This window comes from Phaethon aethereus, assembly GCF_964289735.1.
Source record: "Phaethon aethereus genome assembly, chromosome: 3".
Classification (NCBI taxonomy): Eukaryota; Metazoa; Chordata; class Aves; order Phaethontiformes; family Phaethontidae; genus Phaethon; species Phaethon aethereus.
In genome coordinates, this window is record NC_138576.1 from 108,033,232 (window position 1) to 108,173,991 (window position 140,760).

The window sequence follows — 140,760 nt, forward strand, 5'->3', positions numbered from 1 at the left end:
TCTAAATAAGTTAAAAAATATTCACTCAGAGACACACACATGCTTAAATCTTGCAGTCAGGAGTTTAGCTCAAATCTTTCTTTCCTTGGTCACCTTAAAATGGGGGAGAGGAGAGACTCCTGGAACTGACCCCACAACTCACTGAGGATTAGGTAAGGTCTTCACAACAGTTAGAGACTTCCCTGTTACAGAATCATTTATTGGATTAACTCATATCAAACCCTGAAATTATTCCTGGATCAAAAGCTGTTTTAGTTTGGATCCGAATATGCAATGCTGCTGTGGAATAGCTTTGTACCTTTCTGCATCAACGAGCCCTTGTTGCGCTACTGTAGAACGCATCTTTGGAAAAATGAGATCCTGCCAGAGATAGCAGCTCCATTTAGCACAGAGTTTCTGTTTCCACAGAAACCACGGCACTGAAGTCTGCAGAGGGCAGATGTAGAGTGAGAACATCTGTGACCACTTAGGTTAATTGCCTTTCCCAACTCTTCCCCCACTTCTGGTCTCTGATGGCCCTCTGAAGATCAATGGCAGATCACCAGGCATCTTGTTGCAGGCTTTCTGCCATCCTGCCCCATCTCCTGGGGTTATCTAAAGCTGGTTTTAAATCTGTGCCCAGAAGGTCCCAAAGGACTACTTGTAGAGAGTCTGCTGTCTCCTTTGTCCCTGGTTTCCTCTCTGTTCCTGGACAGACCATTTACTCTTTCTGCTCCTCAGATCTGCAGCTGTAGCAACAGCTAGGGAAGCTTTCCCAGCTTCACAGGTCTAATGCAGTGGTGCGTTATGTCTTGTGTGATAGGCTCAGATGCAGCTGTGGTAGGAATCAAGTAAGTACCTGCTTTAAATAGTTATTTTAATCTTTACCTTGCTTTGATAACAAATAAATATTTTCAGATAAAAGGGATACCATCATATTGCATTATGTTACAGATATTTCAAGCATGCTACATTATCTAAATATACATTTTCATTGTTATTACTCTCTGATATATAGTCATTTCTAAGAATGTTAATAGTTCCAAAAAAAAGAATATAAAAAAATACATTGATAGTGCTGATGCATGAAAATGATTCAAGCGTTACTTCCTCCACCAATGTACTTAATCTAAACTCAAGCTACAAAAAGGAAAGAAAATTAGATTTTTAAATTTTTGAAACCACTATTGAAAGCCACAACAGTCAAAAAAAGACTCCATCAAATGAAAACAAGGGCTAAAATTCATGCAGTTGCCATCGCCTCAGGTTTCGCTGTGGTTCTACCTCAGTGCTAGAGTGGCTTGCTAGTTTCCTTTTTGAAACTCTTCAGATGTGGGAAGAAGTTGGCTGTGGCTGTAGAGACTGGGGGCGTCAAAAGAAAGATGAGATATCAGATCTGAAGGAAACAATTAAAACTAGTTATTTTTGGCAATAATTATTAAGAGCCAGTACAGGGATCTTCAGCAATGTAGGACCAGCTTACAACACCCTGCTGGTTTTTCAGGACATCAGAGGCATGCCCAGGGACAGAATGTCCTTACTAGCATCTTCAGACCATTGGCAACCCACACATTTTAGAGGTGCTGCCACGGCTCGCTCCTAAAGGGTGCAGGTCTTCTTCAGGTGGTCTTCTGTCTGTGAAATAGATTTGCTCATACCACTTTAGAGGCCTCGGGGATGTGCAAGAAAGCTCTGTAACTACAAAGTTGTACTATGATTTCCTTATGCTCCTCCCAGAGATACAGGCTGATTGGTTACAAATGCTGCTTTTATTTACTGTTTTCATCTGAAGTTCTTACACGGATGTTCTTACGGCAGTTCCTCATAATGGCATCAAAACTATAAAAATCTTCAGTCACCTAGGAAATGTGAAGACACAAGCTTAACTACATTTAGGGACAAATTTCAGTACAACTGACCGTGAGACCAATTCTGGCCTGTTAAATGTGTGTAAACCTTTCTTTGCATATACATGGTAAGAATATTCACAAGAGGTATGTGTTCCTGTTAAACTGAAAAATTGCTCATTTGTTTGGAGGCTTAAGGTATTTGGGGAAAATTATACCAACTTTTCACCAAGACAGTACTCCCCAACAGTTCTTCTGGCAAAATCAGAATCTTGACTGTAATTAATAATATATTTACAAAGTCTACATATATTTTTTTTTTTCTCCAGAGTACACATCATTTTGTCCCGTGGTTCCCATGAAAGTAAATAATCCATGGAGCCCAGTATCTGTAGTTTGTAATGACCCCAGAAGTCCTTAATGCTATTGCAGTCTTATTACATACAGATGGAGGTATATTACTCCTTACATATTTGCTAGGTCTTGCATTTTGTTTTTCACAATATAGTAGCTACCCTGGTGATGGCAATAAAGAGCAAGATTTTGCTCTGTTTTGCTCACATCTCAGTGGTCACCTGTTCCTGCGTTATTTCTGAACCTCTCGCCCTTCTGCTGTTGAAACAAATTTGAAAATTGTGGGGAAAATGTTTCATATTCAAGTTCGTGACTGAAATCGCTACTACAGTTGTGGATGGTTACTGTTAAAGTGGCAGAACATCCACCCTTCCAGTGCTAAAGTTCAAGTCAGTCACTAAATGAAGCGCAGACCATCCCAGGTAGGTCCGGAGGGAGTGCTGGAGCCGGGACGCTGGCCTTGTGCCAGGGTGCGGGGACCGGGGTTTCTGCGCTCAGCTGGCCGCACTGCTCCCATCCAGCACATCCCCGCAAACAAAAACCAAAGCGGGCCCAAGCACCAGCCAGTTGGCTTTGTGGAGGAGGAGGCACATGGGCTTGACTTCTACAAGGCACAAAGCAAGGAGTCTGTTCTGCCTGTGTGCCGGGAAGCTGCAGCTGACTCACTGCGGGAGCTCCTCTTGGGGGGGGGCAAGTGCCTGCAAAGCTGACTGACACCTCAGTTTCGTCACTAAACAAAGTTGCCTAGTCATAAAAATGTTATTTCTGGCAAAAATGCAGAGAATGAGTGCATTTCAGAATAATAATGGTGTAAGAGCTTCAGTCTTGCACTCTGCATCTTCTCCCTTTGCCTGGACAACCAGCCAGGAACAAAACAACTAGGCACCTGCCCAGGCTTGAGTAGGGGCCTGTACAGGTTTCTCAGAGCTTGGGATAAAAGACCCCAACCACTACCCAGACCTTTCTATTGACACGAGTCTGTCCTTTCTCCTTCTCATGCAAGGAGCCAAGGCTTCCTCCAGCCCCTCAGAACATGGATCCCAAGCAAAAGGCTCCTGCTGGCTCCTGCCTTCCCAAAATGCCAGCCTTCCCCTCGCTGCCTGCTGCTTGCACCTCTGCAGCCGCAGAGCCTGCGCTGCTGCTGCCCTCCGAGCCCTGCCTGTGCTCTGTGACTTGTGCTGGGCACCAAGCAGGACTTAATGCCACTCAAAGCAGCAATAACTTTCTGCATATTTTAGTGCAGGTCTCAGATAGTTTGGAGCATCCTTCTTCCAGGCTATTTTTGTGCTCAGCCCATGGTCCATCTCCTGTTTTGTCTCTTTGGAGAGTGGGGGACAACCGGACGATCTCTGTGGTCCCCTTCTGCTCCACGCAGCTCCTCAGTCACTGTCTCTGAGCAGAGAGGCCTGTAATAATAATCAACAAAAATTAGACTGAGCGAATGAGTGAACTTATTAGCGTGCAAGAAGATGATAACAGCAACAACCATGGCCAAAACAATTGCAAAGCAGATCTTCAGATAACAAGAACTATTACATTATTCTACTTTTAATAGCTGATGACCCAACATGTTCCTGTGAATTACTGACCAAAACATATTAAAATTCCAAGGCAGGAAGTCTTTCTAAGCTTTCCCTTAGTCAGTATTCGGTGCCACTGAATACATTTAGAAGACATTTGAGTTCGTACTCCTTTCTTCTCTGACCACAAGTGCATACGCAAATCCGTACCATGACGGACTTGCATCAGTGGGAGTTTTGACCAAGTAAGGGTTGCAGAGTCAGGCCCTACGCAGAACCCTAGACACGGCCTTGTTCTTATTTGGGATAAAAGTAAATGCATTTTGATGAGCTAAGCAACCCAACTGGGTTAATATCCAGTTTGTCAACAAACTTGTTTTGGCATGCTGGCTAGACCATAGCTGTTTACCCCAAGTAAACCCAATCTTGCATTATTTTGTTCCTGGAAAAATGAAGGACCCTGAAATTTCCCTTGGAAGTCGGTAGTGCCGGCTATGTGAGGAGAGAGCTAGGAGCTCACAGAGGCCCTCGCAAGGATTTGGGATGCCTTGGGCTGAGGTCTAGCTGGCAACCTCTATCATTCCAGACAAATCATGCATGCTCAGAGCAACATGCTGCTGAACGTGCGAAGAGCGAGTCCAGTCACACTGCTCATACAATGTGGGGATGTTCTCTGCCCACGCCTGCACCAGCTACAGAGGAAGAGCTGTTTTCCCAAACATCTGGAAAACTCCACTGTTGACTGACCAGTGCTGAGGAGCTGGAGGCACCTCTTGAATCACACCAGAACTAACAGAACCAGAAATAAATATACTCTATTTAGTGTGTTTACCTATAAATATAGGTGCATATATAAGTACCCTATAAATATAGGTTAAAATAACAATCTGTGCCCTTTAGCAGGCACATAAAGGCTTCCTGGAGATAGACATAAAACCCAAGTGCCTTCCGAAGTATTTTTCATAAGGAAGGTCTTTCAGAACAAGGATTGTGTTTACAGCACTTATGAACATTTTTGCAGCCTCAACTACAAAAATCTGTCAAAATATTGCAATGGAAATTCAGGCACATTGTTTTTCTTTTTGTTGTTGTTGTGCAGGGGAGGGGGTTTTTTATTTTTACAGATTATTTTTAAAATTTGTTGAAGGGTTTGGCTGGTTTTATAGGAAAAGCTGCTGTCATGTAAACACTAGTAACTTCTCAAAGACAAAAATGCATGTATGGTTCCAATTTTAAGTGCATGAGGTCATCAGTTAAGTGTTCGAGGACTGTGTGCCGGTCGGACACGAGCGGATAGATGCATCGCAGAGTCTTGTTGATCCGATTTCAGCTTCAAGTGGGTAAAGGAGGCCGGCTGGCTGAGGCGCACAAATAAACCGCTTGATTTACACAGATGCTGACACAGGGCTTTACGAGCCTCCAGGAAGTCTGTGACTCGTGGAGTCGGAGCTGTGCGGAAGGCTGGCAGGGCTGCCCCACCGCCCTTTCCAAGACCAACTCCTGGTAATGGGCGAGTCCCCGTAGCCAACCACTCGCCAAGCTGCAGCGGGGCCCCGCACCCCCGTGGGCCCCGTCCCGCGTTCCTCACGCTGCGGGCTCCGCAGGCGACTGACTCCCCGAGGCCCATGGGCCTCCTCCCGGGGCCCCCCGCGCCCCGGCAGGCTGAAGGATGCGCCCGGCTCCGCCGGTGGGCCCTAGCCCAGGGGCAGGGGGTCGCCCCCTCCCCTCGGTCTCCCTCACGAAGCAGCACACCTGCCCAGCCCACTTCACCTCGGGCCCGTGCCCAGCGCGCCCACCCGGCTGGCCCACACCCCGACCAGGCCCGGCGCGGCGCCACCCGCGACGGGAGCCGCGGCGGGAAAGACGCTGGCGCCGGCGGAGGCCGCCCGCCCGCCCGTGTTTGCCGCGCCCGCCCGCACCGCCCGGCGCTTCCTGCGGCGCGGGGCGGTGGAGCCTGGCCGGCGGGGCCGGGCCCAGCGCGGCGGGGCGGGGGCGGGGAAGAAGAGGAGGAGGAGGGGAGGGGAGGGCAGAGACGGTGAAGGGAGCGCGGGGCAGCGGCGGCGGGAGGAGGAGTTGGTGCCGCCGCCGGATGCTGCGAGGAGGCGCCGCGGCCCCCCTGCGCTGCCGGCCGCTCACCTGAGCGAGCAGGAGGGAGGAGGAGCCGGCGGCCGAGCTGCGCGGAGCCCAGCGGCGGCGAGGCGGGCGGGAGGGTCGTCCGGGCGGGCGAGGCCATGGCGCCGGGCGCCTAGCGGGGCCGGCAGCGCGGCAGGAGGCCCGCGTCCCGCCGTGTGCGCCCGGCTGCCGGCGGGGGCAGCCGGCGGCCTCCGCCGCGGCCTAGGAGAGCGGCCTTCCACTCAGCGCGCCGGGTGCGGCGCCGCCGCGGCCCACAAGATGTCCACTCGGACGCCGCTTCCCACCGTCAACGAGCGGGACACGGAGAATGTGAGTGCCGCGCCGGGCCTCCCCCCCGCCGCGCCCCTTCCTTCGCCCGCCGCCCCCTCCATGGCCGCCTCTCCCCGGCACCTGGCGGCGGCCTGGCTTGTCCTGCCGCCCAGGCCAGGTGCCCGAGGGGTGGGCGGGCCGCGGCCGTCCCCTTGCCCGGCGGGCCGGGCGCTCCCCAGCGCCCGGCCGGCACCGCCGCCTGCCCGCGCCTCAGGCTCCTCCGTGCGGCGCTGCCGGGGCGCGTCCGGCGCGCTGGGCTCCACGTCGCCCCAGCCCACTCGCGGCCCCGGGCCTCCCGGAGGGTCGGCGGGCGGCTGCCGCTACGCACGGCGGCCCGGCAGCCCCTTCCGCGCGTTGTTGGGCCGAGCCGGGCCGGGCTGCCCTTATATGTACTTTGCTGGAGCCGGCGGCTGTAGGCGGACACGGGCAGCTGGCTTCGGTCCCCCGCCGGGGAGAGGCCTCTAGCCCCCGCGGGCTGCAGGCCGGGGTGCCCTGCCTTCACGCCCGCCCCTCGGCGGGCACCCCCTGTGCCCTGGTCGGGGCACCCACTCGTGGGCTTTCTAACTGGCTGGCACTCGGCCCCCTCTCGCCTTCTGGGATTCAGCGGTACTTGCTCTTTGTTTGGTTTGCACCTCGAAGATGGTCCCCGGTGTTCCTGTTACTGTATTCCTTCATCTGTTTTGCTTTGTTTTGCTTCTGAGAGAGGCTGTCGTAGTGTCCTTGGTACCTCCCGAGTTGATTGTTTGTATATTCCTTTGTGCTATGTTTAAACATCTTTGCGCTCTTCCTCTGCTCCGCCCGGACTTGACGGAGTAGAAGCATAGGGATGTTCTCTGCTGTGGTGGTCTTCCTGCAGAAAGTAACCAGTCTCCGTCACAGTAGACAGTGTACATGAGAAATCTTAAAATCCTGGACCGTGTCTGGTCCTGTCCATCAGTGGTGATTATTTAAAAAGGCAGTAGTATGGGATGTGTGAAATTTTCCTCTTAGGTGAGAGGACCAATATTAAAAGAGGTATGTTTGGAATGTGTGCTAGATATCGTTAGTTGCCTTTGGGGAGGTGGCAGAAGGCGCAGGAGGGAAAAAGGAGTCATACGAAATTTAATGCATGCAATCACACCTAACTTCTAGTTGGGTAGAGAGTGATCAGTAAGAAACGAAGGAAGATGGCCTGATGGGTTCAAATGGGTTGAAAAAGATGCTTGTTTGTATTGCACCAAGCCACAGACATTCTGGCCAGCAGTAGGAGCTCATCATGTTTGTTACTGTACAAGCCAAAGGAGCAGTGTCTGCTCAATAGGTTACTGAATTATATGAAATGAAAAGTGAATATGAGAAGAGGATTTGGAAGATAAAGGTAACAGAAATGAGATAGTTAAAGAAGTGAAACCCTAGATTGGTGTCTTCTTATAATGAGCTTTTAGTATCAGTCGCTCAGTGGAAGTTTAATTGACATGGCAATATCAGCATGGTTACTAGTTAAAGCTTGAAGCAAGTAGGTGCATTTGGTCTGTCCTTACTCTTCATGGACTGATGAGTCCTGCATGAGTGTCAGTATGAAATCAAGTCCTTGAGATCAAAATTAAAGTTTAGATTTAATTAAATGACAAAGTCCAGGTCTAAGTGATACATGGTAGTTAGGAGTCTCCATTTCAAATGTATATAGGAATGTAGATGAGAGAGAGATGACAGGAAGAGATAAGAAATATTTAATGCATATATCCAGTAATGTAGTACATAAGACTTGCAAAGTACATTTACACAAAGCCAATGGAAATATTCTCAAACGTCATCAACTCTATAGAATGAAAACTTCAATTAAAGTGTAGTAGTTCCTTTAGAAAATATTATGCTACTTTTGAATGCTCTATTTTGACACCTAGAGATAGGTAAGGATTATTTTTTATTATTATTATTTCAGAGAGTGCATTTGGTATCTAAAAAAAAAAAGTTTGTACAGGATATCAAAATACTCAAAATTGGACATTTGCTCCTGAAAATCTTAAAGTCTGTAACCTAATACTGATGAATATAATCCTTCAGTCAGATAAACAGTGAAGAGCTGTGCAGTTCCCATGTCTGCACGAAGTAATTTTAGTGCTGCCATTAGTATGGGGTAGTCTGGGTTTTGGAGCAGATATCTCAAGGAGGTTGTTGCTTCTGCCCTCTGGGGAGCGTCAGGAAGCCGTCTCTGGTACCGGTGGTCTCCCTTGCGCAAGACCTTTTGCTGAAGTGGCAAACATGAGATGGAGGAGGAGGTGGTCTGCTGCTGACTTCCCGAACAGCAGCATTCCTTGATTAAAAATGGACTCTATCAGGGTAAGGTGAGACTCTTAATTTACTTTTAATGTGCTTCTTGCTGCTAATAAACACTAATGGACTGGGGAAGTGTTTATGCTGATGGGTCTTGTTGCATATAGTTTAGCTAGTAAGCTCTGGTAACTGAGGTGGTAAGAAGTTGCAACTAAAGGGAGGAGTTAGAGCCACATAAGTATGAGTGGTTTTGGCCTAGTAAATAAATCCATCTTTGTAGTGCATATTTCCAATTCCCAAGTACGTATGTTATCGAAGCTCTCCCAAGTTCTGTAGCTAATGGTGATCTTCAGGAGAGCGTTCTTTTCTTCCATCTCGTACACGCGGCCATCTCAGCAATGTTGCTCCATTGTGTGACTCTCAAGGGACAGACTGTAGCTCTGTGTCCCGGAGAGAGCTGATTGATGGTTCTGAGTACAAACCTACGTACGCATCCAGCTGTCCTTTGCACGTGGTGTGAGGTCGTTGCATGAAATCATGGAACTACCCTACCACTGCCACCCTCTGTCTCTTGGCAGCTGCTTTCTGTGCTCTTTCAAGTAGAAAATAAATAAAATTTCCACGTATGCTTTTCTCAGTGAGTATGCAAGCATGTGGTCTATCATTTGAAAAAAGGTATAATAATTGGATGTAACACCTGTCCTAAGAATACACATTCCTTGAGGAATTATGGGAGTTCCTGGTGCGATGGGTGAAAAACGTGCATATTTCTGTAATTCTTTGTGCCTTTTATCACACGGCGCCCTTTGAAAATAGTCTAGAAGGGATAAGATCACGCAGCAGATGACTTGATAAGGTCTTATCAGAAAGCTGGAGTGAAAGGTACAGGGACTGCCAGCAATGGACAAACAACAGGTGAGGGGGAAACGGTGGTTGTGAAACAGTTGGTATGTGTATAACTGATAGGTCTGCGTTAGAAATTCACACCCTTTTTTTTTTTTCCCCCTCTTTTCCTATTTGCTATTCTTTAGGTCTCCCAGTGCTGTGTTTAAATTTTCTAGCATATGTCCATAAATATTTTTCCTTGGAAGTGTTATTTGTCTTTCATGAAAGCTATGTTTAAGGAAACAAAATAGGACGTGATTGTCAAACAATTATTCCCATTGAACAGTTTGTTGGGGAACTTGGGGAAATTAATGGATGGAGCGAGTACAGTAAAGATTATTTTTATGCCTATTACCAGATTTATTTTTTTTCAAGTGGTGGGTAAGAGTACTATTCAAAATAATTTTCCTGTGTTTTAGTTTTGTATGTGTAACCATTTACAGCTTCCTCTTGATACATTTTACTAGGCTGAGTAGGTAATGTTTCAGTGCATTCAAACACTTGCAGTTGGGGTTAGTTTGGGTGAACTGAGCTTCCCACCTCTGCTGAGGCTGGAGGAGGAGAGGGACAGGAATCAAAAGTTTTGAGCTAGAGTAGCTCTTCTGTTTTAATTGAGTTCGTATTAATTGAGGGAAGAGGGGCTTTTATGTTTTTCTCTTCATATTGCATTGTATTACGTCATTAAATTGGGGAATGGTTTTCCTGAATTAAGGCAAAAGAAAAGAAATACATCAGTAATATATTCTCTTAAATGTTTTCTGGGGACCTCAGTATAAGAAATGACTTCTAGAGATGCAACAGTCGGCTGTATGCTACTTGCACACTTGTAAAATTAACAAAAATGAGAATGCTGTAGTTTGCCTTTTCTGACGTAAGGACTTCTTAGTCTGGCATAAGGGTGCTTTTTTTTTTTTCTCCTTTAGAAGGAGTAATTTAATCTTTTGAAGGTATTACTATTTATTTGTATTGTGGTGTCACCCATCTAGCTAAGTTTTAAGGTATTATTTTGCTTTGTACTTTTCAGACACATAAAAGTTGGTTAATTCTGCTGCAGAGATCTTCCATGTTTATGGTGGAAGAAAGAACAAACAAGGCAGGAGTGCTGGATGTTAACACCGGCCAGAATCGAAGAGGAATGTGGAAATTATGGTTTGTCTTACCTAGCCAGTGCCATATGAGAATGATTAAGAGATGCCATGGCAGAGGTAGTTTTAAGGATGGATAATAGTGACCTATGTTCACGTGACTTGCTTCATTATCATACAAATAATTATAATTTTGACACATCCACGCCCATTTGCAGGCTAGTGAGGGAAGGGTGGTGTCTCGGATCCCAGCTAAAGTGGGTGTGGTTAAGGATGACTTTCTGGTAGTGGAGGCAAGTAGGCAGCTGCATTTTAAAGAGGAAAAAAACTGAACAGGGCAAGAGATAAGAGGATGGAATGGAGTGATCAGGTTGGAGTAGTAATAATTATACCATGTTTAATTTCTTTCTCTTTTTTTTTTCTTCTGGATTTGCTTTTGCACAATAAGAACACATGGTTTTGATTTGGACAGAGGGGGCGTGGGAGAAAGTATCTGACAAGAATTCTTTCGTTCAGTGCCTTAAGCAGAAGAATGGCCTAGTTTCCAAGCCTTATGGGTTCAAGAGTACAGCTGTATCTTTCTTATCCACAGGAGATGGGCTTTAGCAAAGTGGAGAATGCCTGTGTTTTTTCCTTCTAAGATTATTTTCCTTGGTCATAATACACTATTAGGTTGTATGTTTGTTTGAATGGTACAAACAGGGTATATTGTCCTAATCTTATTCAAAGGTTTGTGTTCTCTCTATGCAGGCTTTTTTGTTTTGGTTAGGAGCTTGCTCAAGAGCTAAACCAATGTTGTGGGGTGAAACACATGTTTAACTAGAGCATCATGCATGGAGAGAGCAAGGTTAATTTTTTTATGAAGCATGTTGAAGTTAACCTTCCATGTGAATCAGAGTGAGTCATGGGACAGGTGATAGAGATGTCTAGTTTCATTTTCCTTTTGTAAAGAGAAGTATTTTGGAAAAAACAAGTTAAAAATGTAGCTTCACACTTCAGTGTTCTTTTTAGGCATTGTAAAGAGTATATAGTGTTAAAGTTCAGAAAGAATTAATGCACTTTGTACTACTTGTTTCATATCATACTTCATGGGGTTTTTGGGGTTCATGGGTAAACATAAAGTTAGATTGTTTGTGGTTGGCATTCTGAAAACTGTACTTACATGGTCACTGGAGTTAAATGCTGAACTAGAACAAGGAGATTATGTTCCATGGAGCCTTGTTATGGCGGGGTCTCTACCAGCATATTTTTCTGATCACATAGACTTACTGTTTATATTAATACAGCTTTTTAAGTTTTCTAACTCTGCACTTAATATGTTTTAATCATCAGTAAAGGCAGGGTTCTTCCCCCCACACACACCCCCCTCTGGCACCCAATTATATTTGGAAATTGATGTTTCTACTATAAATGTGGTTAAGTTTCTACCATCACAATTGCTGCTGTTTACTAGAGGGAGCTCCTGATAACTCCTAATTGATATCAATAGCTTAAACACACAAAAAGTAGTAATTTCTTTTTTCAGATACAGGGTTTTCTGTGAAATTATGTTCTTGATCAGTGATTTGTATTTGCACTTGCAGAAATTTTTTTCTTGTTCTCAGAATTTAGTATAGACCTAGCCTTAATGTCTTACTGATGTTTAACAGATAACTTTAAACACTGTTTTCCAGTAGCACAGATTCATTGAGAAACTATCCTGTGAAAAGGAGGGATGATATTACTGTTAATGTGGAACTAGAAATCTATGGTGCAAATAAAGCCTTAAGATGGATTTCTTACCAATTGGCCTACTAACAACTTGAGAGTTTGAGCAAGCCTTTCAAAATATTGTGAAATCAGAGAGAAAACGTTTTATTGTTTCTATTTAGATATTATCTTTTAGTAGCTTCAGCTTTTTTTTAATATATGCTTATGCGCTGTGCTACCCTCCAGGTTAAATAAACTACTTGTAAGGTGCTACAAACAGTGACATGTTTCAAACTTAGCTTATTTGTGTTGTGGTCATGACACGATCTATTAATTTTTGTTGTTGTTGGAAACACAATGCTTGCTTCTGGTGTCTTTTTTTTTCTTTCTGGAATTTCAGAATCACAAAAATTTCTTTTTTAAGACTTAACAGTTTTTTCTGGGTCTTCATTTTCAAATGTTTACTCCCCTCTAGGCAGTGGTAAATTAAAAAGAAATGTTCTCCACAGTTGAATGTTTCTGAAAACAACTATGAAAGCAGGAAAGTTCCATTGAAACATTCAGATCATTCAGTGTGATGAAGATAAGGCATCTGAATCCGAGTTTTAATAATAAACTCTTCCTCTACATCCACTAGCAAGACTGTTTAATTGTTAATATTTTTCTTTTTTCAGTTTGTAAATTAACATTTTTTGTGTTCTCTCTGCTCAATGATAAACTGTGAGTCTTAAATTAGGAAGGTTGTATTTCATCTAAGAAAATGTCTTTTCCCTCCTGCCCTCTGTGAATAACTTAGTAAAACAGTAAAATCAAAGGAATGCTGAGATCTCAAGATCAGTTTAAGACATCGTAACTGTATATGATGATGTAGCTTAGGCAGTTTTGGTGAGCATCCTAGTGAAGCTAAAGTTAAAAATTCCAAGCAGTGAAGATGGTCCTTTCCCTTAAGGCAGGTTTCCCTGTGCTTGTTTCATGTTATTTTTTTCTAAGTAGTGACCAAATATGCTATAGCTATCACAATAAAATAGTTTACGGCAAAAACATTGGGAAGTATTTTCTCTGTGCTTATCATAACTCTGCTTCTTTGTGAACTGAGATGGCAGTTGAAAAAATTTGATTGGTTGTTTTTTGGTTTGGTGGTTTTTTTCAGGTGAGCATTTTGTCAAGGATTTCCTTATGAATGCCTTCAAATAATACATGTTCACAGTCATAGTAAGGTGTCTGCACAGTTAAATTCATTTGGGCTACAATTAACCTTTAAAGCAATGAACTGGAACTCATGGAGCAGTGCCACAGCTTAGGCTGTAATGATTGATCAATAGAGTATTTATATAAAACCCAAAAGTGCACATTTTCTGTGCATCTCTGTAGAATGGAAGATCATTATGTTATTCTAAAATACTCGATCTTATCAGGACAGCTGATTGACAGTCACTTTACATCACTTAAATCATCATGGAAAGCAAGCTCTCTGTTCTGCTGGAATGAATGCATTGTCTGTGTGTTTTCAAGTTCTTGTATTTTGCTGTTTGTATATGGATCCAGGAAAAAGTAATTTCCCTACGTTTATCTTGCCATTCTTATGCATGTGGGACACCTTAGCTGTAGGCTGTGGGTGTCACAATGAGAAGTGGTCTGCACTCCACTGATTTGATTAGTATTAATGTGGCTTACGATCAAGATAAATCTTGAACAGGAGTCTTTACAAAAGTTAGGTGCTCGGTACCAGTGACTCCTGGCCCTTTGTGTGCAAGCTATTTCAAGTTTACAATGTCTTATAAAAAAGTAAGACATGTTATAGAAACCTACATCCATAATACAGTAATACAATGTGTTCTAGGAAAAAAAAAGTTGTGTTTTCTTCACACTTGCATTCTTCAGAAGAGTGGTAGCATATCAAAAGAGGATTCTTGGTTACAGAGTTTTGAACAGTTTCATTGTTTTAATTTCCAAGCTGTATACCAAATCTAAAGAAGCACTTGCAAAAAAAAAAAGACCAGTAAAACATTCTTTAAATTGTTCAGTCATTTTGAATGCTCAGTAAGCATAACATCGTGATATATATGTTCATAGTCCTAATGATTTCTCAGGTAAGTATTGATAAACTCAGGTGAGTTTTACTGAGGAGTGAATGGAACCTCATCAGTGTCTGCCTAGTTCACCGTGACCTTAATGGTCTGTTGGCAGTAAGTAGAATAATAATGCTGTTTTACATTTGAACATGTGGCCTGTAGAATTCACAAAAGTAGCAGAATGTTAACCAGAGCAGAGAATGATTTCCAAACTTACTATAGATTTTGATTGATTTAATATGAGGAACTTTGTCCAGTTGTCTTGCAGAACTGTATTTTAAACATATATGATTGTGATATGGATAGCTTGAATAATAAGACAGAACTTGATTTCTCTGATGAAAGCACTTGTGTAGTACCTCGATGTTCACATAGCTGAACATACAGGGTTATTGGATAGCCCATGGCAGTCTTTTGCAAGAGCAGATAATGTTAACATTACTGGTGACAAAGTCTAATTGTTTTTGTGTTATAAAGTAATAGTAGTGCATGATAACTTTTAAAATCTCAAGCAGAGACAAAATTAGGCAAGGTTGTTAGGGAGAAGCGATATCTTTCATTAGACAGATGTGGTTGGAGAAAATAGATTAGATTTGGATAGATTAGGCTCTAGCAGGGCTTGCTGTAAAAGCTCCTGCCCAAGGCTAACCTCGTGGTAAAACCTGTAATGCCTCTGCTCTGCCGTGCTTCTGTAGGAGGACTCACGCCTTGCTCATGGTGCAGTAAAACATGCACCTTCTTGTGAGTGGAGGCACAGACTTAGTCACTGTGATAGAGTGCTATTTTCAGCTCTCTTGGAAGCTTTCCTCCCGGCTTCCTCCTTTCCCTGCTCTTGTTCTTGCCTTTTCCATCTTAACCAAATAGTTAGGAAGAAAGTAAAAGAAAAATACAGCAAAACATCTTTTGCAGGCAGCCCCCTTTTTCAGAGGAAAAAGGCCATTTATTTATAATCTTAATGTTGAATGTTATTACATAGGCCACTCTTCTTATTTAATCCCTCAAATATTTGACCAATTTCATTTTAAACCTGGTTATAGTCTATAACGTGCTGTCACAGCAGCTTTGTCCTTATGTACTTCCCAATATCCATCTTTCCTAGATTCCATTTACCCATGTTCATTAAGTTGCTGGCCATTTAATACCTGTAATTTCCCATCTTAGCACATTCTTGGGACACCCCCCCCCCACCCCCACCCCCGTTGTTTTTCCCCACATTTTGCTTACTGATGTGCTTTTGTGCTTGAGCTTGCATACTTGTTGCCAACTTCCTTATGCTTCTCACTCTTTCTGGGACCTTTTCCAGTTTTGCTCATTTAATGACATAAGCAAAACCAATACAAAGCTTTACTAAAGCTACGTAGTTGTAGCTCCTGTTTATCCTTCAAGTAATATCCTTTTGTATGAATCCCAAGGATCATTTTAGTATGGGAGTAATCTGAGTTGTAAAGCTAAAGGGAGTGAAGAAATGCTTTGCTGTGGGTGGTTTTAGGGGGTAATTGTTTCTGTTTTGGGGACTCTTCTTGAAATTATTAGCAAAAAGGATTTTTACAATTTTAAATGCTCGTTAGTTAGACTGTATTTTCCTCACTCTGAATTTCCTTCCCTTCACCCTAGTAAAGTTACTGTGCCGCCTTCTCTCAGAAGGCTGTAATGAGAGTAACCAAAACTTTATAGTGATTACTTAGAATGGGCATACAATTTTATAATGTTCTTTGTAGAGAGAGAGATTTTATTTGTAAACTCAGTAGATACATGAGGAATTTAACTCTGCAATCCTCACGCATTAGGGAAACGAAGTGTAGGGCGTACTGCAGTATGTGTAGCAGCAGTGTAAATTACTTAACTTGTGCTTAAAGAGTAAATATCTGAAATTCCTTTTGAGAGTGCATGCTTGGCTTCAGTTGTATGTAAGTATCTTTCTAATTCTTAGATGTTTCTGTCATTACTTGAAATAAGCAGAGGCATAGCTCAAAAATTCAGAGACTCTCTTGCGTTAAGAGTCTGATATTTGCCGTGGAAATTACCTTAGCCTGTTAAATGTTATGTTGAGCTCTTACAGAGGATATGGTTGTTTTCCACAAATGGATTACATGTGTAATGTATTTACTCATATCTCTATTCCAGATAATACTATCGATTGAAGGTAATAGAATTCTTTAAAGCATTTGGGTTTTTATTTAGTAATTTTTTTCCAGCAGTAATCAGATTTTCTTCCCTCTGCAATTATTACAGTAAGGACTGTCTACTGGTGGTTAAAAAAAAAAAAATCAGGAAAATGTCATTACTTGGTGAAGGACTAAAATAGTATTTTCTCCTTAAGATCAGACTCCAGAAGGAATATCAATTGTAATCACTCAATACAATTTGAGGTGTATACAGAAAATATTAATACTATCTCTGAGCAGTCTTTACCAGGCATACCTATGTATAATAGCTTTTCAAATTTGCTTTTCTTAATTTGATATTAAATGAACAAGGCTGGCTGCTTTTTAGAGTTCTTTCTTCCAGTGATGGACATACAATGCACAGGAACAAAGAAAATTTATGAAAGCACTTCACAGTGAAACTCTTGCTCCATCTGCTGCATAGTCCAGAGAAATCTTACCTACAGAAAGCTGGTATGAGCAATGAGGGTCGATCTAATAGAGATGCTAGAATTAGTCGATGGAAGACTAAATTATTGTTAGAGAATCTATGCCTACAGCGGTGTTCTTAGACTGGCTAAGGAAAATCTAATCCCTCAACCTGTACAAAGCAAAGCAGACATAAAATAAAAACTGCATTTAAAGGTCCTTTTTAAGAAAGCTATTCTTGCTTATCCAGTGATTGCAGAAGTATAGCGCTCATACCAAAATAAAATTTTATATTTTCTAAATACTACAAGATAAAATATTGTTTATTATTACTGTTGTGGTTGGTTTTGCTTGTTGACCTTTTGTAAAACTTGGCATTTTGGTATTGTGTATGAGCTTTTCACCATTACTTGTTAAATCCATTTCCTAGTGATGTGTAATATTTTGTTTAAATAGAATTATTTTCAAAGTGAGCAGTGTCAAGCCTTCTGGAGTAGCATAAAAGAGACAAACTGGACTCTTGTATCCATCTGTTTGTTTTCATTCCCTTCACATAATTACTAACCTGAAGAAGCTGAATTAAATGTAAGACTTGACTATTAGAATAAAGTTATTATGATAAAGTGAAATAGTAGTTGTGCATGAGCCAATTCCTAATGTTGTCTTAATTTAATTGAAGATATTTCTAAGTCTAGCTCAGTGAGAGACAAAAAGAAGGAAGCAAACTGGGAGACTGTCAGGTATATTGGCAGGTAGTACAGTTATCATATATTGGAGTTAAGTTTACCTCAAAATAATTTTTGAGAAAGGGCAGAGAGCTGTGCCTGATTTCAGGTCAGCTATTGGGTGGTAGGAAGATGGTAGAAAATGAGTAGATTCTTTGTTAGCGGTTGGTGAAACAAGAAAGATATTTAACTCAGTAGCTTTTATCCCCTGGGATAAGGGTTCTATTTAATTTGGTAAATTAGAAAGAAAATTACAGATGGAGTTCCCAGTAAGCCTGTCACAATTCGGGGATTGCAACATTGCATAAGGGTATATGTGATGATCTCCTGCAGTGCTGTGGCTTTCCTCATCTCTTTAAGAGGCAAGGATCATCTGAAGACTGTAAGTGGGAGAGAGACCCTTGGCAGACTGATGGTGGAAGAGAGAACCATTGCTGTCTGACCCATCCTTGGAATAAGAGAGTAAGACTTGGAGACTCAAGTCTTGAGTCTCCAGTAACTCAAGACTTGGAGTAATTCAGTGATGCCCATTTGAAATCTGCATAAGGATGACTCTCCTTTAAGGTTTTAAGGACGGACGGATTCCCAGTTGCTGGTAGGGAGACTGGTAGTTCCTGTCACCTGCTGACATTGTCCTTGGGTTCCCAGGACTTCTCTGCTTTCCTAATTTTCTCTTCCTTAAGACTGAATCAAATTAATTTATCTCTTAATATGAGACAGCATCTGATTAGGTAAGGCATCTCAACTGGGGATTTCCATACTGTAAGACACTCTGCTTTAGTGTTTTCCAAACTGTTTCAATGTCCAGCTCAGGACAGAACCAGGAGTTGCCGCTGCTAATGGCGGTCTTGAGGCCACCATTGCTGCTGCTGGTTATTTGCTGTACCTCACCATCTAGGTAAAGAAATCTGGAAATGCTTGGCTTTGAGAGCTTGCAGGCTGGGGTGGTGTCTAAAGACCATAGCTGGGCATCTGGAATTCCTCACCCACCGAATGTCAAGGACTCGAGAGAAAGTCAGACTTCTTTTTTTACTACTTTTCTTATTGTTAGATTGGCGGCTTGTTTTAACGACTGTGGTCATTCTGAATACCTGTTAGTTTTTGTTCAACCCTTTAATTGTAGGTTCTTTGGCTTGTGTTCTTAAGCTTTATCTGTATATATATGTACTTTATTTCTTCTACATTTTCTTATCTTTTTATTTTAATGGGCTGGGTAAATCCAGCATCTATTGTTTTTAATATTTGCTTTGCATCCTGTGATGTTTTTTCTTTCACTTCCTTTGCTGACTTACTATGTCATATGGACTATTTAATTTATTATGTTCATTCTTTTCTTGTGCTTGGCTTTTACATCTCAGCTATACTCACACATGACTTCTCTTTATGGTTTGAATTCTGTACGTTGACAGATATCTGCAGTATATGTGTGATTGTCAGTGTTCATAACCTACTGTATTACTGTATCTGCCTGTTTAAAGCATCTAAAGAATTTTTTTTTCCTAGCTGTTACATACTTTGCAAAAACTTTGAGGAATATTGCTGCTTGTTTCCTTTTTTTTCTTTTTCAATTTAGCTTCCTAGTTGCATATATTATTTCTAAAGTGCTAAATTGTGGTAGTTTGTGATGATAAGTAACTACAGCCCAAAAGTTTAAATAGGTGGTTGCATGAATTTAGAAACAAGGAGCTCTAAGAAGATTGTAGTCTCAGCTCCGTGTAGAGCACACTCTTTGATCATAAGACATGAGCTGGTCCAAGGGGCATACAGTGTTTGGACAGCTTAAAGTTAAGCATAAATCTGTGCAAGATTGGGAATATATTTGCTAAGTTGAAATGTGGTGTAGCATTATCCATATAAAGGTAAATAGTTACTATAGCCCAACTGAGGACATTTTATTTGTTCTGTTAATTAACACTTACATGAAAAACAGGCCAGAGAGCGCTTGGCAGAGGACTCTTCATTTTGCTTTGTTTTTTCTTGTAGTTCACTGTGTCCCACTACACCTGCTGGCTTGGATATATCATTTTGATCTTGCTCAATATGTAAAACATGGTTTATGCTTTTAGAAGACCAAGTAAATTTAGTAGTGCCTTATAACTCTATCCGCAGCTCCCGCCATTATATCAGACTCTCCTAAACTGTTCTTGGTAGACAAAACCATGCTTGAGTGCAGGCTCATTGGCAGAAGTGCCCTATGCCATCTAAGGTGCTTCTTCCTCTTAGGAAGGCGACTGGTTTTCCTATGCCAAAATATGCATTACTCCTCAGAAAGTCAACCTTTGTATCGATGCTTATGAAAAAAAAAGTGCAGAATACTGAGTCTGATTAAATCCTGGCTTAAATATTATGACTGCACCTCCTTGGCAGATGGGGTCCAGTAGGCACTTCTGCACTTCAGGCCTCTGAGGCAAGACTTCTTAATGACATCAGAAGGCCTTGCTGGAGAGAGATGGACAAGAAAATATTATCAAGCCTTGAAGCTGAAGAAATTAATCTAGTATGTTGTAGTGCAAGAGGCCATGAAAGTGTTCTCCAGGTCAGAAAGGATTCCTTGCCCCTCCCCTGAAGGCTGCAACTCCTGTGGAAGGGCATGAAAAAGGCCCTATTAATCTGCTGTAGGTCCATGCAATTTTTTCCCCTTCCAGTTCTCAACGTGAACTGGTTGCCCAACTACTTTTAGATACGTTTGTGTTGTGTACTGTATTGTATGAAGGGAAACATCAAGGTTTAAATTAGGTCTCTCTCAAAAGAATATTGCAAAATCCTGGTGAATATTGAGTAACTTCATTTGAAACATAGCTTGACATGATCCTGAGACATTGCAGAGACCTGCGTTGCCCTACGCTTTCTTTTCTAGGACATGTGTGCAGCAATCAGTATATATTGCTATCAGGTTGAATATTTTAATTGGTCATCTAATCATTTTTGGTCATCTAAAGCAGGCTTTACTTCAGAAGTTAATAAGTCCTTGAGGTAAAATAGTCTTTTCAAAATCAGATGGTGATCTATCTGTCTTGATGGATTCATCATTGGATGAATCCAGTAATGGAGACGTAAAGACTTCAGAAATGCTGTACAGCTTGCTAAAGGAGTAACTTACATTTCTGCTACGTAAAAGAGAACATTTAAGGGTGCTTTGCCCATGCATGTCACTCCTAAAGGGTAGCTTCTTAAGCTTGCATTGTGTGCTCTTCTGTCACACAGCCAGTGCAGGTAAACAACACAAATAAGCAAGTTTGTCTGTCTGTGTGGGGTTTAGAGTGGGGTTTTTTGTTCTCCAGTCTTCCTTTTTTTTTTACCTCCTTGTGGAATGGGAATAAGTATCTGCTAGCTGAAGTTTCACTACTGATGTTGATTTGCCTCTGGATTATCAAGAAAAGTGGTGTGATCAATTTTCTCTTCCATGTTGTTCCTGTCCTGATAGTATGGATCCATGTGAGCTTAACATGGAGTTGCTGTGGCCCCATCTTCCTTGTGTTGGGTGTTCCCCCTCCTCCTTGGGTCTGTGCTGGTGCTTGGGAAACTGTCTGGGGGTGCACATGCTCAGGGGAAGAGTTGCTGGGTTTTGTCTGGCTTGGCTCCCTGTGTTGGCTCTCCGTCCTGCTGCGTCAGTGGTAGTGCAGTTGTAAGTGGATTGCAGGCATGTGAGCAGTGTTGGGTTGGCTTCAGCAGCCATCATGCCACATGTGGACTCTTCCAGAGTTGTTTTAGGTATGCAATGAGCAAGTAAAAATACTCCCATTTCATGATCTTTGAGAGAAAGAATGAGTTGGTGCCCAGGTTTCAGCTGGGATAGAGTTAGTTTTGTTCCTAGTAGCTGGTATAGTCCTGTGTTTTGGATTTGGGATGAGAATAATGTTGATAACACACCAGTGTTTTAGTTGTTGCTGAGCAGTGCTTACACAGAGTCAAGGCCTTTTCTGCCTCCCACCCCAGCAGCGAGCAGGCTGGGGGTGCACAAGAAGCTAGGAGGGGCCACAGCCGGGACAGCTGACCCCAACTGACCCAAAGGGTTATCCCATACCATATGGCGTTGTGCTCAGCGTGTACAGCTGGGGGAAGAAGGCGGCGGGGAGGGACGTTTGGAGTGATGGCATTTGTCTTCCCAAGTCACAGTTACGCGTCATGGAGCCCTGCTTTCCTGGAGATGGCTGAACACCTGCCTGCTCACAGGAAGTGGTGAATGAATTCCTGTTTTGCTTTGCTTGCGTGCGGAGCGTTTGCTTTACCTATTAAACTGTCTTTATCTTGACCCACAAGTCTTCTCACTCTTACCCTTCTGACTCTCTCCCCCCATCCCACCGTGGGAGGGAGTGAGCAAGTGGCTGTGCGGTGCTTAGTTGCTGGCTGAGGTTAAACCAGTTAGGATACAGAGCCTGGTCCCAGTTAGCTGCATGTATGTTTTCATTCTGTAGGGGGGAAAAAAAGCCTCAGCTGGCCCAGGAGACTGGTGGTTTGATCGTGAGTGTCAGAGACACTTAGCTCTATAATCTGGTCGCTCTTGTGTGAGTAAACCTTGCCTCTTGCTGCTGTTCTCATCTGGAGACAAGCCTCAGGTTTCCAGATTGTAGTCTCTAGACTGTAGAAAGAGCCTTTTCCCCTCAGTTTTGAAGTTTGATATTAAAGCAGTTTCCGCTTCTTGTACTCCTGCAAATGCTTGAGAAGCTCCATGTGCTTGACATGATCCTGAACCGTAAGTTGTTTCATGTCTCTCTTCTCCTGCCTTTCATCAGGCCAGTTGAAAAATGACCTGGCTGCATCGTTTATAAGTGCAATAAAAACTCCTGCCAGTTTCCTTTGCCAGAAGTTTTGCTTTCTGGGTGTGTTCCTGTTCTTGTTTGGTTGGTTCAGCTAACAATGAACACTAGCCTTTCGTTTTCTTTTTGTTTTACCGAGGTTGTTTGAGCAAACAGTGAGTGCTGTGGCATTCAGCAGCAGTGCTCCCGTAGCTGCCTGCCTCTCCGAGCGGTGGCAGGGTGAGCTGGGAACGCTCACTGGGAGCTCTGTGCTGGCAGGTTTGAAGATCTCATGAAATAAGTCAAAAAAGACTGGCGAGGTTAAACTGATAACCTCCTGAGGAAAGAGCAATGGCTGGCAAGCAATGTTGAAAGAACTGTCGCTGCGTGAAGGGCAGTGTTTTCAACGTGCCTGGGAGGCTGTGGCAGGAATAGCCTTTTTCCTTCCTTCTCCCTCCCATAAGTGCTTTTCCTCAAAAACACAGGTTCACCTCAAAAAAACCTCATTGGTTTCATTCACTTCAACAAAACCTCACCCGTTAGGTTTCACGGGTGAGGGACGTTAATCATTTTATTTTGACAAGATAGGGAATGTTTTACTCTTCTGCTTGGTAGAGCTGACTGTAGCTTCTAGCACTATACCAAATGACAAATAAAAATGAGTGAAGATAAGATGATTTTGGGGAAAAACTCTTTTTTCCTCCCTTTGGTTCCACCTCTGGCTTACTGCCGCAGCTTTTAGCTGGCTTGTCTCAATTTTCACTGGGCCTACAGGCAGGGTTTGGTTTTGTTGTAGCAATTAATGGAGATGATATGGACCGACTGTCCTGAATTAGCCCTGGAAAATCTTGTGTGTTTGGGATGAGTCAGGAAGGAAAGTGCCAGGTTGAAAAAAAACTGTGCCAATTCTGAGTGAAATGGAACAAAGGCAGGAAGGTCCTGTTCTTCTGCACCTGCATGCCTGGCCGGGCCGAGGGCTTCGGGCCCAGGGAGAGGAGGAAGCGTGTTAGCTGAGTGCAGGTTACAAGACCTGATTTAGTGCTATCAAGGTATTTGTTTTTCTGAAATGTTTTGACTGACTTTTCGGGGAAGACTGGTGTGTTATTTGTTTTTATCCTTTAAATAAAAAGTATCTGTGATTCCATGTGATAATGAACTCCACCCTTCCATATGACATTACTGCTGTGTTAAAAAACAAAATAAAAAAATGCTGGGAGCAAGCTTACTATAACATGGACAGGTCTTATGACAGGTTAGTGTTGCTGTATGAAAGTTAGAAGTATTCAGTAAAACCTTGTGCATGAACTTTTGAAACTTGTGTTACCTGTGTGCAGCACTGGTAGAATCATGCGTGCTGTTTTCTGTCCTAGGTTGCTTCAAGTATGGAGCTGTAAACATTGCATCCTGTGTAGTTTGTGATCAGACAAACAATTCTGTCTTGGTTGGCAAACTGATTTCTGATACATCTCACAAAACTATGTTGAGTACTTAAAAACAAACAAACAAAACAACCCCCAAACAAAAAAAACCACCAAAACTTGCAAGGGGCTTAGATACCATAGTAACAAGCACAGGATAAGATTTATTCAATGCTCTGCTAAGTTTACCTATCTCCAGCATGTACATATGTTTTTAGAAAGGAATCTTTATTGTGTATTGACTTTAAGGGATTGTATTTCACCTTGCAATAGAAATGTTTTACTATTAGCTTTGAAGTTTTTTTAAGTACAGAATATTACAATTGGGAAGAAGAGGAAAGAGATACAAAAAAAAGAATAAGGGGAAGTTATTTTGTTCAGTATCTCACTTGATACTGTATATTGAACTCCATGCTTATAGTTTGGACTATTTGAAAAAAGTTTTATATAAAATACTTTTCAGTTACAGCATCAGTTAATGAAATGTTTCTATATGCTTGACTGAGGCCAGCTTTATTCAAAATCAATGTTCCTTACTGGTGACAGCTTCAAGCTCTTTCAAGGTTCATGCCTGAAATTCCTACATATTATGTAAATCCGATATAAGCAGAAAGATGCACATGCATGTGTTTGCTTATTTTCTTTGTGCACTTCTAGAAAGCCTGCGTGAGTAGGCTCAGGGTATGGGTACACGTTAAAGACAAATGTCACAATTTTGTCTGATTCTGTTCTGTCTCTGCCATGCATCGACCTTGGTATCTGATTTAAAACTTGTATATACCTTTTCCCCCACTCTGTGTGAGTGTGTGTTGTTTTTTTCTGAGCCGAGTCCTGCATATTACTCTGTTTCAGTGGAGTAGGTTGGTTGCATTTGGTTTTTTTAATAAATTTTCTATCATGCATTCCCAATCTAGTATGCATTTAATTGCTGATAAGAAATTGTGAAAATAGTAACTTGTACATACATTCAGTCTTTTCAATTGCCCTCTCCAAAGCACTTCTTCATGTGTCTGAGAGGTATGAAAAATGAGAGTAGATAGTGCTCTATTAATGTTTTGATTGAGATCAGAGGTGCTTTAGTAATTGTAGTATGATGCGACAGGTACATATGGCAAGAGTAAGCTATGGTTTTGTGCTGATGTGGGGTTTACCTGGAAGAGGAGTGAATCCCCTTCTTCTGGCACTAGCTGATGAATCGAGTACTATCGTCTTGTGCAGTTCAGAGTTGCACCATGTTTCGTACCTGTAAACCTGGGCCTCTGGGTGCTCTTGATGTGTGTTGCAGAACAAGCTGATCTGAACGTTTCTGTTGGTTTCTACATTGAGATTTACCAAGATCTTTCAAGAAATGGGACTCCTAGTTTAGTTTGCTAATTCAGCAAAAGACTTGCTTGATCCTAAAGGAATAGTAAGCAGTTAAAACATGAAAACAGCTGTACATCCGGGACGTTACTTCTCATCTTTCTCCTCTTTCCTTCCCCTGTATTGTAAATCAAAGCTGTTGCAGGTTGGAGCCGTTTAGAAGATGGTCTTCTAAAGCCTGCAGACTCCTTTGGTCTGGGCTGGCTATTTTGTTTACCTTGCAAAATATGACATCTGTTGCAAATGCTCATGTGTATGGCACATGCTTGAAAATCTTTGGAGTTATGAATGTAAAAATTGGTTGCAAGAAACCTAAGTTCAGACAGGAGATAATATTGAGAGAGGAAATGTGATGATGTGCCTTTTCTAGCACCATGTGTGCATACTTTGCTTCCATGGGCTGACTGTACCAAGGAATTTGCCTTACAGTAATTCAAGAAGGGGAAAATGCAGGACCAAGACATTTGATTAATCAAGTGAGGTGTATTTGTAGGCATATCAATGTGTGGAAGTTACCCTCTTACTCAGAAGCACTGCAGAGACCTTCAGTGTCGTTTGATGGAGAAAGACTGTGTGGTTTGGTGGCCAGAGTAGTTCTGGGGACTTTTTTTAAGACTAAGCTGTAAGAGCAGTTAATATATGTGGTGATGTAAGTTTAATTACAGTGTATAAGCCGTGAGAATACTACTCCAGTGGCTAGCCAAGTGGCTAAAGGGTGCTGAATAAGTAAAGTAGGTCAGGTTAACTCTCTTGTGATTTTAGTGCCATTGACTTTCTGTAGTAATTCTAATGGAATGTGTCAGCAACAAACCTAGTTAGGAGTAATAAGGGTTAACTGAGCTCTTTTCAGTCACCATCTAAAATTGAATGCTAGAATTACTTTTTTAAGATTTCTGAAAAGATAGTAGATTTTGTTTTGTATGTTTTTTTTTCTTGTGGGGTTGTGGTTTTTTAATTTTTTTTAAATACTTGATTAATGTGCAAAGTACCTAAATGGATGCTCTGATATACTTTCAGTTCTAAAATTTTGTTACTGCTGCACTTTTTGTTTAAAATTGCATTTTAAGAAACATCTAGTTTTATGTGTTGATTTCAAGACATTTTATTTAACACTGTCATAAACTAAACATGCAGGGAGTTGCATTTATCTTGTATTAGTAAGATAGTGTTTCCCACTACAGTGTGTGTGTGTGTGTATATATATACTTTTTTATATATATATATATATATATATATATACACACTTCATATAGATCTACTATCAAGGTATCTAGAGAAATACCAGAATCCCTAATTAAAATCCTGTGTAGGAAATAGAGGTTGTTAGCTGGAATTGTTTTTAGATGGCAGTGAACTTCAAGGAGAGTGGTTGTTTTTTTACAGCCCGCTTGTTTCGAGCACCCCGAAAAAATTCCCAGAATTTAGATACTGTTCTTCTGAAATGGCATTTGTAAGTAGCCACATAGTAGCTGATGCATAATGAATGAACGTATTGTAATGGACCAGAAAGATCTTAAAATTACATAGCTTGTCTTTCTAGACAGTCTGGATATTGCATGCTTCTGTGGAATTCAACTTTACCATTGTTTGGAAATAACCTCTGAGATACCGCTATTTGACCTAACTTGATTATTTTCCCCCCATCTTAACCTTGTTATGTTTTGATTTTGTTGAATGCTGATTTCTAGAAGTTGATGAGTTTCTAGTTTAAATTCCTCAGTACTTTCCAACAATAGCAAGCTGTTTATGTGCAAAAGAAAGGCCTATTGCAAGACTTGAAGTCTTTCCTTCAGTGTTGTTAAAATTCAGAAATTATATATATTATATGGCTCACAAACTAAGAAACTTTACCAACTTTATGCATGTTTTTTGTCAGTGTTGGGCATAGATGGGGAGAATGTTTGGCTCTGAAGATAATCTGTCTAAGAGGGAATAACTAAGAAACTATCTGGATGGACTTAGTTTTTCTGTCACAAAAAGACCAAAATCCACAGTCATGATGATAAATCTTCATTGTTTTTTTTTTTTTCCTCTTCAGATTTGGTTCTGCATTATATTGTCATTATGATTAAATAACTGATTTCCCTGTTAAAGCTGCATTAAAATGATCTATCCTGTGAAACCGTCTTTTGCTTTGCCTGTGGCATTGGTTTTGCTTGCCTATCCAGCTGCTTATCTAAAAGATCCCTTCAAGTACCTACTGGAAGTAGGCTAATCCTATGAAGTGTATGAAATCAGCAATTGATATTAGGGTTGCTGATGCTTCTGGTAGGTATTGTATTTCAAATAGTGAAGATCTAATTGTGTGCATAGACAGACTCAAAGACTTTTAAAACTTGCTTGTATAGCATAGTGCTGTAGCTCTAGATGGGGTTCTAGGTACAGCTATAATATTAATTATTAGCACCATACAAATACTCATCTTGCTGGGAATTTTCTAGGTGAGACTTTCATTTGGGCTCTGGTTTATCACGTGTAGGACTAGTGTCTGATGTTGAAGGATTTTAATTATGTGCTTCTAAAGGATAAATACTATTGTCAGGGTGTTATTTAATGGTTTGAATAATTTTTTCTGATATACAGAATCTAAACATGGCTTGTGTGGTTGTTTCTGCAGTAATTTGGAAAATGGTTTAGCAGTGGCGGTAAAGTAGTATTTTTGCAGAGTGTCTCATGTAATGAGAAGACAAGCAGAAAATTATATTTAGGACCATTCTCCTGGCCATAGTGAATAATTAATAATGCTGGAGGTGATGTAAGCAGAGTTGTGCTACATTTGGGAAGAACATTCTGGCTGTAGTATACTCCTTGTTTTTTCCGGTTGTTTTGCAGCTGTTTGCCAGTTTTCCCAATTCTACTAGTGCCTATGTCCCAAAATAACTCAGCTCAGTGGGACTATCTGTAAGCCTGGATGTTTACAGGAGGGGTTTGACTTCGGTCTATAATAAATGCACATTGGAGTTGGAAGCACTGTTTTAAATTTCCTTTTGCATAAAAAAATAATTACCTGTGTAAGGAATGGCAGGTGAGATCAGCACAGACCAATATTTGGTTGGGTATTGGGAGAAACATTGAAACCTCGCACTACCTTCTGACTCTGCTTTCAGCTTAAGGTCAAAGATCTGGAAAACTTTGGTCTGTAAAGAAACGGGCTCAGTTAGTGCTCTGTACAAAGACATTGAGATATACACTTCTTGATTGAAGGAGTGAAAAATGGGAAAATATCAGGGTGTCTTGAGTTTTTTTGGCGCTTCATGCTTACTGGGAACTGAGCGAGCTGGGAGTAAGCATGCCTTTCTGTTACAAAATCTAAAAACTGGTCTGAGAAGACACTTTCTACCGACAGTATTTACCTGCCTTAAAATCTGTAATTTAAAAGATTAGAGGCTAAGCTTTACCTGTTAAACACTTATACTCATCTGCCACTAATGTTAGAAAGCATTTGAAATACTGAAACATTTAACACCTCTTTGACATCATCTGTTATTTTGGTTTCTTCTTGGAACATTCCCAAGCCCCATCTGTATCTTGCCCCTTATATACTTGGAAGTTAAGAGTACAGCAGCAGTGCAGATTTCCAATGACTAATATTTCATGTGGGATGATGTGTTGGTATGCATTAAAAATAACATCTTTTTAGTTCCTCAGAATTTTTGAGATTCAAAATATATTTATGAGATATCATGGGGGTTTCTTTTTAAGACTAGATTATTTTAAAGGTAGCTCATTACTTGAATAAGAACTTCTGTGACTTGCAAAAAGATGCAAACGGGTTTGGGGAACAAAGCTTACTTGAAAAAATATTTTTCTCATGCTCTTTATTTGAGATGAAGAAAGTTAAGAAAAAATAGAGTGAAACCTTGCTTCCAAATATGCCAAAATACAAATTTTTGTGCGGTTTGTTTTTAAAAGACTAAATTTGGTTATGAATAGAGAAGTTTATTTGCAACATAGTGGTGTAGTTTGGCATAGTTTCATATTATTAAAAACAAACAAACAAAACCCAAAAAACAAAAAAACCCCAACCTGTAACAGTTTGTTAATTGCTGCCTAGGTGTCCCTAGTTATACTTTTGGAGCTGGTAAAATCTTTTTGCAGACCGTTTTCTTGAGACATGCATCAAACTCTGCCCAATCAGTTATACTTGTAAAAAGTAAATTACTCCCATCTACCTCTTTTTATGCTTTTAGTCTATTCTGCTGCAGCTGTCTAAAATCCAAGTAACTAAATTCCCAACTATTTTATCTGCTTTCCAGCATACCTCTGTGGATGGATACACTGAACCACATGTCCAGCCTATCAAGTCAAGTAGCAGACAAAACATCCCCAGATGTAGAAATTCCATTACGTCTACCAATGAAGAGCATCCTCACATTGGAAATTATCGCTTACTGAAAACGATAGGAAAAGGAAATTTTGCCAAAGTGAAACTGGCAAGGCATGTGCTTACTGGAAGAGAGGTAAGCCTTTCAAAACCAAGAAAAGACTGACAGTATGTTTTATATTCTCTTTGGCTATCTTTATAATAAGTATTTCTGCTATTCTTTTACTTTTCTCTTCTGAATAGAAAAAGCCCATTTTTTGTCATCATAAAGGAAGATGCAAAGAGGCTGTTTCAGGATATATGAAAAGTTACCTGAGGTGCCTGAGTTTTCTCCCCTCTAACTGCTCAACCCTTTTTTTTAAAATGGAACTTCCTGATGAAGAGATCAAAAACTTTGTTGTGCATCGGGGTATTTTGGGGCTGTGGGAGGGTTTGTTCATCCCCAAACATTTCCAAAACCAAAGAGAAATCTATTGCTAAATAGATTTCATTGATATTGATAATCTGTTGTTAGGTAGGTAGATCTTGTGTTTGGAGGGCCTGGTTTTGCAGTGGACAGGGTAATGTTGTTGTGTGCGAACACCGATAAGTATAAAACTGGTTCCATGGTTTCCATCCAGTGGCAAAGTTCTGAGCTACTTCTGGTAGATCCTAATAGGTGAGAAATTTTGCTTGATGAAATGCATAAAAGAAGACATGTATGCATGTTGTATAGGCACATCTAACCTTTTGCTCACAGAGGTGCAGTATGTTTTTGTTCAAACATTTTTCTGAGATAGTAATACATATTTGTTTTTTCCCCAAGGTTGCTGTGAAAATAATAGATAAAACACAGCTAAATCCTACTAGTCTGCAAAAGGTAAGAATATACCATAACATCTGAAATTCTGTAGAAAGTTGAACTGTGATCTTGGCAAAAAATATTTGGTCCCTTTATCTTGCTAAACAAACATCTTTGTGTGTGTATGACCTTGTGAGACAGTGGTATCCAACTGTCTTCGCTGTAATGCGCATGTGCAATTTATCTGAAGGCAGTTACTCTATGTGGTTCCTATCTAAGCATGGTTTCTTTGCTCTTCCTCCTCCAGCTTTACTCTTTGCTGACAAACTTTTTATCTAATTAAGTACACAAGTAGTTTGTCTACATACTAAATCAAGTCGTAATGCTGTAAAGGATAGCATTTTTCTTGGATTTTTCTTTAATGTAGTAATTGGTTTTTTGTGGAGCTATAAGAGTACAAATTTTTAAGGCTCTAATTTTTTTTTACCTTTGTTTTTATAATCTTTCAACTTTAAAACACTTGTTAAACTCAAGAGACCTTTGGCAATTACTTTTGTGTATAGAATTGACAAAATGACTGAACATAATCAGGACATTCTTGTTTGTTGCACTTTCAGTGCCTGTAGGTAGAAATTCAGAAGTCCTTCATAACTGTTGTGATACATGTTTTACTAAAACCCTGGGTTGGTTTTTTTTGTTTGGTTTGGAGTTTTTTTACTATTTAACTATGCATATGTTTGGTTTTGGCTGAAGCACAGAAATGTTGTATTGTCCTCCTGGAGGTTGCCGGTTATAAAAATTTGGGATACTTTTGTTTACAAAATACTGGACTGCTACTGTCTGTAGCTGTAGAATGAGAGAAAGAGGCTAGGGCTTATTGCTGTTCTTTTATCTCTGGCTGCTGTTACATTTATTTTATTGTGTAACTTTGGTTATGGGGAGTTACAAACAACTTTGCTTTAATTTCTTTTCCTTTGATTTATTTGCTTTAATTTCTCTTTTGTAGTATTTTTGTTTGAGTACGAGTTCTTCAGGATTTTTTTTTTAAATTCAACCTACTGTGCAGAGTCCATGTAAAAGCTTTGCTGTCCTTAAGTTCTATATCCTACATTAAGCAAATATCTTTGCTAATATTTGAGCTAGTGAAGAGGGACCTACAGAGGCAGTATGTGACAGAGCATATTGGGGAAATCCTGTACTCCTCACGTAGCTTGTTTCCTACATAGCTTGGTATTTACACTTGGAGAGCTAGGTGAGTTTGTCTCATTGTTGAATAATGGGAGGGTGAAAAATGTTAAAACTTTCTGGAAAGCTAAGCATGAAAAACTTATCTTGTGGGATAATTGCTTTAAGAATAAATAAGTTGTATTTCACACAAAAATATTCAATAATTGGTTAAAAATAATTCCAACTATAAATGAAACTTTCATAGCCTGAAAAAGATGTTGTGGCACTGCACAAGCAGTACACAAAATACCCTTGTAATAGGACATTGCTGCTATTTGTTTTTTGAGTGGGAAGCTGATGACAAGAGAAGCAATTTTAGGTACAGCTAGAAGCAGCTTATTGCAGAACTTAAATTTAGTGATTTAATCATAATTCCACTCTTCTTCGATAACTTCCAGAAATATTTATCCCATGCACCTTCTGCTTACACTGGAAAGCGTGATTATTTATTGGTATAAAGTTCTCCTTTGTCACATCCTGATTGTAATTTTCAGAATTGTAAATTTCAGGAAAATAATAATCTCTGAAAGTCTTCAGCTTCTGAGAATTTTGAGTGAAACTGTATATTGATTCCCGGAAAGCTTTTAAGTAAGCTTAAGCACAGTTTTTGCACACTCACTCAGGCAACTGTAGTCTTCTAAAGTAAGTAAGGGTGGGAGAGTGGTTCATCAGCATGCTTGGAATTACTTCATCTGTCAGTATTTTGATAGGTCATTTGCGTATTGTAAATAAAACAATAAAAATATGTTCCTGTTCTGTTCTATGAAATCACAATCATTGTTCTTCTTTCTGCAGAGATGTTAGATAAAGTTTGTGATTCTTTATGTACTATATAGTGTCACTGTAATGTGAATTTTCATAATTTTGTCATTGAGGTTATACTGTGCATAGGATTGTTAAGTAGTCAATTTTTTCTTCAAGAGGTAATGTTGGGGATGGGAAGCAGTGATAGTAGTATTGTTTTAATAGGAACAGACACTTTTCTAAAGAATGTTTGTAGAGGAATGCTGGAGTATGTTATTGCCACAAAAATGCCACTCCTGAGTTTGAACCTATCTAAATTACTGTAGTTAAGAGGGCAGTCTCTAGAACTTCAAAGCTGGTAAATTGTACACAGGTCAACAAAACTTTTAGGCCTTCAATCACAATTGATTATTACTAATCAAATATGCAGTGATCTTAGGCACAGGGTCATTCACAAAACTGTCCCCTTTCCATTCACTATAATAAAGGATACCACAGAATCATTAAGGTTGGAAGGGCCCTTCGAGATCATCAAGTCCAACTGTCAACCCACCATGCCCCCTAAACCATGCCCTGAAGCACCACATCCACACGTTTTTTGAACACTTCCAGTGATGGTGACTCCACCACCTCCCTGGGCAGCCTGTTCCAATGCTTGACCACTCTTTTGAAGAAATTTTTCCTAATATCCAGTCTAAACCTCCCCTGGCGCAACTTGAAGCCATTTCCTCTCATCCTATCACTAGTTTCTTGGGAGAAGAGACCAATACCAACACCCACAGCCCCCTTTCAGGTAGCTGTAGAGAGTGAGAAGGTCTCCCCTCAGCCTCCTCTTCTCCAGAGTGAACACCCCCAGTTCCGTCAGCCACTCCTCATAAGACTTGTGCTCCAGACCCCTCACCAGCTTCGTTGCCCTTCTCTGGATACGCTCCAGCACCTCAGCATCCTTCTTGTAGTGAGGGGCCCAAAACTGAAACAGTATTTGAGGTGCAGCCTCACCAGTGCCGAGTACAGGGGCACGATCACTTTCCTACTCCTGCTGGCCACGCTATTTCTGATACAGGCTAGGATGCTGTTGGCCTTCTTGGCCACCTGGGCACACTGCTGGCTCATGTTCAGCCGGCTGTCAACCAGCACCCCCAGGTCCCTTTCTGCCGGGCAGCTCTCCAGCCACTCCTCCCCAAGCCTGTAGTTGTTGCATGGGACTGTTGTGACTGAAGTGCAGGACCCAGCACTTGGCCTTATTAAACCTCATACAGTTGACCTTGGCCCATCGATCCAGCCTGTCCAGAGCCCTCCTACCCTCCAGCAGATCAACACTCCCACCCAACTTGGTGTCATCTGCAAACTTACTGAGGGAGCACTTGATTCCCTCATCCAGATCATCGATAAAGATATTGAACAAGACTGGCACCAGAACCGAGCCCTGGGGAACACCGCTTGTGACCGGCTGCCAGCTGGATTTAACGCCATTCATCACGACTCTCTGAGCTTGGCTGTCCAGCCAGTTCTTTACGCGGTGAAGAGTAAACCTGTCTAAGCCTCAAGCCGCCAGTTTCTCCAGGAGAATGCTGTGGGAGACGCTGTCAAAGTCTTTACTGAAGTCCAGGTAGACAACATCGACAGCCTTTCCCTCATCCACTAGGTGGGTCACCTGGTCATAGAAGGAGATCAGGTTGGTCAAGCAGGACCTACCTTTCATGAACCCATGCTGGCTGGGCCTGATCCCTTGGTTGTCCTTCACATGCCCTGTGGGCACCCTCAAGATGAACCGCTCCATGATCTTCCCTGGTATGGAGGTCAGGCTGACAGGCCTGTAGTTCCCAGGATCCTCCTTCTGGCCTTTCTTGTAGATGGGTGTCACATTGGCAAGCCTCCAGTCTTCTGGGATCTCCCCTGTTAACCAGGACTGCTGATAAATGATGGAGAGTGGCCTGGCAAGCTCCTTTGTCAGCTCTCTCAGTACTCTTGGGTGGATCCCATCAGGCCCCATAGACTTGTGGGTGTCCAGTGTCTTAACAGGTCCTTAACTGCTTCCTGCTGGATTATGAGCGGGTTATTGTGCTCTTCATCCCCGTCTTCCAGCTCAGGGGGCTGAATACCCTGCAGATACCTGGACTGGCTATTAAAGACTGAGGCAAAGAAGGCATTAAATACTTCATCCTTGTCCTCATCCTTGGAGACAATGTTCCTCGCCATATCCAGTAGGGGATGGAGATTCTCCGTGTCTCTCTTTTTGTTGTTAATATATTTGTAGAAGCATTTTTTTTTTATTATCCTTTACAACTGTGGCCAGACTGAGCTCTAGCTGGGCTTTTCCCTTTCTAATTTTGTCCCTGCTTGACCTAATGAGATCCTTGTACTCTTCGTGAGTTGCCTTCACTTTCTTCCATAGGTGATAAACTCTCTTCTTTTCCCGGAGCCCCAGCAAAATCTCCCTGTTCAGCCAGGCCACCAGCTCTTCTTACGGCACATGGGGACCGTCTGCTCCTGTGTCTTTAAGATTTCTTTCTTGAAGGCTGTCCAGCCTTCCTGGACCCCTTTGTCCTTCAGGACTGTCTCCCAAGGGACTTCCTCAACCAGTGACCTGAACAGGCCGAACTCTGCCCTCCAGAAGTCCATGGTAGCGGTTTTGCTGACCCCTCTCCTTACTTCGCTCACAATTGAGAATTCTGTCATGTCGTGGTCACTAAGCCCAAGACAGTCTCCGACCATCACATCTCCCACGAGTCCTTCTCTGTTTGTAAACAGCAGGTCCAGCAAGGCACCTCCCCTGGTGGGCTCACTCACCAGCTGTGTCAGGAAGTTATCCTCCACACACCCCAGGAACCTCCTAGACTGTTTCCTCTCTGCTGTGTTATATTTCCAGCAGATGTCTGGTAGATTGAAGTCCCCTACAAGAACAAGGGGTAGTGATGTGCAGGTAGGTTTTGCCCTAGTACTTGCTACTGACCTAATTAAGTAAAATGAGTTGAGGCATCATAGCTTCTCATGCAGTGTTCTGTTTAGTAAACAGAAATATTTGAGCACATACTTCAGTTGCTGAAAGTGTCATACAAGCTGTGTCTGTAGTTAGTCATGGATATGAATGCAGAGAAAGTGTTTAGTTTGTTCTTAGCCACTCTCCAATGTTATTTATGCCATATAGTATGGAAAGGGTACTTTGCAGACAGTTATTTTAACTTAAATCATCAAATGTTAGGAGATGACACAAGTAAGCTACGTTGGTAACTTTTAATTTTGCATCCTTGTGCATGCAGTGTGATAGTCATGTTATATTTCTCGCCTTGGGGCATCTACCTCTTTAAATAGATAAATAGTGTTGAATTAAGGGCACTGCCTTTTATTTTGTTTTCAATTTGTTCAGTATATGGTTCCCATCTTATTCAGCACCTGTTTAGAAGACCGAGCTGGCTTTTTTTGTGAACTTGCTGTCTTGATAGTAACATACTGTACTGACTTAGCTTTTTCCACTGTCATGATTGTAATCTGTTCCCAAATGTAAGTATTTGGGTTTCATCATAACTAGAATTTATATTGTAATAGCTGTTCTATTTTCTGCATGTCTGCCACATTTAAAGTGTTGGCTTTTACTGTCTTCACTAGGGATCTTTCTGAAATAGCATTCTGCTGCTCTTCTGCAAACTGCCAGTGGAGCAGAAGGTGCTTTTTTTCTTAATAGGCTTCATTAGCAAGTGGCATTTCCACATTTTCACTTTTTAGAGGTCAGTGAGCTTCTTTTTATCCTTTAAACATATCTAAAGCGTCAAACTTAGGTCCTTTCTATTAAGAAAAGCAGGATAGAAATAAATGGTAGAAAACTTGGAACAATTTCAATATGTTACCTATTGATTGAAAGCTATGATTTTTTTTGCAACATCCCTTCTCAGTAATGATTTAGAAACTAGAGAAGCATTCAAGCATGTCTTTCAAAGCAGGAAAAAGCCTTGTTTAACTGAAGATTTTTAGTTTGATTGTAGTGACTTAAAATAGTAAACCTTAATTGTAGATGTCAACCTGATAGCAAGTAGAAGTGTTGGCAATGGTGTTGCAGAAGATCTTTGTATTTTCTGCAGTCTGTGCCCTGAAAAAATGAAATGAGAAAAACAGGAATCAAATTTTCAAGCCTTGTGCCTTTTCCGTAGGTACAAGGGACATGGTTTAGTGGACATGGTGGTGTTGGGTTAACAGTTGGACTTGATGATCTTAAAGCTCTTTTGCAACCTTAATGATTCTGTGATTCTGTGAAGTTAAATGAATTGAGTATGGTGCTGGCTGTTCTCTGCTATAAGGGAAGCTATTGAGGCTAGAACACATTTGCTACAAGGAGATGCTTGTTCAAGAGTTTTTTTTGAATGGTAGCACTTTGTTAAGAATGAAGAATGGTCCTATAAATGTGGGGCGGGGGAAGAGAAGTCAGGGATATCTTACACCTGAGAGAGCAGCACACTGCTGCTGAAGAAAATAAGAGTGTGCTTGAATTCTGAAAGTGCTACTTTTAAACAGTAAAATAGATCATTCTATGATCCTGCAGCTCACCTTGTAGCAAAGGGAAAACTAATCTCACTGTTCTGTCCAGATTTATCCAAAATTAACAAACTTGGCTCTGTAGGAAATAAGTATGGTCTTGTTGTAATATATCTCTTCCTTTGCATTTAGAGGTATCCTGGGTTTTACTGATGTGTATAGTGACTTGTTGAGATACCTCTATTTACAGATACATAGGTATTGACATAATGAGTGTTAATGACCACTATACTTCTGCAAGAGCAAAGGGGGGGAGGGCGGGGAGTAAGTTTTATCCCAAAGTAGTGCTCCATGGAAGGCAGAGTTGCAGTATAAGTTAGTTTACCCTAATACTTGGACACTGTTAACACTCTTATGCAAGTGTTATCCATTGTTCAAGGGTTTTCTTAGATTGTTTCTCTCTTGGGAGAGAAAATTGGAGGGTAGAGCATTAAATATTGGCATTTTCTTAATTGGTATAAATGTGCATTTATACTGGACCATATAAAATCCTGAATATACACTAGCACTCCAGAAAACAGTTAATTTGCCCAATTTCCGTCTGCTGTTTTGAACATCTGCATTCAAATAAGGTTCCCTACTCTTTCTTCCCACTCCACATTGAAAGACCCATGCACATCCCCTTGGACTGTATGGGCCAGGAACTACACAAGGTGTAGTGTGGCTGTGTTCTCTAAGCAATGCTATTCCATAATTTCAGTTCTTTCAGCCTTTCAAACAATTTCTGCGTTGGAAGGTATCCGCCACGCCAAGCAGCTTTAGCAAAGCTGTTTGACTTATGCTACATAACTAAGTTATGTCTGCCTAATTCGGAAGATGCCTAGACCCGAGTTACTTCAGAAGCAAGTCGAAAAACATTGGTTACCTGCATAAGAACTGCACCAGGTAAACAACTGCTGGAAACTTGTCTGAAGCCAATGCCAACAACTGCAAAACATGAACTGTCAAACGAACATGGATCTCCCCATGAAGAAGGCAACCTGCAGTAGTTTCAGTTCTGGGCTGCTTCAGCCTCGTCCTGTTCTTGCTTTAAGCATGCGCACGCATTTCAACCAGAATTAAAAGTGCCTTTGAGTCAAAAACCCCAAACAAACACAAAACACACCTGAGAGCCACTAACCAGTAAGAAAATACCCAACTTCACCTTGTGAGTTTAAGTTCATTCAGAATTTGCCTTAGAATAGCTGCTTTCTTTCAAAAAGTTGAGACTAAATGCTTCCTCTTGAGATACTCATTATGACTGCCAGGGCTGTGTATTTGCTTTTGTATGAGAACACATGCTTCAGTTTTCAGAGAAAACATCTAATCAACAGAACATATAATACAAGACGAAAAAAAAATTATTGGCATTTGTGTGGCATAAACCTAAGCCCATGCTTTGGGTCTTGGTGATGTCTTCTATTCAGAACCGGAGCAAATACTTTTATATGAAAGAAACATTTATCTGCATTAGGCTAGAGGTCAGTAATATTCTGTCTTGAGAAAAATACATTTTTATGTCTGTTTCTTAATAGGCTTTTTCCTTTTTGGAAGGAAAAATTACATGTTATGTGGAATAAAATTTCACAGTGAGATCAATTTGAATCTTAAACCAATTGGTAAACTTCTGAATGCTGTGAGAATGTTGAATAGAATACTGCACTTTTTGTTGCAATTACTATGTGCTTCATATTACATGTAAAATTGTGTTTCTTAATGGTCTTTTTTCTAGATTGGAAATAATTTTATTTATAGAAGTCTAATATTTTAATATTGCCTATGAAGACATGCATTCATTGCTGTAACTTTTATACTAGCATGAATGCTGTTAATTTATGAAGTATCTTTCCAATCTTCTGGCAGGAATTGCACTTTTCCACATACCTGCATAAAAGCTCTTCTGAAGCTGTACCATCTATTGGTTTAGATGTTAGCTTCTGACTAATTGATATTGATTTACCTGAGAAACTTTTTCTTTAGCAAATATTCTTGCATGCTCATAAAGCCATCTATTCCCATGAAATAAACATCATACTAGGCTGTTCTTTGAGCATTTTTTGTTTTTCTAAGTATTTGAATTTGTTGCAAAAGTTAATTCTAGTGCATAGTATTACATACCCATGTGCAACGTTTTGAACGCAAGCAAACTGCATCATATCGTTCATGTTTTCTCAGAGAAATGCTTTTCTAGTCTTTGCTTCCTTCTGAAATTGTTCTAATGGCAATTATAGGGCAAGTGGATAGTAACTAGCTTGAGATACTTAAATAATGTAAACATAGAACTGCAATAATATTACTTGATCAAAAGCTGAATTTCAAAAAGGTGTTGCTCTCTAGTCTTGTCGAATAAACGAATTTTAGAAATGTTATGACTAAATTACAGCAACTGAGTAAAAAAAAAAATCAGTGTTATCTAAGCAAAAGAATTTTAGTTTCTCAACTTGTAGCCTCAGCCATCATAAAGTAGAAACTAAAGTGCTAATCTTTGAGGTGTTTGGTCTCTGCTTTGCATCATTGTACCCTTTTGCAAAAGCAGCATCTGAACAAATGGGACTAATTTTGAAAATGGAGGGAAAGATGTCCTCTGAGACATCAGACAAGCAAAACAGCAGTAATGCCCTTCTGCACTGAGCCAAGTTTCTCTATAAGGAGGACTAGTGCTAAGATGTTTCCAAAATGGTTAAGCATTACGGTGAAGCCAGTGAGCTTTTCTTCCTTCATTTCAGCATCCTGCTTCAGCCCAATACAGGGCTAAAGAGCACATGGCACAGTAAATAGATTTGACAATGGGGATGTGCTGTTCGCTTGAAGTAAATCAGTGCAAACTTATCAGTATTGACAGCTTCAAGTAACAGAACTATGTAGTCATTTTGGATTCCTTTCATTTGCCTTCTTCCTTTTGAGCCCCTAGGTTAGTCTAGAAATTTAAGAGCAAAGACCTCTTGTTTCTGGTTTAAAAAAAACAAACAAACAACAAAAAAAAAACCCCAAACACCCCTCCCTCCCCAAAAAACCCCCCACAAAACAAAATTGAAGTAAACCCACCATTGTCTTGAGTACATACATTTAGGGCTATAAGTTTGTCCAATTGTTTATAATTATATGACTTGATCATAAAACAGACTTTCATCAATCATAAACCTTTAGGCCTTGCTGAGGGGAGAGGGGACACTGCTGTTTGTGACCCGGTGTAAAATTTGGTAGCTGTGAGAAGTGAACTCACCCACTTCACCTCTGTGGAGCAGCAGGACTGGGGGATGTCAGGATTCCTGGTATCTAATCCCATATTAATATCTGCATGTGTGACTTTTCTGTAGTACTGCACCTTGTGTTTGCACCTGCAGTTATATACGGGTTCAGGGTAGTTAGTTGAGCTTACCAGTCACCAAAGAAATCTGAGCAAAGACATAACAAAAACTTGTGTGAATAATCTGTTGGATTTGTTCAATGTGAAGCTCCAGAAAGGGCTATGGAACTTATCTGTGTCTCTTTGTATAAAGCTTAAAAATTAGTCTGTTTTTGTTATGTAGTTGGTAGCCATTATTGTTATATATAAGATGTAGATTACATTTTCTGGAGTTCATGGCACTATATTTATCTATATTTTATACTAACGCTGCTTTCTGTGGCTTATGCTGCTCCCCTTTGCCATCTAAAATTGCATATCTTGTGTAACTTCTCCCTAATAAACACACTCTAAGAAAATTGTCTTGCTTCCTTGACAGTTGTTTCGAGAAGTACGAATAATGAAGATACTGAATCATCCCAATATTGGTAGGAGCCCTGCATTTCTGCAAACTTTTTTTTATACTGTTTACACTTTACTCTCTTTGGCTTTATTTGAATGTACTTTACAGCTATGCTTTTGTTTGTTAAACTTTTTTGAGACAATAGGGCAGTGAGCATTCAGTAAATGCTTCATTGTCTCACCTCCTTTATTGACTCTGCTTGAAGCAAGAATTTTGTTCTTGGGAGATAAACTGCTCTAGTCCAGGAAACCCTTTAGACAATGCAGGAGATGCTGAGAGCTCCGGTCTGTTGAGGGCCCCAACTCCCCCTCTGTTCATTGAAATTACTCTTGAGGCCATAAAGCATGAGTTTCTTAGGTGAAAATAGCAAAACTCCATTAGTTCAGCCTAAGAAAGACTCCTGCCAACTGATATTTCCAGAAAATGAGAATTACAAAGTATGTAATTGTCCCTTTCTGCTTTAGTTCTTTCACCTACCCCACAGCTTCAGGGCCCTACTTTGTGATGACAATTCTTCTGGCTGAGGAGGGCTGGACAGTCTTGTTCCAGAGACAGTTAATGGTCCTGAATCGGCCAGAGGGCTTGTTGCATACAAGGTATGGACGAGGTGTACAAGTTATTACATGCTAGGCACTCCCTTCTCATCCCTTGAATTGCTTGTTACTTTTCCAGCATTCTTAGCTTCTGCTGTTTTTTGTTTTCTCGGGGGTGGCAGTGGGGGGTGTGTTTGTTTTAACTGAGTGGTTCCTACTACAATTTGAGGAAAGTCTTTCAGACTTAATGTTTCTGGTATCCACTCTGTTTTTAGTTGGCCAGAATCTCAGATTTCTAACTGGCAGCAGTTTACTAGTGAAACAGGGAAGGTTTGTATGATCTTAAAGATGTCTGTGTCAAATTAAACACTAATTTCAGCATGAACTTGTTTGTACAGTGTGCATAAACTTCTGAGAAAATTGTGAATTAATATGCTTTATTCTCAACCACGATTCAGAAATTAATTTTGCTTTTCCCCTCCTCAAAAGAATGCTAACCAAAAGAGTATAAACTGTTCATATGGTTTAGTGTTATCACTGTCCATAAATTATACTCGCTTCATGAGGAAGGCTTTTTTGTTTGTGCTGTGCTTTTGCTCCGTGCTGCAATTTCTCTCTCATTCATTTTTCTTGCAGTAAAATTATTTGAAGTTATTGAAACTGAAAAGACATTGTATTTGGTAATGGAATATGCCAGTGGGGGTAAGTGGATTCTTAATTCTGCTTTAAGGATAAACTGAAATACAGAAAGCCGTGCTGGTTGCATGCCTAGGAACAATTTAAGGATTTTATGGTTATCCCAGTCTGGCTTTCGCAACAGTCCTAGCAGAAGTCCCAGGGCAGACTTTCTTGCTTGCATCGTGCTCTGTAAAGCAACCGATTAAGTTTGCGCTTAAGGGTAGTTACTGTTGTGAGGTTTCTGCTGGGATATCAGGAGATAATGTGGTGCCGATTCTGGCAAAAACTTGACTCGGTATTTATCTGCTATCTTTAGGCAAGAACTGGTGCCTCATTTTATCTTGCAAATGTGTGCCAAAGCACTTAGAGAGGCAGGTCCTGGGGATGGGAATAAGGAACATGGGAAAGGGGACCGGCAGGAATATGGAGAGTGAGAGGAATAGTGGGTGCCTGCTTGAAAAGCTGCTTAGCATCTGAATGGCAAATGTTTGAATGTGGGAAGGGAATCCAGCACAGGGCTAGTGACCAGCTAGGAAAGGCTGCTCATCAGACAGTGCAAAGATGAGGATCTGAAAGGCGTTTGAGCAGCTTTAGATAAAAAGAACAAAAAGGAAGAATGGAAGTAATACAGATACTGTTAAGTGAAACAGCTAGAGATATGCAAAACAGATCTGGTGCATAAGACATTGCCTGTTTCCCAGTGTGTCTTACATGCAATATAAATGTCTTTCATGATTGAAGTTCTTTTTCTTGTTTGTTTGTTTCACAGTGGTTTTTAAATAACTTATTTTAAAAACTGAAGAAGCCTTAGTATGAAGGGTTCCATTTTTATACTTTTTGACTTTTACATGTCTGAAAAATTAAATCCTATGCAAACAATTTCCTGGCTGCTTTTATTTCCTTTCCCTTCAAGAAGGGCTGGAGGGGGGAGGACTGTTTTCAAGCATGACTTGATTGTGCATGACAGTCAAAAATAAAACCTGGGCAATAGGACTGATGTTTTGTCCTTGTCATGGTCAGGAGAAGTGTTTGACTACCTAGTTGCACATGGAAGAATGAAAGAGAAAGAGGCTCGTGCAAAATTCAGGCAGGTATGAAATTAACATTCACTCTTTCTTCTGTTTCTATTTATGGTGTTTTCAGATAGATGTGAGTGTGAGCATACTTCTTTTACTTTAAAAAAAATTAATTGTTGTGATAATGTTTATTAAAGCTGGAGTGGAAAAAATCCCTGAAGAGAAAAATATCTGCTTCCTACGTACTATCTAAAAATAGTAAGACTGTTTTACGTTCTTCTTTAGTGGATATTCCTAAGAGCCACATTTTTTATTGTGACTCAGTTGAGGTTTTAATCCTTTTCTGAATATTTTAGAGTTTAACAGATGTTCTGTCTGGAGATGTTGATACAGGGTATTGCTGTGTCATGTCACATTGTGTTGTATGAAGGGTATTCTGTAACAGGTTTTTATATTCTTGCTGCAAACTTTCTCATCTTAATCTTTTTTTTACCCTGTTCTTAGTGATTATTTTGTGAAAAGTTTTAGATAAGTAAACAAAATTTGGTATTTTTTTAGAATTATGGTATATAATTAACATGTAAAGAAACTGCTTTTAACTTGCTATTTCAGACTGGGGTTTTGTTACAGATATGTAAAAGATATATATGAAAATGTTGAATGAACTATTCTGTTAGAGGTGAATTGCAGAGATATGCTGCAAATATTTCAGAAGATAAAATCTGAGCTGCTACATCTGGCTGTTGGGTTGGGGGCTGGAATAATTTCCTTCTATAATTATTGCTATTGGGTGATCTGCATTTAAAATAGATGTTTCTTCTGTTTATCTTGAGGAGTATGTATTAAACTTTTTTTTTTTCAATAAGAAAATGAGCTGCTTTTAGGGACTTTTTAGTTCTAGTATTTGTATTTAATGAAACTGACATTAATATTTCTAAAATGAAAGCTTTATTAATTCCTTATGTTTGTACTGGATCATCAGGAGCCAAAACTACTCAATTATATATGAAAACTTATACTGAGATTGAAATAAAATATTTCACTGATCATCTTGGTGTTTCAGATTGTGTCTGCTGTGCAGTACTGTCATCAGAAATGCATAGTTCATCGTGATCTTAAGGTAGGCTGTTACTTTTTCATTTTGCTGGGTGACAGTATAGACTTAATTTCACTTGTCCTTGGCATGGTCTCTGCCTCAAACATATGAATAAGAGAATTACCACTTGTATTTTATTCTCAATTTGCTGAAGCACAAAAATAATGTAGTTTGCCTGTTGGAACAGGGGAGAGACAAGAATAGAACATGTGTTACTTTCATTCCTGTTTTGGCTTTAAGAAAAAGAATGTTCTCCAAAGAATTATACTTGCTGGTATGCAGATATCTACACTCTGAAGCTGCAGAAGTTCAATAATACCAGTCAGCATGACTTAGTTAAAATATTTTCAGTTAAAATATATTGCAAGATGTGTAAAATGGTCTTTTCTTAGTACATCATAAGAAATATGTTAGGTTTTTAACCCATTTGAACTTCTGGCTTATACTCTAGTCTTCAGTTCAGGCAGAAAAATAAATCAAAGGTGAACAGAAATTAGCTAACTTTCTTTTTTTTGATGCTTTCTAGTAATCTATCTGTATAAACATACCAGACCATGTTAAAGACTTCGGCAATTGCAGGTACAACCTAAAACTTCAGTATGAATCTGTCTTTGTGCCAAGTTTAGACATCATGGGACTTGGACACAAGGTCTTCACCTACTTAAAAATTGGCTCGTGCCCTTGCTTTGATGTCCTTGTATGTTTACAAGGAAAACACTGGTGTAAGCGTTTTTTTGCTAATTTATCTAAATACTTGTGAAAAGCTGAGGTTGAATAATCCGAAGTGGTGTTGGTTTTTTTCACCAGTACCTTTTGTCTTAACTTTCTTGTCATATACTGCAGCATGCTTTCAACCTTTTTTACAAATCTGTTTCCTAATACCTGTCCATCTGCCAGCTCCTGCATGTGCATATGGTCCTGGATAATACATCCTTTTCTGCTGAGTCCTACCTGCCCCGGGACCATTGTCATCTGATGATGGAGGTGCCTGTCCGGCACACTGAAGTCAGAATTCAAGGAAGGAAAGGGCTGGATCTCATTGAAATCTTGATTAAAAAAAATTATTCCTCCCCATCTTGCGTGACGGTTTGGAGCCCGTGAATGTTTTGTCAAGCACCCTGGAGCTTACTGTAACCCCTGTTGTTGAGCCTTTCCAGGAGGTTGGACCTAGGGACCTGTTGGCTTAGCTGGACAATTCGCTTTCACTGGTTGTCTCGGCCTTACATTTGGCTGGGAGTAGGGAGCCAGCCATCTCCTCCTGCTTATCTGGCACTGGCTTGCTCAGCCCAGATATATTACTGAGTCTTACTGCATTAACCCGTGCAGTTATTTAGCATCCTGTATCTTGCTCTTTCTGCCAGAGCCCATTACAGCATCCACCCCTCATTCATTTCTTAGTTCCACAGCACACATACAGCTCACTGCATTTTTAACAGGACTACCCAAAATTGCTTTGCAGCATTCACGCAGGATCCCTTTTGCCACCTGTCACAAGTACTCTGCTGCTGATCTCCTTCTTATTTGCAAGACAGGCAGGCAAGATCCAAAGTAATTTCTCTGTTTGCTTTTCTCTCTGTCTTCTCTTGGATGCAATTACGCTAGACTCATTTGAAAAGTTCAGTGTTAGGTGTGATTGAGAGCCAGTCAGCCTAGCCAATGAAAAATACATTCCCCAAAGAAAAAAAGGCTAAACACATGGCTTTGAGGAGATGTTCTCACTTCTTGTCTCCTTTCCAAATGTCATGTGTCATCTCTTCTCATGGATCTGCAGACATGGAACAAGCAACTTTAAAGTTGTGTCTGCATTCACATCTGCTTCTGACTTTCTCCATTGTATCATCATTCTGACCAACTGACATTTTTGTCAGTTTTTGGCTTTAATAACATAAGTGGTAAGCTCCATCAGATGTAAGTTACTTCAGACTAAACTACAAAGTCATGTAAGAAAATGTGCAAGTTTGTCCAGGCTATTCTGGCAGAAGAGGAGGGAGTGCAAGGCCCGTGGATACTTAAACTGTTGTCTTAATTTTCTGTGATTATGAACAGCTTGCATAGAAAGGGCTGTAATCAATTCCAACTTTGCTCATCCTGTGACATGCAAAACTTACCTTTTCAGTGATTGTTAATAGTCCAAACATGTAACCAACAAGAGCATAGTCTTTCTATTTGGCATATTAAAAAGGTTTTTTTGGTGTTTCTATTTGAAGTAAGGAACCTAAAAGCATGGGGTAGTTGGGTAGCAGAGTACTGTTGAACTAGGAGGACTATTGTAATCGCAGAGCAGCTGCACTGACAGTAATGTTTTCACCACAAGGAAAATGCAGTCTTTGTGCAGTAATGTAGAAGGCTGTCAAATCTGGAAAATATCTCTGTGAGTCTGTCTGCAGGCACATCAGCTGGAACCAGCTGAGATTACAGGTCATGAATTGGGAAAATACAATGTTTTCCAGGATGGTTAGTTTGTAAAAATGGGCTGTATTTTACTCCTGATAATGCTAAGGCTAAATTCTGTTGCACAGCTGTTGGCTTGATATACTGGTAGTTAATTGTCTCCTGTTCTGTTCATTGAGTGCAAGTGAAATTATTAAAAATAAAATCAACGAACAAACCCATATCTACACTTTTTTAATCAAAGCAGCTAACAAATTGCTGCTTCTCTGATCCTGAACTAAGACCTTTTTTTATTTTGGGGGTTCAATTCTGAGCACAGCATCCAATGAGAGATGTCTGTGTTTGCTATAAAACTGATTTGGCAATTAGGTGAATCCTCTGCTCTGGCTAATGTCTGTTCTTCTGTTGAAAAAGAAGGATTCCTGCACAGCTCAGTGCTGCTCCTGTGTTGCTGATAGCAGATCAGGAGGTGGGACCCAGTTAGATGAGTAAACGTTGCCCAGTTCTGCTGCACTCCTTGCACGGCATCCTTGCATTTTGAGAAATGTACTTTATTTTTTTCCAGTAACGTATTAGTATTTCTCTAACCTCACTCTTTCAATCTTCTGACCTGTGATACTGAGATACTGTTTACTGACTCTCCAGGTTCCTGAATACTTGCATCTATGTGTATGTGATGCATTGCATTCACATGATTATTGCTGCACAGGCATTAATATTCCTAGCTGTACAATACATGCATTTTTTCATACACAATGTAATACTTGAGTGTTAAACACCTTGGTGGTGTTATTGCTAAAGCAACCACTCATAATAAAGGGGAGAGAATTTTTTGGTACAGAATGCTAAGATACAGCACGTAGCTTGAAGTGTTTCACCTTGTAAGCAGAAGAGATCTTGTTTTAAAGTCTTAAATCCCTTCTAACATTTACCCCACAAAAATGATAGATGATGTCTGGGATTAGATTTACAGTCCTTGGCAATAGAAGTTGGCATGAACCTGTCAAAAGCTGAAACTGCTATTCTAAGATGTCTAGATAGTTCAGCCTAAAGCTGAACTAAGTTATTTCTTCCAGAAAATAAAATCTCTATAGTTGATTCACTAGCTGACTTTCAGGTCTGTTTAGCTGCTTTTAACAGTTATATTTTCCTGAGTAAACACAGTTGACTTTCAATCTTTGTAATCTATTCAGGGGGATTAGTTTCTCTTGTTCCACAAGAAAGATACAGATGGCGAACCATTTTAGAAAAGGAAATATTTTTGCATTTACTGATAAATGATGTACTGTAATATATCAGTCTTATTCTGATACATAAATTGTCCTTTTCCTCTTCTATTTTTCTCTTAGGCAGAAAACCTTCTACTTGATGCGGACATGAACATTAAAATTGCAGACTTTGGTTTTAGTAATGAATTTACAGTTGGTAATAAACTGGACACGTTTTGTGGAAGTCCACCTTATGCTGCTCCTGAACTTTTCCAAGGAAAGAAATACGATGGTCCTGAAGTGGATGTGTGGAGCCTTGGGGTGATTTTATACACACTAGTAAGCGGATCATTGCCATTTGATGGTCAGAATCTAAAGGTACAGTTACAATATGAAAGCTTGGCTTTTAGTCTCTTTAAAGCTTCTGTGTCCTTAGTAGGCTCACCTTTTAAAACTTTATTTTAAAGGAACTGAGGGAGCGAGTACTGAGGGGGAAGTACCGCATTCCGTTCTATATGTCCACAGACTGTGAGAATCTACTTAAGAAGCTACTAGTGCTGAATCCAATAAAACGAGGCAGCTTGGAAGTGAGTAATTTCATCTTGGAAAAAGAGAGTTTTCAGAATAAGAAAGAATAAAATACAATAATTGCTTGAGACTTCTTTATTTTTCATGATAGGTACTTTCTTCCTGTTTTAAGGGCCAAAAAATCTTGTTTAACAAAAAAAGAAAAATGAGGACATGTCACATAAATGGTGCACCTTGAAAATAGAAAGTGTTAACAAATGAAAGTCTAATCTTAATTGCAGCTGACTAAAGACTATCATTCAAGAGCATTTCAAAGTGCAAACTGCTCCCACTTGTTTCAGTCAGATAACAGAGCTAGTTCAAAATGTGTAGAAAGGAGGACAAGATTGTAACTATCTTCTGCTTGGAGTTTTTCAGAAAAACAAAAACAGCAGCAGGCAGTACCATAAGCATTTTTGACTTAACTTACCATTTCCAGCATGACTTCTTAAAAAGGATAGCTGTAAGAGGGATAACTGTGATGGAAAACTACATGGGGTTTTTGTTTGTTTTGGTGCTATAATACAGATAAACACTAAGAACTCTGAATGATAAGCTAATAGTTGCTAGTTATTACTGTTCAGTCCTTTCTTTCGTACCTTCTGGTAGCGTTGTTGCTGAATAGCTGGAAAATTAACATATATAATAACTGCTGTGTTCCTTAGTTAAAATCTGTTTTGAGGATTTCTACTGAGTTATGATTTTTTTGTTAGTAAATTAGGCTTTCTTTTCATGGGATGTAGAGAATATCTGTGCATAATTTGTAAGGTGTCTAAAAGCTTCAGTGTTTCTTAAGGGGCTGTTTTTTTCAAGTTTACTGTATTGGCATGTACTTGCTGGATAGCTCTGGAGCTGATATTTAACAAATATTTTGTGTAGAGTTCATTCTAAATGGTGCTCTGTTCTATTTTGTGAATTCTTTAACAAAGACAGACTTTTTAAAATAAAATCTACTTACCATACAGATGAAAGTAGAGCAGAAGATAAACAGGATGGTTTTAAAATAGTATTTGCATGAGTTAATCACCAGTGACCTTTGCTTCATCTTTCTATGCATACTTGTGCAGCAGTGGATGGTGTTCCAGAGAATAAATCCCATTTAAGCAGCTTTTTTATTTGCAGTGGCATGACTTATGCTTCCTGGCATGGATGCTACCTGCGCAAGGATGCTACCTTTGCTTCATCTTTCTATGCATACTTGTGCAGCAGTGGATGGTGTTCCAGAGAATAAATCCCATTTAAGCAGCTTTTTTATTTGCAGTGGCATGACTTATGCTTCCTGGCATGGATGCTACCTGCGCAAGGAAGCATGCATTTACTGAGCTCTGTCTGTGTGCAGCTTATTTCAAGCTGATGCTGGTTTGTAACTTGTTATAAATAGTTTTAACTTGAATAAAATCTGTACTGAAGAGAACAGTGAAGAGTGGCTTCTACTTTACTGATATTCATTAATTACATTGTGCTTATTACTCTCTAGAGGCCATAGTGATAAGAGCGTAGTTGCTGAAAGATGGTGAAAGATCGTTGTTTTCCTGTGTCGTGTTTAAGTTTTAGGAAAAAAGATTTTCCTTTTATTGAACTTTCCTCTAGATTTCTAGCCGTTTCTCTTCAGATGTAATTTCACTTTCATTCTGATTACTGTAGTTTTACCCAGTTCTTCTAAAAGTCCTTCCTGTCCCTGGAGAGAGGTGTTGGATAGTAGCCTCGCTGGAACGGCGTAGTTGTCAGATTGTAGGGAAGAGAGCGAGTAAATCTTATGTGTGATGGGGTTCTTGAGCCAGTACCACAATGCTGATAACAGGCATTGATCAATATGCAAATCTGAGGGAGAGAGACATCACAAACTTTTTAAAAATGAATGTTCCTGAAATCACATTTGTTGAATTAGAAAGCTATGGTACGTGGTTTGGAAAGAAATGTCTATTTCTTCTGTCTGAGCATTTCTAAAAATACATATTTAGAATGAAAGTATGTATTTATTAGAAGTGAAAAGACAATGTTATCTTATGTGGGGAGGATCTTTTGTTCTTTCTCTTCTAATTATTTGCTCAGTCCCAGCCATACACCCTCTCAGTTCCCATGCATGTTTTTCCCAGACCATCCAATGCAATGTTTGTCGGTGACATTAGCATCAAAGCTGAGACTGACACAGGATCAGCACCCTATGCGTTAGACTTGGCACTATTCCTCTGATAAGGATCAGGCAAATTTTTATTAAAATGGTTTGTCTAGACTTTCTCATGGTTACAGCAGAGAGAAAGTGTTTTAGAAGCAAGATAACGTTGTTGTAAAGCAGTAAAACCTCACCGGAAGAGATGGGAAAAAATGCATTGTCAGAAAATACGTGGATCTCTCTTAATTATCAGGATTTCAACAAATTCTTCCTCCCCCACCGCAGTCTTCAACTCTTTGGAAAGCAACACTGTGAAAGTCCTGCAGAGCAAATTTATGGTTACAGAGAGTAAGAAAGCAAATAATTTTGACACAGGCAGGTCTTGAGCCAGGTCAGATTTTTATTAGATAGTTTTCCTGAAAACTGAGGGAAACCTCATCAATAATATCTAGTTGGTTGAAATTCAGTTTGGGTTTAATTCTGAAGAAATACAGTTGGGGTCATATCTTTAAATACCCTGACCAAGGCTGCTGCTCTTTAACCAGCTGACTGGAAGCCCAGCTGAAGTTACACAGATGTAATATTGATCCTGGAATTGGGTCATTTGTGTCACTTCAAAATGATTGATTGTAAAAGTCTGTTTTAAGAGTTGTACAATAACTCAGTACACCTATGAGATCATGTGTTTAAAAGACAGAAGCTAGCAAAAGTTTAACAGCGGGAAACCTAGAGCATATTACATTGAATTATAGATCCACCTGCTGAAGAGACGTGAAAAACTGTAAGTGGGAACTGTTGGATTTGCCTATTAATTCAAGAAGGATCAAGTAAGGGAAGTAGGATTTGAGCAGTGTGATTCCTGTCATCAAAACACCTCATCATGCTTAAACTTTAGATTTAATTAACAGTATCTTTAAAAAATTGTAATTGCATTTACTGCATAGTACACTCTCAGGAGCCTATCATGTTGCTGCAAGGCTACAAATATACAACTAAAGTCTGTTGTCAAATAGACTTATGCTCTGTGAGCCAGAAATGCAATGTAGCAATACGTGTTCACAATCCCTTCCCATTTAGCCCCCTCAAAAGCCAAAAAATCAGTTCTGTGGCAGAACTTTGAACAACTCTTTAAGTCTTATTGTCAGCAAAATGTTAAGTGGCCCAAGTACAAAGTTCTGCATTGTTCTTGTAAGGATACAGCTATTTGGGGTCTGTAATTTGGCAGCAGCACTACATCCAAAGAATTTGGTTATATCAATGGAAAATTGAGTCTTTTGCTCTTTTGTGAGAAATAACTTAATTTGGTGTTTTCAAGGCATATTTGGCGCCTGTGGGAAACTTGACTTGCTGGCACTTGTTTCACTCTCCTGTCAGTCTAGTGAGCAATATTAGCATCTGTCCCTAAAGAGGCATGTGTGCCTGTTGTTGTAGGAGGGAAAATGTTTTTAGCTGTATTAAAAAAGATGAATATGTCCTTAAGGAGAAGTTCAGGTGGTGGTTAGGGATTCCAACTGATCAATCTTGCAGGCATATAAAAGATCCAGGCCATGGCAGAAGGAAACCTTCCAAAGAATGCCAGAGAAATTTTTCATGTAAATATCTGTATGGCATAGAGAGAGTTAAGAAGCATTTCTCCCTCCAGCCAAACTGTGAACATATTTAGGTCAAATGCAGTGAGAAGATCTGTAGGAAAAAATGACCAGTTGGCATCACGATCTTGAAACAAATGACTGTAGGAAGCATCAGCATGCTCCTGAAATACTCCCTAGTTTCTAAACACTTCCTTTGTTATTATTTGAAGTACTTACTTATTGTGATAGAGTTGGTATTGTAGTAACATCTAGGGATCTTAACCAAGATTAGAGCATGAGTGTCAAGCACTCAGCAAGATGAGATTAAGAGGCAGTGGAAGTGAAGGGTACAAAATGAAAGATTTTTGTGTTGGAAGTGCAGGTTTTTTTCTGTCAGTAATTTTTCTGCTATTTCAGCAGCAGGGGGGGTGTATTGTAAGGGATAAATCATAGGGGAGAATGAACTAATGGAAACAAAAGACTGTGAAAGGTAAAAAAAGAACTGTAAGATGTGAAGGGAAAAGGTGGTAGGGAAAGAGCAGCAGTCAGGTTGTTATGAATTTTAAGCTGTTTTTCCCCAGACCAGCTAGCACAGGTTTAATTGGGTATGGTAAATGGCATATCGACCTAAAGCTCATTTCTTTTCTTAGCAAATTATGAAGGATCGGTGGATGAATGTTGGCCATGAAGAAGAAGAACTAAAGCCATATACTGAGCCTGAACCAGATTTTAATGACACCAAGAGAATAGGTAAGACTTTTACAAGGATGTTGCATCTGATGTACATAGGCAATTTTACCTTGCAAGTCAAACTAAACTCTTTTATCGAATCCGAGATACAATCTCATCGTACAAATAAAATGTTTTCTTTTTATTTAAATGAGAAATGTCATTACAATTCTCTCCTTATAACTACTGTTATGGCTTTACTGTGCTGACATGGATCTACAAGCACAGCAAAAGACAAATAAGATTACAGAATTCAACAGGCAGAAGGAAACAGATTCCATTATGAGGGCAAGAATTTTTATCCACTGTGGTAGGAGAAAGATACTGTGGTGGCCCTGTAGCCACTCATAGTTTCTATTTGCCAGTGTGGTTTTATTTGTTTGTTGAATAACATTTAATGTTGAATAATGTTGAACTATGTTGAGTATCACAGTTGAGAGTTTTCAAGAAGAAAATAACAATGAAAGAGAAGTTGTAGCCTTCTTGATTTTGCACAGCAAAGATGATGCTGGTTGAGTTGAATCATTGTTACCTGTTAAATTATAAGGGTTTTTTTCTATTTTTATCATTCTTAAGTTGTCAATAAACCCAAGCACTTATTCTGCTAATGTATCTAGCTCTTCTTACTTTTAGACATTATGGTCACAATGGGCTTTTCAGGAGAAGAAATCCATGATTCTTTAGTAAACCAAAAGTATGATGAAGTCATGGCTACTTATCTACTTCTAGGTAGAAAACCACCTGAAGTAAGTGCTACCTAATTTACATCTTCTATTTTGGCCTTTATATCTGGCTGGGTTGGATATTCTGGTTGATGTTTTTATGAACTATTTTGTAATATCTTTTTGTAAAAAATCGTAATTGGTAACTTGTTAACGTCTTTCCCTCTTAATATCATCTTGGATATCTTTCTAGTTCCCATATGAAGAAAAAATTTGAATATAGTATCTTCACATTTGTTTGTAAACTTGTTGAATTGCTTTTTTTAAAAGCTAGCTGTTAATCTGAAGTGGCATGACTTTCAAGCGCTGAGTCTTCTTCCTGTCATGTATGTTTACAATTGAAATCTGAAATGGTTAATTTGACTAGAGCAATTATTCTAACTACTAAGATGTGACATCCTTTATTTCTCAGAAATGTACTCATCCTTTCTCATTTGTATGCTATATTATCGTATATTTTATTATTTAATAAATAATTGCATTGTAGTCATTAATAAATTTGTGATAGAAAATGTTTTGACTGTTTTGGAACTAGAGGGATCTGTAGATCTTTTGGGACCACAGAGATTTTTCAAGAAATCCGGCAGAGACTAACCAAGGCTTTTTTTGAAGGAATTTTTTTCGTGCTGCTTCATTGGCCTTCCTTCATTTCTAAGATAGTGTAGATCTGATATGTGCACCCTTGAGTGCGTTTTCCCGTAGCATCTCTGAACCAGAATTCCCTTGTGATGGCAGAGCATAGAGGGAATCTGTCTAACCTGATTTTGACTCAAATTGCGTGGAAGAGGATATTTGTCTTTTCCGCTGCTCTTACAACTTGCGCTTCTTAGAAACCAACAAAGCAGTGGCTGAGTTACATACTTATAAAAATGTGTTGAAGGCCATAAAGAATCCTTGAATCAGTAGTGCTTGCTTTTTTAGCCCTTCTGACTCAATACAATGCATTTAAGCTTGGGGGGTGGGGGGGGAAGGCAGGGGGAGCCATTCTTTGGCTTAGTTTTTAAAATGGCATAGTCTTTATTACTGTCAAGATTCTTCTCGTTTTATTTTGAGCATTCATGGACTTGTTAGCTTTAGCTGTGTGATTTTTAAAGTACGTTAAACACAGGTGAAGTGATAAATTTTATCTTGAAGAAAATTAAACTCTGGATACAATTTTAAACATTAAAAAAAGCCTTTGATTGGAACTCTCCACTTTATTATGCCATAAAAGTACCAGTAATGTTGCATTTTGTTTATGCTTTGAAAAACTCTTTTTCTTGTAGTTTGAAGGAGGAGAGTCCTTGTCCAGCAGCAACTTGGGTCAAAGGTCTCGTCCTAGCAGCGACCTCAACAACAGTTCTGTGCAGTCTCCTGCTCACCTGAAGGTCCAACGGAGTATATCAACTAATCAGAAGCAGCGGCGGTTCAGTGATCATGGTGGGGATGACATTCCAACAAGTAAAGTAACATACACAATTTAAGTCTGAATGTGCAGTGTTTTGTGAACCTGGCAGGTCCACCACTCTGTGCATTTGTTGTGTATCTCATCATGCTCTGCTGTGATGCTTTTATTTGTATAAACACTTCTGTGGTAAATCTGTGTCAATGTAACTTGCAGATTTAATTCTTGGGACTTGTTACTTGGTTGACTCACTAAAGAGCTTGAGGACGTTTCCTGTTTAAGAAGTAATGGCAAAATATTGGCCTGGATAAACTGAAAGGCTGCAAACTGTTATGTTTATCAATACATTTGGAGTTGGGGCCAAATTGTTTGTTTCCCAGAGACAACAGTTTTACCAAGTGTTCAGGAAGCATTTTCAGGTGGTGAAAGTGGTTACATCAAAAAGGAGTGTATATTTAAAACATTAAATGAAAGGGTTGTGTTTTTTTTTTTTCCCCTCAGAGAACTATCAAATTACTAGAAATATTTCTAAAATGTTTGGCTCTTTTCTCTGCCTTATTTGCCTTGTTCTTTCTAATTTTTCCCAATACTGTTCTCTTACTGTGTTAGTGTGGTGGTGTTTTTTCCGAAGTGTAACCAATATTGTGAAGATCATCAGCTGATGTAATTTATTTCAAGGGAATGTAAAATTCTACTGATGGAGGATTTGCCCCGAAGCATTTTAAAGAATGATGAGGAGGAAAGAACTTTAATTTTTCCAAGTATAAATGTGTTTTAAACAAAGTAGTTCTAGGTTTTTCAGGGGAAAAAGATCCTTCATAGTGTTTAGAGGAAGAGATATGTGGCAAAAAGTACTAAAAATAACTTGAAAAGTATCCTCTAATTCCTTTTTTTCATAATATTGCTCAAATTGCATGGGTTTGAAATGAGAATTAAAATACTCTTCTAGATTTTACATATTGATAGGAAATGGGAACTAATTCTGAACGCCATATTGGTAATGAAGGAAGAGTGGGTAAAAAGAACTTAGGCTGTCAAAGCTCAATTTAATAGGTAGGTATATGTGCTGAGTTTGCAGTCATAGTTGTTGAAATGCTTTTTTTGGACTCGGGGAATTATATTTAGACTATTTTGACCAAGAAAAATGCAGTGATTATTTTTAGGCATTATTAATACTGTTTTTATTTGGCAGTTGGTCCCTCAATTCCTCCTGCTGTGTCATACACAAAAAGGGCTCAGGCAAATAGCGTGGAAAGTGAACAGAAAGAAGACTGGGACAAAGATGTCTCACGCAAAATTAGCAGCACTACAGTGGGATCCAAAGGAGAGATGGCTGCAAGTCCACTTGTGGGTCCAGAAAGAAAGAAATCAACTACAGTTCCCAGTGTGAGTGTGTGCTTTTGGCTTGTTATATTTATTTTTCCCTATTTAAACTAAATCTGCAGCATAAGGTTACTATAGACATAATGGTTACTGAATAAGCCGCTAAGTCTATTTCTGGTAACTTTTACTGGCAGACAGAAATAGGCTACAGTGGATGTCTTTCAAAATAAACCTTTCCCTTCCCCCCATGACTTTACGTTTTCTAGCACTAACATAACATTAAGTATGAGAATGTTTGCACTTGGGCAAACTGAAGATCTTTCTAGACAAATAGTGGATATTTAGAGAAGGAACGTAAGAACAGAGGCAATATGGAGTGCTCTTTTTCTGGTTTCTGATGCTTATGTATCTGTAAGGAAGTCAAGAGACTTCCTGAATCAGAGACTTCATCTGAATAATCCTACGTAATATCTGTCATGAACTTTTTCTCTGTAAATTTCTCTGTTTAGCTTTCTGAAATCACTCCATTTTGGACTTCAGAAATGAGGTGAAGTGAGGGGTAACAACTCACTTGTTCCCTGGTGTGTATGCCTGTTGAAGTTACAAGTTACAACCTAGTTCTTCTATTAATCATTAAGAAATTATTAATTTGCTAGTTCTTATGTTATGATATCATTTGTAGTTTTGTAAACCGCTGTCATACTACTGCCTCAGACATCCTGGTTCCAAATAGGAGAGTCTGTGTCCTAATGTGAAAGCATCTATTTTGCCTTGTGCAGTAGTATCGGTGTTCAGGGCACACCATGAAAAATTAGTGCATAGTCTTGAAACAGCTACTTAGGAGAGGACAGGGGGAAGAAATATGCATGAATCATAATTTAAGGTTCAAGTATACTTTTTGCTATTTAAGAGACGCTGTATTAAACACAAAAATTCTGGCCATCTTTTAGTACAGTAGATGGGCAGCAGGAATTCTCCTTGTCCTTTGGGATCCTATGTGCTGGCTCCCGTCTTGGATATTCTGGGAAGATGATATGCATTTCTGCTGGAATTCTCTTAAAACAAAATGAATGCTGAAGTTCATTTAACTCTTAGTGCTCTGCAGGCTGTGTCTGCAATACATCTGCAGATGCTTTAAACTTTTTTTTTTCCCCAAATTTTGAGTTGTTCCCTTCCCCTCCCCATGCAAAGAGTCTTTGAAATTATGACTGCATGGATTGCATGCAGGAACTTTTGAGTCTTCTAAGATTACATTTCATATCTGAGCTTTCCCAAAACTATATTGCCCCAAAGCTGATTATAGTCATGTGTGGTACAAGCTGATATGTCAACAGCATTTCTCTGCTTTGTGAGAGCTAATTAAATGGAGTGTTTTTGCTATGAAGAATGAGAAATTGATTTACTTGCTAATGGCAACTTCAGTATTTGTATATTTTTAGCTCTATTACTATTTTGAGGACTTTGTGAAAGGCTTTGTGATGGGCACAGTTACAGAATAGTGGTGTGTGATATTGCAACAGTAGTTAAGGTTGAGCAGCTTACACAGAAAACAGTGAATTTGTTTTTTAAAACTCAAACATTTAAAATGAACAACAGTAATATGGATAATTTTAAAATACTTTTGTGTAACTTTGAGGGTAACATGATGTTAGGGAAAGCAGGATTCCTTAAACATATGTATCACCTTTGATCATACTAGTCTAATGAGAATTAAATTTCAAAAAAAGTTACTGCAGTTGTTAATCTTCCTTACAAAATTGGCTTTGAAGCAGTTTATTCAGTAGTCTCTGCAGGGTGATACTGATGCCGAAAAGCTGTAGGTGAGGGAGACCTAAACACACAGTAAATTTTCCAGAATTCCTGATGTGCTACAGTACCCAAGCCTGGTGCATTTGAAATCTTTTGCCAGCATGAATCAGCATGTAATGTTAGCACTTTGCAAACCTCTCCCACCCCAAGTTCAATATGTGCTGTATCAAAAGCTGAGACTTGTACATCATGTACTGAAAGGAAGTCTTCAGCAGCTAATCTGTGCATGGTGGGGGGAGGAGGAGAGTGTGTAGGTATTTTATGAAGTATATGCAAACTGAAATTAGTAACAGACAGTTCCATCAGTATTTGTTGCTACAAGACCTATTTGCCATGTTACCTGCATCATAATTTCTGGGTTGACTGACACAGATCAATAATCTTTTCATTTTTCTCTTAAACTCTTTTGACGGGGCAACAAACTGTAAGGCTGGAGCTCCAGCTGGCAACTTAATCCACACAGGGAAGCCTTTCAACCAGCCAGATAGATGTGTTCTCTGGGATTCAGGTTTGTTCCTTTGATCCCAGAGACAAATAATTCAGTAACACAGTATGTGGGAATTGGATAATAATACTTCGTAAAGCAAGTGTCAGCAAAATTAAATTTTTCTACATTTTCTTGGTAGAGTAATGATATGGTACAGTAATGAGCTATTGTGAAGAAATAGCTGATGATATAAATGATTTGTGTCAAGAGATTAACCAAGTACATTTGAAGACATTAAGAATACACATAAACAGCTGAAACTGTATTTTGATTTGCTTCCGATGCTTACATTTTTGTGCAACATAATATACAGTAGAAGAAAGTGTTTAATTTTAGTCTTAATTTTCTTCTAGAATAATGTATTTTCTGGTAGTGGAATGGCAAGGAGGAACACTTATGTTTGTGAACGTTCTTCAGATCGCTATTCTGCAATACAGAATGGGAAGGACAACAGGTATTCAACTTTTCTGGATTATTATTTTGGGTACAGGAACTGAGGCATAGAAGCATCAGGTTATGCAGTTAATCAATACCATTATGAAGCATGGTGTGAAATACGTAAAGTCCGACTGTATGTTTTCACCTCATCTTCCACTACAGTTTGTATGTTTGTGATAAAATTTATAACTAAATGTGTAGACCTGCTTTTGCCTCTTTATGGAATCACATTTATTACTAAGAGTGGTTTTCCAACACAGAGTAAACTATGCTCACAACTAAGTAGGCAGTTCTGCTTTGGAGACCTTCAGATGGATCACCCTAATGGTGTAGCCTGATCCTTTTTCATGTCTTCCAGTAATCACTGAAAAAGTTGAAATTGTTAAGACTTGCTGATCCTTTTTTTTTATATCACTTTGTGGCCTAAATAATATTTTAGTAGTGGTAGTAACCAATTGTATCTGTATGTGGTATAGCAATTACACTCAGCTTAGTACGTTTGGTTAAATACTATTGTATTTAACACTGCCACAATTACTTTTTTTTTTTTTCAACATATGTTCTTTGTTCATCCTTGGTGTTAGTTAACCCCTGTACCTGACTGAAAAATAAAACATTGGCTTTAATGGAGAGTAATAAAAACTGGATGGTTTGGGGGGGGGCAGTTTTAGATTAAAGCAGGAGACCTTAGTCTGATTTGGTTTTTAAGTTATTTAAATAAAGCAGTTACGGCAAAATGAACCATAAAATCCCTAGCATGCAATAGCATAATCTAGTAAACTAGTTTGGTTTTGTTTTCTGTCTTAGTGTTTGAATTTTTTAATGATGCATTTCATTTTGGAAATAAAAAAAGTAGAGGGCCGTTGATCTACAGTAAAACTATGAGCTATGGAACATATAAAGTACAGCTGGTTGAAGTGCTTTAAGGAGGTATGTTAAAAAGCAGAAAACTGATTTTCAGTATTTAATTAATTTCAAATTATTAGATGGGTGCTTTCAAAAGTGTCTTTCCAAATTTTTGTGTGTAGTTCAAAAGGTTTGAACAAAGATTGTAACAATCCTTTTTCAAAAAGAAAAACGATAACACAGTTTTTAGATTTAGGGTTAAAATATATACAAAAATAATTTTTCTGATCTCACAAAGATTGATAAAGTTTTTCTTTCAATAGATTTAATACCAGAAACACTACAATGAGGAGGGATTTTATTTCAAAGTTTTTCATTTTACAGTTTATATTTCATTTTTTTCTATAGTATTGAAAAGACAGATGACTCTTAATCCCTATTCCTTTTCATGAGTGCAATGAATATGCTCAGCTCTTTGAGCATATTCTGAAAAATGAAGAAGAATTTTCTTTTGAGTTATATATTTGTCTTTCCTACAATACAGTTTGTTGCAGTTGAATTTGGATTTGATGTTGCTGAACATTTTGTGTCATCGCATTATTAATCCGAAATCTTTACCTCTTTGTTACAGATATTTAGCTTTGGGACTGTTGTTGCTAGTACATTATTAATGTAATTTCATTTACTCTTGTTAGAGGCAAAGCTGTAGTTTCGCTTAAGTCATTTGACTCTTGTTTTAAAAATTAATAATACAGTAGTTTTGCCACTACTTTCATCTTTCCCTTGCCACTTAGGCAAAGCAGAAGTAAAAGTACTGGTAGAAAGAACTGTATTTTGCAAGGATTGGCTCAGCCTAGCAGTGGCTGGGATAGTCCAGAGGAGAAGTACAACTTGGTCCTTCAAAAAGACAGTCACTTCCAACTGATAATGTGGCAACAGTTGCAAATGTTTCAAGTGTGAGGTGTTTGAGTTTTAACTGAAAATAAAGGTATTCACCTTACAGAAGGAGAGTCTATTTAATCAATCTAGTTAAGTCTTTTTCAAATTTCTTTTTCAGTTTGTTTTTTACCATTTGCATGTACTCTTCGTAGTCCTTCATTACTGTGGATAATGTGTGTGTAAGCTTCAGTCTTGGGAGGAATGAAGAGGCCTAATTTAACATATATGGTGATTTGATTTGTGGATGAACAATTTTCTCAGAATTCTGTATACTTTAGCTGACTAAGGCAACCTGGTCGCTCAGTCTTCTGGTTATTTAAACAGCACTTGCTATGTTGTAAAAGAAAAAATTAGTTGTTGTTTTCCCTGTTTTCTATGGGTTTTTACATTAAGCTTCCTTTTCCCTTTCTATTTGTCCATCCCACCTGCCTTGCTGCCATGGTAAAAGCCTAACAGAAATGTCTGCAAGTAGCACATCTTCTGCAGGCTCAGCAGTGGCTTCTGCTGTATCAACACGGCCTCGACATCAAAAGTCTATGTCTGCCTCTGGTCATCCTATAAAAGTTACACTGCCAACCATCAAAGATGGCACTGAAGCTTACCGACCAAGGTAATAAATTGATTATTATTTCTTTAATGCTGTGCACTTTAAAAATGTTGTTGTTCAGTTCATTATATACTTCAGTATGTTTGTAATCTATTCAAAACTGTCATGTTGCATTCTCTTTCGGAACAGTAGTTTACTCAAGTAGTGTGGGTATTACAGATGATTTAAGCCTGATTTTGTTCATCACACATGTTTGCATACAGTTAAAGAAGTTCCTTGACTGCCTCCCTCTGGAAGCTTCTGGAATACTTAAGTAGTTAAAAACTTAACTAATTTAGACAGGACCATACAACACAGACCACCATAAATTCAAATGAAATACTGAAGTGTTAGCCTCTTGTTTTTGTAGATTCTTAGGCTCATTTCTGTCTAAAAGCATCATAGTATAGTTGCTCTTGCTGTTACTGCAGAAATAGCTTTAGTCGTTTATTTGTGCCAGATGATTACTTTGTAAGAAATACCTGTTAAGTTTTTGGAGTGCTGGTGTGTTAAAGGCTTTGCTGAATGTATTTTTCCAGAGGAGGGCTGGGAACACTTTCAGATCTTACTACAGACTTTTCTACATTTTTCCTTTGTCCTGTTATCTCTGTATACTTTTTTTAACTGCTCTTACTACTTGAGATAATTTGGTTTTACAGTGAAAATATTTTTTTATTATTTCTAAGTATGAATCATAAAAGCAAATCAGTAGCAGATTCAGGTTAAAAAAAGAATCAAGAACAGGGGTTTTTTCCTATCTTTGAGAAATGGTTGTCATGTAGGAGGGTTTCTAGCACAGTCTTTCTCTTTATTTATGCTTCTGTTTTCCCAGCAGTGCAACTCAAAGAGTGCCTGCTGCTTCCCCGTCTGCTCATAGTATTAGCACTACCACTCCAGACCGAACCCGCTTTCCTCGGGGGAGTTCAAGTCGAAGCACTTTCCATGGTGAGCAGCTAAGGGAGCGGCGTAATGCCACTTACAATGGACCGCCCGCCTCACCATCACATGAAACCGGTGCTTTTGCACATGCTAGAAGAGGGACATCAACTGGTATAATAAGCAAGATAACTTCCAAGTTTGTTCGCAGGTTAGTACCTCGATTTTTAAGAGAAAAAAAAAGCCCAGCCTATAACTAGGGCCGTAATTGCAAAGTCATTGAGAATTTCCAGTTTACATCTGAACTAAATGTAAATTTTAGTTAGAATGCTGCTTGTTTTGTGTGTTCCTTCCAGAACTTGCCTTATTTTACTTCTCTGCGTATATTGTAACGATTATGTTTGACCAGGTATTCTGCTGCTTTACTGTAAAGGAGCAAGAGAACACTACTCAGTTTTTTGCTCATGCTTTACAGCTAAAATACAAAGATGCTACGCTTAAGTTAAAATCAAATTTTTAAGCAGTGACTTAAAAATGAGTCATTTAATCTTAACAGTATTTTACCTTTTTTAACTGGGTGCAGTTTGTTGCAAGGGCTATATATACAATTATTTTATTACTGTGCTTAGTAGAGGGAATAGGTATTAACAAATTATTTCAGGGAATTTTAAAATCTGTGAGTAGATGAGAAGCTTAAAAGCAGGCAGAAGTCTGGATGTCTGGAAATACTAATATTTCAGTATCATACAGCCTCTCGTGTCATGTTACCAGCTTCTTCAAGTGTAAGTTCACAATTCTGAAAGAACAAAATCCACACATCCTGGACTTGCATTCATGCCTGTGATGATGCTAGCAGTAATAACACTGAGGAGAGGTGCTGGGAAAGATTTTCAAATACACTGTTTAATATCAAGTGGCTGTTGGCTTAGCAGGCACAACAGCTTTCCCAAAAGGGGACTTAATTTTCAGTTTGCTTCTTTCTAAGAGTGATTTACCTGCAGTATTGTGAGTTTTACAACATAATTACTTCTTGCAAATCTCTATTTTCTTTGCACAATCATGCTGTTATGTATTGAATTCTATCATTTGTGTGTAACAAAAACAGGGTGGGCAGTAAATTCAAAGCTAGGTTAAGGTAGTAGTTGCAAATTTGTAAGTAAAATATCATGAATTTTGTAAGGTGATATTACAAGGGAAAAGAGAAAGCTAGAAATGCGGTGATGTTCCTCATAAAATTGATTTAACCTGGTGAGCTGATAGTGTGTCAGAATATGTCTTAAGTACTATTTCCTATAATGACCTAAAATAAAAAAAAAGGATGTGAATGATTTTCTTTTTTCAGAAACCTGAAGATACAGGACTATGATCCTCCATTATTGGTATCTCCAGCACTTACATAGTTGGGTTTTTAAAAGGAAAAAAACAGTTTACAGCAAAGTTAGTCAACTTCTGGTGTCAGTGTAGATTTCCAAATGGGAAGAAAGGTATTTTCTGTTAAGTAACTAACCAATTTCAAGAGCACAGGCTGATTTTCTGCATTATAGCTCATTGTTATTTGCAAAGAATGGTATCTTGAATTTTTTTGAAGAGTCAGATCAAAGAATTAATATTTTTGTTAAACTACAATATTAAAATAAAATTATAAACTATGTATTTAGAATTAACATACTGTAAATTATCGTCTCTTATCTTTACTATAGAACATCTTTATACAATTTCCTATTATGTTTTGTACTGCTAAAAAGACGTTTTCTTATAGTGAAGGCCTTGTAGGGTTTTTGTATGTTTTGTAGCTGATGGTGGTGGGGTGTTTTGTTGTGGTTTTTATTTTTTTAAATGTTGGGTTGTTTGAGACTTAGAGGCTGGCATTACAGGTTCAGGGTGGGGGTTTGCTGTTCTTTTAGTTGGAGCACATAACTGCATGCCTTTTAACTTCTGTACTGTTCAGGAAATAATGGTTTAAAGCATACTTTGATTAGAAGGTGTCATGAAAGACTTTTTTTACTATCTTTTGGCAAAGGTAAATGCCTTTTCTGGTAAGTATATAAAATGCATAATGAGACTGCTTAATGAATAGCATATTGAAGTATTTTGCATCAATGGTATATGTCAAATGATATTTCTCTGATGTTAGTTGCTAAAGTATTTGTGATTTGAAGGTATTAAATAATTAGCTAATTGAAATTGGGTGCTAAAATGTTTGTACAGCAGCACTAGGAATGTACCTAGGTGGCTTATACAACCTATGGGTATTTTTCCAGTTCTTCAGACTAAAAAGACATAATACAAAACAGTTCCTTGATAATGTACAGCTCTAATTCAACAAGATTAAAAATATATGTTTAACTTCAAGCTTACCAGTAATCTTACCAAAGTCAACGTAACAGCTGATTTGCTTAAAGTTAAGCAGATGTTGAAGTAACCTTTGTGAACTGGGTTCCAAACATTTGGTCTTGCAAACTCTTAGGCACATCTTATCTTTAATTATTTGAGTGTGCTTAAGCATGGGTATGTACCTAAGTGCTTTCAGGACTGAGGTCTAAAGGCCTGGCCCAGAAGGCTGCAGAGTGGAGCCCCCCTGGACCACCTTGATCGACTGCTCCTCCGTGCTTGCTGGAATTACATGTGGCCATTGCTCTGTCTGCAGTAGGTTGAGAACAATGTGCTAATTTTGCCATCAGTTTAAAAAAAAAAAAAAAAAATTAAACAATTCTACATCAGACCTGAAAAGTTAAGGTATCATAAAGGGAAATTAAAATTAAAGCTGTGAAAAAGTACTATGAAACAGTATTAGGCTTGACATTATTATACTGATTTTTTTTTTTTGTTCAGTAGCTATTTAACATTGTTCTAGATGTAGGTTTTCTTAACTTTCATTTTTCACCTTTATCATTGAATCTCAACCTTAACTTTGTTTTGAGGGATCCAAGTGAAGGCGAAGCCAGTGGCAGAACTGACACCTCAAGGTGAGGAGTCACTATTAATACTTCGCTCCTAGGTCTTTCGCATCAAGGTTTAAGTGATTTCTTAAAGGTTTTTAATCAGGATGTAAAATAGAATAGTGCTTAAGTAATCTACATTTCAGAAATGTTTTTTTGGGGCGGGAGGGGGTTTTGGTGAGGTCCTTTATCCCTCATTTTTGCTTCCTTGCGAAGTATTTAATATAAAACTTTATTTAAGCATATTCCTTTAAATAATGAAGCCCCCTGTAGGAGTTAACCGATCATGTAGGCACTTAAAATACTGTTTTATCTTATAAATACTTAACGGTGTTTACTTTTGGTTTCAGTGGAAAATGTAGTATACCTTGTGTGTGCCTGTGTGTATATATGTATATAGTAAACTTTTACTATAGTTACGTAGTGTGTTCATTACTAAAGCTACTGTTTGCCAGAAGTAAACGCCTTATAGTCCCTGAGAAATGAATGTCACTGAGAATCCAAGTAAGTGACATTCAGACAAAAAGGGTGGTGACTGCTAAATATTGAATTTGTGTGGCAACGACTGTACACAAATCTTACAGACGCTCCATTAGCAATAAAGCATTCCTTCATATGCTCATTTTCCAGTATATCTGCTCTTTTGCCATGTTTCAGCATTTGGTTCTGCATTTTTGGTGTGCTTAGCACAGTGCATAACTCCTTCTTTTTATGCTCTCTAATGAACAGGCATTGTAGCTTGCATTCTAAACTGGTCAGTTACAGAAAGTATCGACTTAGTTTTCCAAACAGAAAGCCTTTATTTTTAAAAAAGCAGCAGCTTCTTAACAGGATACATTGTATAATACACCATGCATTTTATCTACCTTAGCCCTTTTCATAAATAGCTGTCGAATTGTTGACATGGAAAGGGAAAAGAGATTAATCAAATATTCAAATGAAATGGTGAGGTTGCTTTTAGCTTTTGCTTTCATTCTCTAGCTTCCTCTACTTTTTGTCATCCTACAGTGTCTGTTTTGGGCTAAAAGTTGTTTAAGATCTTATCTCTGCCATGCTCCATCCCTTAATATCAACGTGGTTCTCTGGGGATCACACGGAAAGTTAAATTAAAATTAAAAATGCTTGTTTTGACTCCTCTCTGAATAGTGACAGTTTATAGATTATCAAAATGAGAACAGCACCTTTCCCCAGCGACAGATGGGGAGGCATCAGGCATCTTAAGTACCTGGGACAAGAACAGAAATAGGTGGCTGTGGAATTATGTTAGAATAATTAGTGCTGTTTCTCAAAATGCTTTCCACAATGGAATAAGTAATCTGTTTGGTGCCACTGTTTCTTCTGTGAAAAAGCTGTTGGCTGTGTACTCAACTGGTTGACAAACAAGCTGTTTACAACCAAATTACAGCGCAAAATTCTGCTTCATCAGTTAAAATAAAGCACATTATTATAAGGTCTTTTTACACAGAGAGAGGTCAAACATACATAAATGCAAAAAGGGGGAATGGTGGAAAAGAGGGGAGGGAATGAACTGAAGACTTGTGAATTGCAGGGTGGGGTTTCTTCCTCTGCTGCTTTTACAATATGATTTATGCTTCAGGATTGTGTCCCTCAACTTCAGTTTTGTTGGTGTATGGCATGCTCCAGATCATGAAATCAGCAGAATTTCAGTCATGCTTTTACATAGATTCCACTTTCTTTGGAGCAGTATGGAATAATGTGTGTCTGCTGCAGTTACCATTGCACATGTCATCAGAACCTTTTAGAGCAGGGGTTTCCAAACTTGCTTTGCTTGTGTGCCACTACTGGGAGCTGCTGCCAGCACTGGTGCAGCTCCCAGTGCTGTGTGGAAGCACATATGCCTGCAGGAGATGGTGCACAACTGTTCCAACAGAGTCCAACTCTGAATTAGCTTGCGTGTGACTGGTGGAGTGTCAATCGCAGTTTAGAAACCCCTGTTCAAGAACTGTGTTTCTCTTCTATCTCTTGGCTATGCTGCTTTTATTTCTGACTGTTCTGTACATCACTTCTTCCAGGAGTGCTTCTGGGGAGCCAAAAGACAGAGAGAAGGAGGATAGTAAAGATTCGAAGCCACGGTCCTTGCGGTTCACGTGGAGTATGAAGACCACTAGTTCTATGGACCCGAACGATATGATGAGAGAGATTCGGAAAGTGTTAGACGCTAATAACTGTGATTACGAACAGAAAGAGAGGTTTTTGCTCTTCTGTGTTCATGGTGATGCACGACAAGATAGCCTTGTTCAGTGGGAGATGGAAGTGTGCAAGCTGCCACGACTGTCACTCAATGGAGTACGTTTCAAGAGAATATCTGGGACTTCTATCGCATTTAAGAACATTGCATCCAAGATAGCAAACGAGCTTAAGCTGTAAAGAGAACCTAAATTTTTTGGGATCAGGGAAGATTCATACATGATCTACACTTTGAATGTACTGGTTACGCCTAATGTGATTGGCCTGTGAAATTCCCCATGTAGAAATTGCCCTTATTGCAATAAGGTTATACATAGTTATTCAGAATTGTAAAGTTAAATCCAGTATGACCTATATTAAATAACTGTAGCTAAAGAAGTTATGTTCACATGTACAGGTAAGTATATAGAGCATTCTGTTCATTTTATGTTCATAGAGTTGTATAATAAAAAGATGACTGCTTAAATTCAGATCTTGTATAGTTGTCTAGATTTCTGCACAGAAATGTATGTTTGATGCTTTCAGTTGGAAAAGTTCTTCCCTATCATTTACATTTTTGGTGGTTTTTATAAGTCTTACCTCTATCATGCGTTTTTTAAAAAAACTTGTGTCCTGAGTCAAATGCACAAAAATAGTTTTCACAACTGTAGCATGACCATTTTTAATTATTTAAAGATTGTTCATGATTTGAACCAAAAGTCGATGAATAATTGGCTTTCGTTCTACACAAGACTGTTCCTGCTTATCTTTGGCTCTTAATGCTTGTTATTGGACAGTGTTTGATTTAGTTGGGGAAAAAAAAATACAAACATGTTTACAGTGTTGGCACTTACAGTTTAAAAACTTTGTTCTGCCTTGGGCCAGCTCAGAGCTGTGGGGGAACAGAAAACCAGGCGTAAGTGATGTTCTGTCTGCAAATTACAGTGCTTACTCCCATGGGCCATTAACAAATGTAGCACCAAAACAGAGAACCATAATTATTTCATTTGAGTATCATGGTGTAAAATATCACTCATTTGCTGCCTTCAGAATACTATAAATTCCATTTTATGGAAATATATTAATATTGGGACTGTTTAATAGCACAAGATAATCTGAAGTGTTGACCAATTGTGTAAGTTAATAATACCACCTCAGGAATTAGCTTGGCTTTTGGAACATGTGCCCCCAAAGAGTACATGCAATTCCACGTAATATTTTACAGCTAAACATACATTGTTTATAATGATAAATTGTTGATTTATGCTTTTGTGGTTGTACAGTTTGTTCCCATGTAACCTGTTTGTGTTTAGTATTTTACCAGATTTCTTGTATTTATTCCACATCATTATGCCTGTAATGTGCAGCTTTGTAATGAGGCACTTGCCTACAGAAAAGAAAAAAAAACAAACCACATTTTTTTCCTTCATAATTAATGATTATAAACTATGTAAAACCACTAGTACTGGTACATTTTAATACTTGTTATTTTGTACTGAATTAACCATAGAGGTTGGTTGTGCAATGTTATTTAATGTCGTAATTACTGTAATATCAACATATGGGCCCCATCTGCACACTCTTGTGAAGAATAGAAAGTTCATTAAGAAATTGTCACTTTAAAAAATAAAAATTAAAAAAAAAAAGCTGTGGTAAACTCTGTAACCCTAAGTTAGAAGGCTGTAGTAAATGTGCCATTCTCTAATGGCTTCTTGACCGAGATGGACTTTACATACTGTACTGTGATGTAGCTTTCCTATGTAACAGTTATGTTCGGAAATGGACGTGTATTGTTGCCTTAGAAAAAGGGTGGTGTTTGGAAAGAAAGAACTGTAGCCCCTTTTCTTTTTTTATCTGATGTTCATTGAAACAAAATCTGATGCAAGTCATCTTGATTCACTGGTGCACTCTATTAAAACTTACTTGAACAGTTCTCATACTAAAATACTTGTTGTTTGCCCTTTATAAAAGCATTACTGCAGGTAGCAAAAAAGGTGTACAGACTTCGTCTTCTATGTGGCATGAATTCAGGATGAGCGTTGCATGGGTTCTGTGGTCCTGCCTTGTCCAGAATGTATCGGTGCTTTAGCACTTCTTTGACATGAATGTCCAGGAGCTTTTCCAGAAATTCACCAAAAATCAGCCACGGGAGGCGTTTGTGTGTCTGCTCAATTTACCCGTAAATGTCCATGAATGTTCAGTTATCCTTGAAAATACACGTGATGCTAATCCAAGATCATGTATGAATTTAGTCATGAAACAAAACCCTGTGCCTTTTTGGGAGGTTCGGTAGAAAAAAATACAGGTCATGCTGTGAGAGGGTAGCTTAAGTACTTAAGCAAGCTTCCTGCTTTACAGGCCGTGTTTTCACAAGGCTAACTTTGCCCTACATTGTTGCTGGTTTTCAGCGCTTCGTGTAACCGGAGATGTATTCAAGTTCCACAAAACACAGACAGCAGTTTAAGAGGACAGAGGTTACAAATTTTAGTTCAACTCTCCCATGAAACACAGCACCCTGAAGTGCCAGTTTAATTTTTCTATATGTGGACGGCCTACAAAGGGTATCACTTCCAGCAACTGCCAGCAGTGTGAAATGGCCCTGACTCCCAGTCCCTGCTCCCATCCTTCCTTCTTTCGCCTTGCTGGAAGATGAGCTGTGAACCACCTTACGATCTCCGGCGGTAGCTAATACACCCAGTGCTTCAGTTGAAGGCAAGATCTGAGTGCAAAAGGTGGCATCGTTTGGCTTTCCAGATCTCCTGTTCCTGGCAGGAATAAGATGGGAAGATGTGAGAAAGAGACTTTTTCAGAACGGCTGCCTTTATGGGCAAGCGGAGTGTACTTGGTATGGAAATCGGACGTTGCATGCTGAATCCTCAGTGCCTGTTTTTGGATCCTCAAACAGCTGCCTTGTTGTGTAGCTGTTACGTGTAAGTTACTCCTTGCTCAAGAGTGAAATAAGAACATTTTCATCCAAAATGCAGCTTGACTTTTATGTGGGAGGGGATCAGCGTGGCATTTTATCAGCACAGCTTTAACTTAAGAAATCGGAAAGCCAGTTAAATGCCACGTCGTGTTCCACTGCTCCAGGAGGGGACAGGGATGTCTTGGATCTCCAGAGGACTTAGATATTTGGTTGTAATTTCTTGGCAGCATTTTTAGGGGGCTTGCGGCAGACGGAGGTAGCGGTTAAGACTGCAGCATGGTTCTGCTCTTTGGGGTTGGGGTTGCTTTTTTTGCTTTATTTTATTTTTTAAGGTATAGATGTAGTTCCAAACTGAATAGATCCCTTGTCATGCAGTCCAATTTAAAACATTAAAATGTGTGTAGGTTGATGAAAGGGCTATAAACGTTCGCTCCTGCTTCTGTGGGTGAAAAATAATGCTTGAGAATAAAGCGGTGTCACTGACACCATTTAGGTACAATGACACTAAAATTCCACCAGCTTATTAGACATCAGACTTCTGATACCCAGTGTCATACACCTGAGAAGTGCCTTGGACCTCTTAATTGCAGAACGTGTTGTCGTTCCCCTGCTGCCAAGCGAATGGAGACAGTAAACTGAGAGATGTATTCTCTGAGCTTTTGATAGTTCAACTCTGGAAAGTGAAACAAACTCATGAGGTACAAACCAGTACAAACCCAGTGTGTGGGGAAAGGCCTGCCCCTCTTGAGAAGACAGATTATATTTCTCTATCTTTGCACTTCTCATTTAGGGGCAAAGTATACATTCTGTAATGGGTCTGTAAATAGAAAACCTAGATGCAAACACTTTTCAAAGCCCCATAAAAATACTTGATGCATTTTTTTTCCTTTAAATTTTTTCAAGGTAGCTTGAGATTAACAAGATGAAGGATCCCACTCAACAGCTGCTTACAGATTATTGATATTTTATTTCTTGCTGCTGCTTCTTCATCAGCACCAAGCAATTACTTCATCCTTCAAACTCATAGCGTGTTAAAATCTACAGCAATGTATCAGGGCATGCAAAATTTGACTCCGATACCTTGCTGTTTCAGGCTCCCTACCATATGATTATTGTTAAAATAGATAGGTGGCATAGGACCCACGGTGCTACTCTGCTCCACTGTCTCCACAGCATTTAGGACATAGCTGCACCTCCAGAACATGGGCAAGTTAGCACCCAGCTCCAGGAGGTGGGGAGAGAACTGGGTGGTTCAGAAGAGGGCTTTGCAGACCCTGCCACCGCCAGAGCCTGGGGGAAGGAGGAATGCCGGGGGGCCACGCGCCGTTTGTGGTAGGTGTCCATCTGGGACTGGTACCCGGAGGATGAAATCCTGTCCTGGGTTTAGGTCTCCACCTCAACTTTCTGGAGATTTAAATTAAAAACCTGATGATAGTAGCAGGAGTGGTGACACCTTTAATATAAAATAGTGGAAGGGATAGAGCACTTTTGCCATAGTGACAGACCTGAGTCTTTGCTCATGTCTTCCACCTTTCAGAGGACTGGCCAAGCTGTCCACTACACGGGTTTCTGGCTGGAGCAGTGCCGATAGTGAAACACCATCCTTGGGGCACGTAACTACGCAAGGTGCAGGATTTACTTGCTGAATGTTAAAGGTGCATCTCAGGGAGGCACAGGTTCAGGGCTTTGTTCCTCAGAAAGAAAAATCCACAGTACAGAATCAACCTGTCCCCTTATTGCATCTGCTTGTCTGAAGTATTTGTGTATGTATCAAACAGGTTTAATAACCTCTGTCATAGAATCATTAAAGTTGGAAAAGCCCGCTAAGATCATCAAGTCCAATCATCAACGCAACACCACCATGCCCACTGTCGTGGTTTAGCCCCAGCTGGCAACGAAGCACCACACAGCCGCTCACTCACTCTCCCTCCCACAGTGGGACGGGGGAGAGAATTAGGAGAAAAAAAACCTCGTGGGTTGAGATAAACACAGTTTAATAGGACAGAAAGAAAGAATGAAACAACAATGATAATACCAACAAAGGAATGTACAAGAACAAGTGATGCCCAATACAGCGATTGCTCACCACCCAGTGATCGACAGCCCATCCCCGAGCAGCGATTTCCGCCCCGCGGCCAACTCCAGTTTATGTACTGGGCATGACGTCGGATGGTAGGGAATACCTCTTTGGCCAGTCTGGGTCAGCTGTCCCGGCTGTGTCCCCTCCCAGCTCCCCGTGCACCCCCAGCCTGCTTGCTGGCAGCCCAGCACAAGAAGGTGGACTGTCCTTGACTGCTCAGCAACAACCCAAAACATCAGCACATTATCAACAGTTTCTCATCCCAAATCCAAAACACAGTGTCACACTAGCTTCTGTGAAGAAAACCAGCTCTATCCTGGCTGAAACCAGGACACCCACTAAACCATGTCCCACAGTGCCACGTCCACACTTTTTTTGAACACTTCCAGTGATGGTGACTCCACCACCTCCCTGGGTAGCCTGTTCCAATGCTTGACCACTCTCTTGGTGAAGAAATTTTTCCTAATATCCAATCTAAACTTCCCCTGGTGCAACTTGAGGCCATTTCCTCTTGTCTTATCGCTGGTTACTTGGGAGAATACACCAACACCCACCTCACCACAACCCCCTTTCAGGTAGTTGTAGAGAGCAATAAGGTCTCCCCTCAGCCTCCTCTTCTGCAGGCTAAACAACCCCAGTTCCCTCAGCCGCTCCTCATGAGACTTGTGCTCCAGACCCCTCACCAGCTTCGTTGCCCTTCTCTGGACACGCTCCAGCACCTCAATGTCCTTCTTGTAGTGAGGGGCCCAAAACTGAACACAGGATTCGAGGTGCGGCCTCACCAGTGCCGAGTACAGGGGCACGATCCCTTCCCTGCTCCTGCTGGCCACACCATTTCTGATAGAGGCTTTTTGTGATCTGCCCCAGCTACACAAACGCTACTTAGCAAGTGCAGCCATTGAACTGCAGCCCACCCAGCTGCAGAGGCGCATGGCTGTCGCCTCCCGCTGCGTCTGAGCAAAAAGATTTGCCTCTAAATGTAAAGTCTTTGGTACGCTCCCCTTGGCCTGGGGTAGCAGAACGGAGCCCTCCATGTACACCGGAGATGCTGTTCACCCGAGGCTATAGGTAGGAACACATATGATAGAGGCTTTAGCAGGGATCTGGGTTTTTTTTGGGTGGGAAAATAATGTGATCTCCGAAGCCCGCTGCTGGCGTGGAGCAGCGCGTGTGATGCCAGGGAAGGAGCCATTTCAGTGTTTTGCTGAGGGTCACGGCGCAGAGGCTGAAGCAGCCCGGGTGCGGTGAGGAAGTCTGCGTCCCCCCGTCCCACTGCTGGCGACAGGGTGGGTTTCCCCACTCCTGAGCCGACGGAGCGTGGGGGGAAGGTCCCCCAGCGACTCCCCCCTGCCCCAGCACAGCGAGACACGGTTTCCCACGCCGGGGCCGGGACCCGACGCCGCGGCTCCGCCGAGCCCTCGCCCGGCTGCTGCCCCGGGCCGGTTTCCGCAGGTACGGCCCGCAGGGCGGCGGAGGCCGGGTCGCCTCTTCCGCAGCCGTCCTGTCCCGCCCCGGGGAGGCGGCAGCGGCCGCCTCCGGCCACACCTGCGGCGGCGGCGGCGGGAGCGCCCGAAGCTCCGCGCAGGAGGCCCGGCGGCACCATGACGGTGGGTGCGCGGCTGGGCGCCAAGGCGAGGGGCAGGTACTCCCGCCGCGGGCCCGGCGACGACCAGGTCTCCATCCTGCCCGGCGAGGAGGAGGAGGAGGAGGCGGCGGCGGCGACGGCTGGGGGCAGCGCGGGGGCTCCGCGGCCGGCGGCGCCGGAGGAGGAGGAGGAGGAGGAGGAAGAAGGCGCTGCCTCCAGGAAGGTGCGCTTCGCCCTCCTGCCCGACTCCTACGAGCCGCTGCGTCCGCCGCGGCCCGCCGGCAAGCGGCCCTACGGGCAGCGGCTGAGGAAGTACGGCAAGGTGAGGGCAAGCGCTCCCGACCGGCCGCCGCCCGGGGCAGCCGGAGCGGGGACCCGCGGCGGGGGGGGCCGGCTGGTCCGAGGGGCTCTCGGAAGTCCCCCTTGTCCTTCGGGGCGTTTCAGGCGCCGGTGCTTAGCGCCCTGGCGGGGCTCAGCCCTCTGGCTGGCGCTGGCTCTTGCCGGGGAGGAGCCGGTCGCGCTGGGGAGAGCACGGCACCGACCCTCGCCTGGATCAAGGAGCAGAAAATCTGCCGTTTCGGGAGTGAAAATGTCACTAAGCTGATCCATGTGATGGGTATTTTGCCTCACTTTGTCCTGCGTTTCCCTCGGCGTCGTTGTTTTGACACCATTTCTTAAAACTTCCAGTTAATTAGCCTGCTTTTTTTTTTTCTTTTTCTACTTAAGTGACCCAAAGAAAGGGTAATAAAATACCTCCAGTGCGCTCATGTGCCAGTTTGCCTTCTAGGTGTCCCCCGAAAAGCACTGGTATGAGTTAAAGAAAAAGTGCAGCGTGTTCTTCATTGTGTAACTACTCTTTTGGCTCCAAATTGTTCTTTTGCTTTCCTGTGTGGAAAGTCACAAGTCCTGCAGTCTGGTGATTGTTTTTTTTTTTTCTTCCCTCCCTGGAGGGCAGGTGCCTTTAATTACAAAAGTGCTATTTGGAGGAATTCGATTATTTTTCTGTTGTTCATGTCACTTCAACATAGCTTAGGTATGTCTTGTGTACTTGTAGCAAAAAATAGTTTCTGTGTTAGCAGGAAAAACCTGTCTGGAATCTTTTCCTAACTGGAGAGATTACAGATGTCAGTATGAGACCTGGCTTTCTACCGCATTCTTTAAAAGAAATGATCATTTTGTTAAAGATATGCTTGCTATGTCAGACATGCAGAAATGCCAGCTAGCTTGGCAAAGTTACCCTAATTTTGAAATTCACCGAATTTACACGGCATGGTCATGAGTTGCCTCACAAATACTACTGTTTCATAAAGAGATGAATAGCATATTTCATTCTTTCCTGATGGATTTGATACTTCGAGTTTCCAACATGGTGATTTCCAAGTCAGCGTAAACACATGTAGTATGAAGCAGTCGCAAGTCCGGAGAGCTTCCAGCGCAGGCTTGGTTTATACAGAGCAGTTTGGTGAGCACGGTTATCTCGCAGCAGTTCATAAAGTTGCTGATGTGCCATTGCTATACGTGCTGTTGCTATAAGGGCGCCTACAAGAGCGTTTAGAGCGCAGGGTAGTTCTTGAACACTGCGTATTCCCTTTTGCATTGGTCAGACAACATCCCCACGGGGAAGGTTTGCCAGTTTAGCTTTGGCTGTAATGACCACTCGTTGGAAGCGTTGGTGAGGGCCGGGTAGGTGAGTTGCAGGAAGGAGGAAAGAAGTTGCCAGTGTGACATAGTAGGACAGGGGCAGATGTGGGAAGGGAAAGCCAGGCTCTGCGTCTCCTCCTCCGTCCCCAGGCTCTACCCCTGGGTTTGAGCTGCCTTTTTATTCTTGCCATCTTAACTTCCTTCAAGCAAGTTTCTATAGGAGTAAATACAGCAAAATTCAGTTATGCAGTGGCATCATGACAGCTGAAGGCTTTCATGTGCCAGTGCCATTGTAATCCAGCTTTAAGAAATCCCAGGAATATAATAGGTATTGACTATTAAATAATAATTTAAATAATATAATAATATAATAATTAAATATAATTTCATTATATTTAAAAACATATCCTTTGTTTCAGTGTTTTCCATATTGCGAGAGATGATTTTGATCTCGTCCCACACAACCATAAAGTGTTGCTAACAGTTAATTCTGATATTCCTCCCAAACTGGCCACATTGCATCAGTTCCCCAGTAATGACCTGCCATATGAGTAAAAACTATCGAGAGTGAAATTAAAATCAAATTAGGGTTTTTAGTTTAAATAATCTGTAGCAAGCTATCTCTAATGCAGTACATGGATAAGTTCTTAAACGTGTACAGATGTGAAAGTGGGTCAAAACATCCTTATTTTGACCAAAAAAAAACTTGTTTTGACAAAAAGCAATGAAATTTCCATAAAAGTATTCTCAGTGATTTACTGCCATCTTGTTCAGCATGAGTTTTAACAGCTTACGTGCTTTTAAGAGTTGCTAACATACTTAGAACATGTGTGTGTGCATGGGAAACACGTACCTTCACAAACTCAGTGAGAATTTGAACTGATTTCGTTCTTGAACAGAAGCCCACGTAAAAGCCTGGCTTCCTGTGGAGGCTGCATCCGTCGAGTCTAACTATACTCTGTGGGTGTGTATTTCTATATAAAAATAGATGGCGAAATGTTGTTCCGCGCTCAAGCCCTCATTATCTGTGGGAGAAGTTCATTTTCTGGGTCGGTGACATCGGCTGTCGGAATGATTTTATGTGAAGGTATTTTCTATCACCTCTCTTTTTTTTTTATCCCCTTCTCCCGTCTCTCTCCGCAGAACGTCGGCAAAGCTCTGCGGAAGGGATGCCGCTACTTGGTGGTCGGCCTGCAAGGATTAGCGACGGCCTATTCCGCTCCCTTTGGGGTGGCAGCTCAGGTGGCATCCTTCGTCCGCTAGTGCGGCTCCGCACGCCCCACCGGCAAGGACACGAGGCCACTGCTGCCTTCTCAGGATTAAATCTGAGACCCTCCTCTGAAAAACCTCTCGGTCCCAGCCCCCAGAGGTTTTTGCCAGCCCCTTCCCCCAGACTGAGTGCTCTTCTCTGCAAAAACTTCCAGCGCTTTATAAAAATCAGATGGGGTCGAAGAAATGCGAGGATGAGGAAATAATCTTCGACTAATTGAGCTGAAGTTTGTTCTCGGACCTGAGTTGGTTTCCTAAGGCTTTGGGCTATGTGTGGAAGGGAGCCAAGGACGGACGGAAAAGCAAGTAGATGAGGGAGGGAGAAATGATGGGAAGTAGAGGGTGGGAGGGCAGCTGGGGAGGTGGAGATCGGAGTCTGGCTGGTGAGAGGAATTGTCAAAGCAGTGGAGGAAACAGGTAACGAGGGATCAGGAAAAGTAGTCTTTGGTTTTCTGATGTCTTTTTTTTTTATTTATTCTGAGAAGGTTAAGATCATGAGTATACTTAAACGTACACTCGGATAGAAATGGACTGTGGTCTGAGACATGGTGAGCTCTGCTGCATCACTGTTGTTCATCTCAAACACTGGAAATCACGTGCCTTTAAATCTTAAGAGTGACGTAAACATCCAGAGGGAAAATGAGGTGTGTTTGTTTTCTGATTTTGGGGCATTAAGGGTTGACTGTGATTTAACATTTTAAAACTTCTCCTCTGCCGCTGTAAAACCTGCGTAAACTTCTCTTACTGAGAACGGTGTTTATATCTGACATACCTGATTCTGGAAGCTGGGGCTGTAAGAACACCCAGTTCTGTGGTGTTCACCAGGAAAGAAAATGGATTACCAGCTGCATCTGAAAAAAACCACATACAGTGTTTGGTATAAGAATGTACAACCATTTTGTAGAAGAATGGGACCACATAGCCTGCCAGCTCCATCTCCATTTCTGTAGCTAGAGAATGTCAACATCAGGTGGCTCAGCTCAGTGGTGCGGATGGAGCAGCTTCTGTGTCACCCCTCCAGCGATATAAATCTTGTATTGATGATAAAGGCCTTCAAAATTCTATGGGTTTTGGTTTTGGATTTTTTGTTTTCCTACCAGTCTTTTGTGGTAACAGTAAATGGTTTCTTTGGTAGCACTTTCTCTGTATTATAGATCTCTCTAGTTTTGATAATGTTTTTGTAATCAAGGAGTTGACTTATCTGGAAAAAAAACGCTGTCCATTTGCTTTCTTTGCCTTTTTTGAATTAAGGGGTTTGCATATGTCTCAGCAAACCCCGCTGTACTTCTTTTAAATGTAGCAAGTGAAACAAAGGTGGACTTTTTTAATGCTCTTTTCTAACTGGACTGTAAATAAAAGTAATGTGATCCATGTCTTGTGTTTACCTACACACGTAAGTGAGCGCACAAAGGAGGCGTTTCTTAGCAGTGGCCCAAGCAGCGAGGGGAAGCTGCAATGTAAACTTCTCTGTGTTGTTCTGCCCGCGGCCTCAGCGCTTGCCTAGAAGGACGTGGCTGTAGCCCAGACTCCGTGGAAATGCTCGGGAAAGGCAAGGTGTGGAGATGAGGCTGTAGAGGATCTAAGGCTGCACGAGTTGGGGTAGGAATAGCCACAAAGGGATTTTGGTCATTGGTTTCATGCCTTTAGTTGTTTCTCTTGAGCTGCTCTGTGGGGACGTCCTGTCCCTCCGATCTGCCCCACCAGCATGCCAGAGGGTACCGATAACTGCTGTGTCTTCTGCAGTAAGGACAGGGCTGTACTAACACCCACATGCCACACCAGCCTGCGTATTTTGGGATTAACTTTAAACTTTGTTACACCACTCTATGTTTTATAGCAGAGTCATTAACCCTTTTTTTTAAATGACTAAAGCAATGCAGGGGGGAATTTATGTCTCCATTTTTCTGTGTGAAATGAGTGTACACTTATTTATTCATGTGTCTTCTGAATAGAAAGGCTGCTCCCTCATGGCAACACCCAGGGTCCAGCCCATTCAGTGCAGGGACTTTGCACAAAGGTAAACATGAACTTTAGCTCATGAACCACTCGGTGCAGTGGCTACTGCTGACTTTTGCCTGCTGACCTATGGTTTCTGCTCACCTGATGCAACTTCAAGGGAATTACCTGGTTGCCATCCATACAGAACCTGAATGATAGGTAAATGGTGTTCCTGTGTGAGCCTGAGAAAAGAAAAGGTTGATGCATATTGGCGAGTCAGCTTCTGCTGAATGGTGTTTCTAAAATAGACCAAAAAAGAAAGAAAGGAAGAGGGAAGAGAAAGAAAAAGTAAGCCAGTAACCTATGCTATTGCTGTAAATCAGCTGGTGATTTATGCCGGCCTATTTTCCTTCCTCGGAATGAACTGATGGCCCTCACCGATGCTACCAACTCACGCTGCTTACCAGTACTCCTTGAGCAGTAACTCACTCCTCAGCTAGTGGAGCGAATTTCTGAGGCCAAGCCTCGGCCTGAGGGTTTGCTACTCTCTTCACTAGCCCGGCTGACACAGCAGCATCTAGGAGATCTGAATCTGGGGGGTGAGGTTCGTTTTGTTCGTTTTCAGCAGGATGGATGGCAGAGGGCTGTAGTTCCCGTCAGCGGTGGCAGCATCCCTCTGTGCCAGGTCTATGGTGCAAACGAGAGGGACAGGGCAGACAAGGCAGCGCCTTGCTAAACCTTGTCTTGGTGACGTGGGGGACAAGAGGAAACATCCCTCGACCCATTCAGCGTCGGGAGGCAGGTCGTCCCGCTCAGCCGACAAGAAGTGGCGACCTCCACCTGAAGCCGTGCCGTTGTGCGCGAAGTCTGCCAGTGACTTGGAGGGCAGCGAGACGTCGGTGACAGCGAGGAGGCTGGGCTCTCTGCGGTGGCCCTGGCGGCGTGCCGAGCCAGGAGGGCAGTCCAGGATTAACTCTTGGCTTCTGCACGGGCTTTATGTGATCTTGGCGAGGCTGGCCTCGGAGGAGCCACCCCGGCAGGGAGAGCTTTCAACCCATGGGCGCAGGCAGGCTCTTTTATTAAAAGGGGCTTGTCTGCAGCTTGTCTCCAGGTTCCTTTTAGGAATAAAAGAGACATTTGACCGTCTTGTTGACAAAGGTGGGATGCGGTGGATATTACGGTACAGTGGGTGCACGGCTAAGATTTGATTTGACATTTGAGCTGGACGAAACGTGTTCCTCCCTTCAAGTGCATGACGCCTCTACCCGTCGCTTCACCTCACAGGTTTTTGTTTTTGGTGGTGTGCTACTGTGCTATCTGGTTCCTTTCAGATTTCTACCCACCTTTCATCATGTTTTATAACAAATAGCAGGATAAATAAGTTCGGGAAGCTGAATACATGCAAGAGTGGCAAGAAGTAGTCAACTCGTCCAAGCTTCTCTCAGGAATGAACGCCACTAACCTGACAGCCTGGCAAATAATTTTTAAATTAAATCCCTGGCTATTCCTAGTGCCTGCTCATTGAGTCACAGAGCACAATAAAGCTTATTTCTGCTGTTTTTGCCAGAGCATTTAATTACTACTCTGGCTTACCGTAGGTTCTGAGGAAATGGCAAAGGACTTACAGCTATTGTCCTTTGTCCTGCAATGTTAGCAGCGAGGAAACACTCTTGCAGAGCTGGCTTTTGAAGTGCTGTAACCGAGGAGAGCCGTACCACACCACGTCACTTTGGCGCTTCCAGGGTTTTGCCAGTCCCACGCCAAGTTTTACTTCAGGATTGAACAACCTTTCTGTCCTCTGCCTGTCTGTAAGACTGGCAAGGGGACAGGTTTTGTGTTGCGATGCTGTAAAACCAACTACTGGTTTTACAGAAAAGAAACCCTCTTTTTTCTGTGTTCTGAGTCGCTTCTTAGCTAGGCACTGGCCTTTTCTGAGACAAAACTGGTCCTAAAATCTGTACCAGGTTGCTGCAGTTACCTGTACACAGTCTGCTTTGAAAATCCTTTTTCTTCAAGGAGCAGTAGAGAGCCTAAAGAGCTTGTAGATTAATGGAGATAATTAAATTAAAAGTAAGTAAAGGAAGAAAATTATCCCCTTCCTTCTCCTTGTAGGAAATAGTTATCGGGCCTCTTTCAGGGTGAAGTCCAGCCTGAGCTCAGAGAGGGTGGTGCTTCTACCTGAATCCTGCATCTCTTACGAGCAGAGACTCAGGACTCTGGGCTTGTTTAACTGGAGGGAAGACTTAGGAGGGACCCAACAGCAGCTTTTCAGTACCTAAGAAGGGGTTGCCAACAAGATGGAGCCAGGCTCTTTGCTGAGGTCCACAGCCAGACAGCAAGGAGCAACGGTCATAAATTGAAACTGGGGAGTTTCCAGCCAGATATAAGGGGAGGAAAACTCACTAATATGATAATTAAGCGTGAGAAGAGGTTGCCGCAGGAGGTTGGGGAGTGTCTGTCCCTGGAGGCTTTCAAGGCATGGCTGTACAAAGTGCAGAGCAACCCGGCCTGAATTCGGTGTTGACCCTGCTGTGAGCAGGAGGCTGGAGGAGAGACCTTCTGACCACCTTTCCAGCCTGGGTGACTCTCCGAGGCTATGAGTGGGATCCTGCATGATAAGCAGAAAGCTTATATTTACCTCCTGTATGGAGATGTAAAAGACTGATATCCTCACCCTTGCTAAAAGCACAAGACGCTAAGAATAAAGTTTTGCTTCTGATAAGAAGGAGTGACTTGCGAAGATGGCAGCGCAAACTGCCTGAAGAAGTTTGGCCCCCAGCAAGGTTTCCGCTACACTGCACGGTGCCGGCTGAAAGGCAATTGTCCTTTAGTGCCATCTCCTGGGAAAAAATCAGATTTCCAGCCTTGTCAGCCTCGTTGTTCTGCCTCACCTCCTGCAGGGATTTCCTGCCCTCTCCTGGGCTGGCCTCCTGGTTTCTCCAGACCCATCTTCAGGATGTTGGGTCCCAGCAGTGTAACATGTGTCTCTGCATACCAGTGTGTTCTACCCAGTTGAATCCCGAGCCTCCTGTTTGCAAGTGTTTCAAATGTAAAGCCATAGGAACATTGTTCTCGTGCTGGTTTGTTTGGGTTTGTTTTTTTTTTCCTTCAACACCTACAAATTCATTATACTTTGCCCCAAGGTTCTTGCTGTGCCTTAAAAACATTCATTAAGGATGCTTCACTGGAGGGCAGGGGATGAGCCACAGCCACTTCTTGTTTCCGAATATCATCCTCCGCTGGAGAGATCATGGCTGCTTAAGACAGGACGTGTAATTTCAAACGCAGGGGGAACGGAGGACGGCAGGCTGGAATGCCCCCCCGGGAGCTGCCTTGGACCCCAGCTCCAGCACACCGTCTGTACTTGCCTCCTGATGCTTTCTGTATTCCCCTATTTCTGCTGCCCATAAAGCAATCCTTGCTCCTTCCTTTCCTGGGACACTAAACTAGCATCAGATTGCTTTTCCAGCTGTGCCTGAATGAGGGTGGGGACTTTCCTGTCCTCGGTGAATCCCACCCTCCCCTGTCACGCCGCTAAACCGTCGCTGCAGACGTGTGTTAGTCCTTGTGCTGCGGAATAAATGCACTGCTCCCCAGTAAAGCCTCTCCTTCGGTCCTTACCTGCTCTCCCAGATGACGTGCAGCTCTACCCTGACTATTTCAATTCCTAAAGCTGCCTGACTGGTATTATATTCGCCTGGAGAATCGCATTTATGGAAAAAATGGGGAGAACTAGCCTGCATTAGTTAATACTGGGATGAATATTCGCCTGGAACAACCATTTCTGTATTGTCCTGGTGAATTTAGAGAGACTGAAGTTTGGCATTTGACTGGAGGAAATTTTTCAATTTATCCTCCTATATGACTGGACAGTGAACAAAGTAGCCTACCAACTTGCCTAGCTTTTATGTACTTACGATTCTCTGTGTAGGAAAAGCCTCACAAAAAAGATCCCCTTACCTCATTGCTCTGAGTCCATTAAAAGACATCTATCATTAATGACTTTATTTTTAATTCTATCCTTGCAAATTATTCGCCTGAGATTTTTCCCTACATGAATTTCACTGAGCTCATTTCTAGTGCATGACTCACTGAACTCTGATTTCCTTGAAGATTACAAAAGGAAACAGCAATGCTTTTATCCTCCCCTCCTCTCTGTGAAGGACTCTTTTGAATTTATTGTTTGTTCTAAATTTGGAAGAAGGATATAATCTGTGGGGGTGGCTGTAATATAGTTTTTATCATATCTTGCTGAAATCAGCATAGGATGACTGCATACTTTGCAGTGCCATCCCCTCATTCCTGCCTTTTGCTGAATTAGCAAACAGTCACTGGAAAAATAACTGCCGTGTCCCTGGTGTGGGCATTTCATCTCTTTTCCTTTGCTGAGACAAGTCCAGCCTACATTTAGCTCCATGCAAACACCCTGTCACCCAACCTAGCCAGCATTTTGCTGTCTCTGTCACTGTGATTTTTTTTTTTTTTGGTAATGTCCATGCAAATCTCCCCTCAATGCAGTATTTTATGCCTTTCCAAACTACAGCACTGTGCACATATCTGAAGACCTACAGGACCACAAGTGACTTGTCTATTTTTTAATAGAAACAAGCAAAATTCTTTAAATCTTGCCTTGTCATTCACCTTTCTTAGTCCTCTGATTGAGCCACTGCTACAAGAATCTAGGTTTGTCTCTGGAAGAATTATCTCCAATTGCCCACTGCATCTGAAGGCGGATATGTCATTATTTTTCCATAAAATTTCTTCCACCTGAAAATTTGACACTATGCTTTTCCAAGATACGCCAGCATCACCCGCTTCCGTAACCGAGAGAGCCTGGCTCTCTTTGACGCTGCAAATCCTCCCTCTGATCAGACACATTTTAAGCAGCCTGAGCCAAGGACCTCATGCGGCGAATTTCAGTGCAAGTGCCCCGAAGTTTGATAAAGGTACAAGCAATTGAAAAGACGGTCATGTCCTTTTAAGTGCAAGCTTACTGTGCCCGTTCTGGCTACGGCAAATAAGCTCTGTCACAGAAGAGGCTGTGTTTGGATGGTAACAAAAGCAGGACCTACGTTTTGTCTGAATAGCTCTACTCCCATTGCTTTATAGCAGGAAGAAGTCGGTGGCTCCTAGGTAAGCCCAGGTGTGCCTGGGCTGGAGGGTTGAACAAACCTACGGGTCAAGCTATTTACGGGAGGCTTTCTGGGAGGTGCCTGCTGTGTGGGTGAAGAAGGCTTTTCTCAAAGGCTGCAGTCTTAGACCTGAAACGTTGAGCCGTAACTACGCTCTCTGCAGCCCTTTCCAATTTTCTGTTCCTTGTGTCACAGCAGGAGAGGAGAGATTATGCAGATGCTGCCGCCTTCTGTTATTCCTCTTTAAGCTCCTTCATGCCGTAGTCTTCAAGAAGAGTCAGGGCTGAATGTAACAGCTGCTTTTCAGGGTTGGTCTGAAAAAAATCTCCTTTCGCTCCAGGGAGCGAAAGTTTAAGATCCTTCTTGGATTTAGAAATAATTTTCTCTCTAAATTAATACGCAAATACTAGCAAAGGCTAGTTATTTCTGAATTTAGTTAACAAATCCTTCAAACTGAAAGATACTGGGTTTGTACACCGTTGTGCTGCCTGTAACGTGTAAATAGGGAGGAGCTGTACCTATTCACAACATCATCATGCTATGTAAGTTCACACTCCTCCAAATTCTCATGCTGGTAAAGCATATATATACACTCCAGACCTGTTTTTTTCTGGCACCCTGAAGAAGGGAGCAAGCAGTAAATAATCCAAAATGTTTTTCTCTTATTCCAAATCCTGTCATTTTGATGTCTCAGACTGAAGTTTGGAGGGTGAAAACTTTCTGCGTTTTGTGATTTGCACAGTGGAGAATATGACCAGTGCTCAAGAAATCACAGAAGATAGTTACCCATTTTTGCCTTACACTTGTGAAAATAAGCAGAAATGTTCATTAGGAATGCCTTATTTAAAAAAAAAAAACTTGTGGCCAGCATAAACATTAACAATTTTTCATGTATTTATTTCATTTAATGCATTGCTTTTATTGTTAGATTTGAAAAACAGCTTGCATTTTTGTGCTTTTTTTGCCTTTAGTACTTACGTTCATTTGTTTTGATTTACGCTTGTAAGCGCTGGTTATCAAACAGTGCCTACTAATTAGCAGTCATTGCAGGTTTCTCGAACATTTGCTAATATATTAGATTGTCTGGTTCCCCTTAGAGCGTTTTTCTGCTCCTGTGGGTGTGGTTGCAGAGTAAAGATCTCTGTGTGAATTCAATTAAATTACAAAATACTGCTTCCATGTTAAATGAGAAGATTAACTGAGAGCGTGCAAGTGCTCTCAGTCTGCTCAGCAGGGCTGGCGCTCCTCTCATGTCCGTGGCAGCATCATAAAAGTCATCACGAGTACTTATTTTTGACTCAGTGGGTCAATGATGTGAAGGTGGTGAGGGAGGTCTGGCCAAACCAGACCAAGCAGTTTAGCACCTGTGATTTACCTGCAAGAGGGGGGATCCCAGGGGTATGGAGGACAGGGCGTCTCACCATGGGTGAATGGTCACAGCCCGCCTGTGCTGCAGCGGGACGGCGTGTGGTGTATTCAGGCTTGCTGCCGGGCAGCTGCAACAGCAGCCAGAAGCAATGGAGCAAGAAAAGCCCACGTGTGAGGAGATCGGCCCTGCTGGAGATACCCCTCGAGTCTTCCCTGCATCGGTCCCCTCTCAAGTGTGCCAGTTCTGCCTCATTTCAGACTGGCCGTTTAGGGTTACAAGCGGGAGCAGGAGGGGAGGGCTGTACTGGTGAACGGAAGAGGAAATCTGCAGCGTTTGGCACAACTCCCTGTCCTCCCAGATGTCCTGGGGAGTGCTTACCGGGACTCCCATGATCTTGAGGCCAGACAGTGTGACTGAGCAGGATGGAAAGGAAGCAACCTGCAGAAGATCCCCATGCTACAGACATGAGACAGGTAACTTATCTCATAAAAACGCCAGTTTTCTCAGTACAGTAGCGTAAGAAGGGGTTTCCAGTGATGTGGAAGGTGATCAGGTGGCGGACTATCTCTGCATGTGCCTCCCACACAGTCCAACAGCAGCACAAGGCTCTGCTGACCAACAGTTAATCTCCAGAATCAACTGGGCTTGTTCCAGGGGCAAATGCAAAATGAACAGCAAGTCAGTCCTGCTTATCCTTGGTGTTGTGGCCTCCTTGTAGAAGGAGGAAGGTCTCAAAACCCATGAATGGCATTAGGGCATGATTTAAACAGCAAAGTGGTAAACAAAAGGGCAAAGGGATTGCCTTCCATCCTGTCCTTTCCCAAAGCTAATGTTATCAGAGACCTTCACCCCAGAATCAGTTAGTAAAATGAGAATAACAGGGAACAACTACCCAAGATGGTTGGGAGACCACTCAAGTAATACCAAGCAACCTGATGAGGAATGTAGATTTTACTCCCTTCTGCACCACAGATGTTCAGGTAGACTGTTAGCGTCCCAGCACAGCTGCCTGCGCAGCAACCCCCCATCTGAAAAACACAGGCAAAGAAATCTGCAGAAAAATCAGGTTTATTTCCCTTCTCTGCTACAGCAATGACCATGCCCCTGTGCTCAGGTAGAAGATGTCCGTCTCTTTGGCACTCTTTGCTTCATGCTTTCATGCCCACAATCATATCATGGACCTTTTGGTTGAGGGCTCCTCCATGGACTCCCTTCTTGCCCATGAGAAAGATCAGGGCCTTGGGGGTCTTCCCAATAAGATGGATCTGCTGTCACTGCCTTTGCTTCTGACATCCATCACGTTGTCTTCATCCACCAGCAGGTTGACACGAATCACACTGCACTTTTTGTCAGCTACAGTGATTCCTGTTAGCAGGAACGTTTTCCGATCCTGGTCCATGATCAAGGCCACTTCTTGAGGTGAGATGGCTGCGAGGAGCCCTCCTGGCTTGGCTGCCGAGACAGACTTGTTGTCAGAGAGGCCCACGATAGCCACATCTTCAATGTTCCTGTCCACCAGGATGCCGCTGATGTCGTACTTCCAGTAATCCATTGTGGCCGTGCTGTCCAAATCTCTCAGAAATGCCCACGACCGAGTTTCCCCGTGTTCTGCCAGGTGGCACTTTGGTCTCGGCACACTGATCCCGCAAATGTCAATTTGCTGGTTTGACCTTCAGATCCTTGCAAGCCTGAATGGGGGAGCTGGGGGAAACCAACAGCCAAGGCTTTTCCTTTGCCTGTGCGGAGAGAACAGTGACCATAGCAGCGTTTGCCACTCCAGCCTGTTCTATGATGTATTTGCCTCGCAGCTGGGTGTCCCACAAAGGCACTTCCCCGTGACGCTGCCAACAAGAAGGAAGCTCCTTGGGGGGGGGTTGTCTCACGAGTTTGGTACCAGGCAGCTGGCATGGGCAGATGCCCCAAGGTGGCCAAATGGCACAGGACGCCCCCACTCCAACCGCAGGTGCCGCCATTTGCCACCCCCCCACCAGCTCTTCGCCTCCAGCCACCTTTCCCCCTTCTTCTCCGAGTCAAACCAAACGTCTGAATTTCACACACTCATGTATTCCTACACAGTTCATACTTCTCCTGCCACACTGCTTTTAATAAAAGCCCAGATATTAAAAGAAACGCATTTGCTGCCTTGTATTTTGTCAGGCTGGAAACTGTCAGCGTGCACTCAGTATTTTATCGTCCGCGCTGCGATCGCACTCTTTCTCCCACACGCGGCTTTGGCCCCGCGGAGGCCTCGGCCTGGGGCAGCGGGCAGGTGCCGAGGGAAGCCCCGCAGGCAGCGAGGCCCGTTAGGCGCCAGGCGCGGCGGGACGGAGGGGGGCGGCCGCCGGCCCTTGGCCCGCCCCCGGCCACAGCCCCTTCAAGCGCCGTCGCGGCCGGGGCCCAGTCGCCATGAGCGGGGCGCGGGGCGCGCCGGCCCTGCTGCTGCTGCAGGCGGCGCGGCCGGGCTGGCTGTGGGGGGCGGCGGCGCTGCTGGCGCTGGGCGCCATGCTGGGGGCCTGGCGGTGGGCCGGCGGGCGGCGGCGGAAGGCGAGGGGCCGCTTGCAGCGGGTGGGGACGGTGTTGAGCCTCTTCGTGTACCCGGTGAAGTCGTGCCGGGGGGTGGCGGTGCGGCGGGCGCAGGTGACGCCGATGGGGCTGCGGAGCGGGGAGCTGCGGGACAGGTACGGCCGGGGCGAGCTGGGGAGCGGGGCGAGGCGCGGTGCTCCAGCCCGGCCCGGGCCGGGGGCAGGCCCAGCTGCCAGGCCTGCGTTCTGGTTCCACGTTTGCTAGATGTTTTCCTCACCACCTTTGAGGAGGCACCTGTTGTGCTGATACCCTATACCCGGTGCCAGTCTTGGAGCGTTGTTCAACGTGTTTCTGTCCTCTGTCACGCTACAGGTTTTGGCTTGTGACCAAGGAAGATGGGCAGATGGTTACCGCTCGCCAGGAGCCACGGCTGGTCCTCATTTCTGTCAGCTGTGAAAATGGGCATTTGACTTTGGATGCCCCAGAGATGAAGAAGCTGTCCTTGCCTATAAAGCTCCCCAAGAAAAATCCTGTGCAGAACTGCAGGTACTGAAGAAGGAGGGTTTTCCCTCCCTTCTCTCTAAATACTGTCTCTCACTTACATGCTTTACTTCTCAAGACTGTGTGATGGTTTGCGTTTTCTTATGCAGAAATTGGAGGGCAAAAGTTGGGCGTCTCTGCTGCTTTTCTGTGGGGGTCTGTCTCTCCATTTGCATCATGGAGAGAGACTTCAGACCAGGGCGTGTAGTGACAGGACAAGGGGCAATGGTTTTAAACTAAAAGAAGGTACGTTTGGATTAGACGTAAGAAAGAAGGTTTTTATGCTGAGGGTGGTGAGGCACTGGAATGGGTTGCCCGCAGAAGTTGTGGATGCCCCATCACGGGACGTGTTCAGGGGAGGTTGGGCTAGAGGATCTTTAAAGGTCCCTTCCAACCCAAACCATTCTGTCATTCTGTGAAATTCTCTGCCATGTGTTATACAGGAGACCAGGATCGATTGTCGTAACAAAAGGTCTAGTTTTAATCTGCTAAACACTAGTGAAAACAAATCTCAGGAAAAGATGAAACAATATTCAACAAACATACATCTGCCAAATGAACTGTGATCTTCAGTCTTCACAGACTGTCGTGTTTACTCATTTATGTTTACTTCTAGTGTTTTCATTTTTGCTTTTGTGAGCAATTGCATCTCACAGCCTCAGTCATGCATACTGGTATTTCTTGGTCACCACTAGTATATGCATCAACATTTTTGGACACATACTGGCCATTTGAAGTTGGTGAGATGTCGGGGTTTAGATTCCCTCACCCCTGTCTGTAGGCGTTTAACTGAGGTGCCTGAATTAAAAACTTGGTTGCCTGAGGCTCACTCTGTGGTCACAGGGGAAGGACAGGCATCCCCAGAGAGCAAGTCATTCCCTGTAGGTGCTACCTCAAAGGGATTTCAGGTGAACGGGTTACAAACATAGTCATTTAGCTGCGTGTCTAGAGTTTTGTAGTATGAATGCAGGCTTTGTTATTTTATCCATGTATTGAAATCCGTGCTGGAAAATTGCCAAGGGGAAGCAGAAAACTTTTTCTCTGCTAAAATGTCAATTAAAATGTTAAGACTGTGTAGTCCTGGTCTTAGCCCCTAAAAAGATACTGGTAAGTATTTTTCCTTTGGGTAGCAGAGAAGGTTAATGAACCAGCTGCTATAATTAAAACTAAGAGAGTGCTGGAAAGGAACTGCATTCGCTAGCTTTTAGCATAAATCTGTTGCTGTGGAAACCCTTGATCAGCATAGCTCAGTATCTCTGTTTATACAAGGCAGGTGCAAGTTACAAACGATAGCATTGCTCATGAAGAAACAGGAGAGTCTTTTAAAAATCTGACTGTAATGTGTTTGTGTTAGCCAATGACACACACTACAAAAACATGCAGTTTTCAAGACGTTATTTTTCTAAAATTTGTTGTGCCATTAGAAAAATATTTAAATAGACTAAATACACTTCAGGAATGAAAAATTATCTTGGCTTTTCCAATTTTAGACCTCAGTGATTTGTTCTTCTCTTGATTTTTTTTTTTTCCTTTGCCTTAAACTGTTGCACACTCTGGCTTTAATATTGCTAGAATTTATGAATGCAAATAAGCAAAAGTTAGATGCATGTAAATGGACTTTAAGTTACCAAGTTGCCTGGTATTGTAGGTGGTGTCATAGGATGTGAAATTTGCAATACCCATAGTTAAACGTTGCCTTTTACTTCTCTGGAAGAATCCTGAGGTTTTGTGTGACTCTACTGTGCTTAAACAGTTTACCATTTGTCAGCTCAAGGCTGATTCTTTCTGATCTATTCAGCCTTTTTTAAGAATGAGGTTTGGGAATAGTACTATATTCAGGCAAATGAAGATTTGGCTTTTGCTCTGAGATTCTTCCCTTCCAGCTTGTGTGTGGGAGTAGCTGTCTTACTGCACGATACGCTCTGCCAGCAAGGCCCTCTGCGCAGACTTGTATTTATTCTGCCACTGGGCGAGCGCGATGCCTTCACATTGGTGCTGGCTCGTGCCCGGGAGTTTGGAGCTAAGGCAATGCAATAGTGTGTCTGGCTGCAAAAGGCTGTGCAGATGCTAATCTTTAAACCTGGTAAATCCAGTTGGAGATTTTACTTGGCTATTTAAAAATGCTGTGGTTTTGGGGAGCCAAACGTAGGACTGAAGCCATTGTGTAGACACAGTTTCTGTTTGTGCAAATAATATGCTTCAGGGGTTTTACAGCCCTCAGGTTAAGACGACTCTGTTCTTCATTTGTGCCCTTTGTCCGTACATGTTGTGATACTTAAATTGCACAATGTATTCCTGTGGATCCCTATGCCACCGAGTGCTTAGGATAGATCTGCTTCATGGCTGGAAAACAGTAGTGTTGGAAGCTGTAAGACCCTCACCTCTGTGATGCCAGCCAGAAGGCACACAGGGACTGAGAGAATGGAGGGAAGAGAAAGGCAGTTGAATGCTGTATGGGGCAATGGCATTAGGCCCAACCTGTGCCACAGAGTTGATACAGGGATCCCAGCAAACAGAGCAGGAATATTGCTGACAGCACTCTGATGATTCATTTCTCCCCCACATGAGTAAAGGAGGGCTTCGAGGAACTGGGCTCAGGCTAGATGAACTGTCTGGGCATCTCTCTGCTTTAAGCTGTCCTGGATATGATTGTGGAGGTGGAGGAAACTGCAGTGCATTTGGGTCAAAATTGCTACTTTGAAGAGAGTAGTAAAGCTTCAACACCAGTTGTGAACAGTTTATTGGAAGATTGAGGTTTACTTTTCCTTGCCAGGAAAGCGCTCCTTGCGTAAACTTGTTTGTATTCTGCTGCCAGTGGCTTTTTATGTCCCATGGACTTTGCTTTCATTATAAATGTTTAACCTCAGGTAGAATACAAAATAGCTCAGCTTCTTAAGTTTGAGCTTAAGAGTTCCATTCAGCTCTGGCTAAACTTTTACAGCACTAAAATGTTAAGGAAGCCTTTCTTCAGAATCAGGGACATTTATAACTAATAACATTTATAAAAATCAATTACAGCAACAAACCACATCCTTTCAAACTATCGTTTGTTTTCTGCAATTCATTACCTTTCAGTTGATTTCTGGGCAAATCTTTTGGTGTTGCAGTTGCGTGCAAATGCAAGAGTAGACCCTTTTTTTGCTTGAAAGTGTGGCAAACAGGTAGGTTTGTTACTGGTCATTGATGTGACAGCTCTGGGCGCCTATGGGCTATGTCATGGCTCATTCTTTCGCCAGCTGCTATCATCCGGCCATATCCATGTTATTTGGCTTCCAAAACAAGGTGACCATAAGGAGATTGCACACTGGGAATGATCCTTATGCCAAATTCAGAAACCAACTTCCATCTCGTTATAATTCAGGCAGTTTGTTGACTGTATCTTCCTACTACTTTAAAACAAGTTGTTTGCTTCTGAATAATAAGCATGCTTGAGACTTCAGCTTTCCAACTAACTTGCTGGTGTCTCTTGTGATCCTTCAGGGTGTTTGGATTGGATATCCAAGGCAGGGACTGTGGAGATGAAGTGGCTCAGTGGATCACCACTTTCCTGAATTCAGAGCCATATCGACTGGTGCACTTTGAGCCCTCCATGGTGCCGAGAAAGTCAAAGGACATAGTAAACCTTTTCCGAACCACAGATGAGGTAAATGAATGTTCTTTTTCTCAGAAGTACTTTCCTTTAACCATTTCCCACCCACCCATCAAAACCTGCCCGTTTCGTCATTGGCGATTGAGCCCAGTTTAGCAAGGTGTGTAGTCATGTACTTAAACCATGTGAATATTGTCCTTTTCTATGATGGGATGACTTGCTTAAATTTTACTTTAAATCTGTTTTAAGCTATTGAACATTCACAGCTAAAGAGTGTGATACTGATATTTGAAGAGGAACTATTACACTGCGGAATAGGATTCCTTTTGTGCCTTAGCAAATAGAAAGAAGTTACATTTTTAAAGATGTTTTGATGGTGTAATCTGTATTGCATAGAAAACCTTCATTCCCTATCCCTTGTTAGGTCTAGGAGTGTGCTGATACAAGTTGTGTACCTTGTATCTTGTTTAAAGGAACCATGCTTAACCCAGGGCTCTGTATTTGTGGGCCTAGGAATTAAAATCCAAAGAAGGTTACAGGGGTTTCATCTCTTGCTTTCTGTGGGAAGAGGCTTGAAGGTGTGGTATTAGAGAAAGTGAATGCAGGTAGGGAAAGGAGATGCCATGCTTAGATGTCCTCATACCACTGGAGCCATTGATGCCCTTCTTTTTGTCTGAAAAACTGTCTCGTGTGAAGATGATGTACCTGATGAGTGCAAACTTTTTAAGAAAATACAAATTGTGAGTACCTTGCCTTACTGATTGTGATGCTGTTTTCTATAGGGCATGTGTTTTGCTTGTTGTTGCACAAAGAGAAGGTATATTCAATAATGGACTTTTACACATATGCATTTACTATGTAACGGCACCGAGACCAATACAGAAGACTAGATTTTGGCAAAAGGGATGTCAGATAAGGGCGGGTGACATTCAAGAATCCCAGCATGAAAAGGGGACAGAACTGTTTGTATAGTTATTTCAACACTCATCTTGTAGTTGTAAAGGCATGTACAAGAGGGAGGAAAGGATAATATGAGAGAAAGACATGAAGAGGGCTATACACTAAAATTCCTGCCAAAATTTCTCTCCCTTTTTTTTTTTTTTTCTTTCCTGTGGAACTGGCATATATAGGAGTTTTCTTTTAATATTGTTCATTGGCCTTGTTTGCTAAAAGCCCTCCCGCTTCTAAGCAAACTTAGGCTGATGAATGGACAGTTGCAATTTAGTATTGCTATTCTGTATGTGCAATTCCCTCTGGTGTTGTGATGAGATAGATTCATTATATAGAAAAATCCACTTAGCTGATTACAGTCAACCAGATAAGTTCAGCAGGTCCACAAACATCTTAAGTACCTTTCATAACTTGACATGTTTTACTGGTATACTTAGTTCCATCTGTAACACCCAGAATAAATGTCTGGGACATGCATACAGTATTATTTTGTAAGAAGTTGTGGTAGCTTATATAATTTTGGTTTAGTTCTATAAATGGAAGTCTCTTTTTACAATTTGAGCAAATGAAACTTGCCGTGGTTACTGAAATAGGAAAGGGCATGTTATTTTACTTGTTAACCTGCTTCCAGGAAAATTAAAACCTGAATGCAGCAGCCTAACAGTCAGGCTAATATGTGGCCACTGATTCCAACATATCTGTCCTTTTGCCGTTCAGTTACTTTGCTCCCGTGCTCTTACAGCAGCCTTAGGATTTGTTTGTGTTTGTTTATGTAGGTTGCCTATCCTGACTGTAGCCCAGTCTTGATCCTCTCGGAAGCTTCACTGGAAGATCTAAATACCAGGCTGGAGAAGAAAGTTAAGATACAGAACTTCAGGCCAAATATTTTTGTAACAGATTGCAGTGCTTTTGAGGAGGTAAAATAACTGTCTTAATAAATGCCTTTTTGAAGGCTTGGCTGTGTTTCTTTGTAACTCAATTTCCTTGTGTGATGGTGCCTACAAGGATGAGGAAAGCTTCTGTTCTGTGATTTTTACAACTGGATTCCAGAGAGATACTGCTTCTGCTCACATCAGTGCATGTGAAACATTGAGGGAAGAGGCAAGTCTCTGAATGCTTATTTAGCTTAGCAAAGCATACGTGTATTTAAATGACAGGCTTGCTACTGAAGGCTCATTTTTAAGTCTAAAGTAGGGAAAGCTATGCATGCTATAATTGATCAATTAATGATACAAATGAACAAGTTGTACATTGACAGTGTGACGTTTTATAGCCTTTGGCACAAGTGTAAAAGTCACCCTTGCGATACTACAGTCTATCACCGCACCTCTGACAATATTCTAGTAGTTCAAAAAACACTATCTAGGAAGGTATCTGGTGATGAAATCAACTAGTGATGATGGCTTTTAAGTGCTTTTATGTCATGTTGCTGTTTTTCCAGAGAATTTGCTCTGGATAAATCTGGTAATTTCCCAAATCTAAGAAGTTCCTAAAATGGGAATGGGTTTTTGTCTTCCAGGAAAGATTGCAATAAGAAGCTTGTGTAGATGAGAAATGAAAACTTACTTCCACTAAAAATCTCCTTTCTGCAAAAACGGTGACTTATCAGAGGTCACAGATCAGTTTGTCACGCATGCAGTAAGAATGAGCTTGCTTTAGGTTCAGACAAGTGCACACTACAGAAGGGGATTTATTACTTGTGTATCTTTCTTGCCAGATGTAATTACTAGTGGGTCCTGAACTGGATAAATTCAGTGACAGTAGGGTTTTCATTACAATAGTACCATAATATAACTGTACTTGTTTTGAAAGTGCGAGTAGAGGTGATCATCTGGAATGGTACTGCTTCTTCTAAGAATGACTGTGCCACTCCTGGAAGAAGGGTTGCATGGGGATATGTCTAATCTGTGCATAATGTTTACCTTCCCTCAGGACACCTGGGAGGAGATTCTTATTGGCGATGTGGAGATGAAAGGGACAGTGTGTTGTGCCAGGTAAACATCTGAGACTGTTATTTTATATAGATGTGTATAGATTTATGATAAGAAGCCGTTATTGATTTGGCAATGTCTGTCATTGCAGGTGTATTTTAACAACTGTTAACCCAGACACTGGGGTCCTGGACAGGAAGGAGCCCTTGGAAACACTGAAAAGGTTGTAAAAATACCAGTGCTTCTTAGGCTGTGGGAGTGGATTTAGGCTAGATCCCAACAGATGTTAAACTAGCGTTTTAAAAGTGGTTTGAAGTATGCGTGGGACATAATAATGTAGTGTAAAGGTCTGTGTATATTGGCTTCCATTCTACTTTCTGCAATTCTATATGGTAAGAAAATTCAGGAAGTTCTCTCTTCTGTCTTGCAAACTTTACATTCCCTGTCCCTTTCATCTCTGCTAGGGTGAATGCCTGGGGTTACAGGTATTTAAGGTATTTAAAGGTCTAATTTTGCAACTTTGGCACTTCTTTTTATAAAGTCTTCTGTATGTGTATCATACATGGGCGTGTGAATACTATCAGGCTTTTTTTTTACCCTCCATTTGAACTGCTTGTTTCTCTTAATTATAATATTTACTTAATTTTTAGTCTAGTATAGTCACCAAAACAAGGCTTTGCTGTTCAATGTCCTCTCTCTCTCATCACTGATAATTTGATGTTTAGAATTTGCTACCACTGATTCTAAGGAAGTGCTCTCTCTCTGCAGTTACCGCTTATGTGATCCTGCTGAGCAACACATATACAAATCCAGCCCTCTCTTTGGAAGATACTTTGCTATTGACAAAACTGGAACGATTCAAGTTGGAGATCCTGTGTACAAGATGGTCCAGTAATGAGAGAGACTTTGATCAGAAGATGCCTTTTCACTTTGATATGCAAATTGTTTTCCCATGAACACAGTCACCAGCATTTTTCTTATTCTTTGCAATATTTGTTGTGCTGTGCTCCTTTGTAAGGTGCAGGGGGGTGTTTGAGGCTATGAAGTGCCAGTTATTTCAGATCATGTCATCTACTAGCAGATCTGCAGCAACCATGTCTTTAGTTTTTTCTGGAGGCTGTGATAGAAGAAACCCTAATCCAAGGCAGACTTCACAGCACTACTGAGAGTATCACACCTCCTAAAATTTTATGTCAAGCTTGATATCAGAATCCAAAATTATGTATGAGAGCTTTGCATTGTGTATTAGGTATGTTCAGTGCCTATAAAGAACCACAAAAACAATCATGCCAAATGCAAAGTGAGTACGTTGGTCATGGAGCTGCTTTTACAGGTGAACAGGGAGTACAGATGGCAAAGCTCTGTTTTAGATTCCACCCTATGCCTGGAGGTACTTTCTGGCAATGTTTCTTACCCTGCAGTCATTTCCTGAAGATTGCTATTGTCTTTTGAGATTGGAGCAGTATCAGAAGGAGAAGATTGTGAGCTGACTAAATTATACTCTAATCTAGGGGTTGGAACTCTGGCTAACGATGTGTAAGACTGGGATATCCGTTTAGTTTATGACCTCTGCTTGATAGTTTGAACCATCAGTTTTTGTCTCCTGTGAAGCATACCATAACAGCTAGGCTGTAGAGTAGTGATGTATTTGCTAACGTATCAGTAGAACTTCCAGTTTGGCTAAAAGAAACTGGATCAGAGACTTTATGCACATTGGAGGGGAAGAAAAGCTGTTGGGAGTGATCTGATTCTGAGCCTGCCCTGTTCAAGCTGATGTCCAGGCCAGTATTCTAGGGCTCTGTTCATGCATAGTTCCTCTCTGGCTCAGTGACTCTCTTACTATAGAAAGTTAGGGTGCTAAGCAGATGTTTGAGAAGCTGTGGGTTTAGGCTGAGCATGCTAACATCCTTACTGGTTACACATTCAGATCACTGCCCACCTCTGCCCCTATTCTTACCAAAATGTCAGCCATTTGTGGGGAGCTGATAATTACATTTTCTGCTATATTTTATACTGCGTAAAACAGGGGAGGAAACTACTGATGGCAGAAGTATTATTTCTTTAAATGTTATATGATTATTTAAAGAAAAAAAAGTGGATTCCAAGATGAAAGCCAGCCGTCTTTCAAATGCTTGTCTGCCTGATGCTTTGTTGTAAATTACTAGATCTAGAAAGAGTGTTGAACTAGGCAAAAAGAGCAATCTAATTAAGTGTAAAGAAGGACAAATATGACCCAATTTGGTCTTTAGATTCTTTGTTTTAGCAGAAAACAATACGAAACTGGAATTTTACTACACGTTCACAACTCAGACCTGTAAAACGAAGAGCCGTCATGCCTTTTAGCAAATTCAGACAGATGTATGTGGTAAGCCTGAAGCAGGCATATGGGGAAGGTAGTTTTCTATTATTTGTGAACTCAGAGTTGCTCTGAATATCCTTTTGCTAGCAGAGTACTCTGTAAATATTTAATTTTCCTGTGGCAGACAGGTGCCCAGTTTGGACTGCACATTGCATATTTGTGTATTGTTATGCCTGATGCAGCAACTAGTGAGAGGAAGTGAGAGAAAAAGCATCTTTTAAAAAGGAGAATAATCCTGAGGTTCACTTTTAAAAAGCGTATGTTGAAGATCCTTAATATTAGAAGCTGAAACCTTGTGGAATTCCTAGTGGTATTATTAAGCAAAGAGCCTGCTGGCCTGCCAAAGCAATTAGTTAAGTGTGTGTCTTTTCATTAAGTCAAAGAAGTGGAAGGAAAGAGAGCTAAATTTTTGCCTTTAGCCAAACATAGTTTTTCACTGTTGTTTTAGCACCACATTAGGATATATGTAACAAAAATTGTGTGGTATAGATCATGTTGCCTCTCATTAGGCTATCAATGATTGAGCTAATTTGGAAATGGGGCTGTCTTTCTAATGAGAAACTGCATCTGCATTCCATTTAAGAAAATGCCATAGATTTAAAACCCTGATATATCCCTGTAAAAGCCCCTTAGAAGAATTTAGGTAGAATCCTAAAACAGGTGTGCGTCTGAGTACAACACATTTCACCAATGACACTTAAATCAATTATGTGATGAAAGAGGGCTGTACTGGGAAGTGGAAAGCGTACCTTATGAACATTACAATATAATATTACAATACATACCTTATGAACAATTACAATATATATAAATATACATTTATTGTAATGTTGAACTACTGTAACCGTAGGAATTGTATTTGATTTTGCTAAAGCCATTTAGGAAATTGACTGAAAACATGTCAATCATAAAACACTATTTTTTAAATTGTGAACTTAAAAAAGTTAATTGCTTTTTTAACTCTTGAGGAAGAAAACAAAAGTATAAGCTTCTATTGAATCCAAACTCTTGTAAGGTGTAAAATTTATGAATCTTCTTTTTTCTTTGTTTTCTGTTTCGGCATTTAACTTCTGCTGCTGTTTCCAGGACCTCATATATATAATTAACAGTTTGATTTTTTTTTTTTTTTTTTTTTTGGTTAATCTTACCTCTAAGTTCAGGAAAATATGCACTTAACCAAAGGAAGCCATATGTGTAAGATGGAACATCAGATGTAAGTGGTCTTCAGACTCAATTTTACAACCCTTATGATCTAGATGATGAAGATGATGTTTACAGACTATATTCTTTTTTCCACAGATAGATGAAAATAGGAAAAATGGATTTGAAAGTAGGAAAGTTTAGTACACTCAAGTTAACGCAAGGTCATGTTTCCTATTTCAGGTCTCTAAGTATCAAGCCAAAACTTGTTTTATAGCACTTACTGCACCAACATAATTCTTGCAGAAGATTGTGTGAGGACAGCATTCATACTTCATAAAGGTTCCTGGTTTTACATATTCAACATGTGTTAATGTTAACAATCTCTACTTAGAATGTCACTGTTACTAGTAATTATTTTTGCCTTTTACCCAGAGACACTGGTGTAGTCAGTAGGGGTTTCAGACACTGGGCCTCTTCTGAAACAAATCTGCTTACTCAACAAGTCATGACAATATTTGGATTCTGGAGCCAGAATCTTCACTTATATTGACTTTCCAGGTGTGGGACAAGGGTCGTCACCTGTAGATGTACTTCTAATTTTCTTCACTTTTATTTATTGGCGTTCATTTTCAAGTATCTTGAAACAATGTCATGCCCGCCTGCTAGCTGGGCTGTTCTCGGCACCATGTGGAAGATGCTGACCGTGCAGAGGCAAGTGCTGGATGCTGCTGTGTGACTGCATTGCATTGTGTGGGAGCACACGGTACTGATCAGTGCTGGTGAAGCAGAGCTTAATACCTCTTGGCTCCTCAGCTGGTAAATGCATGTTTGGGATTATAACCAGGATGTGGGCAATCAAGCTTAGAAATGAAGCTTGGACTGAACTTGTGGTGAAGGTGGATACAATATGCTGTAGCTGAGACTGATAGGAAGTGAAGAGAGCTAAGGAGGTGCCCATCCACAGCGAAGGGACGGTTGGTGTCAGCACAGCAAGTGGCAGTTTGCTTGGAGGAGTCAGGCAAACGAGGGAGCAGGAGTGGTTGGAAGGGGAAAGGAGGTGAGCAAGGCCCAGGTGTGCAGAGGGTGTGTGTCAGGGCTGGAGCTGCAAGAAATGGGGCTGTCAATCAAGGTAGGGAACTGGATGGTTGCACATTCTCAAGGCATTGCTGTGCAGACAGATTGAGAATGAGCCTTAGTTGTGGGGTAGGGTCAACTTCCAACACTTGTCACAGCCACTTGTAGTCTGGCCTTAGGCAACAGCTCATCACGTTGACTTAAGGAAATCAAAACACAAGTAGTTCTAGCCTGAGCTGAACAGCAGATAGAGAATATATTCTACCTGTGCAGACCATAGACACAGAGAAGGCTGTGGTATGTCGTTGTGAAGAGTTTGAGTGGGAACCTTTCTCATTTTTCTGACCCTGTGTAAGGCTGAAGCATCTCCCCTGTGTTCTTGGACCATTATGCACTGGGCAGCTAGCTGACCGAAATCTCACTTTCCTCCAGGGCCAGCATTGCAGAGCAGAATTTTATCTCCTGTAGTGCACAAAATTGCTCTGACAGCTTATCACTGCTTGTTTACCAGCTGACTGTTCTCCCTTTCTTTAGGGGCTAGATAATAAGCACAGTGAAACAATTATCATGCTTCATTGATGTGCTAACTGTCATAGCCTCTTCACTGTTGAACTCCAAAAACTCCAATCAATCAGCTGCATTCATTGTTAATTGACATTTGTCTTCTAGAGGTTATGAAGGAGGATGATTCTTCAGTCGTAGCAGGCATGATTATCTGCACTGACTCATGGACAGTTATTTTTGACAGGCCTACCTGTATCACCTTGGCATAAGTAAAATGTGATGGCTAAATCACTTCATTTTATCAAGATTTCACTCATAGAAGTGTAGGACTGAAGGAAACCAGATGAGTCATAGAGTGTGGTCTTGTCTAACTGCAGAAAACAAAGCAATGGACATTAAATTCAGACTTGGAGAATACCTTCCTTATCTCTCCCCACATACTGTGGGCTACAGGACACTTCCCATTATCCTATGAAAACTTCAGATTTTTAGTAAAAGATCAAAAGCCACAGTGATAGCTGAACTGCAGGAAGATCACAGGAGAGATGGAGTACCAGCAATGTCCTAGATCCTTTAAAGGTAAAGATTGAGCTTCCTCAAAACAGAAATCTTCCACTGTGTTTGCTGTTGTATGGTTTGGTGGTCAATATTAAGTCCATTCCTTGGGTTCATGTAAGGTATATAAAGGAATATCAACTTCTTTCCAGTTAGTTCAAGTGGCAGGTGACATGACCTTTCATTTTCCTCAGCTCTCCTTTATTCCTTGCTTTCTGTCTAATAGAGCTGTCTAATTATAGTTTACTGCCTCCCAGGCTGCGTGGCCTTTAGCAGAACTAATTCTCTTCCAGCTCATGTTCATGTGTTCAGAAATGTGAGTCACAAACATCCTAACGGGGGTGTGAGGCTTGCTGTGTAATTAATCCTGGAAGGGCACCACCTAGCCAAATAGGTCCATCAATCTAAACTTAGTTGTAAAAAGTCTGGAAAAATACCTGATCCTTTTAGTCTTCCATAAAAAGTATCTATTCAGCCCTAGAAGCGGTTGTAGGCTTGGGTTTACTTGAAATATGAGGGCACATAACTTGAATCCTTCAACAACCAGTACACAAAAGTGAAGACTTCTTGAGTACTGTGTCTGATGAGCAGAAGGTTCTGTGCTGAATCTTGCTTCTATGCAACACCATGTGTAACTGCTCTCTAACTGGGCATTCTGTGTGACCGAAACGCCTATAAGCAGTCAGCTGGGATCTCACTGTATGACTCTTCATCTGCTAAAGAGGGTGGCAGTACTGGCTGTGCCCTCTGGGAGGACCTGTGCTGGGAGCAGCTCTGCTCTGGGAAGCCACTGTGACTTACCAGCCCCTTGAAGGATGCTGAGACCAGATAGAACTCGAGCAGCTTGCTAGGACTTCAGTGGCACTGCTGAGAACCTGACTCGGTTTCTTTACTGGACTCAGCTTGGCCTTGTGGAACCTGTCTTTGGAAGTGGTGGTGGCAGTGCTGGAGTCAGTGGTGTGCATCCATGAAGGGGTAAGCAGTGTATGTACTTATTTTAAGATTGCTAACAAGAGCAAAGTTCATCTGATCTCTTTAATTTGAAGATGCAACTGGACCCGAGGGAAGGCAGGCAGTGCAGCAGGGAAGGGAAAGCTGCTAGAGTAAATAAATTAAAAAAAAAAACTGTAGAGAAACCACAAACATTGATAGCGTGGTTAAATATTCTCCTTGCACGAGGAGCAGAAGAGGTTAGCTCCTGCACCCAGAGAGCTTAGAGGTAGCAGTGTGTGTGAAGCACTGTGCTTCCAAAGTGTGCCTGCAGCTCTGGTGCTGCTGGAAATACTCTGGAGCCTTGGTGCCCATGGCCCTGATTGTGAGCTTCTAAGCGCAAGCAGCACACGAGCTGTGGGCAGGGTGTGTGTGAGGCAGGTCCCAGCTGGGGCTTCTTTGGATGCTTTGAGTACGGCAGGCTTCCTCCAGAGTGGCAAGAAGCTGAACTCTGGCTCTGCTCCCAACTAAAAAGGGACAGCCTGGTACACCCCTCTTCCCATGGTATCTCATTTCCATACAAAGCCTTAATTACATGGTTTGACTACCTAATTCAATGCCATTAAAGTTTTTTTAGCATTTGCTTTTCAAGAGGGCAAGAGAAAATTGGCGCTTCTTTATTTATACAGGTATGCTAAAACATGGTTTCATTTAACTTAAACAAAAACCCCAACCAAAACCAAACCCTAAAACCAAAAAAACCTCTGCATTTTTGGGGGGGTTTATTTGTTATGAAAAAGATTCCTAGCACCTCAACTCCAAGCAGTAGAAGAGCTGTATTGCTGAACAACAAGTGGAGTATTTTACTTAACACGTGTAGTCATTATGGAGCCATCCACCAGCATCTTTTTACTAAAAATGCATTCTCCTAAAAAGCCCTGTCAAGTTTAGCATGCTTACAAGAGCCTTGGAATGCCAACGCTTGTCTTGCATTCCTCTGACCTTCCTACAACCCAAAAATAGCTGTTCCTGCCCCACTAAATTTTCTACATACATGAATACATTTGATGCCAACTACATGTGAAGAAAATAGACTATATTTAAAGCTATTAGCATCACAGATAGTTCCTACCCTCCCTGGTCCCCCTGGGATTGTTTGCCCTTTTAAAATGGAGTAGGTTTGGATAAAGTATGTGTCTCTGGCATGACCGCTCTGAAGGGGCCTCCCACAGATGCTATTTAACATATCCTCCATTAATTCAAGTAGGAGAGGTTAGTGTATTTTATCTATTCATCTAGATGGAGCTGTCAAAGTGGATTTGGAGCTGTATTTGAAGACCTCAAGATACCTAAATTTAAAAGAGGGAGGAGCATGCCCACAGGTGAGTCTGAATACCCTTGTACTACACTTATTCATAAAATAAAATCTGATTTTGCAGTATTTATAGTGGACTTCAGATAATGCTTTTGGTTTTGTTTAGGGTTTATTTGTGGAGTGTCAATGTTTAGTCAGCATAGTCTCCCAAAAATTACAAAGATCTGAAATTCTCCACAAAAATTGTTGAACACAAACGTGGTTTTGAAAAAAATATTCAATTCTCCCTGTGCTTTCTCACTTTCTTCAGGGAGTAATGCAATATGGACATAGCATTCCCTTCACTCTTAAAGCCTTACTGTAATCAGCTGTTCATAGAGAGTGTGTGTGTGTATATGTACGAATCCATATTTATCATTGAATGTAGAAGAAATCAACCTTTGTTTCAAAATGGACTTGTTTGCATTTATACTCAAATACGTTGTTTTGTCAGGCTCCCCTGCCCCAAACTAATGTCTGAATGTGTCTCAAGTTGGCAAGACAATCAGATCTGACTGTTTTATTTCTATTCCTGATTGCTTACTTTTTCCCATGAGAAAATCCTTTTGAATGACATATTTCACTTGTGTAAGGGAATGGAAGCTCCATTCCTGCAAAATGTGAAGGTTCCCTGGCTTGCTGTTCTTGTTTCATGCTCCCCATGACCTATTATAGATGGATGCATGGATTTTTTTGTTTTCTTCCCTGGCAGGTTTCCACCGAAAAATGGAGGCATCACTTTTGGTGCATCCCCTGGACTAAAAGGCTCCTGGCATCAGGGAAATGAAGCAAGATGGTATGTAGTGTCCCAGCCCTGGATGAAGTTGTGATAATTAGCTTTTAAACCTTTAAAACTTGTCTTTTTTTACCCCCTTTGTTTTTCTTGGATTATTTTTCTTTCTCTATCTTTAGTGACTGGAAAATGACCTGGTATAAGGGATGTTAAAGGGAACCTTTCTGTAAATGCCTAGGCTCAATACTCCCTGCTGCACTTTAAGTCCCTCTCTGTCATACAGATGGTGCATCCCTTGGTATTTTTATGTACCAAGTATTTGAGTACTCGGTCACTTTTTCTGCAGGTTGAATATCTTTCCTGGAACTACAGTGGCTTGTAGTCCAGTTGCTTGCATAGCCTTTCGGGGTGTAATGCAGCCAGATGGGAAGTGGGTGATGGGATGGCATTGGGACTTTCTGCTCACCCTAGTGTGTAGTGAGGTCAGGGTAAGGAAAGAGAGAAGAACAACTATCATAATTCATTAGATTAGTAAATATTTTGGGGTTTCTGTTTGCCAAGGCACAGGGGATAATGTGTTTCTGCTGCATAAGGGCAAGTTTTGAGAATGTAGGACCCTCACTGTTGCTCCCAGGCTTCCACATTTTACCCCAGCATGCTCAGAGTGTTCCTAGAGAGACCAGTGCATGATCATAAATACAGCCCCGTCCTGAAAACACCAACTTCCCACGCACGGTGGGGTGCACCTGGCTGAGTCGCAGGTGTATGTGCTTCATAGGTTATCTGTAAGGCTGGGGTGATCCAGGATTTCCACCAGCAGCGTCTGCAAGGGAACTACGCAGGGAGTTGAGGAACTGACCCTGCAGCCTCCCCCTGTGCCGCAGAGCCAGATGGCACCCCTGACGTGTGCGCATCTATGCAGCCTTATAAAATAAGCTTCTGTGTGCTGGCTGGTTGGCATCAGGTGGCATCCTCTGAGGTATCCAGTGGAATCGGAAACCAGCCCTTGTGTGTGTATTTCTGCAGCATGTAGTCTGCTTTAGCTTTTGCTATCACTAGGAGGTACTCTGTGCTGATGGCTGCCTTCTGGCCTTCTCTAGAGAATGATGTTGCTTACCTTCGTTTTGCAACTTACCTAAATCTTTTGCTAGCTCTCTTTACCAAGTGATCTCTTAGGTGCACTGTGCTGGGACGTGGGGTTTTCCAGTGCAGTACGCTTTCCTACGCGTTGATTGTGCCTGTACTGTCACAGAAGCTTTTGGTTAATGTATCACCTGACTTTTCCATAGATGCATGCCAAGTATCTACCTCTTGAAGATGATATACTGAGAAAGAAAGATGCAAAATCAATTTGGGATATAGGATGTCCCAGGCTTACTGGATTAGAGTGAATGTATTTATGTCTAATCCCATTGCTGTCAGAAGTTCTGCTTCTCTGCTTTGAATTTTCACCTCATATTGAAATGAAAGTCTTGGCAATCAGCAGTGCCAAGAAATAAATAACTGACTGAGATTCTCTCTTCAGACCTGTCCCAAGTGAAGTTTTGTGCATGATTATTTTTGTTTTGGTTGCATCTGTGACTAGAACCAGTCCTTGCCAGTGGCATGGCAGAATGGCAGCCTGTGCTTTAGGGAGCATTCCATCAATTGCGTGGGACAAGCCCAAGCCATGCAGGAACATGGGGGTGACAATAAACACATGAAGGTTCACACAGGTCAGCTTCTTGCAAATGCTGTGTACACTATCAGTCTCTGAGAAGGAATAAGAATAATTAAGTTAGGCAAGATCTTGCAAGCTGCTTCTCTGCTATAAGATGCCCTCACAAATTCTGCAACAGGGACTAAACAAGTGGGAAAACAATCACCTAGAAAGGAAATCTCTGGGAGCTGCTTTCAAGGCAGGCATAAGTGACATCGCAGAAATGATGCTTCATTCAACAAAGCAGTTCTCTCAGGGAGGCTTTTCTAAAGTCAGGGCAGGATTTATCTGTAATAACCTACGATTGCTGAACTGACATGTGAGTAGTTGAAATAACCAAGAAGCAACCTGTGAACTCATGGGCCTGTAATGACTGGGCGGCAAACCCTGAGTGAGGATGCTGTGATAATGGTGTTCCTGGGGCGTGCAGTACTGGTGAGGGGGGAATGGGGGGCTCCTGTTTTCCAGAACGTGGCTTCTTGGAACCGTTTTTCCTTCTCATATGCCTTCCTTTTAGCCAGAAGTTCAGTATTTTTAATGTCGTTCTTTAACATCCTTTTGATGGATCAGAACAAATGGGAAAAAAGCGCTCTTCATGTGTTACAAAAAACCAGGTGCACTTCCACTACGTTTTGGAAGAGCACTGGGGAAATCCCTTCTCCAAGCACCAGGGTGCTGCGGATCAGCCCTGGACACCAGCTTGCTTTGCATTGCAGCTGCATGTGGTGCAGGTGGCACGATGGGTGGTGGAGGGCACTGAGAGTCTCCAGTCTCTCTTGGTTTTTGTCTTAGTGGTAACAAGTTCGTGAAAATGTTGTTGAGGTTCCGCAGCCAACTGTCAGAGCAGGAAACCACTTCTGAATCAGAGCCGGGAGTCACTTGTAGAATGCTCTGGTGGCCACCCCACAAAGGGCTTGCAGCACCTTGGGCATGTTAATACAGCACCTGGCAGGCTTTAGGCTTCTTACAGCCCCCAAGGGGAATAGATAATCGTTGTCTCTTTCTCGGAGAGGAGCAAAGTGGAACACAAGAGGTGAAATGCTCTGCTAATGACAGTCAGCTCCTGCCAGCATTTCCCAGCCGGAAAGCAGTGGCTCCTGGTGGGCTGCTGGGCATTGCTCAGACAGGAGCCTGCGTGTGCTGCGCAGGACATGCGCAGTGAGCATGTGGCACCCAGGAGCCTCCGGCATGCCAGCAGGCAGACCGCACGTAACCTGGGTCTGGAAGGCCCATGGTGGTGCTGGCTGAGGGACCCCAAGGCAGCAGTGGGTGAAGGCTGGCACCTGGGGCTTTGCTAGGTTGACCCCAGAATGGAGGTAACACATGAATCCTGCTGAGGAGTATCTTTCTTTGGTGCTCAACTGTGCTGTAAGGAGCTTGGGTTCATGCTCCAGGGGGTATTTTTGTCTTGTGCTTGGCTTTGAAGGGTAGAGACACCTTTAGCCCCTCTTCCCTTGAGGTATGGGTTTTAGTTGTCTCCTTTTCTGAAGCAAAGGCTGGTGATAATGCTGTGTTATCATCACGGGTGGCTGGGGCTGATCCACAGCTTCTCTGCAATGGAGGCAAAATTACATTTTGTTCCTTCGAGGAGGAGGGCGAAAGGCTCATCCAGGATTTATTGCTGCCTGCTGGAACAGGAACAGGAGTGGCTTCTCTGCGAGTCATCTTATCTTCCTAACTTTATTGCAGACCAAGCAGTCTGCCCTCATAAACAGATAGGATTTAAGCAGACCTGTATGTACAGCAGCCCTCTGTTTGTGGGTAGCTGAGCAGCAGAGCTCATCCAGATTAGGCATCGGGGTAACACTACTGAGTTGCAAAGACAGACAGAAGCTGGACTGGATTGTACATCGGGAGTGGCTTTAAGGGCAAGCTGGGCAAACTTTGCCCAGAAATAACATACATGTAGCTGATCATGCTTTGGGGCAGGGATTAAATCAGATGATTTATCACAGTCCTTTTCAGCCCCCTAGCTCTGGTTTGGGATTTGGTTTTTTTTTTTTGCTTTGCTGCTTTAGTCTAAATTCTTTCTATACGTGCTAGTGCATTAACTGCCAAGGTGATGTCCTCTCCCAAGGGTGCTGGCAGCATAGACGTGTTATAACCTCCCTCTTCCCTGCTTATAAAAACATGTTAGCCTGTGCTGATGCACTCTCCCAAATAGAGGTGGTCTTTGGGCGATATAGGTAAAACGAACGCATAAGTATAGCACAGCTGGCAGGGCCTGTAAAACAGTGTATCCAATAGGTTCAGCCATTTGCATTATAGATCTGGCATTTTAAGTCACTAAAACCAAATGCAAATTCCTGCCGTATGCTGGAATAGATAACTTTGGATCGAAAACTCCGTACAAAGAATAGATAGACTGAAAGTGATTTAGATTGTTATTGAACTCTCCTTTCACCTTCTGGGAAAAACAAAACAAACCTATGTCATATGTAATCTTTGTACACAATGAAAAGCTGGATTAGCGTTGCATATCCAGAGAAGACAACAAACCTGTGTGGTTTCATTTCAGTTTTCATTTATACTTGTCAAAATTCACAACGCAATATGGTACATTTTCACCCTCAATTTCCACTGGAAATTGCTTCTAGAGTGACTCATTCCTTATTTGTGTTCTTTTTGTGGTTCCTGACATGTTCCACATTTCAGTAGCTCTTCATTTGAATACATACGGCCTTCATCACTGGCATTTTTAGTTATTTTCTTTGAACTGTTAAGGGTTTGTAAGCCCTAATAAGCCATACATGCAGCATCTCCAAGAGCAAGATGTGAAACTGAAGAATCATTTCAGCTGAATCAAGTGAGTAGGATTTGATATGAGATCTCAGTGTGCTACGGATTATTTTTGCCTTTCTCCTTTCTTCACGATGTTTTTGTTGAACAATACTGCAGCGATTTGTGCTGCTGCTTCTTCAGAGCTGGTTTTTTGTGTGAGCTGTTTAGCCTGATAAACTTTCCACACAGGAGCATCCCTGGTTTTGTTACCATGTTATTTATCTACAAAAATGCAGCACTGGAAGCATAGCATGTTTGCTGCAAGACCTGTTCCAGCCCAAGTCCACATTGAAGAAGTCCTGATGTGGTCTGCTGCCATGTACCTGCTCCCTAGGACGTCTGTGCGGATAAATGAGAACTGTGTCTGTAAGGGACTTCAATGCAAGTAAATTGAACTCTGCCCATTTTTTACCATCTTACAAAACTCCTAAACTTCTCCCAGATGAAAGAATTCAGCATGAACTCTCTAGCCTGTCTTAGGACTGTGCATGAACTTTAAGCTCCCATAAATATGACAAAGTGTATGTTTCTGGGAAAGGGAATCATTCATTTGAGGGACCGATGTTGTTTGCATCCCAGAGGACAGATCCAGCTGAGGATCCTTCATTCTTGCCTGGGAATGCTTTGCATTTGGTCCTAAATCTGTGCTAGCTCTACAGTTGTCAGTGAACTATTGTCCCGTCCTTATCCTTTTCCAAATGTTCAGGAGGTAAAGCTGCATTTTACTCTTGCCATCAGCTGTTTGACAGTGCTGCTGCTTTTTAAATAAATACAAAAGTTAAGATCTTAGATCACTGATACAAAACATAAATACACTTTAAAACCGCATGTGAATAGAGTCGCTGTTGCTCACCTGTCAGGGCTCTGTTGCTATTACTGGAGCTCAGCTCGCCCTTGGCTGAATGTTTTGGGGAGCTTGCTTTGCTCCTCTTACTATTTGGGTGGTTTTGTATTACTGGAAATGCAACTCTTTTGTCTGGGATCTTGGGAGAGAGCTCCCTCTCCCATGTGCTGCTTGTTGTGTGTCCACGAACATGCCACTGGTTTTTTCACTATTGCATTTTCTGCCCTGTGTATCAGTGGAAGTTCTGCCATTGTTTTCCACAGAAAGAGAATCAGGCCTTTAACAGTTTTAAGATTTTATGGGCTTTCTTTATTTTTTCCTATTTCAATTCACTTGTTGAACCCTAGGAAAAATGTATAATAAAACTGGTGAAAGAGGCCACCCATACTAGGCAACCTGTAGCCTTACAAATTCTCCCAGATGTACTTCTCTACTCCTTGCAAATCCAGAAAGCACCCAGTTCTTTGTACCAGGTGAGGGATTTCTAACGATGAGCTGGGAGAGAAAGCAGAGCTTTGCATATCTGCACACAGGCATTGCAAACACATTATACTGCAATATATTTTCCCCTCTCTTGTTGCTGGGGGAAGAAAAGTGCCAGCTGATAACTGTGCTTTAGAGGCAGTATTTCTGCTTTTCTGATGGTATATGAGGCACAACTTAAATGATCCTTCTCTGAATCATCTTAACAAATTGGTTTCACTTCCAGTGAGGGTCTGTCTTAAAGTATCAGCTGCTTAGAGGTGCATTTCAGTGTGGAGATGCCGCCTTGAAAACTTCCCACCTAGCTGCAGGGTCTGGTAGAGGCATCTGGAGTTAGCATGGCCAAGCCACCCACAGGAGATGCCTCTATCTTTCTCCTAACTACGAAGAAAGCAAAGAGAATCTGGTACGTGGAGTTGGGTGGGGGGAATGCAGGCTCCCACTTAAAAACTGAGCAAGGGAATACACTTTCTCTTTCAGCTGACAATATTTTTTTCTGAATCCACGTTTCTGAACCATATTCCTTTCTGATTTGGGTTTTGCATTGCATAGACCTCTGGAAAAACAATATCCCTGTACAGATCTTATGACTTCCCAAAATTTATTTGTTCTTTCGTGTCATGTCACTGGATGATCTATTGATGTTTGATCTTCAAGTTTTCCTTACAGCATGAGCGTCCTCATTCTAGCAGAATAACTGTCCTGAAACGAATATGAAGTATATTTTGGACCATATGTTTTATCTCATCAGCAGAGTAATGAGGCAGAAGGAATATGACAAGGAAGGCAGTTCTGGTTTACTGTACTTTTTCTACCAGACCAGCGTAACTAAAACAACAGTTAGGTTAAATGAGACAGATGGGGATGGCTTTGCTTTCTTTTCTATGCCATTATAGCTTGGACAACGTCCTGAAAAAAATATTGTCAAGCAGAAGGAATGGCTGTGGTGAGTCATTTCATCATGAGCATTGCTATCCGTATTGCAGCAGTATTTATTCATTTGCTTTCCTCACCATCTGCCTGCTCTCCTTACGCTAATCTGTCCTCGTGGTTTTACTTTGTCTTTGCTCACCAGTGCTCATGTCGTTGTTCCTTGCCCTTGCTCTCTTTCCTAACAACACCCAGCAGTTACCATAGCTGGTAATGGATAATTCTTGCTCGGGCTCCCGTTGACTTCAGCAAGGCCTCATTTCCATGTGCTTTTCCTAAAGGAGCAGGCACTCTGGCAAGTGCTAAGGTGCCACAGTGCTGGGCTCTACTGCCCGGATAGCAGTGCCGAGCAGATCCTCGGGCAGGGCCTGGCGAGCTGCAGCTTGCTGCACCTCTGCGCAAGCGCCAAGAGGAGATGCACCCTCCAGCAGCCTGCCCATCGCCAGCTGTTTGGAAGACCCTAAAGTGGCTCCGTCTGTGAGCGCAACTATGCGCAGGAGAAAGGAAGGAAGAGGCAGCGTGATTTAGCAACGGGCTATTTAAACGAGAAATGCTATGTCAGCATTTGAAATCTAGTGATTCTGCTACGGGATCAGCTTTTATCAAAAAAGGGGCTGGAAACTGATCTGAGGAAAAAAAAAAAAAACAAAAACAAAACCAAAATGAGGCTTCACGCTGAGACCACAGACTTAGGATCTCCCAAAGTCAGGAACCAGCACACAGCATGGTAACAGATGTGGATGCCAATGCTGTTTTCTAGAAATTAAGGATATATTGGGGCAGTAATTGTCTACTGCTGTATCACTGATGTGTTGCATATAGTCAGCCCTTTCTTGAATTGGGTTGCTAGAAAAGAGAGTGGTTGGAGTACCAGAGAGATTTAATCATCTGGAACAAAAGTGAGTATGGCAAGGTGAAATAAATCAAAATATTATTTCATTTACATTACCCCCAGTTAGCCTTTTTAGGAAAAGAAGGTGAAGGCAGCAATTTTACCTTCATGCTAGTGTAGCTACATTAGTGTAGCATTATTGGGTTCTATTAACTTCCTAGAATTGTATTAGAAAGAATACTGTCCATTCATTATTACCATTGAAAATGAATTAATATATGGGGTCAGTTTTCCAGCTAAGTGCATAAAATGGTACAGCATCTGTTGCAGATGGAGCTGTGACTCAGATATTCAAAAGGTGGGGACTCTTTTGAGGATATGTGACCTTGGGAAAGTTCAACGTTTTGTGAGTGATAGCTCTCACGTTTTACTTATGACTGCTTCATTCTTTGATCTGAAGAAGCAGCTCAGACCTTGTGCAAATGAACAGTTTCCAATACAGGTATATATTTACAGTGCATTTCATGTATAAGAACTCAAATAAACTGAAATGCTAAAAAGTTTGTTTAAATCAGATTTTTTTTTTTTTTAAAGGAGTCTAAATAAACGTGAATTCATGTTACAGGCTTTCATTTTGATCAGCTCCTGGTCTTTGTTGTATGTGTTTTGTACACCTCTATCCCTAAAGGAACGTATGCAGCCACAAAAAAACCCCTCAAAAAACAAAAAACACCATTCTCTGGTGAAAGTCACAGACTTGAAAGAAGAGGTGGTTGCTTTTAGAGATGCATTTATTAAAAGCAACATTGACTAGATTCCTTCTACACAGCCTTTTGTGTTAAATGGTTAAATACCTTGAGAAGAAGCTCATGGTAGTAGAGATAAATGTATTGGGAGGGTGGTGATGCACATTTTAACCGTTTTCTGGCTGTAGCTGCATGATGGGAATCGGGATTTCCGTGTTCTCCTGAATTTCCTCTTTGCAGTGGCTAATGCAGAAACGCCGATAGTCTCATTCACTTTTTGTTTTGTTAATGGTTATCTCTTCATTTGTCTGTTAGTGAAAGTAGACAGGTGGGATTTTACCTATAGGCAGCCTATAGCTTACAGGACTGGCATAATCATTTAGAGGAGTGAAATAGATGAGACTTTTGTTTAGACAGGGATTCTGTTACTAGATCTGCCTAACGTGACCCTGCGCAGCCTTTCTGAGCCTCCTGTATTTTATCTCTGACGTGGGTGGGTTGATACTCGCTTGCCTCATTAAGTGGAAAGATGGAGTTGTGCTTAGTAATAAACTATCTGAAGTGTCACTATCGTTAGGCGTAATCAGGGGAAGAAGTAGAACTCCTGGGTCCCCTCCAAGCCTTTCCCTGGCTAGCGAGGCACTCCAGCAATCCCAGCTGTTCTTCCAGTAGAGTGCTAGGGTTTGCTAGTTTTATTCGGTTGTTTTTATAAACAGTGGAGGAGGGACAGTGGGTTCAGGAACCATGCATAGGATGGGTAGGTAAAGCCTCTCTAGAAGTGCTTAAAAAGCATGCAAAAAGTGAGATTCTTCGTTTTTCAGTGAGTGGATTTCTCAGCGGTGCCACACCACCTCTCAAATCCTGTTAGACTCTCTTCTTGCCAGAATCTGAGTTCTTACTAGACACCCTAGAAATATAACAAGTTTCTTAGAAGTATGCTGTTAAAACGGTAGTTTGCGCTGCCCTTATTTCTAGAAGTAGATGCAGGTCAATGAAAAGGGTGAAATGTCTCCTGAAGTATGCACACATTTTTTGCATTCAGTTTGAAAAAGAAAACACAATTCAGCTGAGGCTGATTGATCAGGGGAAACATCAAAAAGTTAAGGTAGGATTTTTCATTTGCTAGCGATTTTGGAAAAAACCCAAAATCTCCAACTCCATAATCACTTCTTTTTGGTATCACGGATGGCATCTTGAGAATCTAGGCTGAACACCATGAGAATGTCAGCACGAAAGATCTTACTATTTCAAGTTGTTCTCAGTTTTGTTTCATCTGGAAACATTAATGCCTTCAGATGTAATTCTGTGGAGTCCCATGTCTAAGCATTTTTCTGCTGTCTGCATTTATCCTAAGCTTTAGTGTTCCTCATCAGCTTTATCATGTAGAGGAAGCTGTTTAAAAAAAAAAAAAATCTTTTTTAGCTCCACTCGGATCAGCTCTTTTTATGTGCTGCTTTGCACTTGATTACACTGTGTTTATGTCCAGATTTTCTCAGTTCCTTTTGTATGGCAGTTTTCCCTGGTTTGGATTGGTCTTTCAAACCAAAAAAGGCAAAAAGAGCATGGATTAAAGAGAGTTGAAGGTGTGACATTTAAACCTCTTTAAATCTTGCTCATTTGTGGTTGGAAAAGATTTCAGTGTAACAACTTTGTTAGGATCTAGGATAAACAGTCACCGCAAAATGAGAGAAATGTAATTCAATCAGTTAAAGCAGATTAATTATGGGTATTAATGCAACCAAAATGTGTATATGTATCCTCAATACGCCATGTACAGGAAAGCTTACTTGGGATTTCATGTACTGAACTCTGAGCACGAGCTAGATTTTGGTTGCTTGAACGGTCTCCCGTCTTGCCTGCCTCAATCTCCCATCTTATCATCACCCCCGCCCTGGGTCTTTGATATTTTGACACCTGCTGGGTCTCAGGTTGAACCCAGCTAATTAGTCAATATGTTGTTGTTTATTTCAATAAAAATACCAGATTACTTACAGAGAAATTAAGCAATCTTTTCAGCCTCTGAGCACAGCCTCATGGGACAGCCAGGGACAGCTGTAAAGTTCTTTTTAAGAAGTTCTGGTTAATGTCAGCTGAGAAAGCTCTCAGTAAACAAATGAATAATTGATTGCTCAGCTTTCACATAGCTACTGCGTTTCTGGGCTCACATGACTCATTTGTGAACCATTCCTGTCGTCCGAATGCCATAACATTGGAGAAATGATGATTGTTTCTTGGAGGATTCTTCTGTGGACATAGTTGCCAAGACCAAAGCTGTAATGGTTTGTTATTATGACCTTTGTTATTCCATTAGGCTCAATAGCTTTAAAAAAATGATGTGTGCATACTTTAGGAAAGTTTTTACCCTTTACATTGACCTGACATCATAGTTTATGCTACAAAATGTATTAATGACAAAGTAGTGTTTTCATGTCAGGAGGACAAATTTTAACAACTATAATCTGCCCTTAGTCATCATAAATACAAATGTATTGGTAAAACAGACCTTGTTAATGCAGCCAAGACAAATGCTAGACCATATTTCAAATCAATTGAAGCACTAGTCTATACACTCCACGATTTTTTTGCGTAGTTTCAAATACATTATTGTCAAACCACTCTTAACATGCATTTTCCAGTGGGTATTGTAGAACAGTAATGACCCGTCAGATGCAATCTAGGTCATTTTTCTCGATTACTTGAAGATGTGTAAATGTCTTTGAGGATACGGAAGGGCATAGGGAGCATTCAATTAATATTGTTTTGATGGTTTTTTAGTACTTGAAAAATCAACAGTAAAAAACCTTGTGAACATAACAGTACTTGCAAATTGCCTTGTACAATAAACAGTTTAATTTGCAATAAATTCTGTGCATTATAGTTAACTGAAATACACCCTATTCAGTATCCCCTGCTCACTGCAGTGATCATATAAAGTAGGCTCGCTATTTTCAATTGCTCTAGCACTTCAAAGCCAATACGCTGTCCACAAGTGCTTCTTTCTGGTTCTGCTTCCATAAATTCACTAACTATATGCAAAAGGCAGGTTGGCTTTCTTCCTCGGCTGACACCCTTCCTTGGGCACACAGGTTTCCTGGGGCAGAATGGGACCTTGGAAGAAGCTATGAAACAGAATGGCTACCTGCTTTCTTCTAGCTCCCGTTCGTGTTTTCTAGCTAGCGTTTGAAGAGCTCTTGTCACGTGGATAGACCTGCTCTGAGACGTCCTGAGGCAGTGTGGAAAGAAACTCTTGGTCTCTGTTTTTCCCAGTGCATTTCTGGAGAGAAACTGCCTGGCACTGTACCTATCTCTGACACCAGTGTGCTACCTACACAATTGAGTCTCTCCTCACGGAGACTTTGCTGTAAGGAGTTCATGCAGAGGAAGGAGATAACGAACTTTTAGAACTCTCTCATAGATTTCCAGGGAAGGAGGATTGAGGCAAATCTGGGTACTTGTGCATGGGGTTGGGGCAAAGGGAAGTTTCTTCACTCTGCTTGCAGGAGATGTTGAGCTCACAAAAGAAACCTTTACAGAAGAAATGCACCAGAAAGTCTCACTCCTGTTAACAATGGTACTGAAGAAATGTTTCTGTCACTTAACACTGCAGCAAGGCAGCGAGAATACTTGTCCTATCCGGAACGTTAGCAGAGGAACAGGTATTTACTGTTACAAAAAGGGAGGAGTAATTCTTAATGTCAGGGAGCAAGAAGAAACTTAGCTCCGCACCTCTCTGCAAGCAGAAAACATCCAGTGCATGTTGTTACGCTGTGCAAATGGATAAGAGAATATTTAGAGACTCATCTTTCTGATTTTAGACCTAAATCCTTGTGGAAAACAGTATGTGGCTTAGGAATCCTGGATGCAAAATTATCATGCTTCTGCCTGGTGCTGTTTAACTGCTGAATTAATCAAGTACAATTGCTTAAGGCCCTGGAGGGAAGGATGTAATAAATCTTGGGAGTATTTGTTCTGGTTTATGGCTGGGAGAAGCTGCATAACATTAAATCAGATGTTATAAACATTTGCAATGGCACATTTTCCTTACTCGGGGCGTTGTGGCATGAGTCTTGAGAAACTAAAGAGGGTATGTCCTAAGGGCTGGATGCATTTCTTCTTTTTTTTTTTAATATAATTGACAGCATTGCTTTGCTTTGCCAGGTTGCTCAGCGAGCTGCACGCTGTACGTCCCGCACCATCGGGTAGAGGGCAGTCGGATACAGCGGACGGTGTGGGGAGCCCTGCTCCGGGCTGAGCCTGCCGCCTGCTTCCCTGGCCCTGGGGTAGACAGTACGTACCCCCGAGCCCCAAATAAACTCTCATTTAGTTGGAGAGACAGAGAGATTGATTCATTGTGCCTAGACGCTGAGATTCCTCTGGAATTGGACAAATTGCTGATGGTACGTGGAGCTTCTCCTTTGCACCGGGAGCAGGAACTAGAGAGACATGCAACAACCAGTTGCAAAATTGTCCTCCCTTAAACTTGTGTCTCCCTGAGTTTAAAATGGAGCTGCCTTGAGTTGTTTTCCTCGCTCCAGTGGGGGACAGTCCCAGCGCGCTGCGCTGAGCAGAATGCGTGCTGTTCTCATCCGCGGCTCGTCCTGCCCTCTGGGACCTCGGTCCCTGGAAGCAGAGCAAGGAGGCACATCCTCTGTCCCCAGAAAAGACATGTACCTCCCATTCCAGCAAAGGGAGATTTCTCCACTTTAGGGGACAATGTCCTGATAGAGTTGTGGGGGTTTTTTTTCCTCCTCATTTACAAGTACCTGAACAGGCTGTTGCACCGTCCTTGCCCACTGCATGCTTTGCTCTGAGCCCTTCGAGGCCACTTAGGACATTTGGGAAGTGGAAATGTCAGTCTGGATGAGGGGACGAGGCTGGACCCCTCTTGTTCCAGGGAGGGAAGAGTGGGCTGAAGTGTCTGGGTGAGCCCTGAAGGGCCAGCCCTGCTCCTGCTGCTGCCACCAGGGATGGGTGAGGAGCTGCTGCTTCAGCCCCCTGCGCCCCAGCCTCCCTCCCTCCGCACCAGTCCCTTGCTGACTCGCTGGATGAAGCAGGCAGAAGAACTGTGGTTGTTGTGTTGCCCTGGTAGTCCATGGCCCTAGACCTGGTGCCAAGCGGTGGTGGTGGTTGGTGCTCTGAGGTCAACACCAGAACTGTGAAGGCCTGGGCTTGTTCCTCAGGGAACATTGAGCCCCTGTGGTACAAGGTCTTCTTCTTGCTCAGGTATTTCAGAGGCCCTGGATGATGGGAAGATGCAGCTGCTTGAATTGCTGGAAGGGGTCAGTTGTGAAATGGCTTCAGAAGCTGCATTGCAGAATTTGAGCTTTTATTGTTCCACTTATTTAAAGGAAGGCAGAAGAGGAAAGGTGACCAGGCTTTTGTGGTGGGGAAGAGCATGGTGATAAATTAGTGTGTTGTCATGTGTCCAAGTCTGCAGCCAGCCTGAAACAAGAAGCAAGCAGCTGTTTACCTCAAGGCTACTTAAAAAAAAAACCCTGCATGTTGTCCCTTGGCTTTGTTGCTGAAAGGTGTAGCTGTAACTTCAAGGGTTTTGGTATTACGTGGCCACATTGTTGGCCACGAGGCAGGTGGTGGGCTGGGCAACCAGGGACAAATGTCTGCTGCTGAGACTGAGCAGGTTCCGTTCATCCGTCCCCTTGGGCTGTAAAAGTCCAGCAGGGACCAGTGGGCTCGCCTTGCTTGCGCCAGTCCCAAGTCTGGTCCCAGTGTTCCTCCATGGACTGGGCCATCTTACCCAGCTTCTGTGCGTTCCCCAGACCTTCTCAGTGGGAGCTGCATGGTCACGGGGCAGCATAGCAACAGACAAATCAGCTGTGCTGTAGAAGTGCAGCTGAAAACCTAAATGATGCAGGACGGAGGCTCTCCTGCTTCATGTCTTGCAGTGGCTGCAGTGTGAAGCACATCCCCAGAGCCACGCTGGGTGGGAGCTGCCTGCCACAGCAGCCTCACAAGCACCCCACCCAGCTGGCTGCTTCCCAGCTGGTGTTGGAAATCTCATTAGGAAAGTGCTCCCAGCCGAGGGCTTTTGCTCATCAGAGCAATATTTTTATTGCGTTTCGTATCCGGTTGGGGTGAGAGTGTGTCTCGCGAGTGCCTGGGCACGCTTGGGCAGTGGAGGGACCGTCCTCTCTCGGGTGGCAGCAAGGGCGGCTGGGTGGGAGCTGTAATGCAGAAATGCCTCGGGGTTTGCCTATCGCAGCCTCAAATCCAAGCAAATAAATTCCGGGCTCCGGTGCTGGCAGTGCTGGGGATGCTGCCGGCGCCTGTGGGCACAGCCTCAGCCGGTGCCTCCGTCTCTCTGCTCCCCGGTGCCTGCTCTCCCTGTGCCAGCGCATCTGGGCAACCTGGACCACGTGTGTGCATCCCATCCGCGGTGCCTCAGTCCTGACAGCTCGATGCCGCGCTGGTTTTGTTTGCAACAGCTGTTGAGAGCAGCAAGGCCACACCATGAAGTATAATAATTTTTTTTATTAGAACAATTTCCTGAGGAGCTTTTTTTTTTGCCTTTTTTTTTTCCTCTTATTCCTTCTGTAACATTTCTTTAGGTTTTAAGAGGAGAAGGAAAATAATAAATAGTCTAGAAAAAATAGATTGGTGGGAATGTGTTGTATAACACTGGAACAAAGGAGCATTCAATGAAATTAAAAAGTGTCAAATTCAAAACAGATCAGAGGAAGTATTTTTATTCAACGTGTTCAGGCTGAGGAGCTCCCTGCCGCAGGAGATAGTGAAGGCCAACAATGTGACGGGTTTTGAAAAGGGCTGACATTTGGATGGGCAGTGTGAATGCTGAGACTCACCAAAGTCAAGAGAAGGCGCGTTATATTAATTGGGTAGAAATACTAAGCTTGCAGGCAAAAGATGACCTCTGATTATCAGAGGCTAGGATCTGCAGTGGGATGGGTTACTTCAGCACTTTGGTGGGACTCCAGGAGCAGATCTGAACATCCCAGGGACACACCAGTGATGCGGAGAGGGTCGTGCAGGGAGCCTGAGGCAGCACCAAATAATGAGCACAGGTCTTCTGAGTACCGACCACAGGGCCACCTTTCCTCTTGCAGGCAGACTCTAGCTTTTGGAGGTGCTCTTCCTGTGAACAAGGTGAGCAGAACTTAGCCACAGACACTCTGGACTTGCCTCTGGTGAGAAATCGTCATTGCAAGTGTCAAGAAACTTGGGTTTTATTCCTCTGCTTCAATGTTGTTATAAAAATAAATCTCTTTGGAGATATTCATAAAAGTTAATGGAAGTCTTGAATAGAGCTTTTTTTTTCTCCTACCAACCTAATAAAATGTATTGCTTTTTCTCTCAAGTATTTTTATATTAGCAGGCGGTGGCTGCTGCTGGAGGAGAACCGTTCTAGTGCTATAAACCGAGTCCAGATGGAGACCCTCTCACCGGCCACTGACTTCAGGCCCAAGCAAATCTGAAACGTAATGCTTGTCCCGATGGTCACCATCCTCGGCCAGGAAATACGGGAGTGTTTGGCTCAGGGAACAGCAGCATTCTTCCCTTACGATGTCTGATTTACTGTATGTTTGTTGAAACAATAGTTTTGGAATAATTTTTAGATTTGTTTTAAGAAAAGGAAGAAAATGAAGTTGAATGAAATGGGATTGGTGTTCTAGGCTTGACAGGCGTAGCACAGAAATCGGTCCCCAAAGACTCGGTGCTAAAAGTCACATTGAACGTCTGGATCCAGTGCTCCTGGCAGATGATTTTTCCATCTGCTTGGGAAAGTCACCACCGCTGTCTCACGACAGCTGATGCGAGGATGCAGCCAAAGCTTCCTTCTGGCAGGCTGAGCCAGCAAGGAATGTGGGTGCCCACTGCCTTCGGGACTGAATGCCATAGAAAAAATTAAAAATATAAAACTTGAGTGGTGCCTGCTGTGCAGGGAAGGAAGAGGAACCTTTTTCCTGCCCACAGAGGTACGTCGCTGCTGCGGCAGCAGCGAGGCAAAGGGCTGAGCAAGCCCAGGGCACGCTCAGCCCTGCTCAGGACATCTCCACAGAGCATCTGGTGTCCAAATGCGCTGCTGCAGCAGCACCAGGAGGGCATCCAGGCTGGAAAGACGATACCACCGCCAAGATACGCAGCAGCAGCAGTAATGGAATAAGGATTTTCTGTGCCCTAGCGCTGAAATGCTTCAGGGTTTACCTATCACGGTCTCAAATCCAAACAAAGAAAATCCTGGCTCTGGCGAGGCAGCGAACAGATGCTGCCTCTTGTTCCTTCTGCTCTGGAGAAGGCAAAGGAAGTTACCTATTAGCTGACCCAAGTTAAGGCATGTAGTGCAAAGGATCTTTGCGTCATCCCCCATTTTTACTCTCACAGAAGGAGAGAATCTACCCTTTCTCGTCTAGCAGATAATTTATGCACGCTGCCTGTTTTCTTTGGAAATGACTTGCGCGACACTAGATTTTTATTTTCTTTTTCTGTCGTCTGCCAGGTTTTCTGTGCCTTTCTAAGTGACCCGCACTTGAACAGCTTGTCCTGGCTGCCGTGCTATTGTTCTGCATGTGGTATCACCGCTATTGCTGCCGGGCTGTTTGTCCTTTGATTATATGTGGCTTGAAGATTAAGCCTCAATGAGCCGGCAGCGTTAGGTTCGCATGAGTTTTCCTCTCCTGCAGCAGCTCAGCCTGGCAGGTGACTTTGGCATTGTTGTGCCGTGTGGGGCTACGTACGCACGGAGGAAGTTCACAGGGGAGATTCGCTAAGCTTTCCTTTCCTGGCGAGTGATCTGTAAACACACTGACAAAGCCAAGCATTTGATTTTTCTGTTGTCCTCATGGCAACACGCTGAGGATCAGCTGCGTGCCACAGGGGTTTTTTTTTCCCCCTTCAGAATAATCGGAGATTTCAAGGAGCTGAATTGTAATCCGTTGTGGGATACCAGTTCTGTCAGGTTTCCTTCTCCGCCAAAAACAGCCGACAGGAAAGTAATTACAGGAGCAGATGTGACTTGTGACGTAAATGTTACTTCTGGCCTTTTTTTTTTTTTCTTCCTTTTTTTCTTTTAAGTAATCCAATGGGGTAATTCCAAAGCAACAGTCAACTGGTACATGAGACACATGGGCCTGTGGTGTCCATTTCAAGCTTTTCCTTGACTCAGTCAGGTCCAGGGACAATTTGCAATACTTTGCAAGTCACTTTTTCAAATGAAATTAGCAAGTAAGACAAATTTTTGGAGCAGCTTCAACATGTGCATCCTGCATAACTGCCTGCATGAAGCCCACCGCTCTGTCTGCTGACTTACTGATGTCTCTGTCCTGAGCAAGATATTGAAGTGCTGCTTTTAATTCCTTTGGTGTAATAAATCAGTAAGTATTTTGCATCTCACATTTCTCCTGAAGACAAATTAATTCCATAGTCTAAAGTCTGGAAATAGAGATGAACTGAAATATTTAAGTCTTTTAAATCACCTTCTTTTCAGGATGTCGTGTAATTTCTGCTGAATCAGAGGCAGCTGTAACAGACTAAATGTGTTTTTAACCTTTCTAGACGCTCACTTGCTGGGGTGTTTTGTAAGGATAAGCCCAACGAGTTGTCACGTTTGATGTCGCTCTGTGCCCGCGTCGAGGCCAGCAGTCTGGCCGACCACTGTCCACTTGGCACAGCCCCTTCCCCGAGCAGTCTGGTGTCAGTGGGTCACCCCGGGTCTGTGCACAGTCCCTGGGCGGCTGCAGCCCCAGAGCTTACGTCTTCCTGCACCGGCAGCTGGATGTGTCCCTGAGCTTCCTTGGTGCCAACGCAGCAGTGCCTCGGTGCTGTCCTGGGGCTACACGCCAGCCTTGAAGGCTCAGGGAGCAGTAAACGCAACTGCTGGAGCCCCGGGAATCATCCCTGAGGATTCTCATCTCTTTAATTCTTCCCAAACTCACCTGGCAACATCTTGCCCAAAGCTCACGTGTCAGCTGGAAAATGCAAGCGTAGGCTAGTACCGACGGGCGCACCATCAGCCGGCGGCAGAGCCAGGACTAATGGGTACGCATCTCCTGTGGGGGCTGGTATCGGTGCACGTCCTGGGCGGGGAGGGAGCACGCCTGCTCTCACCCTGCCGCTGCCCGCTGCCCAGCGCCGCGGGGGTCCTTCTCCCTGCCCACAGCCCCCAAGCATCGCAGCAGCGCAGAAACAGTTCAGATAGTAGCGGACATTGTACCCTTGCAAACCAGGGCACGCTGAAGGTTAATTTATTGCATAGAATCATAGAACGGTTTGGGTTGGAAGGGACCTTTAAAGGGCATCTAGTCCAACCCCCCTGCAGTGAGCAGGGACATCTTCAGCTACATCAGGTTGCTCAGAGCCTCGTCCAACCTGACCTGGAATGTTTCCAGGGATGGGGCATCTGCCACCTCTCTGGGCAACCCAGGCCAGTGTTTCACCACCCTCATTATGAAAAATTTCTTCCTTCCATTTAGTCTAAACCTACCTTCTTTTAGTTTAAAACCATTACCCCTTGTCCTATTGCTACACTCCCTGATAAATCAGAGTCCCTCCCTGTCTTTCTTAGAAGCCCCCTTTAAGTACTGGAAGGCTGCAATAAGGTCTCCCTGGAGCCTTCTCTTCTCCAGGCTGAACAAACCCAACTCTCTCAGCCTGTCCTCACAGGAGAGGTGTTCCATCCCTCTGATCATTTTTGTGGCCCTCCTCTGGACCCGATCCAACAGGTCCGTGTCTTTCCTGTGCTGAGGGCTCCAGAGCTGGATGCAGCGCTCCAGGTGGGGTCTCACGGGAGTGGAGCAGAGGGGCAGAATCCCCTCCCTCGACCTGCTGGCCACGCTGCTTTGGGTGCAGCCCAGGATGCGGTTGGCCTTCTGGGCTACGAGCGCACGTTGCTCGCTCACGTCTGTTTTGTGCCCTTCGCTGGCAAAGGGTTTGCTTTCGTCTCCTGGAGGGGTGGCAGAGGACAGGAGGTGCATGGCTTGCCCGGGGCAGGAGGAGGGTGGCAGCCGCAGCTGGCAGGAGCGGCCACCAGCGCGCCGCAGCCCCGCGTGGCACCTGTTTACACGAGGGCTGACTTCGTCGCGCGTTCAGTTATTCATACGCTCTTGTTTCTGGCCAGAGAAACGTTCTTCCAGAACGCGCCCTGCCTCATTAACAGTCCCCACCCAGGGACCTCCTTTCAACTTTGCCAAGCTTCCCAGCACCTCGCCGCAGGGACCGGCCGGGGACACAATAGCTCTGGCCTGTTTATTTCATTTCACTTTTCCTCTCCGCTTGGCCGGCGGCCAGCAGAGATGTTCTTTGCAAAGATAATAGTTTCAACTTAATCATTCACCTCTTATGTGTCTAAAAGGAGTTAAGGAGACTGGACGTTTCCAAGAAAAATAAATGAACAGGACTCATTTGAGGGGGCCTCTTTAAGGCTGTTTTATTGATTTTAGAAAAAAAAAAAAGGGGGGGGGGAGCAGCAAGCTGTTCCTGCACATCACCCATGCCCTATTTATTTTTTAAGTGCGTGTTTAAATTTGGAGAGATGGTCATGAATAGAAGGATTATGAAGTGCTTCTCATTCTGAAGGGATTTGCAGCATGTTTGGAGGGATGGGTCCCGAAAGAAATTCTAGTCATGTTCATTTTGGGGGTTGTAGAGGTGGAGCTGGACCTTGGGGGACTCCTTCCCATGCCTGCAGGTGGATGATAAGCGAATACTCAGCCACTTATTTATTTACTTATTTATTAAGGGACTGTGATTCTCTCTGGCTCTTTTTTGGGTTGTTCACTTTGTCACACCCTAAGGGCCTGTTGTTTCAGAAAGTTTCAGTTTAATGATGGATCCCATTCTGTTGTCTCTTAGTTAAGTGACCGCTATCACTAATTTCTTTTAGAAATGAGGCCTCCATTTAAGCCACAGAAAAAACATCTTCCTTCCACCTGGCCCAGCTGAGGGACAGTGATCAGAACCCGTATGTTTCTCACTCACATACCCTGTCCATATGGCTGTTGAGAAAACGCATGTCCATGGGGACTGTTGATAAAAATGAAAGGTTTCTCTCAGCAGCCTTTTCCATGGAGACCTTCTGGTTTTACTGAAAACCTGAAAGATAGGTTGTTCTCAGTGAAGGCACTTTTGGTGAAGAAGCAAGAGAAATCCTTGCTCACTTGTAGCTGGGGGTGGATTAAAATACCAGCAGTAAGCCTGAACCTGAGGAATGAGCTCCTAAATCATACGACTTCAGGGGACTCCAGCCTTTCATTTAACCATCAAACCAAAAGCAACATTATGGCTGAGCCTAAATCACAGGAACGTGCCCTGGGAAGAATCGAATGCCAGCTGGAAGGACCTGAAGGGCTGCCCTGGGCTCAGGGCAGGGTGGACAGCAGTGGCGGCTGCTTTTCTCCCCTGCTCGGGTTTCCCAGCTCTCTGGGTGGCTTCTCCAGAGCATCTCCAGGAGGAGAGATTGCTCCTGCCCCTCCTGTCATTTCAGCCAGAGATGGGAGAGGCAGAGCCTGCCGCTGCAGAGCCATAGCGAGGGAGCAGCACGCAATCCAGAGCGGGGAGCTACGGTAATCCAGCTGATCCGGTAACGCAGACAGGTCCCTCCTCCCCTGCTGTGTCTCTCTGTGTCTTTCCCTACCTTCAAAGAAGCTCCTTTCTGGAAACGAGTGAAATACCTGAATCCGTTCCTCCCCTTTCATTGCCCCGGCTCCATCCTCCGAGCAAAGTGTCTGTGCGGTGCTCTGGGCTCTCCGGCGCGCTGCTCCCCTTTGCCCACGCATGCGTATGTATATGTGAACATATATGTACTTAGTACCTTCTCCCCGCAGGTATGGAGGGTCTCTGGTCTCTGCCTGATCCCATCTTTGAAAAGCGAGCTTTCTTGTGGGTCCAGATTTGGAGAACTCATTTAAATCTCCATAAAATAGTGGAAAAAGGAATAAAGTAGCAACTGTCATCACCTATTCAGAAAAATTCCTGCAGTGCAGACACCCATTTTCCAGCCTTTGATGAATAGGGGGAAAATTATCTTGCCAGGTGGAGTGTGATTTCTAGTTCTTCTCTTTGGCAAATGAAGGGCTGAATTTAGCACCTTTGGAGTGCGATGGAAACGAACCTTCCCTCCTTCTCCTCCCTCTCTTCTTCCCTCTCCCCCTGAGCAAGCAGCACCCTCCTCGTTAGAGAACACGTCTTCACAGACGTGTTAATTTTCATAAGGAAGTGATGAGGCTCTGGGCTGGGAGCTTGTTTCCCTTCCCCCTCGCCAGCGCTCCAGTAACCACACGTTAACCCAAGCCGAGCACTTTCTGCATGACTCAGATTTTTTTTTTTAAGAACTAGAATCCAATGGAAGTTTTCCTCGCTGATACCACTGGGACTAGAAGGTCTTTTTTTTCCCACCAACCTTAAAAACATGCTGATGTACTGCAATTTTTTTTTTCCTTTTCAATATTTTTTGTTATTATTATTAAAACAGCACCAAGTCCCACAGCACCAAAGGATGGGATCTCTCCTGCTCTTTTCTCCCTTCCTCAACAGCTAAGGAAGGAAAAAAAAGGGTAATTATCCATGAAAGAAAACATTAAAGGACACTTGGACCATCCCTCATGGCTGGGCTGAACGGCTGGCGGTGCAGGATGGGACCACGGCACAGGTCCCCATCCCCTGCAGCTGAACCACCCCCAGCCTGGGGCGCAAATGTGAGGAGGAGGAGGAGCAGGATCAGTGTCCCACCATCACCGCCATTTTAGGGATGGGTCCTGCTGGACACAACCTGCACTTTCCTTAGACCTAAAGCATCTGACCGAGGCTGGATGTCAGGTGAAGACTGGAAATTGCCTTAGTGAAGGCAAAGGTAATGACCCGAGTCCCACTGTAAGCCAGGACCCTGGTCTCCAATACAAACAGAAGTGCCGAGGGGACGACGAGGTCGAACCCCAAGGCAGCGAGCTCCCAGGCGGAGGTGTCTGAAGCCAAGGAGAGGGGTTCTGCGAGGACCGCAGCCAGCTTCGGTTGCAACGTCAGGCAGCACCTGCAACCTGCGTGACCTCCCGGGCTGGAAACGTAGCTCCGCGGTGGATGAGCGGGTGGGCGCGCGCTCGTGCCTGCTCGGCAGCGGGGATGGCCCAGCCCTGAACCTCCCCTGAAACCACAAGCGACATGTGGAGCCAATGTGTGTTTTCTCGTGTGAATCCTGAGGAGTTCAAATGAACAGGTTTGGGGCCACGGTTCTCATCTGACGTTGACTACTCGAAGCGATTATTCAACGCTGAATTCCTTCAACTGACAGCCGCGCTATTTCCAGTCTCTTAGTCAGCATATACCACTCCGCTTCCCAGTCTGATGAGACCTGTGTTTTCCCACACTCCCCCTTAAATGGAAACACATTGTTCATCTTCGTTTTATTTATTTATTTGGTACAAAAAACCAAGATACTGCTATAACTTTGAAGTGCTGGCCCTACGACGGTTGGTTCCTTTTCGGAGCAATGGGTTTTCCTAAAAGCCACTCTCAGCAAGATCCTTATCACACTTGCCTTAGCGGGAGACAATGAACATTTCACAGCATGAAGAGGAAAAAAATAAAAAGGTCGGTGAGAAGACAAATGCTCTATGTGAAGAGATAGCCAGGGTGCAGATGAACTCCCCCAACCTTGTAAACACAGATTATTTTCTGTCTAACCTACAGTTTCTGAACGTTTCACTCGTCGAGTCAGCTCCAGAGTTTACTGAGGGGTGAAAACGGGGCCCTGAGCATCATCTAGACACTTCCACCTGGGACCCGTAAACCTCACCCTGACGGGCCCGAATACTGCCCAGGGGTGGCAGTTAGGATGGGATCTGGGGGGACGCATGTGCCTCTGCAAGCGGCCGCGGGTGATTTTCCACGACAGGTCGCACTGGAACTGGTTTATTTCCTACCGGGCTGCACAACCAGTGGGTGACCTGCGTGGTGGCACAGCACTTTCCCACGGCTCGGGGCGACGGGGAGAGAAAGGGCCCGAGGAAACCTCCCGGGGGGAGTCCGGCTGCCAAACCTCACAGCGCAGGGGCACCGCCTTCTCCCACAGCCTGCCCAAAACCCCTCCCGTGTCAGGCTGTGAGCAGAGACAGCCCGGGGTCAAGCTTCAGACCTGACCCCTCCTAAAAAACGCCAGTGCCACTGGAGAGCTGCTCCGGGAGATGAGCAAGCGCGGTAAGGGGTCGTTCCCACCCCGGATCTGCCAAATTTGAACCGAGCCCCCCCGGCTCGGCTCTGTGAGGGGCAGGCACGGGGGCTAGCCTGGTAGCCCGGGTAGGGTCTCGGGTGTTGGTTTTGCTGGGAGCGATGGCTGCGTCGCTCTGGCTGAGTCGGAGCAGCTCCGTGCAGGCGGGCGGCAGCTTTGGGTGGAGGAAACGTGTCGGCTGGCGTCGGCCGTGGGTTTTTTGTCTTTTAGCCTAATCGTGTTTTTAATTATTTGGCGGATGGTTTCGAGCCAAGGCTGTGCAATCAGTCAATGTTTGTTGGTTAAAATAGAAGTAAACACTAGGTTAATATAAACAAAGGAGCGCTCTGGTTTATTGCCCAGGGATAATGCTGGCATTGTTGCGTGGATCCTCGTCTGAAGGCTTTGAAGATCACTTGCTCTATTTATTTTTCTAAAGATGGGTAACTTTGTTCTATTTGCTCAGCTTCTTACGGGCTTGAATAGGCAAGGGGTAAAGTGCGGTAAAGGTGGGTCTGGCTCCGAAGGAGCCTGGAAGGAAAATGTGTTTTTGGATTCTGATCTCATCCAAAATATGTCCCGCATTTCAATACCCTTAGATAGCTTACACGTTGGAAATGCCAAGGAAGCGGAAACTTTCACTCCAAAGCCAACTCTGCTTTCATTAATAATTATTTTAAGACAGCATTCACAAAACAAAACAGTACTATATGGAGCAGAGAGAGACCCGTGGGGAATTCGGGGCCGAGCAAGAGTTCAGCCCGCCATCCCCACTCTCACACTGGCTGTCGAGGATTAGCGTCCTGAGATGCAGGCGAGCTGTTCGAGCAAAGCGATGGCGAGGGGCATGACAAGGGGGAGAAAGCAGAGCTGCCCTCCAAACGCTAACAGCGACAGCAGAGTCCGGCCACCGCCGGGGGAAGGCAGGTGGTAGGATGGGCAGGGCTGCGTGCCCAGGGCCATGGAGGCGCTGAGCCCAGCTCAGAAGACCCCCAGCACCCATGAAGGCAAAGTCCAGGGAGCGTGTGTCCTCCTAATTTCTTCAGGTGGTAGAGATGTGTTCTTGACCCCATTTTACAGATGGGAAAACTGAGCCACAGAACATGAAGGTGCACATTTTACTGGCAAACATAGGACTTGACTTTCTCCTTCGGACCTGACCTGGTATCATCCCTCGCCTTGTTTTCCTGTCATAAAGTCACCACCTGCGCCTGTAGTCTGCTTCTACAAGACCTGTAGATCATTACAAATAGTATTAGATTTATCACTTCTGTACATAACGCACCAATCCTGGCAGCACGTTTTGAAAGCACAACAGCAACAAGAAGCATATGTTCTGAGAGTCAAGTTAGTGGGATTTTTTTTTTCTGCCAAGGACAATAATTTTTTTCCTCTTTTTTTCTTTTTTTTTTTTTCAAAATAAACATCACGCTGGAATGTGCTGCAGCAAATGGCTTGGGCTCTATTATATTTCATGCAGCTTTCTAAACAATTTTCAACCCTGCTGGCCCGGTGTCAAACAGAAGGCAACCAACAATAGCAAAATCCCATTAAAGCTGAGAAGGTTCCTTCCTGAGGTGAACACGGCCAGAAATAGTAATCTTGGCTCTCTTTTCGATTTGGCATTGGGGACTAATAATGCCTGTTCTCCTAATGGAAATTATCTAATTTCATCCAAGTGCAGCTCCAGAGAGAGCTGGGCTGACGCACAAACAGTCAATATAACAACATTCTTCTTGAAGAGCTGAACAATGGGGCTTTGGTGGGACCGTGATTAACAACGTCAAACTAAGAACAAACAGAAGGTGTAAAAATAGGCATCTGAGGAGTTGACACAACGGACTATTTTTCATCTGTAAGGCCAGAGGAGAATAGCTTGTTAAATTGTATGCTTGGAGCACTTCATCAGATGTTGTGTGGAAGGACAAAAAAAAAAAAAAAAAAAAAAAATCCCATTTCCCATCTGGATCTGAATGTACCAAGGAACTGCACATGCCTTATTAATATAAATCACGCTAGGAGTATAATTCCCATTAGCATTAAAGAACCATTTTTCAATGAAATACTCTTGCATCAGGAACACCTAATGGGAAATAATGATGTTTGCTTCATTTGAAGAGAATAGTAAAATACAGTCTGGAGACGGGGAAGGTAGAGAACCGTTTCTTCTCTCCAACGCTAAGGGTTGGAGAGCCTTCCCAGCCCAGCAGGGCCATATCCAGCCGCAGTGCGGAGGCCCCCAGCGGCGATAGGGAATGGGGATGGGGCGAAGGGGTGCTACAGAAAATTGGAGCGTTGCTACAGCCCAGGGGCAAAGTGCTGCCGCCCTGTTTCCCGCAGACCCCCGCGGCTGCCCGGGGTGGGCGAGGGAAGGGGTCCAGCCTCCCTCCACCCACCCCTGCTTCTTCCCCAGCGGAGACGTACATTTGGAGAGCGCTGGGATGGCTGCGGGCCACCTCCACACCCTCGCCCGCACGATCCAACCTCACCCTGGAACTCCTTGTCGTTGACCTAAAAATAGCACTCCCCGAAAACAGATCTCAGCCCCGGCCGTTATTTCTCACATCTCAGGAAAAAGCATCGCTCCCTACGGTTCCCTTTAACGCCGAAGCCACAGCTGGACTCGCAATGTGCCCGGTACATTAAAGAGCAGAAGCATTAGAGGTGGGTGAAACCGCCGCATAGCTCATTAGCTCTGGTGCCTCGCCTGCTTTCCCCGGGGCTCTGGCTTTGGTATTTGCCCTTTAAGGAGCCACATGTGCCCGGGGTGAACGCTCACCCCCGTGTTTGTGCGGGTGCACGCTGGCTCCCGAACCTCAGCATCACCTTGGTTTGACACGGAGGGATTTATTCTCCCTCCCCGGCCGAAGCGCCGCAGCTCCCTTCTAGCTCTTAATGAAAGGAAGGTCTAGCCTTGAAATGTTAGACAAAATTTCCACCTCAGATTAAGCAGGTATGTTGGGGTTTCTTTTAATTTTTACAGAATCTCGGGTAGCCATTTACTCACTGTTATTTTTAGAGCGTGAGAGGGGAGCTCTGCGTTTCTGTAAAATCCCTAGGTTTGTGCTCCGGCGATGGGATCTTGTGCGGGACACGACACAGTTAACTTGCCTCCACGTTGTGGCCGATGGCATCCGGGAATGACCCCGCTCCCCCCGCCTCACGCCTCAGGTCACCCCCTGCTCAGGGGCTGCCAAAATGGTGTCGGTTTCTTGTTCTCCTTCCTCCTAACAACAATAAAACTGATGAAACCTATGGAAATTGCTAGTAATGAAAGAAAAGCGCACCAGGAGTAATACAACACCACGTTGCCCTTGGCCTCAGCTTTCACACCCGGTTAGTCCCCAACTCTCCCAGAAGCCAGCACCTTCCTCCGTGCGAAAGTCACAGCCCCCCCTCTCCACACCCCAGCCCTGCTTCCCGCAACCCAGCCCCAGGCTCGGCCCCCTCCCTGCAGCAGCCGACCCCTTTTTCGCCCTCCTTTTTGCCCCTGGTCCTTTCAAACCAGGTAGGATCCTTCTCGCAGGTCTCCAAACACCCAAGACCCGAGGCAGACCCCTGGCAAGGAACGTTTCTTACCCCCAGGCTTTGGCGGGCAGCAGCGTCCCGCAGAAACGAAAGCGGCACGGCACGGCGGCAGGTCCGTGCCGCTTGCTCGCCGCCTGGGGCTGCCGGAGACCTGGGCAGCGTCCAGCGTCTGATGGGTGCCCAGAGCATCCGTGGGGGTCCCGGGGGGGGACACCTGGGAAAGCTTCAGAGCACAGAAGGGAAAAGCCTTGTGGCTGAGCTCGTCCCCAGCGGTTCCAGTGGCGACGCACCAAGACTGAATTTGACCCAGGAGGGTGGTTGTTATTGAGGATTTTTTTGTCGGCTTGCGCTAGAGGGTGCTACTCCGTTAGTCTTTGGGAAAGACCGCAGTAACGAGACCATCTTCGATGCCTTTATTCCTTGCAAAGTTAGGCTGAGACTTGAAATGTGTTGCGATTCGTGTTACCGTTCAGCGTGGCTTCAAAATGAAGTGGATTGCTTAGCTGGGAGAAAGAGAATGCCTTGGCTTGGAAAAGCTTGTATACATCCGGGGGGCAAGGGTAAACGTTTGGGTTCGATATGGTGACAAACGAAAGGAAAAAATGGTGAGCCTTGCCTTTTTTTCTCTCCATTTCACAACTCCGGAGTGAACGGATGCCTCAAGGAGCTAACTGAGAAATTAGAAGGCAAAAAATGCGGACAGTGAATGCAGGCACAGGAGATAATGAACCTTTGGAATTCACTGCTGCAGGGCAGATAATCGAAATCTCATGATAAAGTTTTCTAGAAGAAATAAAAGCAAAATACATTTTACGACCGCTGCAGTCTTTTGGCTAAGATAAGAGTAACCAGATCCCAGGCATCGAGATATAAAATGATGTGTTAGAGGTATCAGTAGGAAATGACTTCCCCCATCTGCTGCGTTGCTCCGTTGACTGTGCCGCTTCTGTTTTTGTTTCCATTTGCCGAAGGCGCGGAGGAGCGGCTATTGCTGTAGGCAGCATCCCAGACCCGCAGCTAGGAAGGGGATACCTTACGCCGCGCTGCTCAGCTCCAAGACCATCTCCCCACCCTCCTGGGTGTTCCACCGGGAGGGGACCTGGGTCTTCCAAGACCTGGTGGAGCTGCTCGTGGAGCTGAGAAGCGATGGCTGGGCTTCGTTTAGGGCGGATTGGGTTCCAGTGAGGGAAGCAGGTCCGGAGGGTGCTATGTACATGCTGTATAATCTGGCACGCTTGTTTATTAGACTGTAAAACTTCTCTGACTGGCACTTCCATTTGGTATTCACCAGAAGGCATCTCCCTTGGGTGAAAAGGATTAAAATGGGATTTTTTTTTTAATGGCCGTGATGGCATTATTCTGCTGGGATCTTATATATGCTAATAGCAAGGAAAGAGCTGGTTTTAAGGCTGGACCGATGTGTACCTACTGCGTTTAAGTCCACTTAGAATATGAAAGGAGGGTTGGAAGAAAAATAATAACTGTTTTCAAATACAGATGAGTTTTACAGAGTAATTTCATTCTAGAAACTTGACTTCCTTCAGGGGTTGATTTTGCCTTTTATACAGCTGCATTCTGATAGCTTTATTTCCAGCTTGCCCACATTCTTGACCGCTGTTGGCAAGAAGGAGGAAACCGTTCCTTTCTAAAACTTTTATTAGGCAGTTATTAGTATTATTTCCTTCGTCGGTATTGAACGGCTTTTCTGCGCAGTGACTTTGACGCACTGCGGCTGGAGGGGCAGCGGGCCTAGCGCATCAGCTTGGTTTTGTAGAAAAAGATGGGATTGCTCTGACCAAACCATAGGGGCGATGACCTGCTACGGGAATAAAAAATTCCCCCATTCAGCTTCCAGCCATACTTGCCCCTAAATATGTTACTTGCACTGCAACATCCTGAGCCTGTCCTCAACAGCAGCAGTTTGCCTCAGCTAAGGAGCTGCCCCTTTGGGTCTCAGCTGAAAATGGGTGTAGTTATACTCTCCTGACAGATTTAGGAAACACCCACGAATGATCCTTCTGCGCCGGGAGTTGAATCCCCTTCCATTTTACGCGGCGACGCTTGTTTTCAGTCGCTGCGAGCTGTGCGAACTAAACCCGGCGCGTGCACGCGAATGCTTCTCTCAGCGGCGGCCGCACATTAGAGCGGGAGGTCAGCACTTCTGCGTGTCACGTCGCCTCTAATCAGCCGGAGGGGGGTTAATTGCAGACCAGCCCTCTGCAGACCTCGATGTTGGTGTGGCCTGGAAAATCGCAGCTAACCGATGATAACTCCCTCTGCAAGCAGATCACACTCCGACCGCGATGTGAAGGTGGAGTAACCTATGAAATCGGTGATGCCGACGGAAATGTAAGGAAACTCAGGCTCTTCCCATGCAAGAAGGACCCATTTTAGACTGCAGGAAGTAGCTCCAAGAGGCGGCACTTAAATTAAGGGGTGACCTTGTGAGAGGTTACAGCGGACTTAGAAGAGGGTCAACAGCGGTCCTGCCACCCTCCCACCCTCCCCAAATGCGTGCTTCCCCCAGCTCGCTCACCCTGGCTATCCACATGATAAAGAAGTTAGTTTGGGGAACTATGGCAGCAAAAGAACTTTTCTTACCGGCAGAGTTAATTTTTCTACAGTTTGGCATCCCTGGGGATGGGAACAGGCAGGCAGGGATGGAGCGGGTGTGGGAGACTCGCACTTCAATGTAGAGGAGCTTAAAGTGTTACAGCGTTCCAGGCTCACAGTGCCTGGCTCCCAGCACAGCACCAGATGCCTAAAAATGGGCTTCAGGAAAGCCAGCACAGTGGGCAGGACCTGCCTGCTCTAACCCATACGAAACCTCGAGGAAGGGACCGTCCTGACCCTGCTGCTCCTCAGCACGCGGCCTCCTTTCCCGGGGCTGCGGAAAGGCGCTTCTTTCCAACTGCTATTTATTACCCTGACCCTTCTTTAAGATTTATTTATCTGCAGCTCTTCATGCAAAAAAAAAAAAGAAGAAAAAAAAGAAAAAAAGAAGGGATGTTTCTCTGCAAATGGCTGTGGAAAGACGCAGTGCCCTCCCACATCCCAGATCTCTGAGCCAGACACTGGAGGCAAAGGGGAATCGGTGTTTTCAGGTCCCCGCGTTGTCTGAAGGGACTTGAGGGACCACGTGGCATTTGGGAGAATGCAAAAATTCTCTCCGGTTGGAACCCGTCAGCTTCACATGATCGAAGGTATTTCATCAGACCAGCAGTTGAAAGAAAGACGCAGAGCACAAACGTTCAAGTGTGAGAACAAGTCTCCAGCCCGGTGGCTGGCGTGCTGTCCCTGGAGCTGGGAGCCTCGGGGTTTGATCCGCTCTGACGCACGGACCGGTTCAGTGGGACCTCTTCTGCTATAACGTAGGGACAGTTCTCGGGACTGCTCACGGGCAGAAAACCCCATGAAGTTTTCAAACACCCGTAGTTGGCATTTCGGAGAGATTTTGTATCAGAGTAACTTTAGCGTGCCTTGCGGACTCAATTCCCATCAGGGATGCCTGCTTGTGCCTCCCCCCCCGCCCCGAGACCTCTCCAAAGCTGCAGGTGGTCAGGCTCAGGGGATTCCCTCCAAAAGCACACCCTGACCCAGCCTGAAACACCCGCGCAAACGCACCCGCGGGAGACTTGAAATCCTGCCCCACCCCACGGGAACCCAGGTCCTGTCAGGCGCTTACGCTCAGCAAATGACGTAACAGCGGTCGTTACTTACTGACACAGGTTCTCCACTAAAAAAAACGCGTGAAACAACAGAAAGGAAATGTCGAGGAGTTGACCAGCTTAGTCACTTAATTCGGTTGCGGTTCTGGGCGTTCCCGCCTGCAGCCCCCGCGCTTTTGCTGAGCGTTTCAGATAAGAAACCGCTGCCCGGCTGCGGGAAGTCCGCACGCCTGCGGCCCTGCCTCCAGCTGCGCGGCCGCGGGGGGGGCTCGGCCTGCCGTCAGATTCGGCGGCCCCGCTGCCGCCGTCCCGGTTTCCCGGGGCGGTGCTGGGGAAGCACCGGCAGCAAATCCCCCGGCAATCGGCAAAAACGCTCCTGCCCGCCCTGCAGCTGCGAGCTTTGGGTTTGGGTTTTTTGTGGGGGGGGGAATCGGTGGTTGTAGTAGGAATTTTTGCGCACGGCTCCTAAAATTTGCTTGCTCCTTGCTCGCAGGGACCCGGGAGCGGGGGAATTTGGAGGGGAGAGCCGAGTCCCGGGGGTGCCTTGCGGAGGGAGGGGGGGCCGCCCGCTCGGCAGGTGGCGACAGAGAACGGGCTTTGGGGCTGGGCCGGGCGGGGCCGGGGGCGGGGCCAGGGGCGTGGCCGAGCCGGGTGCTCGGCGCTGCGCAGCGCGGGCCGCGGGCAGGGCGGTTCGGTGGGACCCCGGGGGCGGGGTGGGGACACACACACAGCAGCGACCTCGGGGCAAAGCATCTCCCTGGAGGCCTTGCAAGGAGGTTTAAAAGTGCTGCTAGAGAGCGAGGCGGGTTTTAAAACTCTTTATGTGTTACATATATATGTTTTTATATACAGATATAGGCATAAACCGAACGGCATGTATAAGGCTGAATGCCAACAGGCAAGGCGCCCAGCGCCCGGTCGCGTTGCGCGTGGACGGCGGCGGCGGCGTCCCGGGCAGGCTTGGGGGCGCGCACCCCCCGGCGAGAGCGCGGCCGGGACGCCGAGCGCTGGTCGCGGTGACGGGGGGGGGCCGAACGCGCAGCGGGGTCCGTGGGGCGGGTGAACAGCCCGCGTGGGGACGGGCATCGCTGAGGTCTTGCTGCCGGCTGGGCTGCGTGGGGAGGCAGCCGGAGGCTCCGGCTGTGAGTACTCTGGCAAGGTCCGTGGTTCTCGATCTCCTGCCCGCAGTTCCACGCGAGGACGGGGAGCTCGAGGGGACAGGGATAGCCGAAAGAGAGGCCCGTCCTTCCCGTGGGGCGCGGGCAGGCAGGGCCCGACCCTTTCCGGGATGCCCGCGAGTGGGGACGGGGAGCTGCAGCCCTTCTGTTTTCCCCTCGTAAAAACTTTTTTTTTTTTTCCCAACTCCTTTGTCGGCCTCGGGGGAGGGGGGAATAAAAGTCCTTCGAGACTCCATTCTTAAAAAAAATATAATAAAAAAGAGCATCGCTCCTGCCTGCGCAGTTCATTCGCCTCCTTCTCGAGTCCCTCGGAAAGCAAGATTAAAGGGGAAAGTCGCAGCTGTATATTTATGTTTTCATTGCTAGAAGGGAATTGATTTCCTTGCATTTATTTTTGTAGTTGCAATACACAAGGGCGGATTTGCGTCACCAAAGCAACTTGCTGGTCGAGATAAAGTTGCACAAATATTGAAAAGGGAAGTGCTCGCGCTCATTATGAAGTTTTTCTCCGGAAGAAATAAGGATTTCTGCTGTATCCTAAAATACTAAAGCCGCTTCTATTTTGGGACAAATCTCGCAGGCACATCCGCTCATTTAGTCCGAGTTGGAACCTCTCAAAAAACAGGAGATGACCTGGACTGCAGCGAGCCCCGGGTTTCCTGCAGCCTGCTCCCTCCTTGCGCGGGGAGGAGGGGCTGCCGCCTCCCCCGGCCCCGCAGCCGCGCAGCCCCCCGGCCGCGGGGGGGAGGCTGCGCGGGCAGGGAGGCCTGCGAAGGCCTCTGGGGAGAGGGGACAGCCCTGTCCCCCGGGAGAGGGAGCCGCCTGGGACGGGGAGGGAGGCAGGTGCTCCTGGTTTCACCCGCGGAGGATGCGCGGGGGCGCAGCGCTGCCGAACCGGGCGCGGAGCGGTTGGGCCCCGGGAAGGCACCTGCCCTCGAGGCTCCGCAGCTCCCTCGCCCTCCCGAGGCCCAGCCCGGGGGTCAAGTCCTTTCGTGAGACGCCTTTAATGATTCCTTTCGGGTTATTGGACCCTCCGCGGGACGACAGCGCGGAAGAAGCGCCTCTTTGCGCGCGGGATCAGCGGGATCCTGGGCACCGGCAGTGCCCCCGGGTCGGGGCTGACCCGGGGGACACGCCCCCACCCCCAAACGGGCGCTTCCGTCCGGTGCTGCTCATCGCCGGGCGCTGCGCGGCAGCGAAGCCAGCGGAGCTCTGAAATGAGCTCCTAAAAAAAAAAACAAAACCAACAACAATAACAAAAAAGAACCCCACACCGTGGTGTTTTGTTTTGTTTTGTTTTGTTTTGTTTTTTTCCTTCCCGCTGACGGCCTGGCGAGCAGCCCCGGCCTGGCACAGCAACGGTATGGGCATCAACGGCGAAGGCAGCAACGACTGGGGGGCGGCTGGCAGCCCGGCGGCAGCGGGCAGCGCAGCCTTCGTTGCCCTCCCCTCAGGCGGGCCGGCGGCGCGGCTCTGCCCGGCGCTGGAAGCGCCGCAGTCACCGGCGTCGTTTGATCCGAATTTGAGAGCAAAGGGGCTTGGAGCTCGGCTCGTGTGTGTGTGTGAAGGGTTGGGGGGAAAGATTCAAGGCAAAGGAAAAGCCAGCTCGTCTTTTTTTTTTGGTTTCGCCTCGTTAATACAAAGCGAAGCGAAGCGATGCCTGGCTTTTTCAGGGGAACCCACCTCACCTTTCCCCTTGCTCAGGGCTGTGACTGCGAAACGCGTTCGCTCTCCCTCGCAGGTGGTTTCAATATTCACCCAGAAGCTACGCCTTCATACCTGGCGAAAGAAAAACAGTTTGCCTTTCTGGCGGTTCCCCGAAAACCTTCAGAATTTGGGAAACTATTCGGGGAAAAAAAAAAAAAAACCATAATAATATCATATTTTTTGAAACAAAATCAAAGCAAACCTGCAATCATCCGAGCCGGGATACTGCTCGAAACGGCAGTGACTGGTTCACTTGTATGAAAACTAAAATTAAAGAAATGGGGTGGAGTTTTTTCAGATTCAGGTCGGGGCAAATGTGGATGGTAGAAGGGAGGAAAAAAGGGCAAAAGACGCTTTGATAAATTGGTCCCTAAATGATTGCAGCGAATGTAGCTTATGATCGTATTCTAAAAAAAAAAAAAAAAAAAATTAAGTCCGTTGTCAAAAGTTTGCAAAATTACAAACTAGTCCTTCAGGTGAAAATGGTATGCAAGCAGACGCGGCCACCGGGCTGCAGAACACGGTAAAAATCTATAAAATGTCATTGTCGACAAGATACGATTAATTAATTAGTGGTTGCTAATGCAGGATCCAACGTGTCCTGGGCCCAGAATAGCTCGGAACTGACACAAACCCACATGTTGCGTGCATGAGCATAGACTCATTTTCTTCCAGACTCTCCCAGGCTCATTTATCCGGGAAGGAAACACATTTCCTTGGGAATCGTTTCCAAGAGGACGGACCTGCCTCCACTCGGGAAGGATTTTCCTGCGCGTTTTTTTCAAACTTTTGGAAATCGCGGCGACAAGCGCCGCGCCCTTGCGCTGGTTTGGGGCGCGGGGGGGGGGCGGATTTCAAAGTCGAGGGGGGAATTTAAGGAGATGGGGAGGGGGTATGTAAGGAGGGGTAACTTGTGGGGCAAATCGGGCCGGTCAGAGGGTCGTGGGTACGGGCCACCGCGCCGTCAGCGCGCAGTTGCGCGCTGACGGCGCGGTGGCCCGTACCCACGACCCGGCCCTGCGTGGGCGTGTCGGCGGGCGGTGCTGCCCGGCCCCGCGGATCGCGGATTGGGCGTGGGGAGAGAGCGAGGGCTGCTCCGGAGCCGGGAGTGTCGCTGCCAGAGAAAGTTTTGGGGAGGGGTGGATATTGGTGTGTTGGTTTGCGTTTTTTTTTCCCCCCAGTGCGAGGAAAGGGGGTTTGGTTTGGGTTTGTTTTGTTTGCACCGCTCCTCGCCCGCTCGCGCTCTCCGTCTCGCCGTGGGTTTTGGAGACTTTTTCCTTTTCTTTTTTGTCTTCGTTTGGGTTGATTTTTTGGGGGAGGGGGTGGGGTTGGTTGGTTGCCCCCACCCCATCCGCCAAGCTCTCCGCCAGCTGCCTCTACCCCCTCCCGGCCATCCCTCCCCATGCGCCCGGGGCAGCGGGCAGCTCCGCGGTGCGCACCCGGGAGCTGAGCTGCGGAGCGGCGCGTCCCCTCCCCTGCCCGGGCAGGATGTACACGGCCGGGCTGGCTCCTTTCTACGCCTCCAACTTCAGCTTGTGGTCGGCGGCGTATTGCTCTGCATCGGGACCGGCAGCAGGCGGTTGCTTCCCGCTGGAGGCCGCGGCGGCGAAGAAGCCGTCCTTCTGCATCGCCGACATCCTCCACGCCGGCGGAGAGGCGGCGGGAGGACCCTCCGACAGCCTGCCCGGAGGTCCCGGCACCGGGATGCCGGCGGCGTTGGGAGCCGTCCATCACGGCGGCCCTTTCCACGCCACCGCTTCGCCGCTCCGGCCCACGCCCGTCGTGGCCCCCGACGCCCCCGCCGCCTTCCCGCCGCGCCTCTCGCCGCTCTCCGCCGCCTACCACTCCCACCACCACCGCCCCACGCAGCACCGGTCTCCCGCGGCGGCGGCGAGCGGCGGAGGTGCCCCGGCCCCCGCCCGGTTACCGGGCGGCCACACGCACGGCTCGGCGCCGGCGCCCGCCAGCAAGGACCTGAAATTCGGCATCGACCGCATTTTGTCGGCGGAGTTTGACCCCAAAGTCAAGGAAGGCAACACGCTGAGAGGTAGAGAAACGGGCTCGTCCGCTTTCCGTGCTAGCGCGCTCGGTGCTCTCTCATTTATTTTATTATCATGATTATGATTTTTTTTTAGCGAATATACCCGCCATTTGAAAACTTTTCCATCTAGCCGAGAAAACAGTTATTATGTAAAAAAAAAAAAGAAAAGCTTTATAAATCCGAGTTTCTAATAGCGCTCACTAAAATAGTCGTTGTCCCCCCCCGCCGCACGCACGGCGGCAGCCCGCGGCACGGGACTTGAGCCGCCGGGAAAAATAGCGATAGCGTAAAAATAGCGAATGGAGCGTCCTCTGCTTCCCAAAGCGGGCCCGGGACTTTGCCCCAGGGGGCACGGCCCGTTTTAAAGGCTTTCGCTGCAATCCATCTCCCCCTTCCCCTCCCCGCGGCGTGTAAATGTCCTGCCCAAGGGGGTAAGTGTACCGGCGGGTGTCTGATGGCTGGGGCACGGCCGCCTCGCTCCCGGAGAGCCCCAGGGGCCGAGGGGGCGGCCGCCCTGTTCCCCCGGAACGTACCGGGGTGTCAGTTTCGACCGCGGTATAACAGAGCTCTCCTTGTTCCTGTGCTCACAGATCTGACCTCCTTATTAACTACCAGCCGCCAAACTGGGGTTCATCTCCCCAACTTGCAGCCTTCCGCCGGCCAGTTCTTCGCGTCTCTAGACCCCATTAACGAGGCCTCTGCTATTCTCGGTCCCTTAAACACAAACCCAAGGAGCTCAGTTCAGCACCAGTTTCAAGACACTTTTCCAGGTACATTTCGTCCCTCGTCGACCCTCCCCCGTGGCACAGTCCCGGAGGGACTCGCCGGGCCCTTTTTGAAAGGCCAGGGCGTTAGGTTTTTCTAGCGAGGCTCAGATTTTGGGCGAAAGCCGGGCTGCATGGGGCGGGGAGGAAGAGCCGGCTAAAGGGCCCGACCCGGAGGACCCATACCATCTAGTACCAAAATCCTACTTGGGCCGAGAGAGAAGGGAGCGGGGAGGTGGGGAGAGGAAGAAGTTCGGGTGCAAACGCAAAACCCGCTCCATCCTTGCCCGAGGAAGCACAGGCTGACAGGGCTCGTACCCAGCCGGCAGTCCAGCTGGAATTTTGATCGATTTAAGGCTCCCTTTCGGGCATCGACATTAGTAACGCCGTCTCCCTCTCTCCCTCCCCCCGTTTTTCTCCCCCCCAGGCCCGTACGCGGTTTTAACCAAGGACACACTGCCCCAGACGTACAAGAGGAAACGCTCCTGGTCCAGGGCTGTTTTTTCCAACCTGCAGAGGAAAGGTTTAGAAAAACGTTTCGAAATCCAGAAATATGTCACCAAACCGGACAGAAAGCAACTGGCGGCGATGCTGGGGCTGACAGATGCTCAAGTAAGAACTGCTTCGGGTTTATTTCAAATCTTACTTCCAGTTTAGAGGGATACCGGGGCGGGGGGGGGGGGGATGTCGCAAAGCGTTTTCCCTTCCTTAATCTTCGGCGGGGCTGGCTGAGAAGCGGGACCCCTCCCCGAGCCTCTCCTGCGCGCAGGTTCCGCGGGATTTGGCGGCCCGGCGCAGAACTTGCGCCTTTGTTTGGGCCACGGCGGAGCAGGCCGAGCGGGGCCGGGGCAGATCACCAGCATGCGCTTTACTGAAGTGCAACCCGCTGTAGGAGGCAGTTTAGGTCAAAGGAAGTAGAAACGAACACACTATTTTTAATGTGTGTGTGTCCCTTTTTTTTTTTTTTCTAAATCTCTCCCCGCGTTGTGAAATCCTTAGTTTTGGGGAAGTGAAAACTCTTCTTCAAACGGAATCATTAAACGCCACTCTGTAATGATTCCACTATTGAGGGCCCGCAGCGCACGGAATTGTATAACGCTGTGGTTTCTTGAGCAAGAGTTGGTTTCCTGGAAGAAGAAGTAGAAAGAGAGAGAAAAACAAACAAACAAACAAACCAAAAAACAAAAACGGGGGGAGGCGTTTATTTAAACACGCGAAATAGAAGGAGAAAGGGGGGAAAAAAAATAAAGCCACCTTAGTCGTCTAAGGGCGTAGGCAGAGGGAGGTGAGGACGGCACCTCTTCTTCTCCCCTTGCTGCCCTCCCCGGTGGCAGGCGTTAGGGCCAGGCGGTGCGCGGTGCGGTGCGCGGTGCGGTGCGCCGTGCTGGCCGTGCCTCCCGCCTGAGGGCGGCGCGGCCGCAGGTGAAGGTGTGGTTCCAGAACCGGCGGATGAAATGGCGGCACTCCAAGGAGGCGCAGGCCCAGAAGGACAAGGAGCCGCCGCCGGAGCCGGAGCGGGAGCCGGCGGCCCAGCGAGCCGCCGCCGCCGTCGGGG

At 43.6% G+C, this 140,760-nt stretch overlaps 5 protein-coding genes across 10 annotated transcripts in view; 4 read left to right on the forward strand and 1 right to left on the reverse strand.

Moving 5' to 3' along the window:
- Positions 1 to 6,091: 6,091 nt before the first annotated feature.
- Positions 6,092 to 66,910, forward strand: MARK1 (microtubule affinity regulating kinase 1; the record flags this gene model as incomplete). Of its 6 annotated transcripts, none has more annotated exons than XM_081997511.1 (18): positions 6,092 to 6,142; positions 29,197 to 29,400; positions 30,070 to 30,123; positions 40,248 to 40,296; positions 41,441 to 41,506; positions 42,503 to 42,573; positions 43,562 to 43,618; positions 47,335 to 47,571; positions 47,661 to 47,780; positions 52,095 to 52,194; positions 52,807 to 52,919; positions 54,161 to 54,335; positions 55,472 to 55,665; positions 58,252 to 58,352; positions 60,570 to 60,731; positions 61,540 to 61,794; positions 64,505 to 64,549; positions 66,556 to 66,910. In XM_081997511.1, the coding sequence occupies 18 exons, from the start codon at positions 6,092 to 6,094 to the stop codon at positions 66,908 to 66,910; spliced, it is 2,409 nt and encodes an 802-aa protein (XP_081853637.1). The 6 variants fall into 6 exon arrangements, with proteins under 6 accessions (XP_081853637.1, XP_081853638.1, XP_081853639.1 ...); XM_081997512.1 differs by having other exon boundaries at positions 61,543 to 61,794; XM_081997513.1 differs by having other exon boundaries at positions 54,161 to 54,314.
- Positions 66,911 to 73,121: 6,211 nt separating this feature from the next.
- On the forward strand, positions 73,122 to 76,966 carry LOC309403058 (required for drug-induced death protein 1). The gene is made up of 2 exons (XM_081997061.1): positions 73,122 to 73,622; positions 76,085 to 76,966. Exons 1-2 carry the CDS (start codon positions 73,317 to 73,319, stop codon positions 76,202 to 76,204), a joined length of 426 nt encoding a protein of 141 aa, XP_081853187.1. The 5' UTR covers positions 73,122 to 73,316; the 3' UTR covers positions 76,205 to 76,966.
- Positions 76,967 to 85,880: 8,914 nt separating this feature from the next.
- PFN3 (profilin 3) lies at positions 85,881 to 86,201 on the reverse strand (the record flags this gene model as incomplete). Its single annotated transcript, XM_081998595.1, has 1 exon — positions 85,881 to 86,201. The coding sequence occupies one exon, from the start codon at positions 86,199 to 86,201 to the stop codon at positions 85,881 to 85,883; it is 321 nt and encodes a 106-aa protein (XP_081854721.1).
- Positions 86,202 to 87,002: 801 nt separating this feature from the next.
- Positions 87,003 to 95,078, forward strand: LOC309403401 (mitochondrial amidoxime reducing component 2-like; the record flags this gene model as incomplete). Its single annotated transcript, XM_081997518.1, has 7 exons — positions 87,003 to 87,327; positions 87,545 to 87,718; positions 91,193 to 91,355; positions 93,029 to 93,169; positions 94,185 to 94,246; positions 94,335 to 94,406; positions 94,952 to 95,078. The coding sequence occupies exons 1-7, from the start codon at positions 87,056 to 87,058 to the stop codon at positions 95,076 to 95,078; spliced, it is 1,011 nt and encodes a 336-aa protein (XP_081853644.1). The 5' UTR covers positions 87,003 to 87,055.
- A 42,810-nt stretch (positions 95,079 to 137,888) lies between these two features.
- The window catches only part of HLX (H2.0 like homeobox), a gene marked incomplete at both ends in the record, with an annotated part of 3,115 nt that continues 243 nt past the window's right edge, over positions 137,889 to 140,760 (forward strand). The window contains 4 exons of the mRNA XM_081998596.1: positions 137,889 to 138,447; positions 139,032 to 139,211; positions 139,633 to 139,817; positions 140,628 to 140,753. Of these exons, the coding sequence (XP_081854722.1) occupies positions 137,889 to 138,447; positions 139,032 to 139,211; positions 139,633 to 139,817; positions 140,628 to 140,753 (1,050 nt within the window). The remainder of the gene's footprint in view (positions 138,448 to 139,031; positions 139,212 to 139,632; positions 139,818 to 140,627; positions 140,754 to 140,760) is intronic.

Coding starts and splice junctions, on each gene's coding strand:
- LOC309403058 (XM_081997061.1), top strand. CDS start 73,317: ATGACGGTGGGTGCGCGGCTGGGCGCCAAGGCGAGGGGCAGGTACTCC. Junction 73,623..76,084: donor GGCTGAGGAAGTACGGCAAG/GTGAGGGCAAGC, acceptor CTCTCTCCGCAG/AACGTCGGCAAAGCTCTGCG.